This window comes from Pinus tabuliformis, chromosome Q, assembly GCF_031772625.1.
Source record: "Pinus tabuliformis cultivar Carrire ecotype Pingquan chromosome Q, CPIR1, whole genome shotgun sequence".
Classification (NCBI taxonomy): Eukaryota; Viridiplantae; Streptophyta; class Pinopsida; order Pinales; family Pinaceae; genus Pinus; species Pinus tabuliformis.
In genome coordinates this window covers 28,261,645-28,405,823 of record NC_142296.1, presented here as the reverse complement: position 1 = coordinate 28,405,823, position 144,179 = coordinate 28,261,645, and positions in this window count along the sequence as shown.

The following is a 144,179-nucleotide window of genomic DNA, read 5'->3' as shown; positions in this document are numbered from 1 at the left end:
GGGCTCTCGAGGAAGTCCAGCTCCAACAGTGAGGTGCTATGGGACCAACATTCGGGACCCTCTCCAGACCAAAGATCATGACTAAAGCACCATATCCAAAGGTCTTCAGTTGTCCATTCTTGGCTCTAGTGAGTTGGCCTTTTACATTAGCCAACACAGCATCGCACCAATTGAAGATGGTGCCACGAAAGTAGTCAACTACCATCCGCATTTGGGATCCAGTGGCTATATGTAGTGTTGCACTCCTGCAAAGCCTGGTAACAGTAAACACGATTACCATGAGTTCAGGAAGGGATATGGTTTTGATGTCTATCCCTTTGTCTCTAGTCTGGTTGTTACAGAACTCTAGCTGGAGGCTATCGACAGACTGGCCACCTGGCCTAGTCCTGAATAGAGTCAAATGTTCACCTCTCTTAGGCAAACCAGTCAAAAAGTATATTTCTGCCGGCTCCATTTCGAGCTGGTGACAACCAATGAAGAAGCACTAGTCCTGTATGCTCCACCTGTCTACCAGCCATTGCAAGAAGTCCACCTGGGCCCTCATGTCAGGTATGGCCCAAAATTTGTACAAGCCGCATGCCTTCAATGCATCGATCGAAGGTTGATGATTTATCACAGCAAGATCTATGTCTTCATGATCCCATTCTCGCCAATCAAGCATGATGTATACTCTACATCCAACAAAAAGGCGAATTAGAATATAAAAAATGGAAATTTTTGGGTGAATTTTGAGAAATTTAGGGTTAAAAACCCTTGTTGCGGGGACCGCACCCTCTCTATTAGAGGCAGTGCGTGGGTCCGCACCTTGCCTTCATGACAGGTGCGGACCCCTGACTTTTCCCCATTGCGAAAAAGTCGAGGTCCGCAGGCTACGTGTGTTGTGCTTGCGGGCCCCCGCGCACAGGTTTCTAGCCTTAAAATCCTCTAAAAAATGAAATTAAAACCTAAAAACAAATTTGAAATGGAGGAATTGGAAGAGTAGGATGATGTGGATTACCTAGAGGAGACGACACTCAATTCCAACGGATGGATTTTCTGCAATCTTCACGGGAAATTTCTGACCAAAAGCTCTATTTTCTCACCCAAAACTCAAACAGTAAAAATGAATTGATGAAAGCCCTTTTTATAAGTTTTTTGAATAAATGAGTTGTTAATTTGTTTATGTTTCACTTTAGAAAGGTAACTTTTGCAGCATTTTTATCCATTTTAAACAGGTATGAGTAATGTTTGAGTTTTTGTTCAGGATAACGGATTTTTCAGGCGAAATCGGTCATTTTCGACGAAAAAAACATTAGAGTCACCTTTAAGCTCTTTTCTGACTCCTAAAACATGAAAAGATCGCCGAGTTTTTCTTTTTAAACTCATTAAAATGGAACTAAAAAGACGGTCCACTTACAGCTCTTTTTCTGACCGTAAAAACATGAAAAGATTGCCGGATTTTTGTCGTTTCAAATTCGATATTGGTTATAAAACGACGTGTCATTGATCGCTTTTTTACTTTTTCGGATCAGAGGCACTAATTACGAAAAGTACTCCTTGGTCGTAATGATCAAGCGGTTCTCTCAGGTATTATTTTATACTTTTTCGGGCTTGGGAGACACAAATTTATGAAAAAGGTCAACCATGGAGTCTTCTTAAGTTTTTTCAGACTCTCTAAAATTGAAAAACGTCGAGTTTCTCCTATACTAGACTTGTTAAAATTTAACAGTAAAGGACCTGTTCAATTACAAACAGGAACGGACCACTCCTTCTTAGGGTTCGAATTTAAAATAAGTTGGACTCATCCGAAGGATGAGATTATAATCAAGCAAATGTTATCCTCCTCAAGCTTGCCAAAAATAAAGAGGTAATTGCCAGAAATGGTGGGGGAAAAGAGAGAAAAATGAGCCTGTTTGTCATACTTTGTAACCACTCTTGAACACGACACTTTTATTCACCTGGGTTGGGAAATCCTTTGCCTAACAGTTGATCAAACCACATTGAAAGTCTTCAGCCGGTTTCTGGGTATTAACTTTGGGTCAATTGTCACCAAACCATCTGTCGTGTCGTTATGTGTTCAAGAGGTCAGTGCAAATAAGCCATTCATCTGCAAAATATCTGTCATCCATCTTGACCATCCCTGATTCAGTCCTTGCAACTAAATTTCTTCAAACTTGATCTATGATTTCGTGTTGTGGGCTTGCCTACGATGGATCACTTTCTATCACTTCAACTCATTATCTAGAAAGATGATCTAGAAATCGTCAGTACCTTGGGATTTGCATGCCTCAATGGCAGGTTTCCCGCCTTCGATGATAGGTTGCATCATTGACCTTCAATCGAAGAATTCCGTGGCATGTTCGACATCAACACATCTATTCACATCTCATGGATTGTACTGATTACTTTGAGAGCCATTGACATTACTGGTGGTTTCTCTCACACTTGTTAACAGTTTACATCATTGACTAGTAATCAAGTGGTTTCTACCATGTTTGACTTCAACACATTCATTCACATGGATAGAATCGTACTGTTTCGGGAAGTAGAAATGAAGACCCTGGATCTAGTTTTCGTCATCCACGCTGCAAGGAATTTTGTATTCATTATACTGTGGACTATTCATAAACAGATGGCTCCGTCCATATTGTGTCTGCATGTGTCTATACTTGTGATGTATTACAAGATCATTCCTATATCAGAGCAGTAGTTAGTTTTTTAGTCAGTTTTGATCTGAGTATGGGAATGCCTACCTCAGCAGTGATATGATCTCATATATATATTTTGCATTGAATGTTTTTACAGGTTCCAACTAGGCTCTCCACAAGATGATCCTCGAAATGATAAAGTACTTCACTCTTCCTAGATGATAAATGAAATCCTCATCTACTACAGACTTCGCACTTTAGGGGGCAATCTGTTACACAAAAATATTGTCACCATGACTATGTGCAGTCAGTATGGGTCTATCATCACTTATAATGTCCTCCTAAGCAAGTCTCAGACCTCAGCTCTTCATGTCAAGCTTTGAAAATGAGAGAAAGACATTAAAAATCAACAAAGCTATGGTTCCGCACTTTCTCTCACTGTTGCCTGCGGTCCCGCACCCCCTGTTCACATTACCTGTGGACCTGCCTACTCTGTCTCTAAAGGAGTGGGTGTGGACCCCTGTGAAAGTCAAAAAAGCGCAAGTTTATTCTAAAAAACTCACGTTGGGTTAATTCTAGATGATTCTAGAAGGAATTTTGACGTGGATTGTTCGCTCTTAGGTGGTTCATGCATCCCAAAAGAGAAGGAGCTAATCCCTTGATGAGAGGAGCTATCCCTTTGAAGGAGAGCTTTATCCCTTTGAAGGAGGACCTAACTTCCCTCCATTGCACTGTAAATTAAGGCATTGGGCTGGTTGCTAGGGAGGTTAAAAGCTGAACATTTTTTAGGGTAAATGCTGGTGGAATTGAGACTTCCTAGTTAAGCTTGAGAGGAGAGATCACATACCTTTTGGCTTCATTGTGAAGAGAGTGAAACTTGTCAAAGTAGAGGAGACTTCATGCTGGACCCTAGGAGGAGCTTGTACAGCATCAAGGCACAAGTTGTAAAGTTCTTCTTTGATTTGAATTAATACAATCCGATTCATTTTTCTCAACAAATTGTCTTATGTAATTTGTTTCATGAATTCCTTGATCACCATGATAAGTATTCTTTATGATATTGGATTTTCAGGTGCTATTTAATTTGTTTGCTTGTTTTTGTTTGTAGATTCGCTACAAGGGAGCTCATTTGGATCAAAGGAGCGAGGCTTCCACAAACTTGCATTGGACCCAAGGTAGGCCTAAAACACTTGTTTGCCTTTGTTTATAAATTGCATATTTAAAGAAAGATAGTTTTTGATTGGCTTGCTTCTCACTAGATATCATTAGATACTAGGGAGGTTGATCTTGTCCACAAGATCGACTCATTCCGTGTGACAATAGTCGATGTGGAACCAATACGACCTACAGGCATGCCCTGCCAAGCAAGGCAGGGGGACTAACTACCTAGAGCTGGCATGGAAGCAACAGCTATCGAAGATGGAGATGATGCACAGAGTCCCCACAAGGTTCTGAGGAACCTCGAAGCCCTGAGCATGGTCATTCCTCCACTTCCCATGAGGGAGATTCTTGCTCATATGTAGCGACACATCATCGGTGTGCCTGAGCAATTTTTGGTTCCTTTTTGGAGAATAGCTAGAGCTTTTCTGAGTTTTCATGAGTAGTAGGCCCTTTAGCAGGTGCATGGTATAGCCAACGAGTGTTATATATATATATATATATATATATATCTATATATATATATATATATATATATATATATATATATATATATATATATATATATATATATATATATATTGGCATTTTTATGATGTAAATGTTTTTTAATGTTTTTGTAAATTTTTAACTATGTAAATATTTACTTTCATACATGTATCTATAATAAATGAGACAAATTCCAATCTAATACATAGTTGGCTAATGAGTTAGCAACTGCATTAAATTCTTGAGGAATGTGTTCATATTTAATAAACTCAAATTGACGTTCCAAGATTTGTACCCTTAAATAATGGTGTAACAAGATTGGATTGCAAATGTGATAATCATTTGTCCATTGCATAACAACAAGCTAAGATTCTAACCTGACCACCAGATTGGAGATGTCTCGAGACGATGCTTCAGTGAGAAGTGAAATTACAAACATATACTCAGTAATATTATTGGTGGCAGTACCAAGAAATATTCCCCTAGAAAAAAGTAGCTCCGACTCAGGTGTGTAAATGACCCAAGCAGTTGATGCAATGTGTCATGTGTGATGACTAGCACCATCCACATATCCTACGTATGTGTTGTGCTATGCAACAACCCCCTCATTTTTATTATGTATAATACAAATAAGGACCCTTCTAAATTAAAATTTTCCCTCTTTGTGAATAAAATTCCAACTTTTAGAAAATTGTCACTTTTCAAAAACCATTTCAAAACATATTAAAGTCTTCATCGCAAATTGCAAATCGCATTATTCCTTAGTGACAAAGTTAAGCACATTCAAAAAATACCGATATGCGATTTGCGATTGAACTTTGTATGCAACATCCTGATCGCATATTGCATATCGGAGGATATTATGTCATCAGCTTAAATGTTACCTATCAAAACCACAATATTACGATATCTCGATATTGTGATCTTGCAATTTTGCGATATCACATATCCCAAATCGCAAGATCCATCAAATAAAGTTTCATTCGTGCCATAGCTTAAAATATCCGATGCAACGAATTTGACAGATGTTTAATAAGTGTTTTGAGTCGGACACAAGTTAAGTCAGAATGACTTAATACGGTTATCATCCCAATGCATGTAATCATGGTGTTCGTTATGGTTGATTAATGTTGAACTCGTTCTCAGATCATTTCTCACAAAGTTTAGTCATTTCATCAAATATTTTATTTTACGCAACAATTAATTGCTATTGGTTTCAATAGGAACTCCACTTAAATGATGTTCATTCGAAAGGTGATGCAGAAGCATACCAAGCATTCTATCACAGAAACTAAAAGCATAAAGATGTCGTCCGTCTTTATAGATACAGTATGCACTGCAGCTGGAAGTGCCACTACATGACAGACTATCTATACTACGCTAGAGAATGAAAGCCCTGAAGTAACAGACATTCGGCCAACTGTTGATAGCACAGAACCATCAAGAGTGTAGTTCAAAGAAATTTCGTGCTCTTTGCTTCACCGAATAGCAGTAAGGGCTAGACCCTTGCCATACACAGATATGATAAGATGGATAGTAGAGAATACAGAAGTCGAAGATAGACTTATCAAGACAGCTAAAAATACAGTCTTGGGTTCTTTCAGAGCCAAAGATTTACAACAAATGTAAAAGATACCCGATGCCCAGGACATCTACGACAAACAGTTTGTTTCAAAGTTCATAAAGGAAAATAAAGACCCATTTCAAATGGTACAGGAATGGAGGAGAAGAGACAATAAATTCAAACAAGATAAAGCAGGTATATACCCCATTGCTTCTTTGGCCAATCCTTATTGTTACATATCCATTTGGACACATCAAATCCCAACATCTAGATCAGTCTTTTAGGGCTCATCAAACCATAAATTCAGTTGTTTCATGCCCTAAACAAGTCACCCCTTTGAATGCATCCTTCCCAGATAGTTTCATGACCTGAAGACTTCCAAAAATAACCTCTAGAGGGACCAGCACAAGCAAGCCTTTATGAGGGTGCACTACAAAGCAGTTGAGTCCATTGCCAGGGTGCTCTGCAGAGCACTTAGGCTTCCTTTCACCTGCGTTGGGTGAGAATGAGTGAAATTCACATAGGTTTTGGCGAATATTTGTTAGATGATCCAAAAATACAATTTTATCATAGGTTATAAAATTAGAATAAAATAATTATTAATTTAAGATATTAAATTAATAATTATTATTCTAGAATGTTTAATTATTTAATGGAGACTTTTAGAATTAGCATATTGTTGTAACTAGATATGACTCTCCAAATGTGTCGTATCTTAGGCTCTATTTTAGGAGATTAGTTAGCTAGTTGGTTTGAATAGCATTTATTGTAAATGGACACTTGTTATTTAATAAGTGATCCATAATTAGAGGTAGTTAGGACATGGAGCTTATAAATAGCTCATTGCAAGAGTGTTTGTGTTGTTCGGGTGTAAACTCTTGCAAAATCAATTATGTAATTGTTTTTTTTTTTTTTTTCTGATTAATAAAATTACGTGTCTGAGGACACTTCTGCCATTATTGTGGTATCAGAGCTCCAGTAATGCTGCAGTGGATGTGAGGAGGAGATTCCAGCTCTACAAGTTTTTGGAAAACTCCATTGAATTGTTCAACGAATGATTGGTATGAAATTTGTCAAGTTTTTGTTCAAAAGAGAAGAAATTTTATTATTTTATTGATTTTAGATTTTTAAATCTGAAAATCAATTTTTTGAATTATTATCAAAATTACTGTGTCCTGAATTTGTATTATTGTGGAGCTAGCTAAATATCTAATATTTGAAATGCCGAGGTCGTGCCTGCCTATTCTGGACACCTGCCATCGAATTCTCATTCATCATTATTGCCATCTCATCTAGAAAATCAGAGATTCCATCTACATCATCCACCGAATCATGTACGCCTGCATCATTCATTTCCCTTTTGGTATCATCTAATAGAACTGAATATGCTTCTTGTATTTCTTGAATCTTAACTTGGCCTGTGCACCCAAAGAATTACGCACAGCAGACTGCAATTTACGCAGCACCATATCGATTCTCTTCCCAAAGAATTACGCACAACAGAAGCCGAGGAAAAACGGTTGATAGACCAGAATCCCTACGATGTTACAGGCCATGTATATATACAAATTTCGGAGGAATAGGTGAGCGTAGATGTTTTAATTTTGAAGCTACAGTCTTTTATGTTCAGCTCTAAGTAATTCTTGCAAGTTAAATCAAAACATACATTAATTCCAGTCCACTCGGGCTAATGAAACCTGGTCGATGTCTCCACTGAGAGCTAAGAGAGGGTTTTCTTCTAAGATGTGAAAAGGATCTAGCCAAATTTCATTCCAGGGGCTCCGAGCGCGCTCTAAAATGCTCGGCAGAAAGCCTTGACAAGCGACTCCCGTCCAGAACAGCAGTAACAAAATACATACTGGAAAGCATTTTGAAACCGCCATATTTCACGCAATTCAGCTCAAAAACGCTCTTGTTCCCAGCGTAAAGGCCTAGAACATCAAAGTTCGTATCCGAAAACCTGCCAAATGAAATACCTGGTAAACATATTCAGTGTTTTACAAGTAAAAGATCCAGCCAGCACTCCAGCATAGCCAGCGCTCCAGTGCCAGCCAGCGAGCGTTTGTCAAGTGAAAAGATCCGGCGTTTGACAGGATTTTTTTTTTTTAAATGTGGAATATGAAAAGTCTTCGCTGGAGAGACAAGGGATATTTTTAATTTTGTAATGTTAATGGAGTGATTAGGATTTTTTGTTAATTTTGTGGAGAAATAAGGAAATTTGTATTTTGGAGAGATCTGGTGATTTTTTATTTATTGTTTGTGGAGTAATAAGGTGAATTGTAATTTTTTGGAGCAATAAGGAGTTTTTTTTTGTAATTTTTTTTGAAGGAGATAAGTGTAACTCAAAGTAATTTTACTTTGAGGGGGGGTAACGTTTTTTTACCAGATTGTGCAAAAGCACCATTGTAAAAGTCAAATTTTGAAAGTTGCCTTGTAAAAATTTGAGCTATTGACTAGAGCCAAGTGCAAATCTCAGTCAATTTTCTCCTGTTTTGACGACTATTCGAGGGTCAAGGCCAAGCCCCGATAGATCGTGTTTTTTGCATCGTGTGTTGCTATTGTGTTGCGTATCTTGAGTTTTTTGGAGCTTGATTCGTGGTGTGAAGTCTTAACGCTACAATGTCTAAGTTGATTAATTTGTTTTCTGATTCCGACAAACTTGAAGGCACCAAATCTTATAAAAAATGGCATCGTCTCATCGAAAGCACACTCATTTACAATGAATTATGGAAGGGTATATGTGATGGAGATGTTAAGCCGAATAAACCCACAGATGCAGCTGCACTAGCAAAATGGGAAATCAAGAATGCTAAAGCCTTAGCTCTTATTAAATCTTCTGTGAATGATGAAATGTATGTCCATATAGAAAATGCTATAGATGCATGGACTGCTTTGAAAACTTTTAAAGACCTCTTTGATACTCAGCCTGAATCAAAGAAATTCGATCTACAATTAAAATTGTTGCAACAAAAATTAACTGAAGGCGGTGATGTTCTTGAATATATCTCAAGACTTAAGAATATCAGGCAAGAAATTATTAATGCTGGTTTTCCCGCAATTGATGATAGCTTTGTGGTCACAATTGTAATTGCTGGGCTTCCTTCTTCCTATACGCATTTTTTGGAGACTCTACAAGTAACTGGGAAATTAGAGAAATTAAATTTTGATGAACTTTGTGAAATGTTAACTCAACATGATAAAACTTTTGGGAAGAAGAAGAAAGTTGGTGAAGATGTTTTTCTCACAAAGGCCAGCACTAGTAAGTCATCAGCAGATAGTTCTCGAGGAAGAGGCAGATGGAATCAGAATCAAGCAGCACATAATTGAGGTCGAAGCCAAAGCAGAGGAAACAATTTTAACAGAGGAGGAAGGAATAATTTTCAAGGTAGAGGAAACAACCAAGGAAGAGGCAATTTTCAAGGACAAGGATATAATAATCAAGGTAGAGGACAATCTCATCAGAGGAAGGAAAATCAAGTTCATACCAATTTGGTGAAGTTGGTTGACTTTGCATTTTTCCATTTCTTTTACTTCCCTTAGTTTCTAACTTGTGAAGAAGATTTTCAATTTCTTCAGCACTCTTACTTTCAGTTTCATCAAAAATGACATCCCTGCTCACAATGAATTTTCCATTTGTCAAAAGTCGATACCCTTTCTTCTCATCAGAATAGCCAATCATTATGGAATTTAAACTTCTTGAGTCAAACCAGTTTATTGTCCTTCTGAAGATCAGATCTCCGACATTTTCACGAAACCGCTTGGCAGAATAAAATTTACTAAGTTCAGGGATGAACTTGGTATCTGTTGTAATGTATCTTTGGATCATAGGGGGGAATGTTAGATGATCCAAAAATACAATTTTATCATAGGTTATAAAATTAGAATAAAATAATTATTAATTTAAGATATGAAATTAATAATTATTATTCTAGAATGTTTAATTATTTAATGGAGACTTTTAGAATTAGCATATTGTTGTAACTAGATATGACTCTCCAAATGTGTCGTATCTTAGGCTCTATTTTAGGAGATTAGTTAGCTAGTTGGTTTGAATAGCATTTATTGTAAATGGACACTTGTTATTTAATAAGTGATCCATAATTAGAGGTATTTAGGACATGGAGCTTATAAATAGCTCATTGCAAGAGTGTTTGTGTTGTTCGGGTGTAAACTGTTGCAAAATCAATTATGTAATTGCTTTTTTTTTTTATTAATAAAATTACGTGTCTGAGGACACTTCTGCCATTAATATTCTTATCTTTTGGAGTCATCTAGAAGGTTACCTCACTTATCAACTCCTATGAGCTTGAAAATGGATGAGGAATGAGTTAAGGTGCATCCTATCCTCTAATCCCTTCCTCCATGGAACTAATTCTAAGTATGGAAGACCATTCAATGCCACCATTAATGACAAAACCTCCTTCATCTTCCTATAAATTGACCACTCATCTAAGTGATCAAGGGCTGGATTATGTTGAATTGTAAGGAGATAATGCTACTATGAGATTTGGCTTTGAAGCAAGTATTGTAATGCTACAATTTTGTCATGCTTTTGATGTGATGTGGATGGGATCCAAGTTGGAGGAATGGCTTTGAATCAGACACCAATGGTTGTAATTCCTTTTTCTATCTAACAAAGTCTTTGAACCTTTTTCCCATATGTTTGTATTGTTTCATAATGCTTATGTGTGTGAATTGTATCTGATTCCTTTCACTTATATTCAATAGATCGTATGCTTTAATCAATTCTTTGTATTATGTGTGTTTATAGGGTACTTCTCAAGTGGATTAAGTACAGGAAGGAGCAACAGATTTGATACAAGGGAGACAAGAGGAAAGCGGAACTACAAGTAGGTCTTCTATCTTCTCATCTTATCTATTTCTTATAGGAAAATTCTAAAACACTTTAAACTATTGTTCTAGTTACAGCTACTTATCTAGGGAATCAGCATTTATCCGTAGATACTAAATTCTCCAAAAACAATTGGTGACCATACTAGGGAAATATCACCTTTCCTTGTAGATTATTCACCTCCTAGGACATTCTTGTAGATGCTACTTGTGTCCATTGACTGTATTTTAGCTCTTTTGCATTGAATTTTGGTCAAAAATTGAGGTTAGATGAATCTTGAGTGGCCTCTTAGGAATCAGCACAGGCTTGGTCAGGGGACAGTGCTCTGTAGATCACCCTTGAGAGAGAGACAGTGCTCTGCAATGCATTTAGGCCTTCTTTGACTTGCGTTGTTCCACCCTAGGTAAAATTTTCACCTTTGGATTGAGTTTTTACCAACTTTCCTATGTTTTATTGCTTGATGATTGATCAATGAATGTCATGCCTTAGAGAATAAGTTTCTATCTCCTTTGCCAGCCCTACTTTGATTTGATTGTTTAATGTTTCTTTAATGTTTTCTTTGTCAATATCGATCTATAGTCAAAGTTAGAATATAGTTGATTAATCTTCGTTCTAAAGAAAGTGTCGTAAAGTCTTCTTTTCCTTCAAAACAGAACTGTCGTAAAAGTCTTCGTTCTTATGAAAGATTGATTGATTGTATGTGCATATTTCCTTTTTGTTCATCATAACATTAAGGGATTCAAAAAGAAAAACTTGCATCATTCATATTGTAGTTTGTGAATGCTTGAAAAGAATAGCGATGGAAATTGCATTAGATGTGCTCTTTGCTCTTTGTCAAAGATCTGATTGCTCTATCCCTACTAGCTAAGGTTTTCATTGTTCAATTGAATGAAAATAATGCTTATCATATTAGTTGAATTTTAGGAATTGCAAACATACATCACGTGGTGAACCTTGAAAGGAAAATTCTAAAGAATATCAACTTAAAATTTATCTGAATTTACCTAATGGAGCATTGTCACCTAACGAAAAACATTTAGTGGTTCTAGGCTAGAGACATGTTCCGGCATCGTAAAACAAAGCAGATGTCATTAAATTGTTTGCAATACATGCCGAGTGGGATACCTCATTCCATGTATGTGAGTATATCATAGCTCCTCAACGTACCTTTGGGTATATAGGGCGGTGTTACAGTACGTAAAGTATATGGGAATGCTCTCACTGTTCGGTTTTGCATTAGACGTCACTTATACAGATTGCTCCTCCACGTACTTTCGGGTATATATGGGAGGAAAACACTAGGTTGCTATCCATCCTTAGGTAACCGAGTCAACCACCTTGTACATTGTGATACACCGAACACAACATTCGGGAAGATTGCCTGCCCGTACTTCCTGATTCGCCAGGAGGTATTCTGTAGTTCACAGTTGCTTGGTAAACCTTTTGCCTAGATTATCCCTCTTTTGTTTTGTTATCTTACTTTGATTAAAATAAAATTAATTGACCACGGATAACATCCTCCATGCTCACTCCTTAGTTGATCTTAGGTTGAAACATATGGTGACAAATTCGGAGTTCACCGATCAAGGAATTCCTTTTGATGGGAATCCTAGTCCTTTTCCTCCTTTTGGAAATATTGGTGCTCCATACATGGCTACATTGTCCCTTCCGAAATTTACCATTGGCTTTCTAGTATGGTTTTTTTCAACCTCCTTGATTCAAAATTTCGTGATTTCTCCGCAATAGAGTACACCTCCAACTAGACAAAATCAACCCCCAGTTGATCCTAAAGTTGACCCTTTGCCTTCTTCCTCGGTTGTTTCTTCCTCCTTTTCTTCCTCTTCGCCTACTGAAAGTATTGATACTAGTAACCAGGTGGCTAAGAAGAAGAAGAAAGGGAAGAATAAGAAGAAAAAGCAAATTCAGCAGAGGGGCAACTAAGCAACCATTTCTTTGAATGCAATATCTGATGAAAAATCATCCGTCAAGCCTCACAAAGTTCGAAGAATGGTCTTCTCGTTCACATCATCTTGTGTCATCAACTTTTGGAGAACATGTGTGTGACACACCATCAACTAGTAGTAGTAAAGTTCATGGAAAGAAGGGTAGAGTTAAGTTTCCCTGTAGGTTATGTGAAGGTAATTTACCCCATTCACCTTTGTCCCTATCTAGATGAAACCAAAAAAGTGTTGGATAACTGTCCTGCTTCATCGCAACGACTTCCATCTGGTTACAGGAGACTTTCCTTTAATCCTTCATTAGTTGATGTATTGACTGACCAAAATCAACCGTCAGTCAAAACCACTCTCTCTAAAAGTGAATCCTATGAGTCTATACCTGACCCAAATCAACAGGTCGAGGTAACAGTTGACACGAATTCACCTTCAGTTAATCATACCTTTCCCAAAGAGAGTGAATATGATACCACTCAGGTTCTTTTCATTTCTTTAGATTCAAATCAACTTGGGAGAAATTCTCATGTTCCATCAAGAAAAGAGGAAAATCCTCTCGTTCTTGTAACTCAAGGGGTTAATTCTTCCATTTCTACAGTACCCCCTCCAAGTAATCTATGTTGAAAATGGCAACAAGAAATTGCTAAAAATAGAAGTGCTCAAAATAGCACTACTAAAAATAGCAGTTTGGGTACTAGTGCTGGATTGGGCAACAAGGAATGAAAAATGGAAGTGCTAAAATAGAAGTTCTATTTTTTGCAGTTCAGGATGGATTCCTATTTTTAGTTAGTCCTAGACTAAAATAGGAAGTAAAATTCGAATTTGATATTAACAGCAGTTTGTAAATTAATTAATTAATTCAGTTTGAGTTAATTAGTTAAGGAATTATGAACTTGAAGTCTATGTGAGGACATGCAACAGTGTCTCCTTTGATTGAGGGATTTAACCATCAATTAAAGGATGAATATGAGTTGTAATTAGTTGGCTCAGTTAACTAATTCAAGTCCAGTTAGATTAATTTAACAAGTTGTTAAATTAATGAGATTCAGTTTGTTAATGCTTTCATGCATGTAACAACTGGTATTTTCATATAACTGAATATTATAGCTTAAATAACTCATGCATGTCAGTTCAAACAGAGACCCAATTGAGATCAGATGGAGGGACAGTGTACTATCAGTTGCTAGGATATTCCTTGTGAATATTCCTTGCATGCAAAAGGAATATTATTCCTTATGGATTGCGTAGTTGGACCTGAGGTTACAGCAGGTATGATGTGGCCAATTCACACATGTTATGACATTGGACCCGAATCAAAACTGTGCAAGGAAATAGGAGCTTGGAGGACTTGTGTAGCCTATATATTTAGGCCTAAGTAGTCCATGAGCTTCATCATCAGAGTACAGAGAGAGTAGAATAGCTTTTGAGCTGATTCTTTTTGTATGTTGTTAAGCATTTCCACTTGATTGATAATACAGATATGGGGTTTTAGGATGGTGCTTTCCCCAGGTTATATCTTCTATGTTATGGTTGATTACTTCTCATTCTCAGTTATATCTATTAATGCTTGATGTTGCTCATGTTCAATTAAGCTTCCGCAAAGTTTATGGTATATGTAGATATAGTATTATGCTTTAGTACATTGCATATATCAGTTTGATCTATAGGTGAAATTTCTACATGATATCAGTGAGCTAGTTTATTTGTAGAGAAAATTCTACATGGTATCAGAGCACAAGTGATCAAGGAAGAACAATATACAAGAACGGAGAAGCTGAAGTTTGTGGTTTCTGAATATTGAATTGAGTTCTTATCACATCTATTTCACCGATGGCATTCTATGGTTTGAGACTCAAATATGCCCTTGATGGAAGTTCAAATTATATAGCCTGGAAGGATTGCATGGAGGTAGTATTAGAAGATAATGGCGTTAAGGACTTCATTGATCAAGAAGTCCCAAAGCTGACTAATGCTACTCAACTGGCGAAATGGAAGAAGTGTGTGGCTAGAGCAAGGAGAATCCTTCTAGAGGGAGTTCGAGATCACATTGTCTCAAGCCTCCATGGGAAGGAGACTCTGTTTTCGATGTGGGAAACATTGAAAGATCTTTATCATAATAGCAGTGATCAAATGAAGTTGGCACTGGAGGACAAGCTCTGAAAGATCAAGTGTGAAAAGGATGACACAATATCTATGTATCTGAACAAGCTCACCTCATGCAAGGATGAGCTTGGAAGTGTAGGGATCGTGATAGCTGATGATGACATGGTGACTCTTGTACTCCTCGGTCTTCCTAAGAGCAAGCATAGCTACTAGGACTCGGTTAATGGAACAGAGAAACTACCAAATTGGGAACAACTTTGGTTGGTTTTGATGCAAGAGGAGATAAGAAGAAGCACCAGAGATGGTTCTTCATCCATGGACAATGAAGAAAAATGTGCATTAGCGAGTAAGACAAAGAAGGGGAAGGAGAAGGTTTCTCTTTCCGAGTCCAGTTCTTCCCATGGTGGGAAGAAGTTTGACAAATCGAAAGTGCAATGCTTTCGTTGTCATGAGGTGGGCCATTTTGTTACAAATTGTCCACTGAGGAAATCCAAGAAGGGATCCGGGGAAGGATCTGAAGGTGAGGCACTTGCGTCACAGTTCAAGTTGGATTTTACACTCTTCGCATGCATGGTTTCATCCATGGTGGGAAGTGGTTGGTTTCTTGACAGTGGAGCTTCTTTCCACATGACCGGCAATAAGAGTTTGTTCAGTACTTTGGAGGAGAAAGATCTCCAGATACTCATAGCGATGGGTAATGATGAAAAGTATAGTGTCACAGGTGTAGGAATAGTTATTTTTTAGAGGGAGCATGGAGCTCACCTTACCTTGACCGATGTTAAGTATGTACCAAGACTGAAGAGAAACTTGGTGTCAATCATGATGCTGGAAGACAAAGGCTATGATGTAGTCTTCAGTAAGGGAAAGGTTTTCCTTAGACACATCATCACTAGACAAGTGAAGCAGATCAGTTCACGGGTCAAGAACCTGTATGCTATTGAGGTTCAAGATGCATGCAAAGCCTTGAGCAGCAAGGCAACTGATGGAGACTTGGTGGTTGCGAGGGAGAGTATATTACCTCTCAACATGCAGTGCTAGAAGAAGTCTCAGACAATTGTGGAGGAGCCACGATTGGTGTAGCAGCTTCAGGATGTTGTGGAGCAGCCACAATAGGGGAAGCTGAGAGGAGATCAAGTAGAGATATCTACTCATGCAGAGACTTCTAGTAGGGGGAAAATTTGAGCCAAGTGGGCAGATTGGATCACATGTAGCCATACCTCGAGGTAGGAGGTGGGGTGATGTGGAGTGATCATCCCAAGAAGGAGGGATAGGATCCTTGAGGTACCCAACCTTTTGATTTGACTTTGCTACAAGAGCCCTGATGAGGACTAGAAAAATTGACTGATTGGGTAGAGATAAATGCAGATGGAGCAGCAAAGAGAGCTACAATGTAGGGAATCCTAGGACAGCGCAGAGCTAGTAGGCTGCAGCAATGCGAGAGGCAAAATTGTGTTGCAACAGTGCAGGGTAGCACAGAGAGGTGTGCAACGATTCGAGATGCATGGAGATGTTGCAATAGTGCAGAGGTCAGAGAGGGAGCACTTGTCAGCACTAGGTAGAGCTTCAGCATCAGAGTATGTTTCTAGCCCAACAAAGAGGTCAGTTGGGAGTTTTTTTTTTTTTTCCCAGAGTTGTTGGAGCAACCCCACTTGGTAAAAGTGTTGCATGCAGAACATTTTGAAGGTATAGGATTGGGTTCGAGAGGAAACCTTTCTTGTTGAGAGGGAGTGTTGAAAATGGAAACAAGAAATTTCTAAAAATAGAAGTGCTAAAAATAGCAGTTTGGGTACCAGTGCTGGATTGGGCAACAGGGAATGAAAAATGGAAGTGCTAAAAATAGAAGTTCTATTTTTAGCAGTTCAGGATGGATTCCTATTTTTAGTCAGTCCCTGGACTAAAATAGGAAGTAAAATTCGAATTTGATATTAACAGCAGTTTGTAAATTAATTAATTAATTTAGTTTGAGTTAATTAGTTAAGGAATTATGAACTTGAAGTCTATGTGAGGACATGCAACAATTTCTCCTTTGATTGAGGGATTTAAGCATCAGTTAAAGGATGAGGATGAGTTGTAATTAGTTGGCTCAGTTAATTGATTCAAGTCCATTTAGGTTAATTTAACAAGTTGTTAAATTAATGAGATTCAGTTTGTTAATGCTTGCATGCATGTAACAACTGGTATTTTCAGATAATTGAATATTATAGCTTAAATAACTCATGCATGTCAATTCAGATAGAGACCAAATTGAGATCAGATGGAGGGACAATGTACTATCAGTTGCTAGGATATTCCTTGTGAATATTCCTTGCATACAGAAGGAATATTATTCCTTATGGATTGCATAGTTGGACCTGAGGTTACAACAGGTATGATGTGGCCAATTCACACATGTTATGACATTGGACCCCAATCAAAACCGCACAAGGAAATAGGAGCTTGGAGGACTTGTGTAGCCTGTTAGTGTCGGTATCTTCATCCCTCCATAAATGATCAAATTCTCGTGTTTCATTGCATGTTGGGTGTCTCATCCGATCAACTACATTCCATTAGGGTCATGGATCATCTGATGGTAGGAGAATATTATAAATTTTCCCTCATGTTCTTTACCTGCTGGCCCATTTTCATACATTTAGGTTATTTGCAGTCATTTTTGCCTTTACATCTGCAAAAGTCATTTTTAGGGTTTTAGGTCTCATTAGGTCTAGGGTTTTGTCAATAAGGTCTTGAAAAAGATCAAAATGGTCAGCAGGCACATGAGGAGGTCAAATAAAGTCTCAGAAGCAAAAATTTCAACAATCACATGCTCAGTGATTGATTTTTCCTCAAATCCCTGTTTTGAGGAAAAACAGAGTTTTTTATGTTTTATGTATAAAATCTCATGTAATTTCATTTTTTTCTATTTGTAATAATTCTGAGATGCAACCCTGGTCACCTTGCCAAGCTCCTGCACTCTAGTTCCTACAAAAGAAACAAAATTTCAAAGCATTTAGTCCATCAAAGGCAAAAAGTAAAACAAACTACCCAAAACAGAGTTTAAAAAAGCAAGTGAAAGGCAAACATTAGGAAAGTGGGGTTTCATAAGTGAAAAATCAAAATCATTGGTATATAAAGTCTTTTCATGTCAAAGGAAGCTCATTTGTATGCCAAAGGAGAAGAGAGCAAGTGCAAATCATGTTTTCGAGCCTAAGGAGCGATTTTGCATTCAAACTATCAAAATTTCAAGGCGCAATGCACCTGGCTTGCATGGCGCACATAGAGCAAAGTTTACATTGAAACTTCTAACTGGTGCAACACACCAGAGAGGCACGGCGCACCTGTGAGTGGGCGCGGTGCACCAGTCTTCAAGGCTCGAAATTCATCCAGATCTTCTTCTAAAGCTTCAAAATCGCAAATTCCTCATTCCACAAGTAAGTCAACACCTCCATATTACCCATATATGAGTTTCCTTTAGTGTTTATGGTGTTTCAATAGGGAAAAAATTAAAACCTAGTTCCTTGCATAGTTGTATTGAGAAACCTGCCTAGGGTTTACAAATTACAATTTTTGTTGTCCTATTCACCCCTGCCATTTCCCTTCCCCTCACTACCATTTCATTCACCTCTTTCCACCTTCCCTTTTTCACTCATACTTACCTGTTCCCCCTATCTCTAAAATAATAACCCTAATCCCTACCTTCACTTATCCCAAACCCTAATTAACAACCCTAAACCCTAAATATTACTCCCCAAACCCTTCCATTCCCCAAAAAACCCAACAAGAAGCATCCCAAACCCCTCATTCACAGTCCCTTCACAGTCCTTATCATCAATCCTTGTTGTTTAACAGCAAATACTTACTGACACTATAAAATCTCTTCATACTCATGGAAAAGTCAAGCATTGGCAAACATGGAGTCAGATTCTTATTATGACAAAAATGAGGAAAGAGTCAGTTACTCCTCCAAAGAAATTCATGCACCAAGGAGACCTCACAAGAGTGGAAAACATAACTGGGAGGAGCCTACTTCACTTACTGAGTTGTTGGCTTGTCTTCTTGCTGTGACATGCTTCCAACATCAATCTTGTTATCAATTTTGTGAGATGGTGGAAAGAGTCAAATATTACCATGAACTTGCCAGACTTTTTGTGCTCCATCTTCACAATGGCCAGGTCAATTTGGTAGGTGTGACATTCACCTTGACACCTGAGACTATAGCTCAAGCAACCAGTATTCCAAATGTAGGTGAGCAGTGGAATAAGGGGCAGCTAGTGGAGAAAGATCATTATGAGCCTTATATCAAGGCTAGTTTTCAGAGACGTGTCAGTAGGGTCTTCCCTTTCTGGTACCTACAGGACACATATGCTCCCCTTATGAAACTCATAATCAAATATTTCAGTGGTGAAGGCAGATTTTCTCGCCTATACACCTATCATATCAGATTGTTGATGTATTTTACTAGGGTGAGGATGATGAACCTCCCCTATTTCATTTTCCAGAATATTGAGAAAATGACCACATTAGTTCAAAGGAAACCTCCTCATCAGCAGTATAACAACATCTATCACTTTACATTAATCAAGATTTTGGTTTTGAATCAGCTTAGTTTATTGAATGTTTCATGGGAGGATTTCATTTCACATGAGGTCTTCATAGGTCCTCAAGTGCCCCCATCAGTTTTTCATGAGGCAGGAGAGCCTTCACATCATCAAGAGGTGCATGAGACTCAAACCACAAGTGTGCCAGTGTTTGTCACTTACCAGAAGGGCACTAGAAGATTGTTTGCAGCAGCAAAACAAGTATTATCTCCACCCAGGGTAGAAGGGGTCTCGTTTCCTTCAAAAGAAAAGCAGGTACAGGACAAGGGTAAGCAGCCATTGCATGACGAGGGGCCTTCAAAAGGTCAAGAGAGAGATTTCATTCTTATTCAGGATGATGACACTGATTTGAGCTCAAAGCTCAGGGAGATCATTCAGGAGTAGCAAGATGACATTCATGACTTGTCTCTCAACCTGGAAAGAGCCAAGTGGATAATCAACTATCTGGAGCAGAGGAACAAATAATTAGAGGATCAACAAACCATCATGGAGCTCCAAAACATAAGAGAAAATCGGCAAGTTGCGAAGAGGAAGAAAACCAAGTTAACACCACTTAAACAAGAAATTGAAGCTGATCGTGAATCTTGGCTTGAGAGGAAAAACATGCACTTGGAAAATATGGTGGAGAAGGCCAAGAAAGAGAAAAATATGTTGAGGCACATGGCCTACCACTACTTGGCAAGAAACAAGGTTTGCAAAGCAAGAATTAGGACTTTGAAGGCTAAGTTGAGGAAAGAATTGAGGAAGAGAAAAGAGCAAGACAAACTCTAGATCTTGGCTAAGGCTTCCTTTGCCCAACACAACACTTGATGCAGGACACTCAGCCCAAATTTCAAGAAATTATTTTGAATTTTTGGAATAAAAAACAGGTTTTTCTGCCTGGTGCGCAGTGCCACCTGGCACGTGCTTTTGCTAGGGACCTCCTTTGGAGGAAAACTAAGCATTTTTGGATTCCTCAAGAAAAAATATGAATGCTCACACATGCCCAAGAAATTTTGTCAAGTTTTTAGCTTCCAAAAGGGTCAAAAACACTTCAAAAATGCCCTTTTTGCCCCTTTTTGGCCACATAGGAAGCAATATTGGGAGAACTAATTTTTGGAGGGGCAAATGGACACAAAATTCAGAAATTCCACTTGTTATGGAAAGCAGACAGGTAGACCTTTCCAACAAGCCCATTTAGAGAAACTTTGGTGCATGGGAAGGCCTCAAAAATCAGCTACAAAGCAGCACGACACACAGGGACAGGAGCATGGTGCATAGGATGAAAATTTGTCATTTTTGCCAAAAAACTCTGTTTTTTGCCTAGTTTTTTCTCAGTTTGACTTTTCTCTCTCTAATAGTCAAACTCATGATGTAATTTGATTTAAATTGATGGATTTTGATGTAAATATGCTAAAATTTCACTCATGGAGGTAGATACATCATGAAAAGGTAGTTTGCAACTGAATGAATCAGTTTCCTAGGTTTTAGAGGCAAGCTGTTCCACTGCCTAATTTTTAGTTCTTAGTTTAGATCTTGTTGAAACAGCTCCTAAACTCATGAATTCGACCCCTAAAGCCTAGCATGAGTTGTTTTTTGCCTATATCTAGTAGTTTTTTAGTCATTGGTAAAGTTTGGACTCTTGTGAATGCTTTGAGCATTATTGCACATTCATATCTGCAGTTTGGCAAAGGAATAGACCAAGGTTTGCAACACTTTGTGAGATTCTTGTGGAAACTTGATTTGGTATTGTTTTTCCTTCTTTAATTGCAAGTTTACATGTGTTTATGTATGCCATCATCTTTCTCTGTTCATATTAACTAAATGAAACAAGGATAAAGGTAGAATTCATTAATGTTGTAGTGCTCTACCTAGGGTTTGTTTAGTTATTTATGTTTTCAGCTATTTGAAGAGGATCCCTGAGACTTTCATGCCCTCTCCAACTTCTCACCAGTCTTAAAGCTCTCCATATCACTTAATTTGAAGTACTAAGACATTTTCCTACCTCACCCCATAGAGATCTCTGCAAGACTGTGTCCATTCCCCGGACCCAAATCTGTCTTTCACATTTGAGCCAGCAAAACAAAATTAAATTCAATCAAACTCCTCTGAGCATATACCTAGCCTAAAATCAGTCTTTACATCATTGATCTCAAGCCTTATTGATCATATTTTTTAGATATTGACAAGGAGAGAGCCCTCTCTCGACCTGGTAGGGCTAGCTACCAGGTTAAGCGTGGTTTGATGTTACCCTAGATTCTGCGTTTCTCAACCTAAGGTAGATTTAGGCCATAACATAGCCTATATATTTAGGCCTAGGTATTCCATGAGCTTCATCATCAGAGTATAGAGAGAGCAGGATAGCTTTTGAGTTGATTCTTTTTGTATGTTGTTAAGGATTTCCACTTGATTGATAATACATAGATGGGGTTTTAGGCTGGTGCTTTCCCCAGGTTATATATTTTGTGTTATGGTTGATTACTTCTCATTCTCAGTTATATATGTTCATGCTTGATGTTGCTCATGTTCAATTAAGCTTCTGCAAAGTTTATGGTAGATGTAGATCTAGTATTATGCTTTAGTACACTGCATATATTAGTTTGATTTGCAGGTGAAATTTCTACATGATATTAGTGAGCTAGTTGATTTGTAGAGAGAATTCTATAGTCTGGTCACTTCGTTTGATTGGAATTGACAGGCAAGATTTTGTCTTCCTTCTTATTTGCATTTCCAAATCATAGTACAGGCTTGTAATATGATTGTATCTGGCACTATTATAGATGAAGGTGCATCTGTGAGTATCCTTTCGCAACTACTTGGCAAGTGCTCGGTTCACCGCCGCTTGTGCCTGTTACCCAAAATATGTTGGATTTTAACAGAAGAACCAACCAACCATTAGGGATCCTCCCTTAGTTACCTATTACTTTGGGAGGAAAAATCATTTATCTGAATGTGATGGTAGTCCCAGGCCCTTTAGATTACAAGTGTGACTATGTTTATTACATGGGAGCTATTGTTTCAACACTCTTTCGAGTGATTTGTTTCCCACATGAAGGCAGAATTGTCACCATTGACCAACTTTCATTTTCCGGTCCAAATATGGCTCCCAGTCAACCATCTTCCCTAAATGGTCCTTTTGTACCAATGGTATCATCCCCTCCATGGGTTAATTATGTGGCAACCAATTCCATTCCTACATCAACAGACGATCAATTCCATGATGTTGTAAATTATGTACTAGGGGCATTGGAACCAGATCTCTCCTTCATGACCTCTTATGAGTTGTGATCGAAGAATAAGGATGCTTTTTTTAATGTGTCAACCTTGGTAAAAAATGAAACAGGTCCATGAGGACAGTTCCTTGTCTTGTGTCAACCTCGTTAAAAAATGAAATAAGGAATATGAGGAAAGTTCCTTGTCTTGTGTCAACCTCATTAAAAATTGAAACAGCTCCCATGAGGACAATTCTTGGTCTTGTGTCAACCTCATTAAAAAATGAAACAAGGGTCTATGAGGATAGTTCCTTGTCTTGTGTCAACCTCGTTAAAAAATGAAACCAAGGATACGAGGAGAGTTCCTAGTCTTGTGTCAACCTCGTTAAACAATGAAACAAGGTCCCCTGGAGCAAAGTTCCAAGTTGAGTCTTTGATTAGATCTCGTAAAATCCCAGTCGATTCTTTCACTTGATGTCGTAAATGAACCTTCATTCCATTCACTTGATAGCCACAAGTAGTCTACTTAGGTGAATGTAATGAATCTTGGGGGGCATGCACCTAGTGGTAAAGTTAAGTTTCCCTATAGTTCATGTAAATGGAATCACCCCATTCACCTTGTCCCTATCTAAACGAAGCCAAATAGGTGTTGGATAACCGTCCTGCTTCACCGCAGCGACTTCAATCTAGTTACAGGAGACTCTCCCTTTCATCATGACGGGGGCATGAAAACCAATCTCAAGCATAGTTTTTTGTTTCGAGCTTGTGTAAAAATGAAACTGAATCCAAGCATAATTTTTCATTTCGAGCTTGTATAAAAATGAAACTGAATCCAAGCATAGTTTTTCGTTCAATCTTGCATAAACATGAAACTGAATCCAAGCATAGTTCCCTATGGTTCAAGCTTGTCTAAAAATGAACCCATTTCCATTTTAACTCTCGTGATTGCCATTCTATCAGACTCTTTCGTCATATGATCCTTGGTTGTGTTTATCCCATCGCCACTGTTGGAGAGGTAAATCCCCTCTACGGATAGAGGCGATCCCTACTAGCCCAGCAAGGGTCTAGCAACAATCACACAATGTTGCCATGCATGTTCCTAATTACAATTAAACAAGAGGTAAAAAGCACCTACTTGGATTCCAGCGCTGTCGTTTGACGAAGAGATGTTGCCTTCGCTCCTTCGCTTTGGCTGGTCACAATCCTCCGCGATCCCCGCGAATAGACACCTGCACACACGAAGAGGAAACAAACGCAAGCGTGAAATCTAATAAAAGCAACCATACATCGGTCAGAAAAGATGTAATTCACATTTAATCATTGCGTGTACAAATGAGAATGGAACAATAATAGCAGTCATCTATTATTAATCAAGACAGAGAAGAGTACAACCAAATGTTCTGACGTCGGTATCCTTCTCAGGAGGGGCCAGTCAGCAAGCGTCTCAAGCATTCACCTTTGGAAATGATTCTCCCAAGACAAGAAACTCTCTCTCACAAAAGCAACACAAAAGAACCTTCCCTAAGCTACCAATCACTTCCACACCTAGCACACCAAATACCTATAGTAGCAACAATCTGAGCACTATAAGCTCTATACAATCCAAGCTATTCCAAACTAGCTGCTCATGGTAATGGTGGAAGTTTATATAGGAGAAGGAGCCTCCTAAAAAAGTGGAAGGATGAGCTTATCTTCAAGGGAAGTAGTTGCAAAGGGTCGAACAGACACGCCATAGAAGGGAGTCGATACTCACAAGGCCAACAACCAAGTCTGGAGTTATCCGGAAGGCTGGCTGTTGGAACAAATTCGCCAAAACCGGATCAGCGCGGATTATAACAGGACTGGCGCGCTGACGTCGCAACTCAATAACTGAGAAGGCCATGTCAACGCGACTCAATACAAAGGCAAGACGCGCTGGCTCATGAAATTCGATCAGCGCGGAAAACAGGTGTACTTCCGCGCTGGCAGCGCATTTGGTCTGTTATGGAGCGCCCATCAGCACGGTTATTTGGAGAAAAGTCGCGCTGATAGCAAAAACTTTAGGAAAGTGGGTTTTTGACCAGTTCAGAAGGCATGAACTTGATTATTGTGAACTCCTGACACAGTAGGGTGACTGACAGGGAGACGGTGACAAATTACTGTGTAACAGATGCCCCCTAAAGCATGAAGGCCGAGAGAGTGGGAGGGGTGAAATGATTTACAACGCTTTGCCGAACTGGAGCACCACCAGGAAGGACCGAATATCTCTGATAATCAAGTACATGTAGTCTAGGCATGGGCGCAGCCATCCAAAAGACATGCGAAAAGGTCTGTGGAATGGACGCAGCCACCCAGCTAAAAAGACCAGAATAATGATAAGGTATGGTCGCAGCCATCTATGAAGACTCAGGTATGGGCACAGCCATCCATCAATGAGTCATGTAATGATCATCCACAAAATCGCAACCTGGACCATAACAGACAGAGATCCAGGGTCTTACGCTCTGTCCCGACCCGAACAAAGTACAAGTCCAAGCATGTGAATACACGAGTTGAAGTTGAACATGCATGAACATCGTCTGATTACCAGCCAATGATGAGAACTGTTAACAGACGCAAGAGGTACCACCAATAATGACAATGGTCCTCAAGGTACTATAGGTACAATCCGCGGCGTGTGAATCAATGAGCTGGTGTCGAACACCCGCAGAATCATTCGATCGGAGGCCAATGATGAAAACCTCACGTCGAACACGAAGAACCTACCATTAGGGCATGCAGGCTCTAAGGCACCTGAAGGGGGTCTCTAAGTCACATTCCTGGATAATGAGCTAAAGTCGACAGGAAGTGACCTTGATCGAAGGTGGGCCATAATGATTCCCACATCATCGACATGAGACAAAGGTCAAAATAATTTGTGTGAGACAGCAGATGAGGTTGTACTATTGCAGAGGTCAACTTCTCTTGAACATATCGGCGGCACTATAACGGATTTGGCAGTATTTGACATCGAATGAGCGGAGGGTATGGTGATGATGGCAACGAGCAGATGAGAGGTCAAATAGTATAACCCAAACCCACGGGGGCTAGTGAAAAACAAGATGAGATGGGCCCACCCAGACACGAAGCAGAAGAGTGCCATGTTCGAGAGCGACATACTGCCGACGCAACTATGATTACAGTTCCATTTTCCCCACCATTTCTGGCAGGTACCCCGGTTATTTTTGGATGACAAGCTTGACGGGAATAACATATGCTTGAAGAATGTCATTTCGACAATGCCCGATGTCATCAAGTGTTTAACGAGCCTGACAAAGGAAAAACTCGGCGTCTTTTCTTGTTTAGAGAGTCTGAAAAGACAGCGGAAAAGGAGACTCCAAGGGGGTCCTTTTTCGTACAGTTGTGTCTCTCGAGCCCGAAAAAGTATAAAACAATGCCCGAAAGAACCGCCCGACCATTACGATCGAGGAGTACTTTTCGTAAATAGTGTTTTTGACCTGAAAAAGTAAAAAAGCGGTCGAAGACACGTCGTTTTAGAGCCAATAACGAGTTCGAAACGACAAAAACCCGGCAATCTTTTTTAGTTTAAACGGTCGAAAAAAGAGTTTTAAAGGCGACCGCCTCTCATTTTTTTAACGAGTCGAGAGGGGGACTCGGCAATCTTTTCATCTTTAAATGGTCAGAAAAGAGCTGAAAGTAGACCTCCATTTTTATTCTCTTTAACGAGTCAAAAAGGGAAAAATACTCGGCAATCTTTTCATATTTTACGAGTCAGAAAAGAGCTTAAAGGCGACTCGTCCTAGAGGAACGAGTGGTATAAAGGGTAGCAACTGGTTCCGGTAATGGTGGAACTGCTCAAAACATGTAATGGTCAAGAGGCTGGCTAATAAAACCACTCATCGCTGCGGTTCCTCAGGAAAGGATAAACAACCAAGTGAAAGCATATGATCGGCCAAAGAGATGGTGGCGATGGAATGAAAACAACCAAGGCTCATCTAGCAGAATTCAGTGGATAAAAATGGCAATCACGAGATGTAAATCGGGTATGGGTTCATTTTTACACAAGCTTGAACCATGGAGAACTCTGCTTGGATTATGTTTCATGTTTACACAAGCTTGAAACGAAAAACTATGCTTGTTATAAGTTTGCATGCCCCCAGCATAATAATGAAAATCGAGGTACATGCCCCCCAAGCTTCATTGCATTCAACAAAGTGGATGGAATGAAGGTTCACTCTCGAGATCTATGAAAGACTCGACTTGTATTTTACGAGATCTTAATCAAAAGACTCGATCTGGAAAGGGAGGTGTTTCATTTTTTAATGAGGTTGACACAGTAAAAGAACTATCCTCATAACCCGTGTTTCATTTTTTAATGAGCTTGACACAAGATCAGGAACTATGCTCGTGACTGATCCAGTTTCATTTTTTAAGGAGCTTGACACAGGAAAGGAACTATGCTCCGACCAAGCCTAGTTTCATTTTTTAAGGAGCTTGACACCGGAAAGGAACTATGCTCCAACCAGACCTAATTTCATTTTTTAGGGAGCTTGACATAGGAAAGTGAACTATGCTCCGACCAGACCCAGTTTCATTTTTTAAGGAGCTTGACACCGGAAAAGAACTATGCTCCATCCAGACTTCATCATAATGAACGGGAAGTGGAGGCCCCCAAGAAAGTGGCTCCAGAGGAAAGGTCGACATCTTGGAAATCAGGACCTAATGCCCCCAGGACACTATGCACGATGGTGTCATCACTGGGTACGGGCACGGGGTAGGTGGCCACATAGTTGATTTGTGGCGAGGCAGATGCAACTTGTGGATGAAAGCCAGGAGGGAAGGACGAGTGCGCCGGAGGGGCTTGTCGACGAACGAACGATAATTGATCGAACGTCACGATTCTTCCTTCGTGTGGAAAACAAACCACACAGAAAAGTGAAGAAACAAGGGCTCCCATGGCATACACATAATCACGACCAAGGAGAAGACTGAAGTCTAAAGAACCTTGGGTAACTGAGATTTCTATATAGACAGTCTTGTCCCCCAAAGTAATAGGAAACTTTGGAAGGATCCCTAATGGCTGACTCGTTCCTCCGTCAAACGCGGTGAGATGCAGTGCGACAGGTACAAGCGATGGGGAACCCAAAGCTCGCCAAGTAGTAACGGGCATAAGACTAACCGATGCTCCTTCGTCTAACACAGTGCCAGGCAGCGCCTTATTGCAAGCATAGGTGGTGACCCAGAAAGGCACGTGGGATGGAAGGGGAGGGGTAGTCAAACGACTCCAATCAAAGGAAATGACCGAACTACTTGGTGGGGGAACCATATGGTTGCCCCCCTGCTCGGAAAGAACTGAATCTAAATTCTCCGGAGAGGTTTCAGGAGAACCTTTATCAAGCTCAGGAGAATCTGAGGAGATGAGAAGAACATGAGAATTTTTCTCTTCCGAAACAGAGTGCTTGAGAGGAGGTGAACTCGAATCAACACCCTTTCCGACCAACGGTGGGTCTGGAACAGGCTGGGGACAGCCAGGTTCGGGAAGAGGGGCCTGGACAAGAGAGGAATCTGAAGCAATCTCTTCGTCAACAAGGGCGCGATCTACAGTTGTAGAAAGACGTTGATAACCGGCGGGAAATGGATTCGGAGGAGCAGCAAGACTTTCCAACACAGCAGAGGCTTTATCCATGAGGGGACAAAGGTGAAGGGGATGTTTGCCTTCACAAAGTCGACAGGGGATTCGAAACTTCCCTTTCTCCTTACCATTCCCAACTGATGAGGTAGCATCACCATGATCATTAGTGGACGATGAAGGGCGGGCCGGATCATGGGACCAAACTTCTAATACCCTGGGAATGCCAGGACAATCACGAAGCAGATGGTCCTCCCTGCATAATCGACAAGGAAACTTAACCTTCCGCGGAGGAGCAGAAGGTGACCCGACTTCAGGTGTACTGGAGTGGATAGCTGGACTGGAGAGGGGGACTGTGTGTGTAGGCTCTCCCTGAGGGGACTTCTTCTTCTTGGTCTTCCTCTTCTTCTTCTTAGCCACCTGGTTACTCACATCGAGAATTTCACCAGGCAAAGTACAAGAGGACGACGTAGAAGTAGGCGTCGAGGGGGAGAGATCCACCTTAGGATTAACATGACGTTGTTCAGGTGGAGGGACTGATGGACTAACAGCCGATACGGTAGGGACCAAAGAGGTTGAAAACAACCACACAGGCAACCCGACAGTTAACCCTGGTAGGGACAACGTCGCCATATACGGAGCACCAACATTCCCAAGAGGAGGGAATTGTCCTAGATTCCCATCAGATGGGGAACCTGGGTTAGTGAATCCCGGAAAAGTTGCCATATCAAACGAAAATGAAACCTACTCAAGCTAACGCACACAAGATCTAACTAGGTAATGTTATCGTGGCCGAATAAATTTTTAAGACACAGGAACTGAACTTGACCTTTTCATGTTTCAAGAGTCGAGAAAAGGACGAAGAGATGACTCTAGTCTCCTTCGAATGTTTAATGAGCATGAAGTGACAAGAAGCTCACTGGCACCTTTTCATTTAGGGAGTCCGAAAAGGATCAAAAGTGACTGCTCTGGAGACTCTAGGTATAGGGTTTACCAGGCGACCCGTAAAACTGCTTATACACCTTAGCAATCGTATGAGAGCCAAGGACTTTCCGTATTGCAGTCAATCTTCCCGAATGCTGTGTTCGGTGTGTTACGGTTCACAAGGCGGCAGACTCGGCTTCCTATGGATAAAGGATAAAAGCCTAGTGGGGTCTCCCTATATACGCGACGGTATGTGGGAGCGCAGTCCGTGTTAGACCACTATCGAGTCACAGAAGGAGGAATCACCCAACCGTAATGTGAAACAACAGTGACTATGTTTAAAGACGCCGGAACACGTCTCTAACCTAGACCTCTAGATGTTTGCATTTAGTTCCAATGCGTTTTTAGATTCATTCGGTTCATTTTATAGTTGATCTTGAAATTAAGTTTCGATTTCAGGCTCTATCGTGTGTTCTCTCACAATTACTTAGATACAAACTACATGCCAAAGAATACCATTTCGTTCGATGAATTCTAGCTATGAGAAGGTAAAGAATTTTTTATCAAACAAAACGAATACGAGCAATCAAACAACCTAATGCAGCTAAAAGCGAGGAAAGGAAACTTTTTCTTTTGAAAAATGCAAATCAACGAAATGTTCTTTCCCTTTTCAATTCTCAAAAGCAAAGCTACTAGTTTGATTTTCTTTCAATGGCACAAAGCATCTAAATGAATTTGGAGGAACAGGAACACCAAGCAAATAAAGATAAAATCACTTAATGAAAGCACACAAAGTTCCCAAGACACCAAAACAGTTTCTCCAAATCAAAGGAAAAACAAAGGCTTGTACGAGCTATGTGATCTAAGCCCAACAAGGCAAAAAGGAATTCAAGCAAGAAGGAAGCAAGTGTGAACTGATCGATCCAAACAATCGTAATCTATGCTTGGTAGTGAAGAAATCGAATCAATGTAAAACAGTGGTTCAATAATCGACACTAAAAATCAACCAGCAACACGCAGTGAAAAAGCCTCAAGCAAATCAATAAGAGGGTTGTGGATGAATGTTGAATAGACAAGTAACCCAAGCAAACGGTTTCTCGATGAAACTTCTAAAGGGCTAGGTCACATGGTCTAAAAACACAAGATTCACTCGAATGAAAGCAAAGAGAGAGCATCCCTTAACCAAAAGCAATCAAAACAAGCTAATGAGGGACAAGAAACCACAGGGGATAAGAAAGATTGATGAATTCAGGAGATAAAGTTATAAAAACAACTTTTCAGGAGTCAGCGCAAGTTTTACACTAAAAACCCATGTCAGCGCAACTTTTACACAGACCACCCATGCTGTCAGCGCGACTTTTGCCCAAAAAATCGAGCTGATCTTAGAAAAACACAGTCGTCGCGGAATTAAGCTAGAAACCCAAGGTCAGCGCGGGTAGAAAGCTAGCAAGTGTCGCTTACGTCGCGACTATACACGTCTTTTCCGCGCTGATCCGATTTTCCAGGATCGTCGCGACTGTTAGGCATATTTACGCGATGAACAGGATGTTGCAAAAGGGTGAGCGCGATGTCAGCGCGACTGTTAAAATTAAATCCGCGATGGAGCTCAAAAATAGTGACAGGCAAATCAAAACTCCCAAATCAAAACAGCCAATCTTTCAATCAAACAAGGGCATTTCCCAGATCAACCCAGGAAACGCAAAATACCGATAATTAATCCCCAAAATTTCAAAAAGAGAGCAATCAAATTCAAACACAAAAATGGACACAAGAGACAAAAGGCTGAACTCCCCAGCGGAGTCGCCAAATTGTTGGAGAGGTAAATCCCCTCTACGGATAGAGGCGATCCCTACTAGCCCAGCAAGGGTCTAGCAACAATCACACAATGCTGCCATGCATGTTCCTAATTACAATTAAACAAGAGGTAAAGAGCACCTACTTGGATTCCAGCGCTGTCGTTTGACGAAGAGATGCTGCCTTCGCTCCTTCGCTTTGGCTGGTCACAATCCTCCGCGATCCCCACGAATAGACACCTGCACACACGAAGAGGAAACAAACGCAAGCGTGAAATCTAATAAAAGCAACCATACATCGATCAGAAAAGATGTAATTCACATTTAATCATTGCGTGTACAAATGAGAATGGAACAATAATAGCAGTCATCTATTATTAATCAAGACAGAGAAGAGTACAACCAAATGTTTTGACGTCGGTATCCTTCTCAGGAGGGGCCAGTCAGCAAGCGTCTCAAGCATTCACCTTTGGAAATGATTCTCCCAAGACAAGAAACTCTCTCTCACACAAGCAACACAAAAGAACCTTCCCTAAGCTACCAATCACTTCCACACCTAGCACACCAAATACCTATAGTAGCAGCAATCTGAGCACTATAAGCTCTATACAATCCAAGCTATTCCAAACTAGCTGCTCATGGTAATGGTGGAAGTTTATATAGGAGAAGGAGCCTCCTAAAAAGGTGGAAGGATGAGCTTATCTTCAAGGGAAGTAGTTGCAAAGGGTCGAACAGACACGCCATAGAAGGGAGTCGATACTCACAAGGCCAACAACCAAGTCTGGAGTTATCCGGAAGGCTGGCTGTTGGAACAAATTCGCCAAAAACGGATCAGCGCGGATTATAACAGGACTGGGGCACTGACGTCGCAACTCAATAACTGAGAAGGCCATGTCAGCGCGACTCAATACAAAGGCAAGACGCGCTGGCTCATGAAATTCGATCAGCGCGGAAAATAGGTGTACTTCCGCGCTGGCAGCGCATTTGGTCTGTTATGGAGCGCCCATCAGCGCGGTTATTTGGACAAAAGTCGCGCTGATAGCAAAAACTTTAGGAAAGTGGGTTTTTGACCAGTTCAAAAGGCATGAACTTGATTATTGTGAACTCCTGACACAGTAGGGTGACTGACAGGGAGACGGTGACAAATTACTGTGTAACAGATGCCCCCTAAAGCATGAAGGCCGAGAGAGTGGGAGGGGTGAAATGATTTACAACGCTTTGCCGAACTAGAGCACCACCAGGAAGGACCGAATATCTCTGATAATCAAGTACATGCAGTCTAGGCATGGGCGCAGCCATCCAAAAGACATGCGAAAAGGTTTGTGGAATGGACGCAGCCACCCAGCTAAAAAGACCAGAATAATGATAAGGTATGGTCGCAGCCATCCATGAAGACTCAGGTATGGGCACAGCCATCCATCAATGAGTCATGTAATTATCATCCACAAAATCGCAACCTGGACCATAACAGACAGAGATCCAGGGTCTTGCGCTCCGTCCCGACCCGAACAAAGTACAAGTCCAAGCATGTGAATACACGAGTTGAAGTTGAACATGCATGAACATCGTCTGATTACCAGCCAATGATGAGAACTGTTAACAGACGCGAGAGGTACCACCAATAATGACAATGGTCCTCAAGGTATTATAGGTACAAACTGCGGCGTGTGAATCAATGAGCTGGTGTCGAACACCCGCAGAATCATTCGATCGGAGGCCAATGATGAAAACCTCGTGTCGAACACGAAGAACCTACCATTAGGGCATGCAGGCTCTAAGGCACCTGAAGGGGGTCTCTAAGTCACATTCCTGGATAATGAGCTAAAGTCAACAGGAAGTGACCTTGATCAAAGGTGGGCCATAATGATTCCCACATCATCGACACGAGACAAAGGTCAAAATAATTTGTGTGAGACAGCAGATGAGGTTGTACTATTGCAGAGGTCAACTTCTCTTGAACATATCGGCGGCACTATAACGGATTTGGCAGTATTTGACATCAAATGAGCGGAGGGTATGGTGATGATGGCAACGAGCAGATGAGAGGTCAAATAGTATAACCCAAACCCACGGGGGCTAGTGAAAAACAAGATGAGATGGGCCCACCCAGACACGAAGCAGAAGAGTGCCATGTTCGAGAGCGACATACTGCCGACGCAACTATGATTACAGTTCCATTTTCCCCACCATTTCTGGCAGGTACCCCGGTTATTTTTGGATGACAAGCTTGACGGGGATAGCATATGCTTGAAGAATGTCATTTCGACAATGCCCGATGTCATCAAGTGTTTAACGAGCCTGACAAAGGAAAAACTCGGCGTCTTTTCTTGTTTAGAGAGTCTGAAAAGACAGCGGAAAAGGAGACTCCAAGGGGGTCCTTTTTCGTACAGTTGTGTCTCTCGAGCCCGAAAAAGTATAAAACAATGCCCGAAAGAACCGCCCGACCATTACGATCGAGGAGTACTTTTCGTAAATAGTGTTTTTGACCTGAAAAAGTAAAAAAGCGGTCGAAGACACGTCGTTTTAGAGCCAATAACGAGTTCGAAACGACAAAAACCCGGCAATCTTTTTTAGTTTAAACGGTCGAAAAAAGAGTTTTAAAGGCGACCGCCTCTCATTTTTTTAACGAGTCGAGAGGGGGACTCGGCAATCTTTTCATCTTTAAACGGTCAGAAAAGAGCTGAAAGCAGACCTCCATTTTTATTCTCTTTAACGAGTCAAAAAGGGAAAAATACTCGGCAATCTTTTCATATTTTACGAGTCAGAAAAGAGCTTAAAGGTGACTCGTCCTAGAGGAACGAGTGGTATAAAGGGTAGCAACTGGTTCCGGTAATGGTGGAACTGCTCAAAACATGTAATGGTCAAGAGGCTAGCTAATAAAACCACTCATCGCTGCGGTTCCTCAGGAAAGGATAAACAACCAAGTGAAAGCATATGATCGGCCAAAGAGATGGTGGTGATGGAATGAAAACAACCAAGGCTCATCTAGCAGAATTCAGTGGATAAAAATGGCAATCACGAGATGTAAATCGGGTATGGGTTCATTTTTACACAAGCTTGAACCATGGAGAACTCTGCTTGGATTATGTTTCATGTTTACACAAGCTTGAAATGAAAAACTATGCTTGTTATAAGTTTGCATGCCCCCAGCATAATAATGAAAATCGAGGTACATGCCCCCCAAGCTTCATTGCATTCAACAAAGTGGATGGAATGAAGGTTCACTCTCGAGATCTATGAAAGACTCGACTTGTATTTTACGAGATCTTAATCAAAAGACTCGATCTGGAAAGGGAGGTGTTTCATTTTGTAATGAGGTTGACACAGTAAAAGAACTATCCTCATAACCCGTGTTTCATTTTTTAATGAGCTTGACACAAGATCAGGAACTATGCTCGTGACTGATCCAGTTTCATTTTTTAAGGAGCTTGACACAGGAAGGGAACTATGCTCCGACCAAGCCTAGTTTCATTTTTTAAGGAGCTTGACACCGGAAAGGAACTATGCTCCAACTAGACCTAATTTCATTTTTTAGGGAGCTTGACATAGGAAAGTGAACTATGCTCCGACCAGACCCAGTTTCATTTTTTAAGGAGCTTGACACCGGAAAAGAACTATGCTCCATCCAGACTTCATCATAATGAACGGGAAGTGGAGGCCCCCAAGAAAGTGGCTCCAGAGGAAAGGTCGACATCTTGGAAATCAGGACCTAATGCCCCCAGGACACTATGCACGATGGTGTCATCACTGGGTACGGGCACGGGGTAGGTGGCCACATAGTTGATTTGCGGCGAGGCAGATGCAACTTGTGGATGAAAGCCAGGAGGGAAGGACGAGTGCGCCAGAGGGGCTTGTGGACGAACGAACGATAATTGATCGAACGTCACGATTCTTCCTTCGTGTGGAAAACAAACCACACAGAAAAGTGAAGAAACAAGGGCTCCCATGGCATACACATAATCACGACCAAGGAGAAGACTGAAGTCTAAAGAACCTTGGGTAACTGAGATTTATATATAGACAGTCTTGCCCCCCAAAGTAATAGGAAACTTTGGAAGGATCCCTAATGGCTGACTCCTTCCTCCGTCAAACGCGGTGAGATGCAGTGCGACAGGTACAAGCGATGGGGAACCCAAAGCTCGCCAAGTAGTAACGGGCATAAGACTAACCGATGCTCCTTCATCTAACACAGTGCCAGGCAGCGCCTTATTGCAAGCATAGGTGGTGACCCAGAAAGGCACGTGGGATGGAAGGGGAGGGGTAGTCAAACGACTCCAATCAAAGGAAATGACCGAACTACTTGGTGGGGGAACCATATGGTTGCCCCCCTGCTCGGAAAGAACCGAATCTAAATTCTCTGGAGAGGTTTCAGGAGAACCTTTATCAAGCTCAGGAGAATCTGAGGAGATGAGAAGAACATGAGAATTTTGCTCTTCCGAAACAGAGTGCTTGAGAGGAGGTGAACTCGAATCAACACCCTTTCCGACCAACGGTGGGTCTGGAACAGGCTGGGGACAGCCAGGTTCGGGAAGAGGGGCCTGGACAAGAGAGGAATCTGAAGCAATCTCTTCGTCAACAAGGGCGCGATCTACAGTTGTAGAAAGACGTTGATAACCGGCGGGAAATGGATTCGGAGGAGCAGCAAGACTTTCCAACACAGCAGAGGCTTTATCCATGAGGGGACAAAGGTGAAGGGGATGTTTGCCTTCACAAAGTCGACAGGGGATTCGAAACTTCCCTTTCTCCTTACCATTCCCAACTGATGAGGTAGCATCGCCATGATCATTAGTGGACGATGAAGGGCGGGCCGGATCATGGGACCAAACTTCTAATACCCTGGGAATGCCAGGACAATCACGAAGCAGATGGTCCTCCCTGCATAATCGACAAGGAAACTTAACCTTCCGCGGAGGAGCAGAAGGTGACCCGACTTCAGGTGTACTGGAGTGGATAGCTGGACTGGAGAGGGGGACTGTGTGTGTAGGCTCTCCCTGAGGGGACTTCTTCTTCTTGGTCTTCCTCTTCTTCTTCTTAGCCACCTGGTTACTCACATCGAGAATTTCACCAGGCGAAGTACAAGAGGACGACGTAGAAGTAGGCGTCGAGGGGGAGAGATCCACCTTAGGATTAACATGACGTTGTTCAGGTGGAGGGACTGATGGACTAACAACCGATACGGTAGGGACCAAAGAGGTTGAAAACAACCACACAGGCAACCCGACAGTTAACCCTGGTAGGGACAACATCGCCATATACGGAGCACCAACATTCCCAAGAGGAGGGAATTGTCCTAGATTCCCATCAGATGGGGAACCTGGGTTAGTGAATCCCGGAAAAGTTGCCATATCAAACGAAAACGAAACCTACTCAAGCTAACGCACACAAGATCTAACCAGGTAATGTTATCGTGGCCGAATAAATTTTTAAGACACAGGAACTGAACTTGACCTTTTCATGTTTCAAGAGTCGAGAAAAGGACGAAGAGATGACTCTAGTCTCCTTCGAATGTTTAATGAGCATGAAGTGACAAGAAGCTCACTGGCACCATTTCATTTAGGGAGTCCGAAAAGGATCAAAAGTGACTGCTCTGGAGACTCTAGGTATAGGGTTTACCAAGCGACCCGTAAAACTGCTTATACACCTTAGCAATCGTATGAGAGCCAAGGACTTTCCGTATTGCAGTCAATCTTCCCGAATGCTGTGTTCGGTGCGTTACGGTTCACAAGGTGGCAGACTCGGCTTCCTATGGATAAAGGATAAAAGCCTAGTGGGGTCTCCCTATATACGCGACGGTACGTGGGAGCGCAGTCCGTGTTAGACCACTATCGAGTCACAGAAGGAGGAATCACCCAACCGTAATGTGAAACAACAGTGACTATGTTTAAAGACGCCGGAACACGTCTCTAACCTAGACCTCTAGATGTTTGCATTTAGTTTCATTGCGTTTTTAGATTCATTCGGTTCATTTTATAGTTGATCTTGAAATTAAGTTTCGATTTCAGGCTCTATCGTATGTTCTCTCACAATTACTTAGATACAAACTACATGCCAAAGAATACCATTTCGTTCGATGAATTCTAGCTATGAGAAGGTAAAGAATTTTTTATCAAACAAAACGAATACGAGCAATCAAACAACCTAATGCAGCTAAAAGCGAGGAAAGGAAACTTTTTCTTTTGAAAAATGCAAATCAACGAAATGTTCTTTCCCTTTTCAATTCTCAAAAGCAAAGCTACTAGTTTGATTTTCTTTCAATGGCACAAAGCATCTAAATGAATTTGGAGGAACAGGAACACCAAGCAAATAAAGATAAAATCACTTAATGAAAGCACACAAAGTTCCCAAGACACCAAAACAGTTTCTCCAAATCAAAGGAAAAACAAAGGCTTGTACGAGCTATGTGATCTAAGCCCAACAAGGCAAAAAGGAATTCAAGCAAGAAGGAAGCAAGTGTGAACTGATCGATCCAAACAATCGTAATCTATGCTTGGTAGTGAAGAAATCGAATCAATGTAAAACAGTGGTTCAATAATCGACACTAAAAATCAACCAGCAACACGCAGTGAAAAAGCCTCAAGCAAATCAATAAGAGGGTTGTGGATGAATGTTGAATAGACAAGTAACCCAAGCAAACGGTTTCTCGATGAAACTTCTAAAGGGCTAGGTCACATGGTCTAAAAACACAAGAGTCACTCGAATGAAAGCAAAGAGAGAGCATCCCTTAACCAAAAGCAATCAAAACAAGCTAATGAGGGACAAGAAACCACAGGGGATAAGAAAGATTGATGAATTCAGGAGATAAAGTTATAAAAACAACATTTCAGGAGTCAGCGCAAGTTTTACACTAAAAACCCATGTCAGCGCAACTTTTACACAGACCACCCACGTTGTCAGCGCGACTTTTTCCCAAAAAATCGAGCTGATCTCAGAAAAACACAGTCGTCGCGGAATTAAGCTAGAAACCCAAGGTCAGCGCGGGTAGAAAGCTAGCAAGTGGCGCTGACGTCGCGACTATACACGTCTTTTCCGCGCTGATCCGATTTTCCAGGATCGTCGCGACTGTTAGGCATATTTACGCAATGAACAGGATGTTGCAAAAGGGTGAGCGCGGTGTCAGCGTGACTGTTAAAATTAAATCCGCGATGGAGCTCAAAAATAGTGACAGGCAAATCAAAACTCCCAAATCAAAACAGCCAATCTTTCAATCAAATAGGGGCATCTCCCAGATCAACCCAGGAAACGCAAAAGACCGATAATTAATCCCCAAAATTTCAAAAAGAGAGCAATCAAATTCAAACACAAAAATGGACACAAGAGACAAAAGGCTGAACTCCCCAGCGGAGTCGCCAAATTGTTGGAGAGGTAAATCCCCTCTACGGATAGAGGCGATCCCTACTAGCCCAGCAAGGGTCTAGCAACAATCACACAATGCTGCCATGCATGTTCCTAATTACAATTAAACAAGAGGTAAAGAGCACCTACTTGGATTCCAGCGCTGTCGTTTGACGAAGAGATGCTGCCTTCGCTCCTTCGCTTTGGCTGGTCACAATCCTCCGCGATCCCCACGAATAGACACCTGCACACACGAAGAGGAAACAAACGCAAGCGTGAAATCTAATAAAAGCAACCATACATCGATCAGAAAAGATGTAATTCACATTTAATCATTGCGTGTACAAATGAGAATGGAACAATAATAGCAGTCATCTATTATTAATCAAGACAGAGAAGAGTACAACCAAATGTTCTGACGTCGGTATCCTTCTCAGGAGGGGCCAGTCAGCAAGCGTCTCAAGCATTCACCTTTGGAAATGATTCTCCCAAGACAAGAAACTCTCTCTCACACAAGCAACACAAAAGAACCTTCCCTAAGCTACCAATCACTTCCACACCTAGCACACCAAATACCTATAGTAGCAGCAATCTGAGCACTATAAGCTCTATACAATCCAAGCTATTCCAAACTAGCTGCTCATGGTAATGGTGGAAGTTTATATAGGAGAAGGAGCCTCCTAAAAAGGTGGAAGGATGAGCTTATCTTCAAGGGAAGTAGTTGCAAAGGGTCGAACAGACATGCCATAGAAGGGAGTCGATACTCACAAGGCCAACAACCAAGTCTGGAGTTATCTGGAAGGCTGGCTGTTGGAACAAATTCGCCAAAACTGGATCAGCGCGGATTATAACAGGACTGGCGCGCTGACGTCGCACCTCAATAACTGAGAAGGCCATGTCAGCGCGACTCAATACAAAGGCAAGACGCGCTGGCTCATGAAATTCGATCAGCGCGGAAAACAGGTGTACTTCCGCGCTGGCAGCGCATTTGGTCTGTTATGGAGCGCCCATCAGCGCGGTTATTTGGACAAAAGTCGCGCTGATAGCAAAAACTTTAGGAAAGTGGGTTTTTGACCAGTTCAGAAGGCATGAACTTGATTATTGTGAACTCCTGACACAGTAGGGTGACTGACAGGGAGACGGTGACAAATTACTGTGTAACAGCCACCATCCCTTTGGCCGATCATATGCTTTCACTTGGTTGTTTTACCCTTTTTGAGGAATAGTTGCAATGAGTGGTCTTATTAGCCAGCCTCTTCACATCAATCAACATGTTTTGAGAAGTTTCAACATCACCGGAACCAGTTGCTATCCTAGACACCACTCGTTCCTCAAAATGGAGTCCACTTTAAGCTCTTTTCAGACTCTCTAAACATGAAAAGATTGTTGAGCACTTCTCCTTTCTAGCTCATTAACAGATTGGAAACAATATATCTCTTGTATTATTTTATGCTTTTTTGGGCTTGAGAGATTAATTTACGAAAAATAACTTGTGAAGTTTTCTTTTTGTCCCTTTTCAAAATCTCTAAACATGAAAAGGATCAAGTTATCTTTGTCATTAAACTCGTTGAAACATCAAATAGCGACGGATTCGCCCGAAGGGTGAAATTATACAACAAGCATATGTTATCCTCCTCAAGCTTGATAAAAATAAAGAGGTACTGGTTAGCAATGACTGGGGAAAATGGGAATAAGGGAAAAATCACTTTATGGTAGCAGGTCACTATTGAACATGAAACTTTCACTCCATCACCGTGACTATCTGGGTTGGGTTATTAGCTTGATGGTTATCACACTGTTGGTCTATCATACCATCCATAACTTTGTTTTGGGTCAATGCTACCAATTCACTTTAGTGTTGCCGATGTTATCACTCAGATTTTCCTTGAAGTTGTTGGGAAGAGGAAAGGGGTCCGAGGTAACCACAAACCAACTTTTTGGTACAGAATCTAGCCAATTTGTACCCAGAGAGGGATCTCTCTTTAAGTTTTAGCTTTGTTTTGAAAGATATTAGGCCAGTTATGAAAGTTCAGGGGTTTTGATTGTATTTGGTGGTGTAATTCAATAGCAGAGGGGTAGGACTGAGTAGTTTAGGCCATTGGGCTAATGGAGTCAAAGAGGATGGCTTAACTAGATTTGGTTTCTTAACAAGGGATGGTTTCACAGGGCAAGATAGTAAAACAGGGAACAAATAGAGACCTTAAAAAGATGGAATGGACTCAAAATGGATGAAGGGAAATTAAGAATCCTTCATCATATTTAAGATAGGGAACTTGGATGATTACTAATAAAGAGTAGTTAAGAATTCTTTACTAAACAATCAAAGTGAATAAACTAGGAAACAAAAGCAATTAAGAATTCATTATTTATGCCAGTTTAGAAGAAAACATTAAGAACAAAAATGATTGAAAACAGATTTCACTCAAGCACTTTCTGAATTATTATTTTTCATTTATCATTTGGATATGAAACACAGATGATATAATAAACAAGAAAACTTTAAAACATGAGATATAGAAGACTTATTGATCCGGTGTCTGACTCAAGAATCCTCTGAAAAATCCTTTGCATCAATTCTTCATCCAGCGAGCCATACAAAATTTTGCCCAACAACACTTTATTCCAAAATAATCAGTATTACAACAATGTCTAAGAATCCACCCCCAATACTCCAATGTCTAAGAATCCACCCTCACTGAGCTGCAGGCATGCCCACTTTCCATGTCTTTTTTTCAGCACCTGGCATGCTATGAATTTTGTCAAAGGGTGGCAAATGTCAGAGTCCATCATGAGTTGGCCCGCCTTTTTGCACTTCATCTACAGGGAGGCCAATCTGTCCTAGATGGGGTCACTTTCACATTGACACCGGAGGCTATATCAGTAGCAACAGGGATACCAAACATTGGGGAGTAGTGGCATAAGAAGAAGAAGGTGGAGAGGCATCACTATGAGCCTTACATCAAGGACAGCTGCTTGAGCCAGCTCACCAGAGTTTTTCCATTCAGATTCTTGAGGGACGAGTATGCCCCACTCATGATATTGATCATGAAGTATTTCAGTTGTAAGGGGAGGTTTTCTCGCCTTTATGCCTATCACATCCGCTTGCTCATGCACTTCACCAGGGTGAGGATGATGAGCCTCCCATTTTTCATCTGCAACAACATTGAGAAGATGAAAAACTTCATGTAGTGCAAGACCCCACGACAGCAGCTAAACAATGTATATCATTTTTCTCTCATCCGGATCTTGGTAGACCATCAGATGGGATTGCAGGGTATTGCTTGGGAGGACTTCATCTCCCGTGATTTCTTCAGCACCCCACCAATGATATCAGAGGTAGAACACGAGGTGGGAGGTCCTTCACATCAGTTTGAGCCTGAGATGGGAAGTCCTTCACATCAGTTCGAGTACCATGAGACTGCCACCATGCCAGTATATATCACATACCAGAAGGGCAGTAGACCGTTGTTTGCAGCAGCAAAGCGAGTGTTATCTCCACCCGGGTGGAAGGGGCCTCGCTTCTGCCATCAGGATCACATGAGCAGGGTAAGGGCAAGGAGCCAGTGCAGGAGGAAGGACCATCAAGTGAGCAGGAGACCAAGTTTGTTCTCCTCCAGGATGATGAGACAGATGCAGAACCAACCAATGAGGAGCTTATAGAGATCATCAAGGAGTAGCAATCAGAGATTGAAGACTTGACCATTGATCTAGAAAGGGCCAAGTGGAACATGAGCTACCTGGAGTGGAGAAACAAATATCTTGAGGACCAATAGATGATCATGGAGATGCAGAACATCCGTGAGCAGCGCCAAGCTGCTCAAAGAAGAAGGGTTCCGCTCACATCTTTGGAGGAAGAAATAAATGAAGACCGGGAGTCCAACCTTGAGAGGGTCAACATGCATTTGGAGAGGTTGTTGGACAAAGAAAACAGGGAGAAAGACATGCTGAGGTGCATGACTCATCACTACCAGGACCGAAACATGAGTTCCAAAGCAAGAATCAGGAGCCTAAAGGCAAAGTTGAGCAAAGCGACAAAAGAGGCAAAGGAGGCAAAGGAGGCAAAGGAGAAATATCAGCTTTGAATCTTGTCTGAGGCTTCCTTGGCATAGAAAAGCACTTCATAGGGAACCTTCAGCCCAAATTTCAAAAAATTTGGGCAAATTTTGGTCACAGGCAAATTTTTTGGGCACAAAACAGGAAATTCCTCCCAGTGCGCCGCGCCACTGGCGTGACGCTAAAAATCTAGGGCTCCAATCAAAGAATGGTTTGCATTTTTGGATTCAACATCAAAAAATACTACTAATGGTGTCCGTGCTAGAAATTTTGACAAGTTTTGGGTCTCCTAAAGGTCAAAAAACATCCAAAAATGGCCTCTCTGCCACGTTTTTGACACACAGAAAGCAGTCTTGGGAGAATGAAGTTTTAGAGGGGCAAATGAGCTTCAAATTCAGAAATTCTAGTTGGGTTGGACATTAGATAGGACAGGCTTTCCAACAAGCCCACTTAGGCACATTTTGGACACCTGCAAGTGCCCCAAAACAGGCTCCAAAGTGGCGCGACGCATAGAGAATTTGGCGCGGCGCACAGGGGAAAAAATGGCCAATTTGCTCCTGTTTCAGGAAATTTTGGGTCATGACTTCTCCAAGTGGGCCCGGTCATCTACACTTTGGTTTTTTGGCACCAAAGGTGGAATTTAAAGAATTTTATCTCCAGATGGGCATATATCCAAGTCGCAAAAGAATGCAAAGGGTCACCACAGCCAAATGTCCTGCTTGAGAGCGTTGCACTTGTAGCTGATGGTTGGCTCTCCATCTCCTTTTCGAAATGATTTGAGTAACTTCCCAACCCCTGGGCATTCCATATCTTCTCTACACTTTCTATATATTGTATGCAAGTTATTTTCAAAGGGGTGGCTGGCTTGTAACTTCTGGGAGACTGTGGGAAAGAAACTCTGTTTCTGCACTGTGTATTTTTGACAGAGAATTAATGAAAGGCAACGGCTCTATTTCATGATATTCTTGTGGTCGTGAGTGTAGCAAATGTGTTCTTATGTTTCATATTTAATTTCATGCTTCATTTCAGTGAAATTTTCTAAGTGAGATTAGGTAGAATTCAATTTATATTGCTCTGCCTGTGGGAAAATTTCATGTGCAGTGTTATTCTTCTGTTGAAAAGGATTCATGCGACCATGCCCTTTTCACTCTCTTCAGCAATCTTTCCATTCCGCGTTACCTTAAGTTGAAATTGTTGCACTTGCCGCCTACCTTGCCTCATGGAATAATCTGTGCCTTCATTTTCAATTCTCTGTTCTTTGCTGAGCGCCAGTCCCATATAAATCCCAGAAGCTCGGTCACTTCATAAAATTTTTTCCAAAACCCCTTTTCACTTACTAGCCTAAGGTAAATATTGCATAGTGAGTCATCTCAGACCATTTTTCCTATCCATTAGCTGAGCATGACTTGGAGAGAGCCCTCTCCTGCTCTAGTAGGGCTAGCTACTAGACTGAGCATGGTTTGCGGTTACCCTAATTTTTGCCTTCTTTCAACCTAAGGGGGATTTAGGTGCTAACATAGTGGCGACCATACTGGGGAAAGTTGAAAATCAAATTCCCTTGTTTCATAAGAATTCTAGGCTTCCGGATGATGAGCTTAGGATTGGAAAGGCTGAGTAAGTTGGTTGTGTCCCATAATTTATCCCAATAGCACACTGGCTTCGAGACAATATACCAGAGCGAATCCAGACCTGGACCCTCCTCACATTTATGAAAATCCCCATTTAATTCCAAGACTCCTTCGTCAAGAAAGCACCATAACTCCCGTGTTCAAATCCCATTCATGCCCCGACATGTTTGAGTATCTTGAAGAGCTTGAGTTTGACGAACGATTTGAGATATCACTGTTTGAGTCTAAATCCGAAAGGGCTGTTGATTACACCGTCCCCAATCTGCAATTTCTTGTAGACCTTGAGACAAAAAGAGCTAATAGATTAATCGATAACTACATTGCCACACAGCCCCAAACTCCAAGTGCAAGCCCCTTGCAAACTATGCACACTCCTCCAACACCTACAAGGCCAAATCCACCGAGAATGATGGTTGCCCGTTTCCCACCCCTTGTTCTGCCCTAAGTCCTAGATGACATGCCAAATGATTATCAAAGTAAAATTCCATTTTTTGATGGCACTCCTAACATTATTGCAGCTCAACAACATGTGGATAAAATGGCAGACTTCTATGAACTTCATGAGATCGATTCAGAGAACGTGGCAATGAGGCTCTTTGTACAAACATTTGCAAGTGATGTGAGAAAATGGTTCAGAGATTTGATGGTTGCAAGTATCACCACCTTGGCTGAGCTACAAAGACAATTTTTGAACAGGTGGGAAGTGAAAAAGAATCCCCTCCAAATTCTGGCCGAGTATCAATAGATCAAACGGAATGCCGGTGAGTCGGTCCAAGATTATTGTGTTAGATTTAATACAGTCTACAATGAAATCCCAGACCATCTAAAGCCACCTGTGGGACTAGCAATGATGAAGTTTCCGGATGGTTTTGATGCTGACATGGCGTACCAATTGAGAGAGAGAGAACCGGCTACAATGGAAGACATGCAGAAAATTGCGGTCAGCATTGAGGCTAATCTGCTGTCCAAAAGAGCAAGAGCAAAAGCAGAGAAGAAAACCACGGTGAAAGAAGAATCTTCTTCGATGGATCAGCTGCTCAAAAAGGTAGAATAAATGCTTGAAAGGGTAAAACTTGACAAGCCAGAGCCACAAGTTAGGAATCCTAACTTTCATGGCCAACAACAACCACAATATAGGATAAGACAAAGAGATCAGAGGACTCAAGAGCAGACAGAACAATAACCGGTACAAACACCTTTGCAGCAGAATTTTGTGCATGGACTGGAGTCAGATGAGGACGGGAATGTAATAGGTGAGGAAAACCATCTCTTTACTCCAGATGAGCTACCTACTTACATCACCGAAGAAGAAGAATGTGCAGTAAATTCAGCTACACACCAAGACACCGATTTTATTCTAGCTAACGAAACCGTGTTGGAAGAAGAGTCAGAAGAATATCAAAGGGGGTATATGAATGCTTTGTCCGCACAACAGCAGTGATATTCCCTTAGAAACAGAGATGTACCGGCCAAACCAATTCAGAAAAAGAAGGAAGATGAAACAACAAAGAAGGATCCATCAGCTACACAAAGAAAGGGAAAGGAGGCGGTTGTTCCGGAGAGCAGCAAATCGAAATCAGCAGAACAATCACAACAACCAGCCACCTCAAAAGAGAAGGAAAGGAAAGAGATCCCAGTCAAAGAGGTAGAAAGAACTCTCGCTTTCAGCCTAGAGAATGAGATTTCTAAGCTAAAGGTATCCATCCCTTTGACTGAAATCATGAAGAACAACGGTTATAGAGGACAGATTTCTAAGATGTTGAATTTGGACCCAATGTCCGACATGGTAAACGTGGAAGATGATCAGCGTGAAATGATTTTTGGGCCAGCGACGAATGGAGAGTCTCCTGAGAGCGAGGTGCCACCCTTCTATATCAGTTTAAGATTGCATGACTTTGTGCTACACAATGCCATGTTCGATTCCGGAGCTTCTCACAATCTCATGCCTAAGGCTATCATGGATAAGCTTGGTCTAGACATCACCCGCCAATATCATGATCTTTATTCATTCGATTCTAGCAGAGTAAGGTGCATAGGGCTCATCAAAGACTTAGTTGTGAGTTTAGATCAGCTTCCTATGAAAAACGTTTTGATGGATGTAGTGGTAGCAGACATTCCTCCAAGGTTTGGCATGCTTCTTTCCAGGTCTTGGGTAGCAAAATTCAAGGGGACACTACAACTGGATTTCTCCTATGCAACAATCCCTGTGTTTGTACAAATGAGGAAGTTATATCGGGAACAAAAGATGAAATATATGATCACAAGCAAGGAGAAACCTATAAATCATCCTATAAACTATGTACATACAGATTTGGAGTCTTTTGTTTTGTTTTCAGATAGTTTAAATGAGATAGATAGTCAGATAGTAGAAGCAGACGATATTCCAGAGATAACATAAAATTTTAGAGAGATTTTGAAGAAAGAAGGACAAGAAAAGCAGCAAAAGATTGGGCAATCAGCTGAAAACAATGGACAATAAGCAAACAATGGATAGCAAAAAGATTTTCAGCACTTGCAAGAAGACGAAGAAGGCTTGTGGACCATGGATTTTGATGGAGTAGTAAGGAATGATGGCGCTGGTATTGGTATTTTGGTACGCAGTCCTTTCTCCTCCCCAAACAAAGTGCCTAGCAGCGTGAGAGTTTGCTCCTACAAGCTAGCCTTCGAATGTTCCAATAATGAAGCCGAATATGAAGCTCTAATTGCTGGCCTGAAGATTCTTAGGAAGCTAAATGCAAAGAGGATTTCAGTATATGGCGACTCCGAGTTGGTGATAAAATAGGTCAGAGGTGAGTATCAAGCAAAACATCCTAGGATGCGGGCCTATCGTAATGCAGTCTTGGACATCTTAAAGCTATTTTCCGAATACACCTTGACATGTGTGCCGTGAATACAAAATAGTATTGCTGATGCTCTTGCCAAGGCAGCGAGTAGCTTGAAGATCCCCATGAACTCCAGCAATAATTTTTAAATCCATGTCAAGCACCATCCAACCATTCCAGACAATCAGCGACATTGGCAAGTGTTCCAAGATGATGAGGAGATTAAGGATTTTCTGCTCAACAAAGGCAAGTTCAAAGAAACCTTAATTGATTTGGAAAACGATGAGGACAAAGGGAATGGTACAGAAGAAGTGCAGATCAATCAAATGGATGTATTACAGTTGAAGAATAACATCATTCCTAAAGGCTTGATACCCCTAGAGGAACTTTTCGATCAGGATGATGTAGCTCGAAAGACAACATTGCAACCAACAGAGAAAGGTGTGGAAGAAGTCAACATTGGTACAACTGCAAATCCAAAATTGGTAAAATTGTCCAAAGCATTACCGCCAAAAATCAAGGACAAATATATCAGTTTGATGGCTTCATTTGCAGATGTATTTGCTTGGGATTATTCTGATTTAAAGACCTATAATACAAATATCATTCAGAACACCATACCTATCAAGCCAAATCAGAAACCATTTAGAAAAAAGCTGAGGAGGATCAATCCAAAGTTGATGGCATCCATCGAAAAAGAGGTAAATAGGTTGTACAAGTCAGGTATCATTGTGCCTATCAGATTTTCAGATTGGACAACTAACTTAGTGCCTGTACGAAAGAAGACCGGTGAGATCCGCCTATGCATCGATTTCAGAAATCTAAACAAGGTCTCATTGAAGGACAACTATTCGCTGCCCATGTCGCTGCTTGATGGTTATTCCGGATATAACCAAATTTCAGTCCATGAAGATGATAGGGATAAGACAACATTCACAACTCCATGGGGAACATTTCACTATGCCAAAATGCCATTCGGTTTAAAGAATGCAGGTGCCACATTTCAGCATGCAATGGACTTGGCGTTTGCAAATGAGAAGGATGTGTTTTTGGTGGTGTACTTGGATGACTTGATGGTGTTTTCAAAATCTGATGAAGAGCATATGCATCACCTAAAAATTGTCTTTCAAAAATGCAGGAAATATGGCCTATCGCTGAATCCTAAGAAGAGCTTGTTTGCCATGGAGGAAGGAAAATTACTTGGGCATATCATTTCAAAGGATGACAACTGCATAGACCCAGCATGTGTGCAAGCAATCCAGCAAATCGATCTGCCTAGGAACAAAAAGGAGATTCAGTCATTCAATGGTAAGATGAATTTTATGCGTTGCTTTGTGCCTAATCTTGCGGAACACTTGAAAGAAATGACCAACATGCTTAAGAAGGACAGCCAGGTGAAATGGATAGATGAGGCTGTAAAATATTTCAACTTGGTCAAATTGGCCCTTTCTTCAGCTCCAATTCTAGTCAGTCCGGATTACACTCAAGATTTCATATTGTTTTCATTTGCTTCTGAGCACACTATGGCAGCGGTACTATTGCAGAAGAGGGATGATCATGAAAGACCTATTGCATTCTTCAGCAGGGATATAAGGGATGCAGCTTTGAATTACAACATCATTGAGAAGCAAGCCCTGGCATTGGTGAAGGCACTGAAGGATTTCCGGGTGTATATCCTACATTCTCACATTCTGGCCTATGTTCCTAATACTGCTGTGAAAGATGTTTTAGTGTAGGTCGATATGGAAGGGAGAAGAGGCAAATGGATCACAGCCTTGCGAGAATACGATGTGGAGATAAAGCCTACAAAGCTGGTCAAAGGACAGGGGTTGGCGAAGCTAATGGCTGAATCAAATTTGCATGCATTAGACATAAATCTGATCGCTGCCATGTCTGAGGAGAATGATGAAGGAATTTCAGTTCAGGTATCTGAAATGTTTGCTTTGTCCCCATGGTATTCTGATATAATATATGTGCTGAAAAATATATCATCCCCGCCTGGCATGGCTAGAAACAAAGCGAGAACACTCAAATTGAAGGCTGCCAAGTTTTTTATCTTGAATTCTGCACTGTATTGGAAAGATCCCGATGGCATTTTGTTAAACTGTCTAGTGGAAGAGGAGGCAAAGAAAGTCATGGAGGATTTCCATGGAGGAGAGTGCGGTGGACATCTTTTCTGGAAATCAACAGCAAACAAAATTTTGAGAGCGGGGTACTACTAGCCTACTTTGTTTGCTGATGTGCATAAGATGGTAAAGCACTATCATAAGTGTCAAATTTTCGAAGGGAAATAGAAATTACAGCCTTTGCCACTTAAGCCTATCAAAGTGAGCGCTCCATTCCAACAATGGGGGTTGGATTTCATTGGGGAAATTCATCCCGCCTCTTCCGGAAAGCATAGGTGGATCCTTACAGTGACGGATTATTTCACAAAATGGATTGAGGTAGCACCTACCAGACAAGCGACAGATACGGTAATTATTTCATTCCTCGAAAATAACATCTTGTCTCGCTTTGGTTGTCCAAACAAAATAATCATTGATAATGCAACAGCTTTCAAATCGAAAAGGATGGTAGAATTTTGTCATAAATATAATATAATTTTGGGTCATTCAACGGCCTATCATCCGGAAGGCAATGGATTGGCGGAATCTTTGAATAAATCTTTGGTCAACATCATCAAGAAGCTGCTAGAAATAAATAACAAGAGCTGGAGCTGGAACAAGAGGCTGGTCCATGCACTTTGGGCAGATCGAATCAGTCAGAAAAAGTCTATTGGTATGTCACCATTTGAGCTGGTTTATGGAGTGGACACAGTATTTCCCGCTTCTCTTGCTGCCCCAGTGGTCAAACTTCTTCAGGAGTCCGACAGTGAGGAAGATCCCATGCAGAGAAGGCTGAATCAAATGATCCACTTGCAGCAAACAAGAGAAGAAGTTTTCAAAAACACATCCAAGTTGCAGGAGAGGATAAAGAAAATTTATGACAGAAAAGCTAAAGTGGACAAATTTCAATTGGATGATGTGCTGCTGAAGTGGGATGCAAGGAATGAAGAAAAAGGCAAGCACGGAAAGTTCGAAAAACTGTGGAAAGGTCCTTTCAAAATCGTAGCATACAAGGGTCAAAATGCCTTTCTTCTGAAGGAAATGAATGGGGAACACTGTCCTGGAGGGCCGATCAATGGTTGGCAGCTCAAGCGGTATCATTGTTGATCTATTAATGTTGCTTCCACTGCCATTGTAAATACCATTTTTATTTCAGTTTGTTTCTGTATGTAAAGTCAGTTTTTGAGTTATTCCAATTGTCAAGTTTGAGTCAATTTCTTGGTTATTCCAGTTGTATAAATAAGTCGGAGTCTTGTGCTGTTTATCAAAATGATGACTCCATAGCCCAATGGACAAAATGCATTGCCTAGCTCCTCCAAATATCTCTTGTTCTTGGCACCTCCAAGGAGCTACCATCCCCCATTGGAGCCAATGTTAGAGTCGGTCTGGTCAGCCCTCCGTCAGAGATCAAAGCTCTTTGTGCATTTCAATTTTAGGTGTCCCGCTCCATCCACTCAGCTGCATTTCGCTAGGGACATGTCATGATCTGACAAAGAAAGTCATGCTACTCATTTTCCCTCATGTCTGGCCCCTGCTGGCTCAGGTCTTTGTCCATAATCACTGAAAGTTCATGATAGTCAAGGTCTGGTCATATTACAGGACACAGTCCTTTTTATTGCTGGGTCTAGGAAATCATCAGTGTGGTCTTTGAAAAAACATGTCCAAAACAAGTCATGCAGGCCAGAGGGAGATCTTATACAGCTATGGTTCAGAAAGCATCATCATCACCTGAAGAGACATCGACTCTTCTTCAAAACTCTGTTTTGAAGAAGAGTCAAACAAGGTCAACTATGACAAAATTTTCCAAAAAATTGCCAGTTGACTTTTTCAAATGCAGTCAGGGTTTTCATGGCCAGGTGCCCAGTCACACAGTCCCCACAAAGAAATGCCGAAAATTTCATCATGAGAGCCAAAATTTCAAAGAAAAAATGAAAAGCAGAGTGTTTAAAAGTCAATGAAAAGTACAAAACTCAAACATTAGAAAGTGGGTCTTCAAAGAAGAAAAAATTAAACTCAACTCTCCCAAAGCCTATATATACTTGTTTTTGCCCTAAACAAAAACCATTTGTGCTTTGGCAAGCTTGGAGAGAAATTACAAAGGTGAGAGAGCAAATTCATGAGGGTTTGAGTGAAGGAGAGCCGGTTTCCAAAGGGCACGGCGCACACACCAGGGAGCGCGGTGCACACAGAGGGCGCGACGCATTGGCAACCAGCCCGCAGTACAAAATCAACAAGGGCGTGACGCACTCAGGGAGCGGCGCACTGGGCTTGGCATGCAACGCACATAGCCAGGGAGCTCAAAACACTTGCAAATTGGTTTTATATCCCGGTTGAAGGCTAGCAAGCAAGAGGTAGGCTCAAAAGAAACCTCTTCTCTGTCAATTTGGTCAATGACTGGTGTTTCTAAGATGTTGAATGATATCTAAAGCGCATTGGCCATCCATGAAAACAATCATCAAAGAAAAATGATAAACGAGGTTTGCAAATTTGTGAAGATGCCACCAAGGTTGCTCCCATCCCCTTGTCCCCTCACTCCTCATCATTTGTCACCTCCATGCCACCTTGTCTCCCAAGGAAACCCCCTAGAAATCTCCACTAAGACCCATCCCCAGAGTTCCAAGCAAATTTCTGCCGTTTGACAGTGCACGGCGCACACACAAGGTGGCGCGGCGCACTCAGGGCGCGCGGTGCACTGGGAATCCAGCCACAGTGTCAATATTGCACTGGCAAGGCACATACCTTGTGTGCGGCACACTGGGCAAAGCGTGCGGCGCACATGCCTGTGAACCCAAAAAGGCACCAAATCGCCCAAATTTTTGAAATTGGCTCTCAAAATTGCAAAGGTGGCCCTAGATACCTTCACCATTGATCCTTAACTCAAAGAAAAATATGATGTTGGTGACCATGAAATCAAAAGCAAATTTTTATTAAGAAAACACAAAAATGACACAAAGAAGGGAAAAAAGCTAGGGTTTTTCTACAGTAACATGATTGCTAAATATGCTCCTACCCTACCTCTATCAGCTAATTCCCCGGAGCAGTTTCCCCTAATAGTTACCCTAACTACATTGCAATCATATCCATTCATCCAATCAAATCCCTGATAAATTTCTCTTTAAATCCCTATTCCCCTTTTCATCATTCCCCTCCTAACACTCCCCTGTTTTATTGTCCCCTTGGTGACAGATTTTCAGAGCATCTATCAGTTTCATTGGATTCAGAGGGCAGCATAAAACTCAGGGTACAAGCAACAGTAATGGCATCAGAAAATTCATCAGAGTATGAGGAGGGGACACATAGTGACACATCTTTAGGAGAGAGGGCCCATAGGAGACATCATCGGAGTGGCAGACATCTTAGAGATGAGCCAAGCACCCTCGCTAAGCTGCAGGCATGCCCACTTACCATGTCTTGTTTTCAACACTTGGCATGCTATGAATTTTGTCAAAGGGTGGCAAATGTCAGAGTCCATCATGAGTTGGCCCGCCTTTTTGCACTTCATCTACAGGGAGGCCAATATTTCCTTGCTGGAGTCACTTTCACATTGACACTGGAGGCTATATCAGTAGCAACATCGATACCAAACATTGGGGAGTAGTGGCATAAGAAGAAGAAGGTGGAGAGGCATCGCTATGAGCCTTACATCAAGGACAGCTGCTTGAGCCAGCTCACCAGAGTTTTTCCATTCAGATTCTTGAGAAATGAGTATTCCCCACTCATGACATTGATCATGAATTATTTCAGTTGCGAGGGGAGGTTTTCTTGCCTTTATGCCTATCACATCCGCTTGCTCATGCACTTCACCAGGGTGAGGATGATGAGCCTCCCATTTTTCATCTGCAACAACATTGAGAAGATGAAAAAATTCATGCAGCGCAAGACCCCACGACAACAGCTAAACAATGTATATCATTTTGCTCTCATCCAGATCTTGGTAGACCATCAGTTGGGATTGCAGGGTATTGCTTGGGAGGACTTCATCTCCCGTGATTTCTTCAGCACCCCACCAGTGATATCAGAGGTAGAACACGATGTGGGAGGTCCTTCACATCAATTTGAACTTGAGATGGGAAGTCCTTCACATCAGTTCGAGTACCATGAGACTGCCACCATGCCAGTATACATCACATACTAGAAGGGCAGTAGACCGTTGTTTGCAGCAGCAAAGCGAGTGTTATCTCCACCCGGGGTGGAAGGGGCCTCGTTTCCACCATCAGCATCACAGGAGTAGGGTAAGGGCAAGGAGCCAGTGTAGGAGGAAGGACCATTAAGTGAGTAGGAGACCGAGTTTGTTCTCCTCCAGGATGACGAGACAGATGCAGAACCAACCAATGAGGAGCTTATAGAGATCATCAGGGAGCAGCAATCAGAGATTGAAGACTTGACCATTGATCTAGAAAGGGCCAAGTGGAACATGAACTACCTGGAGCGGAGAAACAAATAGCTTGGGGACCAACAGACGATCATGGAGATGCAGAACATCCAGGAGCAGTGCCAAGCTGCTCAAAGAAGAAGGGTTCCGCTCACATCTTTGGAGGAAGAAATCAATGAAGACCGGGAGTCCAACCTTGAGAGGGTCAACATGCATTTGGAGAGGCTGTTGGACAAATCAAACAAGGAGAAAGACATGTTGAGGTGCATGACTCATCACTACCAGGCCCGAAACATGAGTTCCAAAGCAAGAATCAAGAGCCTAAAGGAAAAATTGAGCAAAGCGACAAAAGAGGCAAAGGAGGCAAAGGAGCAAGATCAGCTTCGAATCTTGGCTAAGGCTTCCTTGGCACAAAAAAGCACTTCATGGGGAACCTCCAGCCCAAATTTCAAAAAATTTGGGCAAATTTTGGTCACAAGCAAATTTTTTGGGCACAAAACAAGAAATTCCTCCCTATGCGTTGCGCCACTGGCGCGACGCTAAAAATATAGGGCTCCAATCGAAGAATGGTTTGCATTTTGGATTCAGCATCGAAAAATACTACTAATGGTGTCCGGGCTAGAAATTTTGACAAGTTTTGGGTCTCCTAAAGGTCAAAAAACACCCAAAAATGGCCTCTCTGCCACTTTTTTGACACACAGAAAGCAGTCTTGGGAGAATGAAGTTTTGGAGGGGCAAATGAGCTTCAAATTCAGAAATTCTAGTTGGGTTGGACAGTAGACAAGACAGGATTTCCAAAAATCCCACTTGGGCACATTTTTGACACCTACAAGTGCCCCAAAATAGGCTCCAAAGAGGTGTGATGCACAGAGAATTCAACGCGGCGCACAGCGGAAAAAACGACCAATTTGCTCCCGTTTCGCGAAATTTCGGGTCGCGACTTCTCCAAGTGGGCTCGGTCATCTACACTTCAGTTTTTTGACACAAAAGGTGGAATTTAAAGAGTTTTCTGTCCAGATGGGCATCTATCCAAGTCGCAAAAGAATGCAAAGGGTCACCACAGCCAAATGTCATGCTTGAGAGCGCTGCACCTGTAGCTGATGGTTGGCTCTCCATCTCCTTTTCAAAATGATTTGAGTAACTTCCCAACCCCTGGGCATTCCATATCTTCTCTACACTTTCTATATATTGTATGCAAGTTATTTTTAAAGGGTTGGCTGGCTTGTAACTTCTGGGAGACTGTGGGAAATAAACTCTATTTCTGCACTGTGTATTTTTGACAGAGAATTAATGAAAGGCAGCGGCTCTGTTTCATGAGATTCTTGTGGTCCTGAGTGTAGAAAATGTGTGCTTATGTTACATATGTATCTTGTTATGTTTCATATTTCATTTCATGCTTCATTTCAGTGAAATTTTCTAAGTGAGATTAGGTAGAATTCAATTTATATTGCTCTGCCTGTGGGAAAATTTCATGTGCAGTGTTGTTCTTCTATTGAAAAGGATTCATGCGACCATGCCCTTTTCACTCTCTTCAGCAATATTTCCATTCCGCGTTACCTTAAGCCGAAATTGTTGCGCTTGCCGCCTACCTTGCCTCACGGAATAATCTGTGCCTTCATTTTCAATTATCTGTTCTTTGCTGAGCGCCAGTCCCATATACATCCCAGAAGCTCGGTCACTTCATAAACTCTTTTCCAAAACCCCTTTTCACTTACTAGCCTAAGGTAAATATTGCATAGTAAGTCATCTCAGACCATTTTTCCTATCCATTAGCTGAGCGTGACTCGGAGAGAGCCCTCTCCTACACTGGTAGGGCTAGCTACCAGACTGAGCGTGGTTTGTGGTTACCCTAATTTTTGCCTTATTTCAGCCTAAGGCGGATTTAGGTGCTAACACCCATCATTTTGTTTCTGGTATTCTGGTTCTTTGAAGCTTTCTCAAGGTCTCATCAGTTTCTGTGTAGCTGAAAAAGGTATGCTGAATTGGAAACAAGTGCTTTATCTCATGCTCGACATAGAATAACTTCTCTAGATTCTCATAGAGAACTCTGCCTGTAGGCAATGCTTTTGATGTTGATGCACTTGTTGATGGACCTGCCTGGTTGCTTGCATATTGATTCAATTTCTCCACATAGTCTATATGCCTCATTAGTTTATCATTAATAACTAAAGGACTAGGCAACCCTTTACTCTGCAAAATATCAAATCTCTTCATGAAAGCATTAATTTCTTCCTGCATGTCATGGCACCTTCTTTCTAAGTTTTGCATCATAGTTCTTTTAGTAAAAACCCTTTTGACTTCCAAAATTGTTCCTATTCTATCTTGAATGCCCAACTCTTCAAGCTGGTACTTGTTCTTGGTATTCAAAAACTGTATGAGCCTGCTTGCTTCCTAAGACATATTCCCTAACTCTTCTCTTGCCTTTTTAACTTCTTCTTGAGCTGCCTTTACTAAATCAATTTGCTCAAAGATTGTTTGGATTGATGGCCAAACATCATTTATTGACTGAGTGATGTTGGCCCAAAGAATTTTCTTAATTTCTATCAAAGGTTTCTCAAATGTGAGATCCTTTTCTAATGATTTCACTTTGTTTTCTAGCCCTTTAATCTCTCTTGTATTTTCTGCAACATTTATCTATGAGAGATCGTACCTCTGTTCTAAGTTGGCATACTATTCTTGTACCTTTTTTAGCTCTGAAACTTGTAGTTTCATGTCCTCCGTTGATTTTATTAGTTCCTCTCTGCTCAAATTGGCAGTACTATCCTGTGTTGTTCTTGTTGTTTCTGTTGTTGTTGTACCTGTGACCACCTCTATTGTGGCTGCTGGAATCTTTGGTGCCAGAGCTGCTCCAAGGGTTGAAGGGACTGCAATTGAGAGTACTGGTATCACATTGGGAGGCTGAGAGGTCGACTCTCCCTACTTGTCCTTCAATGCTTTTTCAAGTTCTTGCTCAGTCTCATTCAATCATTCATTAAGTTTTAAGAGCAAATCCATCAGCTCTTCTTCAGATTTTTTCTTTTTGATCTCAGCAGTCTGTGGATGCCATGAAGGAGGAAGCTTTAGCTTCTTCCTCAAGGCAACAATATCTTCATCTTTCTTTTTGATTAAGGCTTCTGTAGCCTTTACATCTTTGGGATCATGACCCAATCCAATAATTATTTCTTGTAAAGACTTTATTCTGTTATCTTTGGCCTGGGAGGAAGCTTTCTCCAAATGTAGTTGGGCAGTTGTGTTATCCAAATAATTTTCCAGCCTTTGGGCCATCCTAGCCTTTCTAGTCAATGTGGAATAAATCATTTCTCCAATTTTCTTGTGCAATTCAATCTGATCAAAAGGATGAATATCCTTTGCCCTAACTTCAAAGTTAGTTCTAAGATAGTCTGCTGTTATTTGAGGCTGTTGCACTTTAGGCTTGAAATAACTCTTTATCATTTTACCTTCTTTAAGGTCATAGGTTAACATCAATCTGTTTTGATTTGTGAGAGCCATTTTCAAATATTGATTATAGACCTGAAGCCTTAATGGATCATTTCTGGCTTTTATGTCTATAAATGTCTTTTTAATATCTAAAGTGTCCTTTACTGGTGGTCTGAAAGATGATACCTCTATGCTTTGTTGTCTCTCTAGCTCCTTTCTCTATGAGCTAGTAGATGTCCCACCTACTGGGAAAGTTTGTTGGCTATCTACTCCTCTCCTCTGACTATCAGTAGTCTCTTCAACATATTCTTCTTCTGAAAGGGGATTTAGCCTTTTCCTTTTGGTACCAAACTGTCCTAAAGGTATACTGGTAGGGGTAGCTATTTCCCTGTCTCTCTTTTTCTTTCTTTCCTCATTTAGAGGAGTTTGCAAGATTGGAGGTTCTCCCACATTGCCCTGAGTGGGAGGAGTGTGAATTTGGGCCTTTTCTTTGGAAGTTTTGGGCTACTTTGACATTGTAGATTTCTCTATGGCCTGTGTACTGGTCTCTTTTTCCTTGCCTTTGGATGTTCCTGTGGCTGGTGTGCTAGTTTCCTGTGAATGTTGCTGAGAGGTTCCAGCTGTAGAGGGACCAATCCCTAACCTTTGTACCTGCCCAAAAGAATCCAGGTCAAGTGTTTTCTCAAGATCTCTCATAACATTTTCAATATTGACCTGTTCACTATCTTTTTCTACTAGGGTCCCTTCCCTCCATTCATCCATATTTGAAAATTGTTCAATCTCTGGAATCCTATGGTGAATGTATGGTGACAATCTGTTCTTCATTCTTCTCTCATAGATAAAGTTAGTAGGGTCATATGGTATCCACCCAAAACTCTTTTGTAACTTATGATCTTCTAAAATGATTTCTACTTCTTTCCATGCCTCCATAGTGTTACAGACAAAAGGGCCTAATTGATTCTTGATTCTAAGCTAAGCTTTATTCTTGGAATTATAAAAATGGACCAGGTCTGAATTTATCATTTGCCTGAAATATTCCAATGTAAAGAGCCTCATTGGAACATACTTTGGTAGCTTGAATTGGCAAAGCTCACACCCATATATCCTGATTTCTGTATGGTTCTTATATAGGTACCAATCACCTATTCTGTATTTCTAGGAGAGCTGAAGGATATTCTTCATATCACCATTGATCCTAGGAGGGGAAACTCCTGTCAACAAGGTGGTTGCTGGGTGAAAGAATAGGTCAATGAATTCATTGTAGGAGTAAGGGGTTTCAAAGGAACTATGGAAGACTGCAGACCAAAAGATTACAGACCTTGGATCTCCTCTGGTTTCAAGTTACATGACAGGGAAGGGGAAGTTCTCTGACTGATAATACAAGATAAGATGATATATGAAAGTGGTGTATTTGAAAACTCCTTCATTGTCCAGTCTTAAGAACTGGTCATGAATCTTATTAGCAATGTAGGAAGCATAGTCATATTTGATGGCAGGGGGCTGTCTAGGAGTAAAAATTGACAACAACACTAGGGTTATCTCATCAACAAACTCACTAGTTTTGAATCCCATAATCAAAGATATCATATCAATTATGAGCAATCCCATATCTGTGAAGAAAGTCTGCATGTAAGGAGGTGAGCCATCAGGATGATGCTTTGTTGACATGAAAGTCTGGTAGATGCATTTCCGTTCTGACTGGGACAATTGAGTGGACTTCTCAAGTAAATATCCCTTGGAAATGGGAGTGAGAGCTTGACTGGAGTGAAATTACAACATTTCATTGATGGCTTGAGCAGTTATTGGAAAGAGGACTGTTTGGCTTGGAGACATAACTGCTATGCAATTAGGGTCATAATTGGCCTGGCATTGGTGGATTATATCAGGGAAAACATGGTCTGAAGGGAGAAAATACATGGGAAGGTTGGATTCCCACAGTCCTAGGATCTTAGAGCCGTTCAGATAGTTATCCCTACTTTGGCAAAAGACTTTCAGGTGGTTTTTATTAGTGGATAAGTCTTTTATCTGAAAGTATTTATCCACAAGAGGCTGATAGTCTAAATCTCTATGAGGGGCATTCATGGGTGCAATAGTCAAAGCCACAGGGGTTTCCATTTCTAGTTCTTGTGGATTCAGAAACGAATTTGGGTTTTCAGTGAAAAATGGGCAAATTCATAGGTCTGGGAAATTATATGGTAAAACAAAGACTGAAATTGCAGTAAATTTTGGCCGTTTATGTTGAATTGCAATGTAAAACGTGAACTTGTAGGGTTTCGGTGGAAATTGGATGAATACTTGTGTTCAGGGAGTGAATAGGGCCAAAACAGGTATAGGCAGTAGCTGACAGGTTCTGGGCTGGTTTAGCTGCAAGTTTCTTAGCAAGGTAGCGGTTGGAAATCTTTGACAGTTGACCTCGACGTTCTTTGCATGGGAACACTAGTATATGGTAAAAAACAATGAAAATGACATTCATTTGTTTTATTAACAAAGTCATGGTTGGCGGGGATTTTTTTTTGGTTTTCGGGCGGATGACGTGCACGGGGAATGAATTGACGTTTTGTCGTATATGTGTTATAGAAATTTTTGGGCACTGCAACCCCAATCAATTATGTCCATAAACCAAGGGCTCCTAAGTCCCTAAATGTGTTGTTCCAACTCCTAAAAGAACAAGGTCAACTGATTACATCATCTCCCAGAAGTTCTCCATGAAAAACTACTCAGAACTGGTCAAAACTGGACCATCTCACCTGCTCCATGGTCAAAGTGCGTTGCATCCCACCTAAATGCACACGGGAGGTGCGATGAATACTAAAAATCCCTTCTATGGGGTGCGATGGGTGAGAGTGGACAAATGACAGAGTCAATTTGCGAGGTGGAAGATCATGGAATCTTCCAGAAACTTCTCCTGTGACACTTGCCTCTCTGCATTCGCCCAGGGATGAGTAAGAGATCATCAATCTCCAAGTGGAATCAAGAACTATCAAAGAGAGGACACTAATCAAATCTTAGAATCTGACTCACCCCCCTTTCAAACATCTATATATGGATCCCTCATCCCAAAGATCCAGAGGCTGGAATTTTGTATCTTGTAAGGAAGTGCTACTGGTTTCTTGGTGTAACATCATAGTGTTGGGTGATCTAAGCTTTTCATGAGGTGAAGAAGGGCTTTCTTGCTGAGAGGATGACGCTAGGCTAGAACAATTGGTTGTAATCCTCTTTGCTATTCTTGATATTAATAAAGCTATTTAAGTTTTCCTCCACATTCTTGTATGATTGATGATATATACATTTGTGTGGTCAATATATATCTGGTCCTATATTGTTTATGATAGTAGATCTCTGTTCTTCGATAGTGTTATGCTGCTTTGATTCTATAGGTGCTCTTTGAAGCTAGGTAGACGAGGAAGAGAGTGGCAAAGATCTATCAGAAGGGAGAGGAATCAAACAAGGAACCAAGTGCAAGACAGAGGTTGGTCTCCTTTGTTCCCCTTTTATCTACTTCTCATAAAGGAAAACGAAAGTAGTTTTAGTTTGTTTGTTTCTAAGATAGCTACCAGTCTTAGTGGGACTAGTAGCTCTACATAGACACTAGTTTTCCCGATAAAAAAATGGCGACTCCGCTAGGGAACGAATAGATTGTTTGTTTGTCTATATTTGTTTGCTTTATAAACTTACAGACAGAGCCTGAAGTCAAGCCAGCTAGCCTTCGAACTGCATTTGCTATACAAGCACAAAGTAGATCAATGTTGCTTCAGTCTATCTCCAGGTTTTGTTTATGAACTGAACAATCGATTTACAAACTCTCTAATTTCCCTTGTGGTGGCTCTAGTAACCTCCTTAGATCTACCCCTGTGATTTATTCACTGATTACCACTTGCTCGGCCTAAATCCCTGAACTGTGCTGCAAACTGTGATCAAGAACTAGATCAAAAGTCTCGCACTGTACCATCGCACCCTTTCTTCAAGGATATCAGTATGCATCGCACTTCCCGTGTACTGTAGGTGGGATGTATACTGGAATCCCTGTGTAACAGGTGCACTGATCAGAAAAGGCTAATTTTGCCTCCAGACTTTGATTTTTCTTCACTCTTTTCAGCTCTATTCAGGAGTTTTGCTGTCTATAGTCAGTATACCTCTGTTGGAAACCCCCTTCCTTTCCATTATTATGCCTCCATTGTGCAAAGAACTGTAAATGTTTTTATGTATTGTGAGCCATTTTCAGTTCTCTTTTACAAAGAAGTAGCGTAATTGAACTGTCGTTTCTTGATTTGGAAGTGTCGCAAGTGTCATTTTCAGTCATAGAAGAGAATACGATTGTTCTTGATATTCGATTACACTGTTACTCTTGTATTTGATTTGAATTAGTAAGTTTTCAAGTGTCAAAAGCAAGTTTTCAATTCCAAATCACAAAGTGTCGTCATTGTCTTCATTTTGTCTTGAAAAGAAGCTTGTTAGTAATGTCGCTTTGAAAAATAATTCAGATTTGCACTTAGCTTTCTTTTTATCATTCACACATTAGGAAGGCTGAAAACAAATACATGCATGTGCATTTGAATTTAGACTATTTGTTGGTTTGATTTATGACAGTGCATATAGTGTGTGCTCTCTGCTCTATGTTGAAAGAATATCATCTCTCTTTCTTTAGTAGCTAGGATTTTCATTGCAAAAAGAAGAGTAAACAATTGTTTATCATCTTAGATTGCATTTTAGGAATTGTATATCTACATCACGCGGTGAACCTGAAAGGAAACTTTCCTAAGCAAGATCAACTGTAAAATAAATTTAATGAATCTAAAAACGCTTTGGAACCTAACGCACAACATTTAGAAGTCTAGGCTAGAGACGTATTTCGGCGTCGTAAAGCCTGGTAACTGTTGTTTTCATTGCTGGTTGGGTGATTCCTCCACTTTGAGACGATAAGTGCCAGTACGGACTTGTGCTCCCATGTACCGTCGAGTATTTATTGGGATACCATAATAGGCTATATCCTTTATCCATAGGAAGTCGTGTCTGCCACCCTATAGATCGCAATGCACTGAACACAGCATTCGAGAAGATTGACTGCCGTACAGTAAAAAGTATTCTGTAGTTTTGCGATTGGTTTGGTAATCCCTCTATCTAGATTTCCAAAGTAGTCTCTTTCGTTCCTTTTCAGACTCCTTAAAGGAAAAGGTCCATCTGAGCACTTGTCACTTCAAGCTCATTAAAAATCGAAGGCGACTAGAGTCATCTTTTGTTTTTTCTCGACTCTTAAAAATTGAAAAAACAAGTTGTGTCAAAGCGTCTAAAATTTATTTTAATCGGAATAACACCACCTTTCCTACGTTGGTCTTAGGTTGAGGAAAATGGAGTCCACCAACCAAGGAGTTCCCCTTGGGGGAAATCCTAGTCCTTTCTCCTCTTGGGGAGATGTTGGTGCACCCCATATGGCCACATTGTCACTTCCAGGATTGACAATCGGCCTGCCCGTATGGCTCTTCTCGACCTCTGTCATTCAGAACACTGTGGTTCCTGAGCAATCAAGCAAGCAACTAGACGATACCAAAGCTACCCCCCAACCTTCTACTTTGTCCGATTCTCCCTCTCCTCCTTCCTCTTCGCTTGATGGAGCTAGTAAAGCCCAAAGTCAAGTAACTAAGAAGAAGAAGGAGAAGAAGAAGAAAGAGAAGAAGAAGAAGGAGCCAAAGATGACAGGGGGCAACCAGGCATCATCTAGTGAAAATCCACACACTGCATTGTCAAAGCCTAAATCTCCATGTGTCATTTACAAAGGAGATCACTATCATCGAGATTGTCCCTGCATCCCTCAGATCTTAAGGGACTGGTCTCCTCATTTGCACAATCCGATGTTGACAACCTCTGATGATCATGTTGAAAGTACACTGCCAACTAGTGAAAGTGAAATGTCAGGACAGAAAAGGAAAAGTAAATTCCCTTGTAAACTGTGTGAAGGCGATCATGCCATCCACCGTTGTCCCTTCCTAGATGAAGCTAAAAGAGTTTTGGACGACCGTCCGGTTTCACCGCTACGACTCCCTCCTAGATATAAGAAACTCTTGCCAAGTCCATCACTAGTTGAAAATCCGACTGACACGCCCTTGTGGTCGGTCGAAGCATCTATCATTGAAGATAAACCATTTGAATTCACACTAGAAGAAAGTCAAAAGGTCGAGGCGGCAATTGACCTAGTCTTGCCTTCAAAAGGTCCATATTCAGATGATACAGTCACCGAAGAGAACAAGAGCGACACCGTTCAGATTCTCTTCGTAAACACAGACTCCGATGAACATGGGGGAAGTCTACCTGTTCCTTTACCGCAGGAAGGAAGTTTGTCAGAGTCATATCCGGCCGTCTATTCGGTCCCACCTCCAAGCAACCTAGTTGTTTCCTTCGATTAGAATCTACTAGGCAGACCCCGTTTACCGGCTAGTGTACCATTTTGAATCATTACTCAAATATAAATAATGGTCATGGCTGGTACCATCATAGATGAAGGGGCTTTTGTGAGTATCCTTTCCTCAACTGCTTGGAAAGCGCTTGGTTCGCCATCACTTTTGCCTGAAATAAGGAATCTAACGCGCTTTGATAAAGGAACCAATCGACCGTTAGGAATCCTTCCCAATGTGCCGATAACATTGAGAAGGAAAACCATTCACATGAATGTAATGGTAGTCCAAGGACCCCTGGACTATAATCTACTCCTTGGACGCGACTATATTTATTGCATGGGAGCCATTGTCTCCTCACTCTTTAGAGTAATGTGTTTTCCACATGAAGGAAGAGTGGTCAAGCTCATAGACCAGCTTTCATTCCCCGGTTCACACATAGCAAATAGTCAAATACCATCCCTGAATGGTCTTTTCACGCAAGGAATGTATCATCAATCCCCAGTCCGTCCACCTGTTGAGCGTGAGTGATTCGGGAGGACACGACTGAAACCCAGGGGGCATGCACCCTGGTCTATTTCGGCAGAAAAACCTTGGGTATAGGGTAGGTTTCCGCGAAGGATATATGACTAGTTTATGATATTGGACTGGAATAAGATTCCTTCGTCAAAGTTATGTGAGTGGAGGCAAGTTGCGCCACTCACCTTTGTCTATTTCAGTAGACATCGTCGAGGAAGTGTTTTGTCTGCAGTGCGGATAGAACAATCTTTGGTAACCTGGAAATTTTTCGCTATACCTAGGGGCATGCAAGCGAAGAGCGACCATTTATTTTTTAAATTTGTAGGTCCTCTAACCCTTTAAACTCGTAGGATTGGTCGTTTCCTAACTTGCATAAAGAAAGGATGCGAGGCAAAGCTTTGAAAAAATGCCATCTTAGATGAGACATCCTTATTATACGACTGGATCGAGCAGTTTTTATGTGGAGTTCAAGCTCGTTAAAAATTAAACATAAGCAGTGAGCAAATTTTTCCCCCAGAGTTTAAGCTCATTCATTAAAAATGAACCAATTTCTGGTAAATAACCATCGTGAATGCATTATCATTAGCCTTTGAAGCCTTGGTCGTGTTCTCATCATCACCTCCACTCTGTATTGGCCGATCATTCACCTCCATTTTATTGTTTACCCTTTTTGAGGAACAACTGCGAAGAGTGATCCTGTTAGCCATCCTTGTGACACTGCCGTGATTGGAAAATTCCAACCCTTACCTGGAATTAGTTGCTACCCGAATTTATCACTCGTTCCTCGAAAAATGAGTCTCCTTTAAGATCTTTTCATTTGACTCATATAATATGAAAATATTGCAGAGAAATTGGCCTCTCCAGCTCGTTAGTGTGACCGGAAGTGTTATCCATCCTTTAGATTTTAATCTTTTTGGACCTGAGGGATTATTACACAAAAAGATCGAGCGCTTGTTTTGTTCGGCTCGTTAAAATTACCAAAAATTCATCCCTTTTGTATTATTTTGTACTTTTTCGGACTTAAGGGATTATATGATGAAAAAGGATTGTTGGATTTTTCTTTACATCCCTTTCAGACTCACTAAAATTGAAAAGGACCGAGTTATCTATGTCGTTAAACTCGTTAAAACCGAATAGCGACAAAATTGTCCATACCGACAAGAACGAGTTTCACTATCGCTAGGCTCGTTAAAACATAGCGATGGGTTTGCCCAAAGGGAAAATTATAGAACAAGCATATGTTATCCTCCTAAAGCTTGAAAAAAATAAAGAGGTACTGGTCAGCAATGACTGGGGAAAAATTGGGATGAAACTTGAAGAAACTTTATTCGTAGCAAGTCACTCTTGAACATGACACTTTCACTCCGCATCCGAGTCGGGTTGGGTTGTTCCGTTCATTGGTCATATCACCATTAGTCCATCACACCATCCACATTTGGGGTTAATGCTACCAATCCATCATGTCAGTGTCGCCGATATGTTCAAGAGAAGTCGCTCAGAGAATTCACCTGTGTCTCATCCACTGCAATACATTTACGCTCCATTCTTTCATGACTGCCACCCTGAACCTTATATCATCAGATCGTTTTCACCTCCATTAAAACCATTTTCTCCATTCCATGTCATAGATGTGGGATTCATTAAGGCCCTCCTATGACATATCGCTTCTTGTCGACATCAGCTCATTATCCAGGAAGTCGATCTAGGAACAAACCTTTCAGTACTTTGAAGCTTGCATGCCTCAATGGCAAGTTTCTCACTTCCGGCGACAGGTTTACATCAATGGCCTTCGACTGTGTTGTGGTCACCAACAACCCCCCTTCTTCACTTGACATTAGCAATAACGTCAAGCAAAGAGGGGACCCTGAACGAAAATCCCAAAAAATATTTTTTCTAAAGTTTTTGTATTTCTCTCCCTAAGGCTCAAATCGCATCGCGAAGAAAGGCCGAAGCATAACTCGAGCGCGAAAAACAAATACTGCGAAATTGCGATGCGAAGTTCATCGCATCGCATGCCTCACACGTGCCCCTTAAAAGAAAAACCTTCGAGCAATGCGATCGCCGATATGCGATATCGCAAATCGCAAGCGTCACGCTATACGACGTAACCATTAAACGAGAACTTGCGATATTTGTGATTTGCGATTTGTGATGGCAGCGATCTGCGATCTGCGACCTGCGATCTAAAAAGACTTATCACACGATAGACCCATGCATTAAGCGCGCGCCTTGAAAGAATTTAATGACCGCATGCTTAAGTATCTAGGAATGATTGCGTTACATTTATCGAAGAGTCAAGTTATGATGAATGTCAGAATTATGCATTCATTAGAGATTAATGCTTCCACGTCAAGTCTTTTCATTTCACTTCCCCTTTGCGTAGACTGCAAGACACGCAACTGATATAAGTTTATATGCAGGAAACATCTAAGGGAAAGAGGAAAGCGCCAATCAGCAAAGAGAAAATGCCTCCGCAAACGGATGCCGCATGCAGCAGAACCGCGGATTCCAGACTATCAGCCAACCGGCACTGACGAAATTAGACTATCCGGGACTCAGAGTCAAAGGCGCACAAAAGCAGCGTATTCAGAAAAGATCCTGAAGCCCAGACTTAGTGAAGCAGAGAAAGAAGCGCATGACAAGGAGGACGCGTCAGGAAAACCTGGAACAAAGAACGGAAGAAATTATCGACATGGGGAGTTGCCCATACACGACGACTCCTAACCCACTCAGTCATTCACACAACCAGAAACCGAAAACGGCAACAGCAAAATCAGTTCGAGAAGAAACTGGGACACGCTAAGTATACACGCGGCGAATACACCCAGCTAGAGAAAGGTTTTCGAAAATATCTTCTGGTCTGCCGGAAGGAAGTGCCAGCTCCTGCTATTTCCACTTTCATCTCCCGAGCGAAACAAGAAGGCGGCCAGCCGACTCTTCCCAGGAAAGCATTACACTGTTGACAACACTAAAGAGAATATACAGAAACGGTCAGAAATTAGATTTTAAGTTTAGAAATAAAGTTGCTTTTAGTAAAAGGGCGGTCATTTGAGGCCGATTCCCTAATTTCATGTAATTAAGATTGATTAGTTAGTAGTATTTAACCCTTCTCATGGTTTTTGGAGAAGGGTCCGGAAATCTGTCAAAAAACGTATCCTCAGAACATGCACTTCTGCACCCTCAGAGGAGGTTTTTGATGAATGGATGGATCGAGATTTATTTATGTTTGCATTTTAATATCTGTTACTGATGTTGCACTTCTGTACTCTTAGCAGATGTTAGAGCAAGTAGAAATAAATCATTGTTACTTGAAGTTTATTAGTGAAGTTAGTCATAAATGGTACTTTTATCTCTTGGCTAGATTCTGCTAGTATTCCTAAAGTGATATGTGGCTGAGTTCTTTGTATGTTATTGCATGAATGTCTGCATTACCATTTGGCACTTCTGTACGGTGGGGTCATTTATTTATGTTTAACATATAGAAAACTGATTATGCGATATGCTGTTCACAACTACTCTGCCTAACTTCTTATGCAGAATGGTTTATCTTTATTGATTTATATTCTGATATCAGTTGAATGATATTTATTACCAGCTGTTGTTAGAAATCTTTCTAGATCGCATAACAAAAGAAAAACACCCCGGGTTAGCATAGATTAGATGTATTTTTCTTCATTAGATTACATTAGCATAGAGTTAATTTAGCAGTTAGAATTAAGACTAGTTTAGAAGAACCCCCCTAGATTAATACCATCAGACTCTACGCACACACACACACCCATCACATTGGGAAACTGGTCCCATTATCCCCAGTCGGACCCGCTCCTCCAAACGGGCAAGGAGCTGCCAACCAGGTTCCGGACCGGGTGGGTATCCCCCTTGTTGTTGACCCGACCTCGGGGCCCTCAACATTTCTGGCGCTAGAAGGAGGGCCACGGCTATGAATGGCACATAATTCAAAATCCAAATACCATTCTAAGAGAAAATCACCCTCACAAACTTCCCCGACTTCCCCAATACGACTAAACTCGGAACTGGAAGTTGCTCGGACATCCACTGCTGCTATACATCCCGATACATCAGAACAACTTATTGTCGATCCCCCTGAAGTTCAAACCTTGATCCGTAAACTCCAGGGATTCTCTATTTTTAACCAGAAATCTGATAAATCTAAAGGCAGCTTGACTTCGCAATACAACCCTGCTCATCCCCTGACCCGATTGAAGAGTGAAAAGTTTGGCATTCAGCCAACTGAAATCCCTCTCCCCACTAGGAAAGAGCAAGGAAAGCATTTCAAGAGTTGACAGAGAGACTCTTTCATCCACCTCATCAATTTCAACTCCCTCTCCGCGAAGTCAACCACCCACATCTCCACCTCAAATCACTCATCCATCTTCCGCAACCCTTCCTCCACAATCGTCAAAGATCATAACATCTCTATCTTCTCAACCTCAAAGATCATCTTCTACACTTTTATTAACCAGAAACTTAGCGATGGCACAATCTCCATGGAACAACCCTGGGGCGGTTTTAATGCCTCCACCCCTAAGTCCAATACCTGCCCATCCCGAGAAGTGGTTACCAAAGTTCAATCCAGAAACTGGAATGCTAGCTGAAGAACATATCAATAATTTCATGCTTTCTGTTAATCTCAACGGAGTTACCAACGAAGACGCTGTGGTCCGACTCTTCCCCTATACGATGCAAGGGACGGCCGGGTCATGGTACTTTTCGCTACCCTCCGGATCTATCACCAGCTGGGATATTTTTCAAAATCAATTTCTCACCAAATTCGGCGATGATAGATCGACAGCGACATTGATCAACGATCTGTCCAATCTTAAAGCTGAGGCTCGGGAACCCATTAAAGATTTTAACTTACGGTTCAACAAGATCCTCAATAAAATCCCCACTTCTTCCCAACCCAGTGAGGAAGTAAGATGTGAATGGTACATCACGGCCTTACCTTCAAACTTGGCCATCTTTGTAGATAGGGCAAGCAAGACAACCTTAGTCGAAAACTTGGCTGAGGCATTGGTAGTCGAAAGACGCGTAGTAGCCCTAGAAAAGAGATCTACAATCGAAGAGCGTAAATCTAAGAAAATCTCTTTCAAAGAAGAAACCAAGAAGAAGCAAACGAAGGATCCTTTCGACATGGAAGGATTACAAAAGGTATTAAAGGCCATGTCAAATGAGATGATTGATATCAGGAAACAAGTAGCAGAATCGTCCCCAAGAAAGCCTTTTAGGAGTTTTAAGAGAAATCCTCCTATGGATACGAAGCCACCCAGCGTGGTCTCTAACGTGGAATCTGAAGAAGAAGAAGAAGAGAACACCATTGAAACGCATACCGATGATGAAGAAGTGGTGGAACTGCAAGGAATGTGGGATTTCATCCTCCCACAAGAGGAAGATCAAGAAGCACTTCCGGTTAGCAAAAGAAGCAGAAATCAACTTGATCCTCCCCAGACTACCCCAAAACAGAAGGGCGCAAGCCCTCCAGCAAAAGAAAAGGTCGCAACAAAGAAGACAACCCTTAAAGCGACCTCATTTAGCCCAGTCCAATCAGAGCAATCGCCTCCATCAAAGACACTAATAGTGTCGGATGAAATGGAGTATAACATCATCGACGACATGAAGAAGACTAGGGCTAATATCACCCTGTACGAGTTGAGCAAATTGAAACACCAACAGAAGATCATGATGAAAGAGTTACATGCCATACCTACTACGCCTCTACCTACAGCTATAGCTTCCCATAATATAGGAAGACCCCCAATCAACGCGATCAATAAAATCGATCCAAATGACATCGCTTTGATTGGAGGGAGGTCTAGATCTCACACTCCCCCTTTCCTCCTCACTTACGAGATCTTTAACAGAAACGTGCATAACTGCTTGGTTGATTCTGGTGCTTCAACCAATATTCTACCCAAGTCAATATGTGCCAAACTTAATGTTCAACCGCAAAAATCCGCAGTGCGCATAGTTCAACTTGATCGATCACAAGTCGAAGTGATAGGCGAACTTAATCAAGTGAACATAAGACTATCGTCCAACCCCAAGGTATGCTAGGTCATCGATATTCTAGTTGCTGACATCCCTGAATTTTATGGTCTAATTCTTAGCAGGGATTGGTCCGAGAAGCTCCACGGATATTTTTCAACTGACTGGTCGCACATGTGGTTACCCTTCAACGGGAAGTCAAATCAAATAAAGGTTGAACGAGAACTGCACCAAAAGTACATAGTGACGGATCTGGAGGGAGAGAACGAAGCCATAGCATACAACAGCAGCATCATAGGCAACTATTCAGTAGACTCTTTCCTTGGAAATTTCAATGCTCACGTATCACCATATTTAGAAAATTCAGTCGTGTCCCAAGTAGAAAACTTTTCCCAGACTGATGATTCAAAATGTGTTAGTTTCTTAGATAACCCTGTAAATACTTCTTTATTTTGGAAATTATATTTTGATGGCTCTAAGTCCAACGAGGGAGCGGGAGCAGGATGCGTCTTGATTAGCCCAGACGGAAATAAGACCATGCTCACATGCAGACTAGAGTTCGATTGCACGAACAACACAGCGGAATACGAAGCCTTGGTGCAAGGCCTATATAAAGCAATCGGCTCCAACGTCAAATATCTTCAAGTCTTTGGAGATTCCGAGATCGTCGTCAAACAAGTACGTAACACCATACACTGCCTGTCTAGTCATTTAAAGCACTACCAATCTTTAGTGCAAGATCTCACTGCGCATTTTACAGCATTCAATATTTCATCAATCCCAAGACTTCACAATGCAAGCGCAGACCTGCTAGCAAACGTAGCCTCCAGACTCATTCCCTCCGAAGACTTTAGTCCAGATAGGTTTTCGATAGAATTAATTTTTAAACCGTCTATCCCTGACAACATCACCAACTGGAGAGTATTCAACGACGACCCAAACATCATAAGTTTCCTTACCTCTGAAGGATCCTACTCAAACCAGATAATCGACGAGGACTGTCATGACCACCAAACACAACAAAATGGCACTGATAACGCTATACCCAAATCAGTGGTCAAATTAGAAGATTTGTATGACTTAAAAAGTCGGTTCAAAAGGTCAGCTAATGCCAAACTTTACAGTTCAACTCTGAACTACGAATCAGTGAACTTAGGAACCGATGAGAAACCCCAAAACGTCAATCTAGGCCAAGGCCTAGCTCCTGAAGAAAAATCAGCATACATCCGTCTTCTACGATAGTACAAGAACGTCTTTGCCTGGAACTACGATGAGCTGAAAACTTATAACACTTCTATCATTCAACATATTATCCCTATGATCGACAACGAGAAACCCGTCCAACAGAAGCTCAGAAAAATCCACCCCAACCTGGAAAATCAGATAAAAACTGAGCTGAATAAGTTGCTGAGAGCCAGAATAATTTTCCCGGTCAGACATTCCAAATGGGTATCCAATATGGTACCTGTTAGGAAGAAAAATGGAGATATTAGAATCTGCATCGACTTCCGGAATCTCAACAAAGCCTGTCAGAAGGACAATTTTCCCCTCCCACCTATGGAGCAAATATTACAGGCTGTAGCAGGCTCAGAATTGATGTCTTTCCTGGATGGATTTTCAGGATATAATCAAGTACTGGTACACCCAGACGATCAGCTAAAAACCACCTTCCGAACTAAATGGGGTACCTACGCGTATCGAAAGATGCCGTTCGGTCTGATCAACGCCGGCGCTACTTTTCAAAGAGCTATGGATATTGCGTTCAAAGGGTTAGTCAATAAATCAGTAGTGATTTACCTGGATGATATAACTGTGTACTCCAAAAAACGAAGCGACCATCTCAAAGATTTGAAGCAAATCTTTCAAATATGTTTAAGGTATGGAATCTCGCTTAACCCGAAGAAATCTTTTTTCGCGTTGAGTGAAGGAAAATTGCTAGGGTTCATAGTGTCCAAATCGGGCATTCACATCGAACCTGCCAGAATCAAAGAAATTTCCGAGATATCCATGCCCCATAACAAAAAGACCATGCAATCTTTCCTAGGACAGATCAATTTTGTGAAAAGATTTGTCCCAGATTTTTCACGTATTATTTCTCCTTTACAAAAAATGATAAAAAAGAATTCAAACTTTAAATGGGGTCTAGACGAGCACGAAGCGTTTAACTTAATCAAACAAGCCATCATCGACACTCCATCCCTAGCAACCCCAAATTTTTCAGAACCATTTGTCTTATACACGTTCGCCTCAGAACATTCTTATGCTGCGATCTTGACCCATGCAAACAAAGAAAAGGCAGAAGCCCCAATCGCATTCTTTAGCTCAAACTTACAAGGTGCTGAGCTGAAATATTCGGACGTAGAGAAACATGCATATGCCGTCTTTAAAGCAGTCAAATATTTCAGACCCTTCTTGCTAAAAGCCCATACCAAGGTCATAGTACCATTCCCGGCGGTAAGAAAACTCCTGATTCAGAAAGACGTGGGCGAAAAGAGAGCGAATTGGATCACCACCTTGCAAGAATACGACCTGGAAATCAAGCCGGCACACATCGTAAGAGGCCAAGGCTTCTGCAAGATGTTAGCTGGAGCATCGCAAATCCCCGAAGAATCGCCTGAAGAGGTACACGCGTATGAGGTAAGCCTAAACGACGCAGAATCATTTTATGCCAACATCATTTATTTCCTAAAGAACGGATATGCTCCATTTCACCTGGATCACATCAAAAAGAGAGCCCTGAGGTTAAAAGCTAAACAATACCAGCTCGTAAATGATGTCTTATTTAAAAGAAACTATGATTCTGTGCTTCTTAGATGTCTTGAGAAAACTGAAGCCGAAAAGGTTTTGCAGGAACTCCACGATGGGCCAGCAGGTGGACACTATGCTGGAGAAGCCACCGCACACAAAATCTTACGTGCAGGATACTACTGGCCCACGCTGTTCAAAGACTCGTACAATCACGTGAGAAAATGCCAAGTCTGCCAAACTGCTGCAGGAAAACAAAAGAAGTCATCCATGCCACTGCAGCCGGTTAACATCGAATAGCCGTTCAGCCAATGGGGCCTGGACATAATAGGTGAGATCGTTCCTCACTCCTCTAAACAGCATAGGTATATCCTCACTGCAACCGACTATTTTACTAAATGGGTAGAGGCGGTTCCTCTCAAGACAGCTAATTCTGAAAACATTGTTGAATTCATAGATCAGTTTATCATTACTAGGTTTGGATTGCCAACGGCCTTAATATTTGATAACGCTTCATATTTTTCTGGAAATACCATGACTGAGTTCGCACTCAAAAGAGGGTTCAAACTGAAGTATTCTGCCAACTACTATCCGCAAGGTAATGGGTTGGATGAATCAACGAACAAGAACCTGATCAGGATTATCAAAAAGACAGTTGACCAAAACCAAAAGAATTGGCACAAAGTGCTAGTAAACGCCTTATGGGCAGACAGAATTACCAAGAAAGCCTCTATCGGGACTTCTCCCTTTAATTTGGTTTACGGGAGAGAAGCAGTTCTTCCTACTCACTTACTCATTCCCTCTTTGTCCTTAGTACAATACATTGATGAAGTACCTACTTCTCCCTTACAACTAAGGCAAATGGAGGTAATCAAGTTAGAAGAACGACGAGAACAGGCCAAGAAAACCCATGCTCACCACCAAGCGCTGATAAAATCCTCTTTTGACTCGAACATAAAGACCAGAAAAAACTTCCAGATGGGTGATTTAGTTTTGAAGTGGGATAAGGCTCACGAAGAAAAGGGAAAACATACGAAATTTCAGAAGCTATGGCTTGGTCCTTTTCAAATCGTAGAAGTCATAAGCCCGTCGACTTTTATGTTGCAGGACTTGACAGTCAGGAGAGATTCTCTGCCTGTAAACGGACAAAACCTCAAAATGTATTTCCCATAGAAGGTCATCCTTCTGTTTTTGTAAGATAGTTTTAAATTTTCATGTTAGTTTTCATTTTTCACAGATAGGGCTGGTTGTGAACGATCATAAATAGTATTCCTGAAGAAACATACCATTTCTGTATCAGATTTTGATTTCACTTGTATAAATAGCAAAACTTTTCGAAAAATCTGACTTTTATTATTGACAAATAGAGTTAACTTTAACCTGAAAATGATGTTAGTTTCAAACTTCACAAAGAAGCCTGGGATGAGAGTAACTTTTGGCAAAAAATTGTTTTATGCCAATGCTATGAAAGGTATCATCGATAGCAAAATAGGTATTCTCTGCAAAACTGTTGTTCTTAAAACTCTATTATTGTCGTCCAGAGCTTTCTTAAGGAAAAACAATGACTTCCTCCCTGCTAAGGAGAATCGCAGCATCCAGAGAGACAATCCAAGAAAACATTATATCTCAAAGAATAAGAGGTCTCATCACGAGCCGGCTTATCATGATCACAGATATTATAACTTGCTGACTTTGCCACTACTGTCTACCAAAACAGGGCAACGACTCAAGATTGTGCAATCAAAAGACAAGGGGTCTCATCACGAGCCAGCTTGTTCAGCAAAAGTGTAAATCAAGTGAATGACTGTGTCATAATTTGGCCACCAAACCAAGACATTGTTCTTTAGAGAATAAAAAATCAAAAAAGAAAGAAAAAGTGTCAAAAGGATTTTTCTCTGGAATGTTGTAAATAACCTCAAGTAGGAAAAAGGATCATTGTTGGATAACATGGTAACCCTGTCGAGGCTATGGACGCTTGTGGGCAGCAGAGGCTCTACCTACGACAAATGAGCATACTTTACAAAGCCAGTACGCAGAGAAGACCTTATTTTGTCTTTAAGGAGACTGAGTAATGACTAGGTATGAATACAAAAAATAACCCAGGGGAAACAAACAATCAGAATGAAATAAGAAGTTCTGACGAAGCATCATTGACAGGATAAAAGGTAATACTCTATCTATCCATAACAAAATTTAGGCATAAGAAAAATTTTCTGTTTTGGAAGTGAAAATGCAATAGAACAAGCAGAGATAACTGGTTCTTCACAGTGAATCGCCATTGTTGTGGTCACCAACAACCCCCCTTCTTCACTTGACATTAGAAATAACGTCAAGCAAAGAGGGGACCCTGAACGAAAATCCCAAAAAATATTTTTTTCTAAAGTTTTTGTATTTCTCTCCCTAAGGCTCAAATCGCATCGCGAAGAAAGGCCGAAGCATAACTCGAGCGCGAAAAACAAATACTGTGAAATTGCGATGCGAAGTTCATCGCATCGCATGCCTCACACGCGCCCCTTAAAAGAAAAACCTTCGAGCAATGCGATCGCCGATATGCGATATCGCAAATCGCAAGCATCACGCTATACGACGTAACCATTAAACGAGAACTTGCGATATTTGTGATTTGCGATTTGCGATGGCAGCGATCTGCGATCTGCGACCTGCGATCTAAAAAGACTTATCACACGATAGACCCATGCATTAAGCGCGCGCCTTGAAAGAATTTAATGACCGCATGCTTAAGTATCTAGGAATGATTGCGTTACATTTATCGAAGAGTCAAGTTATGATGAATGTCAGAATTATGCATTCATTAGAGATTAATGCTTCCACGTCAAGTCTTTTCATTTCACTTCCCCTTTGCGTAGACTGCAAGACACGCAATTGATATAAGTTTATATGCAGGAAACATCTGAGGGAAAGAGGAAAGCGCCAATCAGCAAAGAGAAAATTCCTCCGCAAACAGATGCCGCATGCAGCAGAACTGTGGATTCCAGACTATCAGCCAACCGGCACTGACGAAATTAGACTATCCGGGACTCAGAGTCAAAGGCGCACAAAAGCAGCGTATTCAGAAAAGATCCTGAAGCCCAGACTTAGTGAAGCAGAGAAAGAAGCGCATGAGAAGGAGGACGCGTCAGGAAAACCTGGAACAAAGAACGGAAGAAATTCTCGACACGGGGAGTTGCCCATACAGCACGACTCCTAACCCACTCAGTCATTCGCACGACCGGAAACCGAAAACGGCAACAACAAAATCAGTTCGAGAAGAAACTGGGACACGCTAAGTATACACGCGGCGAATACACCCAGCTAGAGAAAGGTTTTTGAAAATATCTTCTGGTCTGCCGGAAGGAAGTGCCAGCTCCTGCTATTTCCACTTTTATCTCCCGAGCGAAACAAGAAGGTGGCCAGCCGACTCTTCCCAGGAAAGCATTACACTGTTGACAGCACTAAAGAGAATATACAGAAACGGTCAAAAATTAGATTTTAAGTTTAGAAATAAAGTTGCTTTTAGTAAAAGGGCGGTCATTTGAGGCCGATTCCCTAATTTCATGTAATTAAGATTGATTAGTTAGTAGTATTTAACCCTTCTCATGGTTTTTGGAGAAGGGTCCGGAAATCTGTCAAAAAACTTATCCTCAGAACATGCACTTCTGCACCCTCAGAGGAGGTTTTTGATGAATGGATGGATCGAGATTTATTTATGTTTGCATTTTAATATCTGTTACTGATGTTGCACTTCTGTACTCTTAGCAGATGTTAGAGCAAATAGAAATAAATCATTGTTACTTGAAGTTTATTAGTGAAGTTAGTCATAAATGGTACTTTTATCTCTTGGCTAGATTCTGCTAGTATTCCTAAAGTGATATGTGGCTGAGTTCTTTGTATGTTATTGCATGAATGTCTGCATTACCATTCGGCACTTCTATATGGTGGGGTCATTTATTTATGTTTAACATATAGAAAACTGATTATGCGATATGTTGTTCACAACTACTCTGCCTAACTTCTTATACAGAATGGTTTATCTTTATTGATTTATATTCTGATATCAGTTGAATGATCTTTATTACCGGCTGCTGTTAGAAATCTTTCTAGATCGCATAACAAAAGAAAAACACCCCGGGTTAGCATAGATTAGATGTATTTTTCTTCATTAGATTACATTAGCATAGAGTTAATTTAGCAGTTAGAATTAAGACTAGTTTAGAAGAACCCCCCTAGATTAATACCATCAGACTCTACGCACACACACACACCCATCACATTGGGAAACTGGTCCCATTATCCCCAGTCGGACCCGCTACTCCAAACGGGCAAGGAGCCGCCAACCAGGTTCCGGACCGGGTGGGTATCCCCCTTGTTGTTGACCCGACCTCAGGGCCCTCAACAGACTGAAAGATTTTGCGTGGTGTTCAACGCCAAGTCCCTTATTCACACCACGTGAATTGTGTTGTAGTACCTTGAGGGTCATCATCATTATCGGTGATTCCTCTCGCGCCTGTTAACAACTTACATCATTGGCTGGTAATAAGGTGATGTCTGTCCATGTTCGACTCCAGAACATCTCTCACATGGATCGACTTGTACTTCGAGTGAAGATCGAACGAGATTGAAGACCCCAGATCTAGTTTCATTCATCCAGGCTACGATATATATTCAGGAAAATAAAGACATCAAATGTACATCATTGCTGCACAGATAATCATCCAACCTAAGGGATGATGGCTCTACCAGAATCATCAGTCTGCACACAGACGATTGTCTGTCTTATGTACATGAAAATGAATTTATAAAGTTGAGCATGGGAATACTCGCCTCAGCTAGATCATGAAAATATTATGAAGATAATGTATTGTATTCTATCTTATTACAGGTCGCCTTCCAGCTCGAAAAAACTTCGGATCCTCATGATAAAGCATTTCACCCGACATCAAAAGATTAATGACCTCATGCTTTAGGGGGAAACTATTATAGACATTTTTGGGCACTGAAACCCCAATAAATTATGTCCATAAACCAAGGGCTCCTAAGTCCCTAAAAGTGTTGTTCCAACCCCTAAAAGAACAAGGTCAAGTGATTACATCATCTCCCAGAAGTTCTCCATGAAAAACTACTCAGAACTGGTCAAAATTGGACCATCTCACCTGCTCCATGGTCAAAGTGCGCTGCATCCCACCTAAATGCACACGGGAGGTGCGATGCATACTGAAAATCCCTTCTATGGGGTGCGATGGGCGAGAGTGGACAAATGGCAGAGTCAATTTGCGAGGTGGAAGATCATGGAATCTTCCAGAAACTTCTCCTGTGACACTTGCCTCTCTGCATTCGCCCAGGGATGAGTAAGAGATAATCAATCTCCATGTGGAATCAAGAACTATCAGAGAGAGGACACTAATAAAATCTCAAAAGCTGACTCACCCCCCTTTCAAACATCTATATATGGATCCCTCATCCCAGAGATCCAGAGGCTGGAATTTTGTATCTTGTAAGGAAGTGCTGATGGTTTCTTGGTGTAACATCATAGTGTTGGGTGATCTAAGCTTTTCATGAGGTGAAGAAGGGCTTTCTTGCTGAGAGGATGACGCTGGGTCAGAACAATTGGTTGTAATCCTCTTTGCTATTCTTGATATTAATAAAGCTATTCAAGTTTTCCTCCACATTCTTGTATGATTGATGATATATGCATTTGTGTGGTCAATATATATCTGGTCCTATATTGTTTATGATAGTAGATCTCTGTTCTTGGATAGTGTTATGCTTCTTTGATTCTACAGGTGCTCTTTGAAGCTGGGTAGATGAGGAAGCAAGTGGCAAAGATCTATCAGAAGGGAGAGGAATCAAAAAAGGAACCAAGTGCAAGACAGAGGTTGGTCTCCTTTGTTCCCCTCTTATCTACTTCTCATAAAGGAAAACGAAAGTAGTTTTAGTTTGTTTGTTTCTAAGATAGCTACCAGTCTTAGTGGGACTAGTAGCTTTGCATAGACACTAGTTTTCCCGATAACAATATGGAACAGCGGTAAGTGGTTTCATCGCACCGCTTTTGGGGACGAGTGGTATTCAGCCAAGAGCCAGCGATTGCATAGATCACTAACGCATGGCGAAGGTATGGGGAGAAAACCACTTAGTGATTGCGCGCTAACGCGCGGTCACTAAGGGGTGCATGATACTCATTAAGGCCGCCAAATCTGGAGAGTGTGATCGGACAGCTGACGGGAGGCATGAAACGTCAGGGTTTAACAGTGGTGGGCCCAACATAATTAAGTATTAGTTAATTATATCAGGGGTGATATGATAGGTCGGGGAGAGTTATTAATTAGTCCTGATGACTAAATTAATCCTCATTAAATGGTGGTGGGGTCGTGTTCTTAATTAACTACACGTTAGTTAATCAATCCCACTTATTATTTGTTTATGGTTATACTTAACCATCGGGGCAGGATATGTAAAAATTTGGGGTTTTTTCATATTTATAATAATACGGGAGTGGGTAGCTTTATATAGGGGAATTATATAATATAAGTTAAAAGTTAATATGATCAAATGAATGGAAAAAGCACTAAGTTTAAAAATTTCATGTATATATTTGAAACTTAGGCTAAGTGAGAAATGAGGGTTTTATGGAAAATGTTTTAATTTCCCTAAGTAAAATAGGATTTTACTTAGGGAAAACTTTATAAAGGGAATGAATGATTTATGGATGGTTTTAAGTACTTAGGCTTTTAAATTATTGGGCTGAGGGTCCGGTCCCTCCAGAAGTCAGAGAAATTCTCTGAGCCCCTCTAATTTTCAAATGCCTTAGTACTTAGGGGAAATTAGTGAAAATTTAGGGAAAGATGAGAAGGGGAGTTAATTATTTGACCTTGTCTTGCTTGAAATGCTTACAGTGTAATGTCTGCTTTGCACTTGTGATGAAAGTAAAGATTTAACACATTTAGAATCATTATCCATCACATGTAATTATGCAACATCATCTACCTACCCTACCTACTTTAATCTAGCATTTTTCTTCTTTATTTGGGTGCACTTAAACTGGCAAACCCTTATCACACTTTATTTTCTTTTACATGTAGAAATCTATCTAAATCTAACCTTATTACATCCAAGGGCTCAGATTAAACTGTTGAGCTCCTTTTATTCACTCTACCTATCTACTTATCAGCCAAGATTAAATAGTTTGGTCAGGTTTTATTCTCTATCTCTAAAACATAAAGTTCAAATATGAACTAGCCAAGCTTAAGCTGTTTGATTGTTCATCAATTGTGGCATAATTTACAAGCTACACACAATTTGTTTATTACATAAGAGTAAAAAGTAGTGGCATTTAGACTTGCACACTTTCCTTGGTCCTTCTTTTGGTGGGGTTCATTTTCTTTCACTTTTTTGACCATCTTATTTTTTTCACCCTTTGATTTTTCTTTTAGGGTATACCCTCTTTACATTTTTTTTATTTTTTGATTTTTTGACAATATGGAAAACCTTTGCAACAAGGAAAGGTATGAACATATTCATATCCCATCAAGTCAATCATGAAATATGACACCTATTGGTATAGGAGCATAACACTGGCTCCACTTGGGGATGGCTTTTCTTGGTGGAAAGTCAAGAATAGTAGGTCAGATGGCCTCCAAATGGTTTTGGCTAAACTATGGAATCTTCTTCTTCTTGTTGCTTTATTGTATGTATGACAATGATACTTTTGAAGCTTAGGGCCTTCTCTTCGAGCTTCAACTTCAACAAGTTACTATCCAATCAAAAATGTGACATTACAAAGGATATAGTAAGTACATGTTACAAATCAGAATACATTAATAAGTAGGATCAAAGTAATGTTTCAACATCCGACCATTAACTAGCCCTTCTTTTGTTTCTGAGCCATCCGAGTTTTTCAGATAATATTTATTGTTTCCTTGTAAGGCATAGATATTATAAGGTCCTTTCCATAGGAAGTCAAACTTCCCATGTTTTCCCTTATCCTCTCTCCTGGAATCCCATCTTGACACTTTGTCTCCAAGGTAGAAATCATCTCCCTTGGTTCTTTTGTCAAATATCTTCTTAAGCTTCTCCGCAACACTTGGGCATTTTGATACACTTCCTCTCTGGTCTACTGCAGATTGATGGTCTGGTTTATCCTCCTTTGAATATCATTAGGTTCCACCTGAGCTTATTGAAGTCATGTCATTACAAGAACTCCTAATGATGAAGGGAATACAGCCTCCATGCCATAGACTAACTCATAAGGACTAGTTCCAATAGATGTTTTGGTGGTGAGTCTGTTTTCCCACAGTGCATTTGTCAGTTTCTTGTGCCAATTTTTCTTGTTCTCCTCCAATAATTTTTTAATAATATTAATGAGGCTCTTGTTGGAAGACTCAGCCAGTTCATTACCTTGAGGGTAATAGACCGTGGAATGGCCTAAGGTGATATGGTACTTGTTACAGAAACTTATCATCTTCTTGTATTTGAAGGCAGCAACATTGTCAGTTATGATTTTATCAAGACAACCAAATCTAGACAATATGTTGGTTTCTAAGAATCCTATGATCACTGTGTCATTGGCTTGTCTGGAAGTAATGGCTTCTATCCATTTGGTGAAATAATCTGTGGCAGTGAGAATCCATTTGTGTTGGCCAGAAGAGGGAGGATGGATTTCTCCAATGAAGTCAAGGCCCCATTGTTGGAAGGGTTTTTCAGTGGAAATTGGTCTCAGGGGTAAAGGTAACAATTTTCTCTTGCCTTCAAAAATTTGACATTTATGGAAAGCAGTGACAAATTTCTTTACATCAGCGAACAAGGTTGGCCAATAAAATCCAGCCCTTAGGATCTTTTCTGCAGTTGATTTTCTATAAGGTGTCCGCCATAGTCTCCTGCATGGAATTCTTAGAGGGCCTTGTTAGCTTCTTCTTTTAATAGACAATTCAATAGAATTCCTTCATGATTTTTCCAAAAAAGAGCATTATCTAAAATACAAAACTTTGAAGCTTTCATCTTTAAAAACATTTTCTTTGTTCTGGATAACCCTGGAGGAGCTTGTAGGTTTAATAGTACATAAATTACATCAGCATACCAAGGTGAATCTAAGAAGGCATAGCTGATTTGTGGAGTCGCCATCTCCTGTTCGTTATCCAATTCATTAATGTCCAGAGCTTGACAATTTGTTTCAGTCATGAGCTTGGCCAATCCCTGTCCTTTATTAGCTTTGTAGATTTTATTTCAATATCATACTCTAATATGGTAGCAATCCATTTACCTCTTTTGCCCCCAATTCCATCCTGAGTTAAGATGTCTTTGACAACAGCATTTGGTACATAGGCTATCACATGGGTGTACAATATGTAGACTCTAAAGACTTTAATAGCTTTTACAAGTGAAAAATCTTGTTTCTCCATGATTTTCTATTTTAAAGATGCATCCCTAAGTGCTTTACTAAAAAAGGCTATGGGTTTCTCACATCCTTGATCACCCTTTTGCAATAAAACAATTGCTATAGTGTGTTCTGAGGCAAATGAAAATATTATGAAGTCTCTATCAAATTGTGGACTTGTAAGGACCGGTGTTCTAGTTAAAGCCATTTTAATTTCTTCAAATGTTTGTTTGGCTTCTACTATCCATTTAATACTTAAATCCTTTTTTAACATATCATTACGCAATCTAATCAATTCAACTAAGTTAGATATGAATCTTCGCAAAAAAATTATCTTTCCTAAGAAAGCTTGAAGTTATTTGATATTTCTTGCTTGAGGTATCTGCAAAATGGCTTCTATTCTGGCAGGATCAATTCTAATGCCATATTTGGAAATGATATGGCCCAAGAGTTTACCTTCCTCTAGACCAAACAAGGACTTCTTTGGATTCAAATAAATACCATATTTTCTGCATTTTAGGAATACTTGTCTGAGATGATCCAAATTTTGTTGATCTGATTTAGAGAAAACAGTTAAGTCATCCAGATATATAACAAGAAAATCATGAATTTCTTTTGCAAATGCTAGTTCCATTGCTCTTTGGAAGGTTTCTCCTGCATTTTTAAGTCCAAATGGCATTGTGATATACATGAATGTGCCCCATGGTGTTGTAAAAAAAGTTTTTTCTTGGTCATTGGGATGAACCGGAATCTGGTTATACCCTAAGAACCCATCTAAAAGTGAAATCATAGAAGCACCTACTACCCTTTGTAAAATATGATCCATCTTGGGTAAAGGGTAATTATCCTTCAAAGAAACCTTATTTACATTTCTTAAATCAACACATAACCTAATCTCTCCAGTTTTCTTCCTAGTAGGTACTAGATTAGACACCCACTCTGAAAACCTAATAGGAGCAATTATCCCTGCTTCATACATACGTTTGATTTTTTTTTCAATTAATGGTAGCAGTACAGGGTTAATTCTTCTGAGTTTTTGTTTGAATGGTTTCTGATTTTATTTCAAAGGTATTGTATGCTGAATTATAGAGGTGTCATATGATTTCAACTCCTCATAGCTCTAGGCAAAGACATCCTGGAATTCTCTCATTAGTTCAACATATTTTAGTTTTTGATGAGGGGGCAAAGATTTAGATAAATTTATCATTTTTGGATTCCCCAAGTTATATTCCTCAATATCTTCTTTTAGTGGTTCCATCTTAGGTTTATTTGGAATGTGATTAGAATCAAAGAGGTCTTCTAGAGGAGTTAATCCTTTAGGCAAATGATTGTCTTTTAAATTAATGACTTCAGATTCTCCTTCAATAATCTCATCAATATCCATTTGTTTAAGGTCCTACGTTTCTTTGTTGGTGAATTTTGTGGGATGAAGCATTTGAATTATACTCTCTTATGAAATCTTTGTTTCTACCTCATTTGTTTGATCAAATTCAATAACTATATCTACATCTATGTGACTGTTAGAAAATTCTTCATCTAAAGTCAAGAAATTATTAATCTACTCATCACTATCAAACACTTTCCAGTTCTTTAAATTGTCAAGTATGGTTGTTCTGTGTCTAATCTCAGCTTTGAACTAATGATTAGGTTCGAATGGTAATTTGCAGGTGCTAGAAAACATTGCTAGACTATGGGCTTGCAAGTTGTGTTTTCTCGGGATTTTAGCAAGCTGAGTTTCCAGAAAATTATTGAGAATCTCTATAACTGTTCCTCTGTAGTATCTCAATCTGAGATTATTTGTTAGATACTTCCCTTTGACCTGTTGAATGATTAAATCAGAATCTCCTATAACAGATACTATAATTGCCCCTAATCTTTTAGCAAGTTTAAGACCTAGCAAAAGAGCTTCATACTCTGCCATATTATTGGTGCACTCAAAGTTTAATCTGTAGGCATGGCCTTCAGCATGGTCATTTTCAAGGTTGTACACCCAAAATCTTGCTCCTGCTCCTAATTTGCTGACTGAACCATCAAATTCTAAGTGCCAAAGAATTTCATGTTCGTAATTGGTATCGGGAGTATCAAGAATTTGTTTAACAGTGAGATCCGGTTTTTTACTTTCTTCTGGTTTCTCTTGGGTATCTGATGTTTCATTATTCTTAGAGATTTCCTGGATTTGAACACTAGACTTTTCTTTTATAATTTCTTTTGGTTTTGCTGCTAAAACTTCTAATTCATTAGAGGGATCACTTTCAGAATTGTAGAGAATGAAAGAATCCATATCAGAGTGTACTGAGTAGATGGGGGGAATTTTGGGGTTTCTCCTGACTACTTACTATATATTTCATTAAAGTTTCTCTGTATAGTTTCTTCGGCTGGCCGAAAACTGAAATAGTAGCATATGACATGTCCAATTGAAGATATCCCTAAAGCTTTGCACCCCAAGATCTGGACAATAACATGCCATACTTTGGTGGAATATCTACTACTACTATGTCCATTAAGATTGTTTTTCCAGGATATTGAACCAGTGAAACACACAAATCTTTTATTAAAATCCTAAACATCTCACCTGACTCGAATCGAAAGAAAAGAGGTCTTTGTATGGCCTGGTGATGTCTAGCTCTAATTTTTCCATTATAGACTTGGGCATCAGGTTATGAGATGCCCCAGAATCAAACATGGCATTATGAAGTATTTTATCATGTATGTTTAAACTTTAGAAAGGAGGAATTCCTCCATCTAAGGGTTTTCCATTTACTTTGAGGCCAAATATTAATTCAGGTTGGTCATCAAAAACATTTACTGAGTCTTCATTTCCAAATATTTTGAGAGATCTATTAATTTGGCTTCGGTAGACATCATGTTTAGCTAATTCAGACAATGGAACAATTACTTTTAATTTGCGTACTTCAGTCTCCAGATTAAAAGGTCTTTCAGTCTAAGTTCTCGTATTTCAGAGAGTTGGATTCTCTTTATCTTCTGTATTTTCTATGTTTTTCTCCTTCTCAGGAGTGGGGTTAGGAGCTTAAGTTGTTTCCAAATCAACTTCTGGAGGTTCTTCCAAATTTCCTTTGGGAGGAAGAGAAGTGGAGAGTTGTCTGTTACTAGGTTGATTATCGGATACATCTTCAATAATTGGATTAGCAGGATTAGGGTCTGATCTAGAAAGAATATGTATAGGTGTAGTATTGATCTTACCTTTGTTGGGCTGTTTTGTAGCTTTCTATTTGTCAGTTTAAGGGATATCAATTCTTCTTCTCCTCAGTTTATATTGCTTGTGGACTTCATAAATGGCTATATCATATCCCTCCCTAAAGTCACATGATTCACTTAAATGAGTTTGGAATTGTTTGAGAATGTGAGCTTCTTGATCCTCTTGGGTCAAGAAAACTTCTTGTTCATTATTGATTCCCATCAAGTTTATTTGAGTATCTTCCGTTGCTTCATCGGAATTTGAGGCTTCAACATAATTTTCCTAGAATGGGGGCCTAATGTTTTGGTCAGGACCAGTCTTTCCAGTGTTCTGGTTTTGATTCTTCCTAAAATTTGGATTTCTTCCAGTATTGCTTGGTTGACCATCCCCAGGGAATTTCCTTTCAATTGTTTCTACTCTATCTCCTAGCCGATCCATCCCTTTAATAATAGCATCTAGTTTTTGTTCAAATGATGAGGGTTCTTCTTTCAATGGTATCCTCCTTTCACTTATGGCCTTAGCTCATTTAGATATTAGGTTGGCTTCAACACTGACAGCTATACTTTGCATATCTTCTAAAGTTCGAGGAGCTCTTTCCCTAAGCTGGTATGCCATATCAGAATCAAATCCATCAGGGAATTTGATTGATGTTAAATCTGGAGGAGGTCTAAGGTTTTGAGGGATAGCATTGTAAACATTATTGAACCTAGTGCAATAATCTTGCACAGTTTCTTATGTTCCTCTTTTCAGGTTTTCATATTCTGATAAGATTTGGAGAGGATATTTCTTCTTTTCCCATCTGTTCAAGGATGTTCTATAAAGAGCTTCTAAGTCATTGATATTGTTTGCAGGAAGGTGATCCGGATTTAAACAGGAACGCAATAAAATACAGAGATAATCATAAAGACAAATATGCAGCGGAAATAATACTTCATTTCATTACTGTAAAATACTAAAATATGCTTACAAATAGAAATAGAAATAACCCAGCTAGGGCGATGGTAGCTTATCTCTGAGAAGAGATGTGTCGACTACATGCCTCTGAATTGTTCTACAATGAGGCTCAAAGGCCTATTTATTGTTGAGAAACAATGGAAAACCCTTCACATTCCAAAACCTAACCCTAGAAGATGAAACGCCAAATTGTGGGCCCTGTTTTTGGGTAAGTTGGTACATCAACTTCCTGGGGTCTCGAATTGGTCATATTATCTCCGTTTGACGTGCATGATAGCCCGTTGGAAAGATCTCTCCAAGGACTACAATGAAAAAGATGATTTTTTTGACAAAAAAATCATAAGTGGTAGATTTCCCAAAAAACGTCGTTTAGGGCCTCAAAACGGCTCCAGAAGTTTAGGACCCGAAAAACTGCTAAAAATAGTAAACTGTGCTACAGTTAAGGAAACTGAAAACGTTGAGAGAAACAATGGTGGGAGTCCAGGTGGACTTGGCAGGTGGCCACCAATATCCACCTGGATCATTCCTCCCCCCTTAGGAAGCAATGGTCCCCATTGCGTTGAGTTCCTCCATGAGATGAGGAAACTTTTGCTGAACTTGGTCCCTGGTGAGCCACTTGCCCTGGTGAAGGAGTTGGCCTGCTTTGACAACTCGATAAAATTGGATATTATGTTGGCGAGTGTTCTTGATCTGTGTGTCCACTATCCGATCAGTTGCAGCTTGTTCCATGCACTCTGTATTTAATTCTGTGGGTGTGAGTTGTTCTGCAATGTCGGATGTGTCTAGCAATGGTGGAAAGTATTGCCGAAGGCGGTCCACATTGAACACTGGGTGCAGGCCAAGGAATGGGGGAATGCTAAGCTCAAATGCATTGTCTGCCACAGCCTTAGTAATGGTGTAAGGACCATATCGTAGTGGTCCCAGTTTCCGATAGGCTCCAGTAAGGCGTTCCTTTTGCAAATGCAACCCGACTTTGTCGCCCACCTGAAACTTGTGTGGCACCCGATGTTGATCATGTCGCTGCTTGTACTTGGCATTTGATTTCTCCAGAATGTTATGGACCTGTTGGCGAATATGTTGGATGTGTTCAATGAAGTTGGTTGCCTTGTCTGTTTCGGACTGGACATGAGCTGAATTTGTGTGAGTAGCTACAAGTGGCATGGCCACATCAATGGGGCATAGTGGCTAGAATCCCAAGCCCACCTGAAAAGGGCTATGGCTAGTTGAGCTATGAAGAACTCAGTTGTAGCTGTGCTGAACATAGGGGAGGCTCTCGTCCCATGTGCGTGGATGCTTTGAGTTGTACGTGCACAAAATGTGTACAATCATCCTATTGACAACCTTTGTCTGGCCATCAGTTTGAGGATGGAAGGCTGTGGACTTAGTGAGTTTGGTGTCTAGCATTGACCAGAGACTGGACCAAAATGTACTGAGGAACCGACTATCCCGATCTGAGATGATAGACTGTGGGATCCCAAAGTGCACCCACACTCGTTCAAAGAAGAGTTTAGTAGTGGCTTCTGCTATGATATTCTTCTTGCAGGCTGCCATAATGGCCATCTTCGAGAACCTGTCGACAACCACAAAAACACAGTCATTTCCATGCTTAGTGGAAGGAAGGCCTGACATGTAATCCATGGAGATGGATTCCCAAGGTCGACTAGGGGTAGGCAGCGGGTTATAGAGGCCTTCCTTCCTGATGGTCGGTTTGGCAATGGCACATGCAATACATGATCTGATATATTTCCCGACATCTTGTCGAAGATTCGGCCAATAGAAATATGTTTGCAGTACTGCCACCGTTTTCTCGGCCCCGAAATGCCCAGCAATTTGACTGTAGTGTGCTTCCCAAATCATCTTGGCACGCTCGCTTGAAGGAACAAAAAGGTGACCCAGGTGGCATAACAGGGCATCCTGGAGGTGAAAATCTGGAACATGTCGACCCTCCAAGAGTGTCTAGTATGTGTGGCCAAATTCTAGGTCGCTTTTGTAGAGAAGTGGCCAATCAGAAGTCTTGTGCCCACAAGAGTTGAGCACAGTGGTTAATGCCATGATCGGTGGTCAACTGAGGCAATTTGAAACATTATTATTGCTACCCTTCTTATACTTGATATTCAAATGGAACTGCTGCAGGTATGTAGACCACTTCTGATGGTGATCATTCTGCAATTTCCCTTGGGTCTGTATGAACTGGAGGGGTCGGTGGTCTGTGTGGATGACCGTTTCCTTCCCCAAAATGTAATGCTTCCATTGTCGGCAAGCCTGCATAATGGAAAACATCTCTTTATCATAAGTGGGATACTTCCGGACTGTGTCTAAAAGTGTTTCACTGTGATATGCCACTGGATGCCCATGTTGAGTAAGGACTGCCCCAATTGCATAGTCAGAGGCATCTGTCTTGACCTCAAATGGTTGTTGTAAATCTGGTAACGCGAGCACTGGTGCCGTGCAGAGGCGATCTTTCAACTCTATGAATTCCTTCTGTTGAGATTCAGACCAAAAGAACTTTGCTTTCGCTCCTCCCTTGGTGACTTGACACATGGGCCAAGTGATATGAGATATCCCCAACACAAATCTGCGGTAGAAGTTGGCAAGACCTAGAAAGCTGCAGAGCTCTGTCAGAGTGGTTGGAGATGGCCAATCCTGAATGACTTGGATATTGGCTGGATCCACATGCGCCCCCTGTTCATCAATAATCTATCCCAGATACTGAACCTGGGTCATGCCAAAAGTGCATTTCTCCAAATTGGCACATAGCTTGTGTTGCCGCAGTGTTTCGAGAACCTATCGGATGTGGTGGAGGTGCTCTTCCCAACTCTGACTGAAGATCAGAATGTCATCCAAGTATACCACTACAAATGAGTCGGTGAACGGCTGCAAGATGTCATCCATTAGCCTCATGAAGGTTGCAGGAGCATTCGTCAATCCAAAAGGCATAACCAACCATTCGAAAAGGCCCTCCTTGGCTTTGAAGGTAGTCTTCCACACATCAGAGGGTTCGATTGGTACCTGGTGATATCCTGACTTTAGATCGATCTTGCTAAAATATTTTTCCCCCTTTAGTTGGTCCAGGAGGTCATCAATCCATGGGATCGGGTACCTATTACAGACAATGATCTTGTTCAGCTCCCGGTAGTCAATACAGAGTCTCCAAGTCCCATCCTTCTTCTGTACCAACACGATCGGGCTCCCACAAGGCGATGAACTCGGACGGATGTGGCCTTTCTGCAGCAGCTCCTGAATCTGCCTCTTGATTTCATCGTTCTCCAGAACGGAGCGCCGATAAATTGGTCCATTGGGTAGCGGCGCACTTGGGGTCAGATCGATGCAGTGCTTGACCTGACAGTGCAGAGGGACCCCTATGAGGGAGGTGAAGATGTCCTCGTATTCCTCCATGACCTTGTCCATCTGTAGTTGTCGTGCAGAAGGGCCCTGTCTGGAGGCTGTGGCCACCGTCTTCTTATTTCCTTGAGGGCGTATCATCAGGAAAACAAATTTCCTGGTTTTGGAAATGAGCTTACTACATTGTTTTGCAGTAATCAAAGAGATGGCGTGGATGGTGCTACCTCTGGTATCCTGTACAACTTGTTTCCCAATGTAATAATAACAGCACGGGGCCTTGATTCATACACAGCATGTCGCTTCCACAAGTATGGTTGCCCTAATAATACATCACAAACTTCAAGGGGAGCAATGTCACACAATACCTCATCCGTGAAGGGCTTGATGTTGTATGGAAGGCAACACTGCTGGCTCACACGAAGATCTCGTCCTTGGTGAAGCCACCTGATGGTGTACGGTTGTGGATGTGCTGTTGTTGGTAAGCCCAACCGCTTCACGACCTCTGTCGAAATGAGGTTCTTTTGGCTCCCGCTATCGACAATGAACTGTAGCAGGGAGCCCTTTACCCACATCTGGGAGTGGAAGAGACGCTCCTCCTCCTCTATATCTTCGGGTTCATTTTTCTGGACCTTGGCGGTAGCAACAGTGGCATTGGGATCTGAATCAATGATCTTCTTCCCTTTGTCATTCCCCTTGTCGGGTTCTGACTTAGAGTTGGAACATGCATCTGATTCTGAAACCTTTAGCTCAGCTACCAGTGATTGCTTGGCCCGACACTCACTTGTGTTGTGAGTGGAGCTCTTATGGAACTCACACCATTTTCCCGTGTCCTTTTTCGACTTCACGGCATTGTTCTTTGCTTGCAGCTTTGGTGGGTTGTCTTGGGCTGCCCCGCCTTGGATTTGTCCTTTGTTCTGTGGTTTAGGGGCACCTTTCCCTTGCTTCTAATTCGCAGATCCAAAGTCTCGCTTCCTTTGTTTAAACTTCTACTCGACTTTAACGGCATATCGATATGCTTTTCCAAGCGAGGAGATGTTCAGGAATTCTATTTCTTCCTGGATGTACTTATGCAGGCAGCCGCGGTATTTGAGTATCAAATGTTGCTCTGTATCCTTGATTCCGAACTTTGTGTGAAGGGTATGGAAAAGATTGGTGAACTCCGGCACGTCTTGGTCCCTTCCCTCCCGCAGCGTGGTCCACTTTATGTATTCATCCTCATAGCTTCCGACAGGGTAGTACTGCTCCTTGATGGCATCCCGGAATGAATTCCAGGTGGGTGCGGCTGAAAATAGTGAGCCGGTATTTTCATCCTTCTGCTCGCAGTAGGTTTCCCACCAGTCTTTGACGTGGGGGGCTGCTTTGAGAAGAGCAAAAACAATCTTTTCCCGACTCGAAAATTCATGAACAGAGAAATAACCCTCTAGTAGATTTAACCATTTATCTACGGCATCCGCATCTATCTGACCCTCGAATATGGGGATTTCAAAATTAACTTGTACCTTAAAGGGCGTGGCATTTCCAGAGTAGCTGCTCGAAGCCGATGTGTCACCTCTAGGTAGCCGTTGAAGGATCTGGGCAAAACTATCCATCATTGCATTTCGTTGTCGCTCGAGGGCTTCTTCGAGCAAGATTTTGTTAGGATCTCCTGCCCCCTCGTCTTTCTTCTCATCCGCCATGGGAGGCCGTCGGGATTTGCGAGGCTGGTCTCGCAAAGGTTCGACCAGTTCAAGCCCTAACTCCTTATATCCCGACCTCGTTGGGGAAATGCAAAGAAAAATAGAGAAAAAAACAGACCACTCTGATACCACTGATCCGGATTTAAACAGGAACGCAATAAAATACAGAGATAACCATAAAGACAGATATGCAGCAGAAATAATACTTCATTTCATTACTGTAAAATACTGAAATATGCTTACAAATAGAAATAGAAATAACCCAGCTAGGGCAATGGTAGCTTATCTCTGAGAAGAGATGTGTCGACTACATGCCTCTGAAATGTTCTACAATGAGGCTCGAAGGCCTATTTATTGTTGAGAAACAATGGAAAACCCTTCACATTCCAAAACCTAACCCTAGAAGATGAAACGCCAAATTGTGGGCCCCGTTTTTGGGTAAGTTGGTACATCAACTTCCCAGGGTCGTGAATTGGTCATATTATCTCCGTTTGACGTGCATGATAGCCCGTTGGAAATATCTCTCCGAGGACTATGACGAAAAAGAAAAAAAATTTGACAGAAAAATTGCTCGCGGTAGATTTCCCAAAAAACGTCGTTTAGGGCCTCAAAACGGCTCCGGAAGTTTAGGACCCAAAAAACTGCTAAAAATAGTAAATTGTGCTACAATTAAGGAAATTGAAAACGCTGAGAGAAACAATGGTGGGGGTCCAAGTGGACTTGGCAGGTGGCCACCAATATCCACCTGGATCAGAAGGGCTCTAAACCAGGTTCTAACTTCTCTAGTCAAACTTTGAACAAATATTCTCATTCTTACATCATCTGCATCTATTTCATATATTTCAAAATAATCAGTGATTTTTTTGGTATGTTGTTGTGCAGTGTAGGTACCAGAACCATCGAATGGAGTGATTTTACTTTGATAGTCTTCGAGCATAGCCCCTGGATTGGCTGGTAATACCAAGGGAGTATATCTATTTGCCATTGCAGTAGGTAGTGATGAAACAACAACTGGGGTTGGTGTTGGAGTGGTGGGTGGAGGGGTAGAAGGGGTGGTTTGAGGTTGAGATGTCTGAGAAAATGATGATGAACTTGGAGAGGTAGTAGTGATCACAGAAAGGTTGGGTGTTCCTTCAGAGGTAAGATCAGATTGTATGGAGTTCTGCAAATGTCTATCAAGATGTGAAGTGACAACTTCAAGTTGTAAATATTCAATAAATACTGGGTCTTGAACCAAGCGGACCAACTCAGAGTCAGAAAAGGTTACAAATAAAGAGGTCTCAAATTGCTCATCAAAGGGTTCGTCTTCAAGGTAGATCCACTTTACAGGGCAGGATCTTGATCTGTAGAGAGGCCGAGAACTAGTAGAACTTTCTAGGCTTTCCTGTCTCCTAAGAATTCTGGGGATCTGATTAGGATTTTCAAATATAGGTGGTGGATTTGGATCAGGATTAGCTCTAGTGTAATGAGTCTTTTCTGAAGCCAGGTTTCTAGGTGTATTTTTGGTTTTTCTCTAAATGGGATTAACAACACAACTTCAACAGTTTCTTTAAGAGGTTTTTAGATATAGGATTTGAAATTTCGTAAAGACTTATTTAACAAGAGGAACTGGTTGAGTGTTTGAAATCAGATGTTCAATCCATAAACTAGACCAGAGATATATTGAAGAAGCATTCATTTACTGTGCAATTGCAAAGCAAGAGCAGTTCAAAGTCTACCCGGCTAACTTCAGGCTCCATCTGTAGTTTATAAAGTAAACAATAGTAACAAACAAATTATTCGTTCCCCAGTGGAGTCGCCACTATGTTATCACTCAGATTTTCCTTGAAGTTGTTGGGAAGAGGAAAGGGGTCCGAGGTAACCACAAACCAACTTTTAGGTATAGAATCTAGCCAATCTGTACCCAGAGAGGGCTCTCTCTTTAAGTTTTAGCTTTGTTTCAAAAGATATTAGGCTAGTTATGAAAGTTTAGGTGTTTTGATTGTATTTGGTGGTGGAATTCAATAGCAGAGGGGTAGGACTGAGTAGTTTAGGCCATTGGGCTAATGGAGTCAAAGAGGATGGCTTAACTGGGTTTGGTTTCTTAACAAGGGATGGTTTCACAGGGCAAGATAGTAAAACAGGGAACAAATAGAGACCTTAAAAAGACGGAATGGACTCAAAATGGATGAAGGGAAATTAAGAATCCTTCATCATATTTAAGAGAGGGAACTTGGATGATTACTAATAAAGAGCAGCTAAGAATTATTTACTAAACAATCAAAGTGAATAAACTAGGAAACATGAGCAATTAAGAATTCACTGTTTATGCCTCATTGCCAGTTTAGAAGAAAACATTAAGAACAAAAACGATTGAAAACAGATTGCACTCAAGCACTTTCTGAACATTAAGAACAAAAACGATTGAAAACAGATTGCACTCAAGCACTTTCTGAATTATTCTTTTTCGTTTATCATTCGGATATGAAACACAAATGATATAATAAACAAGAAAACTTTAAAACATGAGATATAGAAGACTTATTGATCCAGTGTCTAACTCAAGAATCCTGTGAAAAGTCCTTTGCATCAATTCTTCATCCAGCTAGCCATACAAAATTTTGTCCAACAACACTTTATTCCAAAATAATCAGTATTAAAGGAATGTCTAAGAATCCACCCCCAATACTCCAATAAAGGGAGTATTTATACAAAAAAAATTACAAAAAACATCTCATAACAGAGTAAGATATATTCTAGGATGACTATGACTAAGTTACAAGAAAAATAGAGATAGATGGTCTCATAGATAGGAGAAAAGGTAAACTGATGTTGTGCTGTTCCTATTCTTATGAGTGTGCTGGAAGGAGGCCCTATGATTTGGCTTGTTGTTGTCTTCTTTGGTAACTCTGTGTTGGCTGCCCTGTTTTCACTGATACTCTTTACCTATTCTGATACTCTTCGACCTGTTTGATCTCTGTTTATCCTCTTTACCATTACTTACTGCAGTAAATAACCAAAATTTACCCAAGGATAATTTTACAAAATTTCTAACATTTCTTCCCACCATTGTGTTTCTGGTATTCTGGTTCTTTGAAGCTTTCTCAGGGTCTCATCAGTTTCTGTGTACCTGAAAAAAGGTAGGCTGAATTGGAAACAAGTGCTTTATCTCATGCTCGACATAGAATAAGTTCTCTAGACTGTCATAGAGAACTCTGCCTGTAGGCAATGCTTTTGATGCTGATGCACTTGTTTATGTACCTGCCTAGTTGCTTTCATATTGATTCAATTTCTCCACATAGTCTATATGCCTCATTAGTTTATCATTAATAACTAAAGGACTAGGCAACCCTTTACTCTGCAAAATATCAAATCTCTTCATGAAAGCATTAATTTCTTCCTACATGTCATGGCACCTTCTTTCTAAGTTTTGCATCAGAGTTCTTTTAGTAAAAACCCTTTTGACTTCCAAAATTGTTCCTATTCTATCTTGAATGCCCAGCTCTTCAAGTTGGTACTTATTCTTAGTATTCAAAAACTGTATGAGCCTGTTGGCTTCCTCAGGCATATTCCCTAACTCTGCCCTTGCCTTTTGAACTTCTTCTTGAGCTTCTTTACTAAATCAATTTGCTCAAAAATTATTTGGATTGATGGCCAAACATCATTTATTGATTGAGTGATGTTGGCCCAAATAATTTTCTTAATTTCTATCAAAGGATTCTCAAATGTGAGATCCTTTTCTAATGATTTCACTCTATTTTCTAGCCCTTTAATCTCTCTTGTCTTTTCTGCAACATTTATCTTTGAGAGATCATACCTCTGTTCTAAGTTGGCATACTGTTCTTGTACCTTTTTTAGCTCTGAAACTTGCAGTTTCATGTCCTCCATTGATTTTATTAGTTCCTCTGTGCTCAAATTGGCAGTACTATCCTGTGTTGTTCCTGTTGTTTCTGTTGTTGTTGTACCTGTGACCACCACTACTATGGCTGTTGAAATGTTTGGTGCCAGAGCTGCTCCAAGGGTTGAAGAGACTGCAGTTGAGACTACTGGTATCACATTGGGAGGTTGAGAGGTCAACTCTCCCTGCTTGTCCTTCAATGCTTTTTCAAGTTCTTGCTCAGTCTCATTCAATTGTTCATTAAGTTTTAAGAGCAAATCCATCAGCTCTTCTTCAGATTTTTTCTTTATGATCTCAACAGTCTGTGGATGCCTTGAAGGAGGCAGCTTTAGCTGCTTCCTCAAGGCAGCAATATCTTCATCTTTCTTTTTGATTAAGGCTTCTGTAGCCTTTACATCTTTGGGATCATGACCCAATCCAATAATTATTTCTTCTAAAGACTTTATTCTATTATCTTTGGCCTGGGAGGAAGCTTTCTCCAAATGTAGTTGGGTAGTTGTGTTATCCAAAGAATTTTCCAGCCTTTGGGCCATCATAGCCTTACTAGTCAATGTGGAATAAATCATTTCTCCAGTTTGCTTGTGCAATTCAATCTGATCCAAAGGATGAATGTCCTTTGCCGTGACTTCAAAATTGGTTCTAAGATAGTCTGATGTTGTTTGAGGCTATTGCACTTTAGGCTTGAAATAACTCATTATCATTTTACCTTCTTTGAGGTCATAGGCTGACATCAATCTATTTTGATTTGTGGGAGCCATTTTCAAATATTGATTATAGACCTAAAGCCATAACGGATTATTTCTGGCTTTTATGTCTATAAATGTCTTTTTAATATCTAAAGTGTCCTTTACTGGTGGTCTGAAAGATGATACCTCTATGCTTTGTTGTCTCTTTAGTTTCTTTCTCTGTGAGCTAGTAGATGTCCCACCTACTGGGAAAGTTTTCTAGCTATCTACTCTTTCTCTGCTTTGACTATCAGTAGTCTCTTCAACATATTCTTCTTCTGAAAGGGGATTTAGCCTTTGCCTTTTGGTACCAAGCTGTCCTGATGGTATACTGGCAGGGGTAGTTGTTTGCCCGTCTCTCTTTTTATTTCTTTCCTCATTTAGAGGAGTTTGCAAGATTGAGTTTCTCCCACACTGCCCTGAGTGGGAGGAGTGTGCATTTGGGCCTTTTCTTTGGAAGTTTCAGGCTGCTTTGACATTGTAGATTGCTCTGTGGCCTATGTACTAGTCTCTTTTTTCTTGCCTTTGGATGTTCCTGTGGCTGGTGTGCTGGTTTCCTGTGAATGTTGCTGAGAGGTTCCAGTTGTAGAGGGACCAATCCCTGACCTTTGTACCTGCCCAAAAGAATCCAGGTCAAGTGTTTTCTCAAGATCTCTCATAACTTTTTCAATATTGACTTGTTCACTATATTTTTCTACTAGGGTCCCTTTCCTCCATTCATCCATATTTGCAAATTGTTCAATCTCTAGAATCCTATGGTGAATGTATGGTGACAATATTTTCTTCATTCTTCTATCATAGATAAAGTTGTTAGGGTCATATGGTATCCACCCAAAACTCTTTTGTAACTTAAGATGATCTTCTAAAATTATTTCTACTTCTTTCCATGCCTCGCTAGTGTTACAGACAAAAGGGCCTAATTGATTCTTGATTCTAAGCTGAGCTTTCTTCTTGGCATTATAAAAATGCACCAGGTCTGAATTTATCATTTTCCTGAAATATTCCAATGCAAAGAGCCTCATTGGAACACACTTTGGTAGCTTAAAAGGGTAGAGCTCACATCCATATATCCTGATTTCTGTATGGTTCTTGTATAGGTACCAATCACCTATTCTGTACTGCTTGGAGAGTTGAAGGATCTTCTTCATATCACCATTGATCCTAGGAGGGGAAACTCCTATCAACAAGGTGGTTGCTAGGTGAACAAATAGGTCAATGAATTCATTGTAGGAGTAAGGGGTTTCAAAGGAACTATGGAAGACTGCAGACCAAAAGATTACAAACCTTGGATTTCCTCTAGTGTCAAGTTTTATGACAGGGAAGGGGAAGTTCTCTGACTGATAATACAACATAAGATGATATATGAAATTGGTTTATTTGAAAACTCCTTCATTGTCCAATCTTAAGAACTGGTCATGAATCTTATTAGCAATGTAGGAAGCATAATCATATTTGATGGCGGGGGGCTGTCCAGGAGTAAAAATTGACAACAACACTAGGGTTATCTCATCAGCAAACTCACTAGTGTTGAATCCCATAATCAAAGATATCATATCAGCTATGAGTTGTCCCATATTTGTGAAGAAAGTCTTCATGTAAGGAGGTGGGCCATCAGGTTGATGCTTTGGTGACATGAAAGTCTGACAGATGCATTTCAGTTCTGACTGAGACAATTGAGTGGATTTCTCAAGTAAATATCCCATGGAAATGGGAGTGAGAGCTTGAGTAGAGTGAAATTGCAACATTTCATTGATGGCTTGAGCAGTTATTGGAAAGAGGATTGCTTGTCTTGGAGACATAACTACTCTGTGGTTAGTGTCATAATTGGCTTGGCATTGGTGGATTATATCAGGGAAAACATGGACTGAGGGGAGAAAATACATGGGAAGGTTGGATTCCCATAGTCCTAGGATGTCAGAGCCATTCAAATAGTTATCCCTACTTTGGAAAAAGACTTTAAGGTGGTTTTTATCAGTGGATAAGTCTTTTATCTGAAAGTCTTTATCCGCAAGAGGTAGATAGTCTAAATCTTTATGAGGGGCATTCATGGGTGCAATAGTCAAAGCCACAGGGGTTTCCATTTCTGGTTCTTGTGGATTCAGAAAGGAATTTGGGTTTTCAGTGAAAAATGGAAAATTCACAGGTTTGGGAAATTATATGGTAAAACAAAGACTGAAATTGCAGTAAATTTTGGCCTTTTATGTTGAATTGCAGTGTAAAACGTGAACTTGCAGGGTTTCGGTGGAAATTGGATAAATACCTGTGTTCGGGGAGTGAATAGTGCCAAAACAGGTACAAGCAGTAGCTGACAGGTTCTGGGCTGGTTCGGCTGCAAGTTTCTTAGCAAGGTGGCGGTTGGAAATCTTCGACAGTTGACCTCGACGTTCTTTGCATGGGAACACTGGTATACGGTAAAAAACAATGAAAATGACATTCATTTGTTTTATTAACAAAGTCAAGGTTGGCGAGGATTTTTTTTGGTTTTCGGGCGGATGACGTGTGTGGGGAATGAATTGACATTTTGTCGTATATGGAATAGCGGTAAGTGGTTTCATCACACCACTTTTGGGGACGGGCGGTATTTAGTCGGGAGCCAGTGATTCCATAGATCGCTTGACGCGTGGCGGAGGTATGGGGAGAAAACCACTTAGTGATCATGCGCTAATACGTGGTCACTAAGGGGTGCGCGATATTCATTAAGGCCGTCAGATCTGGAGAGTGCGATCGAACGGCTGACGAGAGGCGCGATACGATATGGTTTAACATCGATGGCCCAACATAATTAAGTATTAGTTAATTATATCAGGGGTGATATGATAGGTCGGGGAGAGTTATTAATTAGTCCTGATGACTAAATTAATCCTCATTAAATAGTGGTGGGGTCAGGTTCTTAATTAACTACAGGTTAGTTAATTAATCCCATTTATTATTTGTTTATGGTTATACTTAACCATCGGGGTGGGATATGTAAATATTTGGGGTTTTTTCATATTTATAATAATACGGGAGTGGGTAGCTTTATATAGGGGAATTATATAATATAAGTTAAAAGTTAATATGATCAAATGAATGGAAAAAGCGCTAAGTTTAAACATTTCATGTATATATTTGAAACTTAGGCTAAGTGAGAAATGAGGGTTTTATGGAAAATGTTTTAATTTCCCTAAGTAAAATAGGATTTTACTTAGGGAAAACTTTTATAAAGGGAATGAATGATTTATGGATGGTTTTAAGTACTTAGGCTTTTAAATTATTGGGCCGAGGGTCCAATCCCTCTAGAAGTTAGAGAAATGCTCTGAGCCCCTCTAATTTTCAGATGCCTTAGTACTTAGGGGGAATTAATGAAAATCTAGGGAAAGATGAGAAGGGGAGTTAATTATTTGACCTTGTCTTACTTGAAATGCTTAGAGTGTAATGTCTACTTTGCACTTGTGATGAAAGTAAATATTTAACACATTTAGAATCATTATCCATCACATGTAATTATGCAACATCATCTACCTACCCTACCTACTTTAACCTAACATTTTTTCTTCTTTATTTGGGTGCACTTAAACTGGCAAACCCTTATCACACTTTATTTTCTTTTACATGTAGAAATCTATCTAAATCTAACCTTATTACATCCAAGGGCTCAGATTAAACTGTTGAGCTCCTTTTATTCACTCTATCTATCTACTTATCTGCAAAGATTAAACAGTTTGGTCAGATTTTATTCTCTATTTCTAAAACATAAAGTTCAAATATGAACTAGTCAAGCTTAAGTTGTTTGACTGTTCATCAATTATGGCATAAGTTACAATCTACACACAATTTGTTTATTACATAAGAGTAAAAAGTAGTGGCATTTAGACTTGCACACTTTCCTTGGTCTTTCTTTTGGTGGGGTTCATTTTATTTCACTTTTTTGACCATCTTATTCTTTTCACCCTTTGATTTTTCTTTTAGGGTATACCCTCTTTACATTTTTTAATTTTTTTGATTTTTTGACAATATGGAAAACCTTTGCAACAAGGAAAGGTATGAAAATATTCATAGCCCATCAAGTCAATCATGAAATATGACACCTATTGGTATAGGAGCATAACAGCCGACATGTTCAAGAGAATTCATTCAGTCAAAATTCATCCTTTGCAATACATGAAAACCTTCATTTTCATGACCGCAATTCCTGAACCTTGTGTCGTCAGTCAAATTCCATCTCTAAAATCACTACACTAGTTTCATGTCGTTGATGTGGGATGCATGAAGGCCCACCTGCAACGAGTCGCTCCTTGTCGACATCAGCTCATTATCCAAGAAGTCGACTTAGAAAAACCCATCCAGTACCTTGAAGCTTTCATGCATCAATGACAGGTTTCTCATTTCTGGCGATAGGCATACATCAATGGCCTTCGATCAAATGACTTTGTAAGGTGTTCAACATCAAATCATCCATTCACACCATGCAGAATGTATTGTAGTACCTTGAGGATCATTATCATTATTGGTGATTTCTCTCGCATCTGTTAACAACAAAAATCATCGGCTGGTAATCAAAAGGTGTCTTCTTGTGTTCGACTTCAGATCACATATTCACATGGTTAGACTCGTACTTGAGAAAATGGTTGAACGATATAGAAGATCCTGGATCTAGTTTCATCCATCCGGGTTGCGATTTCAGGAGTACTAAATCATATGTACAATGGCTTTACATTGATGGTCATTCCGATCATGGGTCTATATCTGTAGACAACTATTTATGTACATGTAATGAAATTTTATAAGCTAAGCATGGGTATGCCTTCCCTCAGCAATTCATGTAAAATCAAATATCATGATATATTTATTTTAATTGATGCAGGTCACCTTCCACTTCGATACCTCCTCATCACATTGTAAAGCATTTCATTCAACATTGGCATTTTTCCAACTTCATGCTTTAGGGGCAGATGTTACAGATCCATTTGGGGACATCAAATCCCAACTTCTAGATCAGTGTTTTAGGGCTCATCAAACCCTAAATTTAGTTGTTTCATGCCCTAAACAAGTCACCCCTTTGAATGCCTCCTTCCTAAACAGTTTCATGACTTGAAGACTTCCAGAAATAGCCTCTAGAGGGACCTGCGCAGGTAAGCCCTTATGAGGGTGCACTACAGAGTAGTTGAGTCCACTACCAGGGTGCTCTGTAGAGCACTTATGCTTCCTTTTACTTGCACTGGGCGAGAATGAGCAAAATTCACATAGGTTTTGGGGAATATTCTTATCTTTTGGAGTCATCTAGAAGGTTCCCTCACTTATCAACTCCTATGAGCTCGAAAATGGATGAGGAATGAGTTAAGGCGCATCCTATCCTCTCATCCCTTCCTCCATGGAACTAATTCTAAGTATGGAAGGCCATTCAATGCCACCATTAATGACAAAACCTCCTTCATCTTCATATAAATTTACCACTCATCTAAGTGATCAGGGGCTGGATTATGTTGAATTGTAAGGAGATAATGTTGTTATGAGATTTGGCTTTGAAGCAAGTATTGTAATGCTACAAGTTTTTCATGCTTTTGATGTGATGTGGATGGGATCCAAGCTAGAGGAATGGCTTTGAATCAGACACCAATGGTTGTAATTCCTTCTTCTACCTAGTAAAGTGTTTGAACTTTTTTCCCATATGTTTGTATTGTTTCACAATGCTTATGTGCGTGAATTGTATCTGATTCATTTCACTTATATTCAATATATCATATGCTTTGATTGGTTCTTTGTCTTCTATGTGTTTACAAGGTACTTCTCAAGCGAATGAAGTACGGAAGGAGTGATGGAATCGATACAAGGGTGACGAGAGGAAAGCGAAACTACAAGTAGGTCTTCTATCTTCTCATCTTATCTATTGCTTATATGAAAAGTCTAAAACACTTTAAATTGTTGTTCTAGATACAACTACTAATCTAGGGAATTATTATTTATCTGTAGATACCAAATTCTCCAAAACACTTATAATTTTGCAGCCTCTATGCTATGTAGATTGTATGGCCTCCCTGATAATTCTAAATTCTCGATCAATTGGGTTCTATTAATTGAGGATTGTGTTAATTCTCACATTATGAATTGGGCAACCATTCTGTCTAAGAATTTGGCCAAAGCGATTACTAAATATCGCTAAACCAGGGCTGCCTCCTCTAGAGCAATTCCCCAATTCTTCATGTCTGCATATCTCTTCGACGCTGTTTGTTTCTGTACTCATTTTCCAACCATAGGTTGGAAATGGAGTACCAATGATCCTACTCATGTCTTCCTAAGTTATAAGAAAATGTGGGAACAAGACTATATTCCACATTTTCACCAATTATGCCAGGGAGTTGTTCTTCCCTTACGTCAATTAGTTTTTAACAAAAGATGTCCAGGATTCACAAAAGAAGTTTCACATACCTTCAAGCAATAGGAAGGTATTTTCTTGAAGAATCCTTCTCTTATATCAAGATATTTTGTGGCCAAGCTTTCCCACATGTACTCCCTATGTATGTATCGGATAAATTACTAGCAAGGGAAGTAGCATACCAAACAGTAGGAAATGGCCTTACAAAAACATTGAGGGAAATGAAGAAATCTTTATGGCCAAATTTTCCCCTTCAGTGTGGGTCATTTACCCTTCTTAAATATGGTCATGCATGTAAAGAGTACCAAAAGATGCAGTCATTAAAGCTCCTCATTCTACCAACTAGGCCTTTTGATCCACAACGTATTCCAAACAAATTCACCCTTTTAGTTAAGATCAGACCTGTAACTCATGCAGTTGATGAGTTTGAAGATTTACTGGAATCTGTCAAGGACTTTGAGCAGATTCTGAATGCAGCTAAGACAAAGTTAGACCCAGAGAAGTTCAAAAGTTTCCAGGAGTTTAGACGACAAAGGTTAGAATACCTCCCACAAGAGTTTTGGATCATTAATCATATAATTGAAACCAAGTCTCAAAAGCAGAATAAGCCAAGCACGTCACGAGAGCAGGAAGTAGAAACAAATGAATTGGAAAAGATGTGGGATGAATTCAATGACAAACTACAGGATACCCCTAAGGTGTCATCAACACAAGAAACCATAGGATTTCAGACCCCGCCTGGGAAAATAGCAGTAGTGACCAGTGAAGGTCCAAAAAAATTTCCGAAGATATAGAGGTAATCCCTGTAGCTCCAACTACTGAAACTGTTTTGAATGTAACAGATATCCACCCTCTAGACGTCTAATGCAGGAGCATCCAACACCCTTAATTAATGAAGGAATCCAAAGCGGAGCGAAGAGGAGCACGTGGACCAGGGAGCAAAACAGGGACTTTTTTGTTTTAAAACAAAGAAAAAGAATGGATAAAAGTCTCGAGGATACTTATCTACCACATATGCATGCATTATGGAGTGGTTTGTTAGAGAGATTCATGGAGAGGATTGATCGGATCCTTTCAGTGATCTGATCCAAATGTTCCTTTATATATATTTATATGAGCCTGCGTGTTGAATAGAGGAGAGGTTAATAGAGATAGATTAGTAAACCAAAAGTAGTCAAGATGTAGTCAAGAGGAAGTTTGTTCCTAAGGCTGAAAAGCCTTAGAATTGTAACCATGTTATGTATGATAAATATGTGATTTTGGTTTTCCTACGTGTCTGTGTATTAAGTCTTTTCGGTTCTAATGTATTTATGCTGAATAAAACCAGTGTTGCATGTATGATTATATAACCAGCCCGTGGAGGCCCTGAAGGCTTATTTTTATTTGTATGTAGAGGATTTAGGCATTGGCTCTGTGTTTCCATAATTAACAGTAGAGATCCCGTGACTAAGGCAAATCTGGTGTAGTTTGGGTCTGCAAGCGGAAAACCCATTTACACAGAGAAACTACATGAAAACACAGTTGGATCTGAGGATCAGGACTTGAAAATTTATTAAGAGTGGCTTATACCTTTATCGAGTCTAGAAGGCATATCCAATTGGCGTTTAAATTGGAAGGGGTCCAACCATCAAGCAGTGCAACTGTGATAATCCGATGGATCCTGGACCATCGGATCAAGAGTCCCGATCGACGATCCAGATGTGATCTGTGATCGCATATCGGAAAGGCCAAAGGACTTGGACAGCGGAACAGCGAAGGGCGATACGCAGATAGCAACAATGCACTGATCGGAAATCAGAGGTGTTGGCAATAGGAAGTCAGCTTCGGAACAGAGTTGCAGGGAAGCAATAAGAAGCGGACCCGATGACAAATATAGGTTTGGGTATATAGTTTTGAAATCCGAACAAAGGTTTCGGAGCGGGGTTTCTTTGTTATCCCATGTATTCCCGATATATGTGTTGGTCGGGGTTTTAAGGCTCAAACTCATGTTTGAAAGCTCCCAATAGTGTGTGGACCCAACAGCTTAAGTGTTTCTGGTTATTAAGGAAATATCCGAAAATCTGTAGTAGTCCCGATTTAAAGGCTGAGAGCCTGAAAAGCACTTCTGATAGGCTTTGTGGACCATAACCCACAGGCCTCGAGATCGATTTTTTAAAGGAAAATGGATTTTGGTTAACACCAATTTTTGTGTGCAAGAGAAGGGAAAGGAATTCCCAAGAATAAAAGGAGCAGGAGGTACAATGGTTTAAAGTATGGAGAGTTATGGTCTTACTGTCACACAGAGAACGATAGCCGAAGGTGAGAAGATTGCAACAAACCTAGAGCATGGAGTGCTCATATGGTTCCAGAGGAGAGAACCTGAAGGATGCCAAAAGACTGAGTGAGGAGAGCTTGGTGAGGTATCATGTAGCAGAAGGAGACTGTTACTGCAGAGGTTGGTTGCAGCTCACAAAGATCATAAAAGTAGTTCCACTGAAGAAGTGAAGTGGGTAGAATTGCTAAGGACAAGGAGAAGCATATGACCAGGAGGTCATAAATTTTTGTGCCTCGGGAGTCTGATGCAAGAGCATCCAACACCCTTAATTAATGGAGGAATCCAAAGCGAGGCAAAGAGGAGCACGTGGACCAAGAAGAAAAATAGGGACTTTTAAGTTTTAAAACAAAGAAAAATAATGGATAAAAGTCTCGAGGAGACTTATTTGCCACATATGCATGCATTATGGAGCGGTTTGTTAGAGATATTCATGGAGAGTATTGATCAGATCCTTTCAGTGATCTGATCCAAATGTTCCTTTATATATATTTATATGAGCCTACGTGTTGAATAGAGGAGAGGGTAATAGAGATAGATTAGTAAACCAAAAGTAGTCAAGATGTAGTCGAGAGGAAGTCTGTTCCTAAGGCTGAAAAGACTTAGAATTGTAACCGTGTTGTGTATAATAAATATGTGGTTGTGGTTTTCCTGCGTGTCTGTGTATCAAGTCTTTTCGATTCTGATGTATTTATGTTGAATAAAACTAGTGTTGCATGTATGATTATATAACTGGCCCGTGGAGGCCCTGAAGGCTTATTTTTCTCTGTATGTGGAGGATTTAGGCATTGGCTCTATGTTTCCATAATTAACAGTAGAGATCCCACGACTAAGGAAAATCTGGTGTAGTTTGGGTCCGCAAGCGGAAAACCCAATTACACAGAGAAACTACATGAAAACACAGTCGGATCTGAGGATCCGGACTTAAAAGTTTATTAAGAGTGGCTTATACCCTTATCGAGTCCAGAAGCCATATTGGATCGGCGTTTAAAGTGGAAGGGGTCAAACCGTTGAGCAGTGCGACTGCGATAATCTGATGGATCCTGGACCGTCAGATCAAAATTCCCAATCAACGGTCCAGATGAGATCGGCGATCGCATTTCGGAAAGGCCAAAGGACTTGGACAACAAAACAGCGAAGGGCGATATGCCGATAGCAACAATGCACTGATCGGTGATCGGAGGTGTCAGAAATAGGAAGTTGGCGTCGGAACAGAGCTGTGGGGAAGCGATAAGAAATAGACCCGACGATAAATATAGGTCCGGGTATATAGTTTTGAAATCCAAAAAAAGGTTTCAGAGTGGGGTTTCTTTGTTATCCCATGTATTCTTGATATATGTATTGGCTAGGGTTTTAAGGCTCAAACTCATGTTTGAAAGCTCCCAATAGTGTGTGGACCCGACAACTTAACTGTTTTCTATTATTAAGGAAATATCCAAAAATGTGTAGTAGTCATGATTTAAAGGCTAAGAACCTCAGAAGCGCTTCTGATAGGCTTTATGGGCCATAACCCATAGGCCTCAAGATTGTTTTTTTAAAGGAAAAGGGATTTTGTTTAACCCCAATTTCTCATTTTCATCAACGTCTTTTACAACCCTCTTCGTAAAGTTGTTGTGAAAACACAAAGGAAGAGGAGGAGAATAGAAACTCCCTCAGAACATGAATTTATGGATGTCCTATGGAAGGACACACAAAGAAATCTGACTGAACATTTGACTTGGCTATCTCAATTTTCCGGAGCCTATGCTACAGCGACAATCAACAAAGCAACCGAAGTATCTGTTTTGATTAAAGAAAAGGATGACCAGAACGCATTATTACTGCAACAGTTAGATGAAGAAAGGGCCAGCGTAAACCATCAAGCAGAGGAACAGCTGCATAAGCTACAACAGGATATGGAACTACTGAAGGTAAGTCATGAAAATGACTTATCTGCTAAAAACAAATAGATCCAGGAGTTAAACAGTGACCTAGAAAAGTATAAGGACATTCCTACTACGGAGGAATTCATTAATGAGGTTTTGACACTGAATACTTTATTGAAAAAGAAAAAGTAGCTCTTCCTCCAACACATATCAAATATCATTCCACCTCTGAATACTAGTGAACAATTAACAAACATCATTATTAATCAAAGAATTGAGTTCAATGAACTCAATTCTAAGATCCCTGATTATATTGAATGGTAGGATTCAGATGAAGGGAAAAGTTCAAGTCTCCTGAAGATCAACAAAAGGCATAAGGATATTTTATTCACTGATTAGGACTCACAGGTGAAATAGGCTGAACTAGTAATAGCGAGAGCATCAGGTATTTCAAAAAGCATTGTCAAAACAATAAATCACATGTTTCACACCTCCAACCTCATAAAGGATGGTGATCCAAAAACACTTCCTGATCTTAAAGCATTAGACAAGAATTGGAAGAATAAGAGTCAGCTACAGAAGGAAACAATTGAGGGGCTGTCAAAAATCAACTAGGAAGCAGTATGGAAACTTTTGGTCAAACCACATAGTCAGATCTTGACCTTGAATTGCTCCTTGGATTCAGTACAAAGAATGTTGCCACCTTTACATGATGTTATATTTGCAGGGTAGTTGAGAACACAATTCGAGATGCCACCACAAGTTAGGCCAATTTCCGATATTTGTGAGCTGAGAAGCAAAGCTGGAAGCAGTGATTAATCAATGAAGACCTGAGTCATTTTTGAGCAGTTTTATTTTTGGAAAGTTGGATACTAGGAACGAGGAAGGTTGTTTGGAACCTCCTCATACATATTTTGTATATGTTATTTTTAGTAAATTAAGAATAGTATTTAAACCCTTCTCATGCATTTAGAGAAAGGTCCAGAATTTTATTAAGAACATTTACAAAGAATGCGCTATCGTAAGTTTGTAGATGTCTTGATGGAATCATGGAACATGGTCTTTTCAATCAAATATCTTTTTGTTGATCACTATTGATGCACTATTGTATTCTTTGGGATGCTTATTGGTAGAAGATTGATTATGGCCTATTGTCACTAGTCAAATGAGCAGAACGGTACACATTTGGTACTATTATCATGTTTGCTAAATCCTTGTTCTAGTATTAGTGATAAGTTTGTCTTTCATGAATTATGTATGAAATCTGTCATCTATGTTTGAAGTATCAGTTGCACTATTGTACGATAACAAAATAGAGAATGCTATGTTTTATATATGATCATTAGAATATGCGATGTGTTTTTCACAATTCTTTTGATTAACTATTTTCCCAAAGGAATCATCTTATAATATATTAACTCTATATAGTCTGTGATTGATCTATATCATCATAGATTACATAGAAATCTTTTTATATCGCATAAAACCAACAATACCTCGAATTAGATTAAAATAGATTTACTTCAAATTTTTGCATCTTAGAATAAGGTTCTGTTAATTTCTAGTCATTCTTTTGCAAATCATTAGGAAAATCCCACAAATCATATAAACCCAAAACACTGGGAAACTAGTCCCATCATATCCAGTCGGAGCCACTATCCCAAACGGAAAAGGAGCTGCTCTAAGGTCCAAGTCGGGTGGTTCCCCCTTTGTTGTTGCCACAAATTTATGAGGCCTCAACATTTTTGGCGCTAGAAGGAGCACCCCAACTATGAATGGCATATAAATCCAAATCTCAAACTCCAAGCCTTCATAAGAGTCAATCCCCCTCAAAAAGTTCTACAACTTCTCGATCATGTTCTAAATCACCCACTCAGAAGTCAGAAGTTGTCAGAAGTTGTAGAAACTTCCCCCTCATCTCCTGAAGTATGTAATATTCCTAACCCAGAATATTCCTCAAACCCTAGCAAAACTCCAACCAAATATGTGCAAATGATATAATAACCCAAAAGTGATAAAATAACAGTGGAACAACATATAATAATGTAACTGGAAATATAAGCAGATACACAAGAAATGCAGCGAGAAATGCTAAGCCATTTTATTATACCGAGCAACAAATGAGTACAAGAGGTGATTAGACAGATGGCACCTCGACTTGTGCAAGGCAAGTGAAGAAATACTCTCAAAATGACAAGAATGGCCTCTCTGCGTGGATGCTGCTACTGCTAGAAAACAAATGATAATTTGGGGCTGCTCCCCTCCTCGGAAAAAGATGAAACTCTAGATTCAGGCTCTACTCAAGAAACCCAGAAAAACCTAGAAATCTTTCCTGGAATGGCCTCACACTGATCTGCATCTCAGCTGTTGGAAAATTACTGTGTTGCTGCTGCTGGAAATTGAATGAGGATTTGGGGCTACTCCCCTCCTCAGAAAGGGCTGAAACTCTGGAATCGGACTCTACTCAAGAAACCCATAAAAACTCAGAAAGATTTTCTAAAATGGCTGACCCCCGAAAGTCACCCCCCTTAGGGTTCTGCGCAGTTCCTCAAAGATGTTGATGAAACTGCTGCTAAAATGCTGATGAAACTACTGCTAGAATTCCAATGGAAATACCTTTCCCGAGCAAGCACTCAAATTCCCCTGGGTCTAAGGGTGAGATCTCCGAACGAAGACACTCAATTCACTAAAGAGTGCTGCAGACTAGCTAAACAGCGAGCGTGCTCTAAGTCGAAATGACTATCACAAATGCTCATAATCGGAATGATCCAAATGAGGGAGCTCCTCTCTCCTTTATAGCATTGGCCCTTCTCAAAAGCCCTAAAGCCCAAGCCACCTATCCAACTGCGCAGTTCCAAGTGTTTGCATGGGCCCACATCTCTGTGTGGTCCTTTGGCCTTCCCCCCTTGGCTCCTCTTAAGTCACAACGTTGTGCTACCTAGGAAGTGACTTTATTCTAAAGGTGAGTTATGTCCCCCTTCACCTTTTTATTTAAATTTAACTATAATAGGAAAAATAGAGAAAAATCGAATATTCCAATTAGCCATAGCTAATTAGGAATATTACAGTCTCCCCCGGCAAAATGTTGCTTGTCCTCAAGTAACTGAAGTGATGGATCTTGTAAAATGTTCTCACTCTCCAAGTGGCATCCTCATCCAATAAATTCTTCCACCTCACCAAGAATTCCCGAATCATTCGGCTCCACAGTTGCCTCTCCCTGGTATCAATAATAGCCTCTGGCTGTAACACCAAATGCCCCTCATCATCCGTGGGTGGTATCTCATCTGTCACTGTCACATGCTGCTCCAATGCCTTCTTCAGGCATGATACATGGAAAATGTTATGAATCTTGTTGCCTTGGGGCAGCTCCAACTCATATTCTACTTGTCCAATCCTGCGTATCACCCTGTATGGCCCGTAAAAGTGGGGCTTGAGCTTTTCAGCCCCCTTCTGCTTCAGTGACGACTGTCGGTATGGCTGTAATCGTAGATAGACCAAGTCTCCTACCTCAAACTATCTCTCCACCCGACCCCTGTCAGCATACAGCTTTTGCTGGTTCTGTGTTGTAGCCATGTTATCCTTGAGAGCTCGGAGAATATCCTGACTCTCTTGGATCCAAATCTTGGCTCTCGGAGCCTTGCTAGCACCAAACATCACGTCAGCAAAAGATAAAGGATGATATCCATACAAAGCATAGAATGGTGACATGCCGATGGACATGTGATGTGTAGTGTTGTAGCAGTACTCCCCCAGATGCAGCCACTTCAGCCATGCCCTCTGCTACCCACTGACATAGTTACGCAAGTAGCCCTCCAGCCACTTGTTAACTATCTCTGTCTGTCCGTCTGTCTGTGGGTGGTAACTGGTACTCGGTGTCAACTCTGTCCCCACTAGCTGAAAAAGCTCCTGCCAAAACCCACCCATGAAATAGTTGTCCCTGTCACTGATGATGGTCTTAGGAATACCATGTAGCCTAAAGATCTCCCTAAAGAAAAACTCGGCCACCTATGTTGTTGTATAGTGTGCGGATATGGCAAAGAAATGTGCGTAATTTGTCAGTCGATCAATGACGACAAAGATACAATCCTTTCCCTGTACCATGGGCAAACCTGTGATGAGGTCCATCGAAATACTCTCCCATGTCCCCTCCGGAATGGGAAGAGGCTGCAATAAATGCATGGGATGGCTCATCTCTCCCTTTTTCCTCTGGCAAACATCACACTCCTGAATCTGCTGGAGTACGTCCTCCTTGAGGCTCTTCCATGAGAACCTCTCTCTAATGGCCCTGTAGATTTTGGTAAACCCCTGATGTCTTGCCAAAGGTGAATCATGTGATGCCTAGGGTATCTTCTTCTTAAGTTGAGACCCCTCAGTCAAGAAGATCCAGTCCCTGTAATAGATGATCTCATCGACCACCCTGTACCTGTCATCTGCCACCTGCCCATCCAGAACCTCACATGCAAACCTGTCCTTGGAGTACTCTACTAAGAGTCAAGCCCTCCAATCTATATTGAAGCTCATAAGAGACAAATGTGGCTGGTCTATGTGAAAGAGCATCTGCCACCACATTTTTCTTTCCCTTGACATACTCAATGTCAAATTCATATGCTTGGATCTTATTGATCCACTTTTGTTGCCTCTCCTGTAACTGCTTCTGCTCCAAAAAGAACTTGAGGCTGTTGTGATCAGTCCTCACCCTGAACCTGTTACCCACCAGATACTGCTGGTACTTAGCCAATGCATGCATGATGGCCAGCATCTCCTGGATAGCCCGCTCAATCTCGTCCCGATAGGCCTTGGGGTGCCTATAGGGGGTGGTGATCACTGCCTGGATGCCCTGCTCAAGCTCGATAGTGTGCTCAAACCCCCGATCCGGTGGCTTTCCTAGTGGAATCTCTCCAAACACTATGGCATACCGATCAAGGATGGACTGGATCTCTGGATGTATCGTCTGCCCTGTAGTCCCTGCCTCTAATGCATGCAGCTCCACTACCCACTCTATGTCTCCCTTCCAGAAGATTGCCTCCATCCGATGAGCTGACACAGTCTGAGGTGGATATTTGTGTTGTCCCAATATCTTCTCATGCCTCCCTATCTTCTCATCATCCCACTCCATCTCTAGGGTCTTCCAATCCGTTGTGACCTTCCCTAGAGTAATAAGCCACTAAACACCCAGTATCATGTTGGTGTCCGAAATATCGACCACAAAAAAGTGGTTAGTCAATGTGTAGGTGCCCATCATCACTGAAAGCTCTGGAACATAACGAGCACATGTCATGGTCTGATCTCTTGGGACCAAGACTTAAAACCCATCGAAGCTCTCTATATGTATACCTCTCTGCTCAACCATCTGGGCATCAATGAAGTTGTGGGTTTCCCCACTGTCAACCAAAACTGGTATGTGCTTGCCACGTACTGTCCCTCGTACACATAGCGTCAGATACTTGGGAACTCCCCGCAATGGTGCAAGGGCCCCCCCAGTGGGTGCAAAAGATGCACCACTTGCTGCTGGGGGTGGAGGTGGCAAAGGTCCCTATATGGCATGGCTATCTCCTGCCTCCACATCCTCCTCATCATCCTCTTCTCCACTACTCTCGGAGAAGACCTCAATAAAATGTGCTTTACCAGCAGCACATCTATGCCCTGATGCCCATGGCTCCTGAAAAGTGAAGCACAACTGCTTCTTCTTTAGCTCCCTCCTGGCATCATCATCAAGATGTACTCGTCCTGGATTCCCCTTTGGAGGTGGAATCCTCACATCCTTCCCCTTAGACTGGAAAGTCTGTCTCTAGGGGTAAGGTGTCCGAGTCCTGGGTAAGACATCCTGTAAGTCCTGGGTCCTGCTGATAGCATCCTGGAGCGTAGCTAGTTTAGTGGATCAGACTAAACCCCGAAGTGGCTCTGCTAACCCCTCAACATACATATAGATCCTCCGTGTTGTGGATAGGTCTGGTACCATCACAGAGACCCTCAAGAAATTTGCAATGTAGGTCTCTCGGCTTCCTGTCTATTTGAGCCTTGTTAGCTCAACAAAATGCTGCTCTGGATCCCTCCAATCAAATCACTCCATCAGTCTCCTGGTAAACTCAGTATATGTCGTCACTGTGGAGTGCCCCAGTGTAACCATCCCATGAAACCACCAATCCTGGGCCTCACCATCCAAATGCAATGCTGCCACCTTGATGGCCTCTGTCTCCGACATCTGGTTAAGCTGGAAATAAATGTCCGGCTTCTCCACCCAAGACTTTGTCAAATTGTTTGATGAGCCATCAAACGTAGGCAAGTGGAATCTGCTCGTTGCATGGTGGGTGTCGCCCTCATGGTGATGTCGATACCCTCTGTGATGATCGTGGGGTCTACTATCCCGCTGGAGCTGAACAAAATCTCTGAATGAGAGGGCTTCCCTGAACTCCTTCCCATAGGCCTGGTATTCTACAAAATAGTCACCCATATGTCTAGGCTCTGCCTCCTGCTAGGCTATGGCCCGCATGTCTACTCCTAAGAAAGTAGGCATGGTAGAGCGTGTAGGGGCATGTGAGGCCACTTGTTGCGCAGTATCACACTGCTCTGGAAAATGATGGGATGCACCCGATCCCTCACCAACCTGAAAACCCGTGGGCTCTCACGCTGTCTGGCAACTACTACCGTGAATCTCTACCCCATCACCTCAATTTGCCTCGACAGATCCTGCACGGATTTGAGGAGCATATCCGCAAATCTCTTCCCGTCATCATCTGCCATCTGCTCTGCATCCACTACTTTCTCTCTCTATTCTGCGTCTACCACAGGTTCCTCCTGTTCTGCATCCGCCACAGGAACACAGTCTCCCTCTCCGTAGGTATTCTCCAACCTACGTTCAGTGTCTCTGTATCTCTGACCTCTGCAACAGATATAGGGATTTTTCCCCAGTGTCATAGATTGCTAGCTCCACAGGCTGAGCCAGATCTATGCTCTGATACCACTGTAATATTCCTAACCCAAAATATTCCTCAAACCCCAGCAAAACTCCAACCAAATATGTGCAAATGATATAATAACCCAGAAGTGATAAAATAACAGTGGAACAACATATAATAATGTAAACCGAAAATATAAGCAGATACACAAGAAATGCTAAGCCATTTTATTATACTGAGCAACAAATGAGTAGAAGAGGTTATTAGACAGATGGCACCTCGACTTGCACAAGGCAAGTGAAGAAATACTCTCAGAATGACAAGAATGGCCTCTCTGCGTGGATGTTGTTGCTGCTAGAAAAAAAAATGATGATTTTGGGTTGCTTCCCTCCTCAGAAAAAGCTGAAACTCTAGATTCAGGCTCTACTCAAGAAACCCAGAAAAACCCAGAAAGATTTCATGGAATGACCTCACACTGATCTGCGTCTCAACTGCTGGAAAACTGTCATGCTACTATTGCTGCTAAAAATCGAATGAGGATTTCGGGCTATTCCCCTCCTCAAAAAGGGCTGAAACTCTGGAATCAGACTCTACTCAAGAAACCCATAAAAACCCAGAAATCTTTTCTGAAATGGTTGACCCCCGAAAATCACCCCCCTTGGGATTCTGCGCAGTTCCTCAAAGACGCTGATGAAACCGCTGATGAAACTACTGCTGGAATGCTAATGAAAATACCTTGCCCAAGCAGGTACTTGAAGTCCCTTGGGGCTAAGGGTGAGATCTCCAAACAGAGACACTCAATGCACTAAACAGTGCTGCAGACTAGCTAAATAACGAGTGTGCTCTAAGTCGAAATGACTATCACAAATGCTCATATCTAGAATGATCCAAATGAGGGAGCTCCTCTCTCCTTTATAGCATTGGCCCTTCTCCAAAACCCTAAAGCCCAAGCCACCTATCCAACTGCGTAGTTCCAAGTGTCTGCGTGGGCCCCCATCTCTATGTGGTCCTTTGGCCTCCCCCCCTTGGCTCCTCTTAAGTCACAACGTTGTGCTACCTAGGAAGTGAATTTATTCTAAAGGTGAGTTATGTCCCCCTTCACCTTTTTATTTAAAAATAGCTATAATAGGCAAAATAGAGCAAAATCGAATATTCCAATTAGCCATAGCTAATTAGGAATATTACAAAGTTTCTCGACACTTAACTTCTTCAGAATATAATCCAGAATCTCCTAAAGTTCAGTCCTTGGTTCATAAATTAGAACAAATATCTATTTCTACTTAGAAGCCTGATAAACTCGAAGTTTCTAAACAAAGTATTACTTCTCTGTTCAGAGAAACTAGTATCCTAACGCAATCAAAAAGTGATAAACTTGGAATACCTCCCTTTGAGTTTCCAATACATTCGCAGCGTAAGAAAGTTCCTGTGTCTATATCTAAGTTAGATATAAGTGAGGTCATATCAAATTCCCCTCCATTTACTCCTTCATTCACTACACCTCCATTCACATCCTCTCATCTTTCCATTTCTTCTACTCAAACAATTAGTGCTACCACAATTAGTGTTAGTCTAGTCGTAAGTTCTACATCCATACCCACTACTTATGGATCTATTTCTATATCTTTTCAAATCCTAACTCAAGTTATGGCTAATTAGCCTTGGAATAATCCTGGTGCTGTGTTGTTTTCAAACCCACATCCTCTCCCAGATCATCCAGAGAAATGGTTACCCAAATACAATCCAAATGATGGTCTTCTAGCTAAAGAACACATCAAAAATTTTATGTTGGCCATGAATTTGAATGGGGTTGAACATGAAGATATTATAGTGAGATTTTTTCCCCATACTCTTAAAGGATATATAGGATCCTAGTACTTTTCTCTTCCAACGGGAATGATCAGGTGTTCATGTCCTAAGTGTCGTAAAAATGCTCAAAATTCAAAGTGCTCAAAACTGTTTCAAAGCTGAACGACTAGAAAGTGCTCGTCCTCCCGATTCCGGTGCCGCAAACGGTTCAGAAAACGGTCGTCGTATGAGGAAGATATGGCCAAAAGAATATTTTGCCCAAAACATTAGAAATTTGAATTTTTTAAAAAAAATTAAAAAAAGAATATTCTGCAAAATATTCCTTGGAATATTCTAAGGAATATTCCCTTTCGGGAGCCAATCGCAGGCCACCACGTGGCAGGCCCGGAGGGCGCCACATGGCCCGAGATGACATCAGCAAAACTTTTGGGCGCGTTTTCAAAAATTTGTTTGGGCATCAGCGGGTTTTGAACACAAGACCTCCTGCGCGCCAGCCAAACGCCTTAACCGTTACACCATGGGAGCCTGACTTGAAATGTTTGGCAGCGAAATCATATTTAAATTTGAAAATTAGCTAAGGGCGGGAAAGAAGGGGGCCAGCCCCTAAGGGCCAGCCCTGCCCTCCATCTGACCGTGAGCCCGGGACCGTGGGCTAAACCCAACCGCCAGCCTAACCGTCGGCACAAAATCCGAGGGAAACCGCCAACCGGATTTTGTGGTCACATACGCGCCTTTTTAATGTAACTACAGTTAGGAGTTGGCGGAAAATTTGGCGGACATGGAAAATTTGGCGGTCCCGCTATATTTGGCGGGCTTAAGTGGTCGTCACTAAATGTAACTGGGGTTTTGTTAGGCCAAACTGGTAGTCAGGAGTAAATGGCCATAACTTTGGCCCAGAAAGTCGGTTTTGGACGATTTTTTTTTTTTTTTGGATATTTTCGACCTTCTGAAGCCATTGGTGCAGGTCTTACAGCCATCAGAGGTCATTTGCATACGTTTTGGAGCCGTGAAAGTTTTAGGAGCCACTAGGGGCCAGTATTGGGAAGACTATACAGGGTTGCAGGTATCCATTGGAGGTGATCCAATAGTCAATCCTGAAGGATTCAAGTGTTCTGAATCCATTTCTACCATCTATTTCTCCTGTAGATGCTTCTATTCAGCTGTATTTTTAATTTGAGCATTTAATAAAAACAAGGACAAGCCCGGTTGGGAGCTTTGGACCCAGAAGACGTAGCCCTGGAGGGGGTGAACTGCTTTATCAACTTATTTTGCATTTGTGGTTGGTTAATTTTGTAGAACAAATTCGTTTTAATGTGTTAAACAGTAAAAGGAAATAATTCTGCTATGCTTAGATGGGTCATAAACAGCTGAAAATTTCATGTGTTTCCTTTCTGAAAGACATGGAAGTCTTTTAAACATGTTTATTTCTGAATTGAATACCTTGCAAACCAATTTCAAGTAGTTTCAAATTCAGATCAGGGAACTATAACAAACTGGGTAACTTTTGAACAACTGTTTCTTGCAAAATTTGGAGATGATAGAATTGTGGCATGTTTAATCAATGCTCTCTCTAACCTAAAAACAAATTCAGGTGAAAGGATCAAAGATTTCAACTCCAAATTTAACAAGTTATTAAACAAAATCCTAGTTGCTTCTAAACCTGTTGTTGATGTACCAATAGAGTGGTACATTTACGCTTTGCCTTCTAATATAGACATTTTGTAGATAGAACCAATAAGGCTACTCTCTCAAAAAACATGAAAGAAGCCATGTCTGTAGAATACAGGATTTTAGCCTTAGAAAAATGATCTAAGATGGAAGATAAGAAATCTAAAAATGTGACTTTTAGCCAAGAATCAAAAAAGAAAACTTTAAAGGATCCATTCGATCTTGAAGGTCTTCAAAAATTCTTGAAAACTATGTCAAATGATATGATTGAAATAAAGAAAAAAGTAGCTGAATCTTCAGCTCCTAAGAAACCATATCTCCCATACAATAGAAGTCTTGCTTTGCCATCTCAGCCTCTGAATGTGATTTCAAGTGCTGAATCAGATCAATATGTTGAAGACGCCTCAGCAACTGAAGAAGAAACAGAACCTGAAGAAGAAGTCGAATTGAATGGGTTATGGGACTTTATTCTTCCCACCGAAGAAGAAAGAGAAGCTATGCCCATATCTACAAGGAGAAAAACATTTGCTGACTCAACTGTACCAGTTCAAAAACAGAAATCTCCTCCCACAAAGGAGAAAACAGTGAATAAAAAATCTAAAACTATTCAAACTAACCCTATTCCCCTAGATACTTCTAAAACTCTGATAGTTTCAGATACAGTGGAATACAATATAGTTGAAGACATGAAAAATACTAAAGCAAACATTTCATTATATGAAATGACCAAATTGAAATAGTAGCAGAAAATCTTACTGAGAGAGCTTAAGGCAGTTCTTGTAGATCCCATGCCACCACCGGTTATAGCCCAAGCTGACAAAGGTATGGGAAAAACTCCCTCACCTTCAAACAAGGTAAGCCTAGATGATCTTGTGTTAATTGGTGATATACCTAAGTCACACTCCTTTCCTTTTGACTTATGAAAATTTTAATAAAAATGTTCATAATTGTCTCATCGATTCAGGAGCTTCTTCTAATATCATGCCAAGATCTGTGTGTGCAAAACTTAACGTTACCCCTCAAAAGTCTGCTATGCATATAGTCTAATTAGACAGAACAAAAGTCGAGGTTGTTGGAGAAATGTTATCAGTATCAAGTAGATTATCATCCAACCCAAAGATACTGCAAGTGATTGATGTCTTAGTAGCAGCCATCCCTAAATTTTATGGTCTAATTTTAAGCAGGGATTGGTTAGAGAAACTACATGGATATTTCGCAACTGATTGGTCACACATGTGGTTACCATATAATGGTAAACCAAATCAAATTAGAGTCAATCGTGAAAAATTCATGACACATGTTATCGCTCAGTATTTTCTCAAGGCTAAGAAAGAAATCACTGAGGTAACCAAAAACCAACTTTGGAGCGTAGGCTCTCACCAACCTATAACTCAGAGAGGGCTCTCTCTCTATATGATTTAGCTTTGTTTGCTGGGATTTCAGGCTTGTTATGAATGTTCAGGGGGTTTTTTGATTTGTATTGAAGATTTGATGGTGAATCCTTGAAACAAATGGATAGAATGATGTCTTCAGACCATTGGGCTATGGAGTCAACAGAAGGGCAGCAGAACTAGATCAACTCACTAAAGGAAATGTTCAAAGGGCAAACTAACAGAGTAAAGTGCAATTCTTTGGGGCAGAGGGGTGAAATGGTTTGAACCAGAGTGAGAGATAAATTAAGAATTCTCAGATCGAGATTTAAACAAGGAATAGAGGGTAATCGGAAACAAAGGGCAATTAAGAATCCTTTGCTATATATTATAAAGAGACAACCTAAACTAAGGAGCAACTAAAAATTCCTTAACTTAGATATCAGTTGAAAACATTTAAATACCTATTTAAATACCTAGCTGTTAAAATAGAGTGTAATTAAACAAATTCTGAGATATTGTTCCAGTTATAGCATTCAGATTCAAAAATACATTAAATATTGTGGGAAAACGTTAAGAAAGATAACAACAACATGAGAAATTACTTGTCTGCACTTCGCTCAACACATGAATCCTGTGAAATATCTGGTCTTTATTCATTAATGCAGCTTGCTGGTCCAGTTAGCGATACAATAGTTTTACAGTCCTTTGATCAAGAAGTCTATAGAAAGGTCTAAGAATCCACTACCCAAAATACTTCAAATGAAGAAGTACTTATACAAATTCTAAACTGAAATATCTTGAAAAAATATCAAACTTGGTTTTACAAATATCTCAAATTGTTTTACATTAATAGAAATTAAATAAAGGACATTCAAAACTAATGAATCTATTTGGCACTATATTTATGGATTAGTGGTGACAAAGAAGAGAAATTTTAATTTTATAGCAACTCTTAATTGATGACAAGGCTTCCAAGTCACTAACTAAGTTCTTCCTTTGTGCATTCTGCCCCAGAAATGCTGCAAAATTAGGGTCCAGTGATACCTTTGTATATCTCAATCCGAGATAGATATGTAAAAAGTGAAAGAGGTTATTGTAGAGAAGTATGTTATTGAGATAAACCTTTTTCATTTTCCCAAAATTCATCTCCATCTGTTCACAATATTCTTTGCAAACAGATGTCAAAAACAAGACTTTGCACAATTCGAAAAATAGGTTGTGAAGATATGCATTTATCTCCATGTTTTAATAACTATGTAAAAATTGAGATAGATTTTTGTAGACTAGATTTTTAGGAACACAAACCTCCTCCAGTTTCATGAAATGCATCTTGGATTGGCCACAGTAGTTTCTGCAAAATTATGACTTAAACAGGAAATTTCTCGAAAATGTACCATTTCTGCTCTGATTTCATCTTTTAACCTTAACATTCTTTTAATTGTTTTTACCTTTAATTTGGATAAACTTCATTGTTGCTAGTGATAGTGTATGCATCTTTGTTTAACCCTTATTGCCTCCATGTTTACTTTTAATGTTTACCTTGACTGCTCTATTTTTTCATCTATCTTCACTTTGATTTTTCAACCTAATACACTTTTACTGATACTCTTTCATCTGATACACTTTTACTTTGATGGCCTGTCAATATCCTTTATTGTGTTTTTACTTTTACTGTAGATTTTAACTTTTTTACTTTGTATTTCAACAGTAAATCATTTAGTTTTTTATATGTATCAGCATATGGTAATGGATTTTGATCAACTTTTTGTATGTTTGATTTGTTTGTCTTTTGACTATATGCTCTGTCTGGTTCCCTTGTTTTAACAATCAATGTCTCTGTGTGAATGATTTCTTTCTTTGTTCTGTGTGTAACTGATTTCTTCTTTTGGTGAAAGTTTTTTAAATAGATTTCCTTGCGAGTCATGGAGTAGAAAAGTTTTGTGACTAGTATAAAAAATGTTTATCCAAGCTCTAGTCTTCTGCAAAATACAACAATTTGTTAACAAAACATAGGTCTGCGAGGAGGTGACCAGAGGCCGTACTGAAACTGGGAGGAACTATGGACAGATTCCGGAAGGTTTTCAGGATGGAATCCATGGTGAAATCATGTCTCAGAGGCTAAGGGTGGTGCCAGAAGGGTTTCATAGGTTTCACTGTGTAACTAACTAAAATGCATGAAAATGAGGGTTTTCGGGGTTTTAACGGGTAATGGGTAAATTGGCATGGAATCTTATATTATGAATAGTAAGTGGTTTATCGAGTTGAGCGGGGAGGTGGTTTCACAGGCCATCACACCACTTTTGTGGTGAAGGTGGTATTAAGGAGGGGTCACCCGATCAACTCCAGAGCGTGACACATAGCGGTCAGGGGGGCAGAGAAAACCGCTTTATTGAGTGGGTAACGGTCGGCCATCGGACGCAGCTGATATGGTTGTGGACCGTTGGATGAAGGGGAAGATGATCAGACAACAGTCGAGCAAGGGAGGTGCCCGGTGATAAGAGCATGGGTTTCGAGGGGCCCAAGGCTTTAATCCCAAACGGTTTATGATTAATTTAAGACTTAATCATGGGCTTAGTTGATCGGGCGAGGTTTAATGACGGGTTTTATTTATTTTGTCGGGATAAGGGGTAAACTGTATAGTTTTTATCAAAAATAAGGGTTGGGATATTTATTTAAGGGATTTATTTAATATACCGGGATAGGTATATCGGGAATTTATATAATTAAATTAAAAATTAATATGAAATGTGATGAGCGAAATGGGTATATCTTTAAGTATAAATGTAAATGTAATATTTACGCACTTTATTTACATATACTCAATACTTAGGATAAGATGTTTTTGTCGGTTTTTGGAATAAAAATGGGACTTAATATGGGATTTTACTTTTCATAGGCCAAATGGTGTTTGACCTTAGGAAAAGGGGTTTTATTAGGGAAATGAAGGGGGATGAATTTTATGAAGGGGATTCCAGCACTTGATGTCCATAAGTCATTAAGCTGAGGGTCCAATCCCACCAAAAGTCAGAGAAATGCTCTGAGCCTCTTTGACTTGAAGGATTTAAAAGTACTAGAACATGCTTGTGGATAGGAAATTAGTAAGTATAGGGGAAAAGATGACTAAGGGGGAGTTAATTAAATTAACTTGTAAACCTTTTCTTTTGCCTTCATAATTGATCATACATATTAGCACATATGTCTAAGCATGATGAATGTGTTTTGATCCAATCAACTTTATACTTCAGCAACCTTTCTTCTACTTACCCATTGCCCACCCTAACATTTTATTCTTCTTTTATTTGGGTGCATTTAGGCTAGAAAAACCTTATCCCATCTTTTCTTTTATAAAAAAAATTATCTACTTCTAACCTTATATCTTCCAAGGGCTCAGATTAAACTGATGAGCTCCTTTTATTTCTCTACCTATCTACTGATCTGCCAGGATTAAGCTAATTGGTAAAATTTTATTCTCTAGCTAAAAACATAAAATTCAAAGCATGAAATAACCAAGTGTTGGCTTAGTGGGGCCTGACCCAGGTTCAAAGGTGATTTATCCAAACAAATCCTAGTACTACTGGCCCTTTTGACAACAGTCCGCAGAGCACGAATTGAGGTCTCACCCGAAGTAGTATGGGAGGGTGCTAGAACTAGGTTTCCACACCCTAGTGATGTCTGGGGAACTTCTGGAGGTCTTTAGTCTACCCTGTCGCTACATGCACTTGTGATCCCTTTGTGACCTGCGGTACGGCTTCCACGCAGACCTACGCGGGGCCTGACCCATATAATATTCAAGATCCTTTCTAATTAACCGATTACTTACTTGTGTGGGTAATAATTATGGTTATTACAGCATATTTAGTAATGAAAATAGTGCGCGCAATATATAAACGAATGAAAACATAAAGAAGATAATACACAGCAAAGACACAAGAATAGGAATCAAATTTTCTTTTATTAATCTTTAATCTTGCTTACAAACTTGACACTGCCCTGCACACTCAGCTACGGACTCTACTAGGCCTCTGCGCACTTAGCTGCTGAACCTCTTCCACTACTACAACCCAAGACACTCAGAATTCTACACTAAGCTTCAACCATTCCTTCACTATTATCTCTATCTACTACTCTCTTTACAACTTAGAGCCTCACTCTATTTATACAATCCCATGGTCCGCGGACCATGGGTAGGCCAAAATGAATTTACATTACATTACGTTACTTTAGAGTAGACAACCCTATGACTTGACCTCTACTTTGTGCTCCACACCCACAATTTGTGGAGTCTTACAAAACCTTTGACCAAAACTTGGGCTTTGAGCCCCAAAAACCTGCTTTGGGGGATCCAATGCCCAACAATCCCCCAACACAATCATCTTGACTCGTCCCAAGTCACTCTCGCTTTCAGGGGCACATCCCTGTCTTAAGGCATGCATCACCTTCATCTGTGAGAGCTTTCCTTCGATGTCTACAGTGATGAGGAAGGCCTCATCAATCTAAGGTTGGACACACGCTTTAAGTACTGCCTCTTTCTACCTTGTATAATCCACCTATTCCTTCAACGCCTTTGCCTACTGTAGCTTCACAAGCCATTGGCTCAGGACAACTGTCGGCGCCATTCTGCGCACACTGTCATATTGCACTTGAAGCTCCCGCACCTCCATTTCCAAGCACTGTATGTTGGGGTCCTCTTGTAAGGAAGTGAGGACCGCAAAGGATTCTTCTAACATAGTGGTGCACTTCTGTACTACATGTCCTATTTCCTCCAGCCCTTTTTGGATACCACGAGTGTGTTGTTCCCTAACTTCCAGGGGCGTAGAGGGTTGTGCCTTTAACCGCTGCTCATAAATCTGAAGGTTGAGGTCCAGTTGTATCCTCATTGCTTCCTCCTTTTCCTCGCAGAATCCACTAGCCAATTTGTGGATTCGCATTCCAACTGGTAGTTCCGTCGCAATATCTAGTTTTGGAACACGATGACATGCTTCCTCTACCATTTGCTCTAACTGTTGATTTTACACAAGCACTTCTTCGCGCTGTAGACTAAGCTGCTCAATGTTGATTCTTTGTTTACTGAGCATCTGTACTGTGCGTCCTTCCATAGCGAGGAGTTCCGCTATCACTCCATCCTGTAGCTGATATAATGTATCCCGCAGAAGGGCAACCAAGTTTAGGCCAAGTCCCTTGATCATGCCCACCACAACTTTGTCCTCCTTGCTTTCCGATGTTAGCGCTCCTTCCGGCAGCACTATGGTGTTGGCCATTTTTGCACATAGTAGCTACTCCGCTACTGATGTACCTACGACACTGTAGGAGGCTACTATTCCTTCTTGTGGGGCCGCACCTGAATTTCCTGTAGCTGTGCCTTGAGGGCCCCCAAAACATTTTGTTACTCCATCATAGCTTCCTGGAGTGCTTCTCTGGTGACCTCGCGAACTGTATCACCAATGTCATAGAGGTCACCCTCTATCAATGTAATTGGTTCACTATCTAGTTTGGAAGCCTTGGTCTTCTTTCGTGGGCCTACTCTTTCCATACCACATGGTCGTTTCAGCTATGTAGATGTTGTGCTTGGGTCCACGCCTTCTGCTGTGTCCTTTGCTACTTGTCCTGTGGTCAAGTCTGAGCCCCCCTCCTCCTGCGTCATGGTGGCCCCTAGTGCCTGTGCTGTTGTTGCTTTTTTGGCGGCCTTTTCTTGTTCTGCGGCTACCTTCGCTGCCTCGCTGGCAGCCCTTACTTCTGCGGCCAATTGTTCGTTGCATTTTTGCTAGGCCAGTTGGGTGATGCGCAATTTGGTTACATCCTTCTTCTTGTGTGCCACTATTCTGTCCTGCTTAGCCAGATCTGAGGTGCACCACTTGGAAGGCCATGAGTCAAGCACAAAGAAGATGGCATCATCAATTGCGATGAAAGGAAGCTTGGTCCATTTCTGCATCGGATCCTTACGCGCCTTGAGATACACATTGTGCATATCTACCTTGAAGTCTACAAAGCTCCGCAGACTATTGTACACTGTGGGGGATAGGCATGGCCTCCTATTAATCCACATCCTGATGCTCACCTCCATGAGAACCCAAAAGATCTTAGCCTCATGGATCTGCGTGGCATCCTTCGTAGCCTAGAGTGACACATATTTTGCAGCCTCTGGCAATTCCTATTCAATATGAGGGAACTGACTATCCTCAAACAGTTCCCCTATGACCAATAAGATAGACAAGAGAAACCATGCGTAGTGGAAGGTCTTGCCCTGATCCTGAGCTTCCTTGCAATTTGTCAAAAACTCCTCACAGAGGAACTCAGCCCAGTTGAACTGGACCCCCTCCGTGCACTGCTCTTCTAGTGCAACGACTAGCACAGTTACCTCGTCTCCGCGACATTTTCTCATCACCTTCTTAGCCAGCAGTTGGGTGGCTACGTGCACCCCTTTGTCTTTAATGCTACTGATTACGTAACCTCTCTTCTTCTTTTCCAATTTGTACTTCTTCTTCATGGCCTCTGCGAGCACCAAATCTTCGCTTTTGCCAACTATCTTCACGGGGTCCTTTCCCTTACAGGGAAGCCGAGAAATCCTATGGATAAGCTCTGTCGTGATGGGAATAGGCTCCTCCAGCCATAAGTACCCATCATGCACCAGGAAAATCAACTTCTTGATGACAAATATCATGATAGGTGCACGGTGAAAATGCAGAATCCATAGTAGGTGGAGTAGCCAGGCCTTCTCCACACCGCGTAGCCATTTTTGCGGCTCTAGCACTGTAACTGACCCCTCCTTACTCTGTTTCATGAGGTTCTCAGTCTGTAAATGTGGGAACTTTTCGCTGTCCGTGAGGTCCCAGTCTTCAAATTTCATGGCGGGCACGCAGCCCAAGGCTGAGCCCTCAAACAAAATTCCATCTCGGAGGAGCGGGGTTTGGAGTGCGCTCTTAGTGGCATTAAAATCCTTGGGTACCTTAACTTTCCCTTTCCATGGAGGAATGTACTCAGGCAATATTACTGCAGCATGCACCGGCTAGATGTCTTCTTCCATTTCTTCCTCCGTCTCTATCTCATCTATGAGAGCTTGAAGGTCCTCCTCCTCATCATTTGTCTCAAGGTTGACAACCTTAACCTTTTCTTGCATGAAAAGTTTACCAAATCACAGATTCTGCGGGGACATGCGGACTAGTCCCGCTGCTTGTTTATCCTTTTTGGGCCTCAGCGTCTGAGGTGATTTCGAGATTTCCGGCGCATCCCCCACCTGCACCGTAGGGCTCTGTGTGGCTTCCTCAGTGGTACTTTCTACCCACACCTCTCCTAGTAGTTGTCATCTTGTTTGACTTTTCTGTGATTATTCGCGAACTTGGGGGCTAAAATACCACTTGGCACTCAACATTCTGTGCTCTTCGTAATAGCTCAAGTCTCAAATGAATAAGTGTTGTCTCGTGGCTAGTCATGGGAGTTTTATAGCGTCTTTTGAATTTACATTTGACCGTTCCCCCCATTTCTGAGTCATTAATGCATTCTTGGCAGTAGATCATCCCAAATATAACTCTTAATTCGTGTCTTAATTACCCACTGCCTGCTCCCTTTTGCCTTAAATTGGACATCTCGTCATGAACAGTGACCCCAACGGTCACTTCCCAACCTACCCACGCGACAGGCAGTCACCTATGCGCGGGCACGACCCTTGTGACATGCAGATCCTGCATGAAACCTCCTTACTGTGCAGCTCCCATACAGACTCTTTTATAGTTCCACGCTCTCTTTCAACTGCTAGGAGCGCTGAGACTATGCTCTCTACAGCTAGTCAGGTGGTTGCACCACTTGTGAGAGACTTCAATTCACCTTCCAGCCTAGTCCGTGGGCATTCCTCAATTACCCTCGCGACAATCAGTGTTGCACGTTATCCCTTATGCGGTGTGCTCCCCTAGTTACTACGATTGATAAGGTCCGGTCGCAGCCATGGTAGCAGAGTCATAAATTCTCGGCGAAAATATTCTAGTGTAGTAGTATGGCTGTCCATATCTTGCCTTATCATTCTTAGTTTATTGAAGAGACATGCTTGCGCGATCTCGTTTTCTAGTTTTTTGATCTCATCGTCCATCAACATGCTTTTATTTCTCAATCATACCCGATCTTCTTCGAGTCCACAAAGTCTAAGGTTCCCTCACCGACTGGCTTAATGAATCCTTAGATGTTCATCCTCACGTAGTTGTATGATTCCTTCGTCCTAGTCTTCGTGTACTGTCCCATCTATGGGAGCTATAACATGAGGATTCCTTTCTTCCGAAATTATGGTTTCGACTTTATGCCACATCTTTGGAATCATCTCTGCACTCAATTTTTTGCACATGGTCCAATAGGACCATTGAATGACTGGCATGCACAGGTCCCAATCAGTTGGTCTTGCCCAATGAACCTTGTTCAAGACTCCGCACACCCTATTGAATGCTTCCACGTGGAAAATTTGTAGTGCGTGTCACCTTTCCTGCTGCTGTGATTTGCTCCAACTTCCCATTCTGGGGTTGGGGTGTGCTTATGCAAGTTGTACAGCATATGTCTGTACCCATCGAGAAAGGTGGGCGCACAAGTTGTTCCACCCTTGCTAACCGACTTTCATTCAAAGCTGGGGTTTCCCAAAATGTAGGCGCATCATCCTTCTACATCCGCGCCAGTCCTCAAAATTACCTTGATGTGTACCCCACCATCGTGCAAGCGTTGAGTGTAGTGCCCACCTCAACACATCGAATTGCCGCTATTCTAGTACTGTGCTTTCAAATTTGCTCAGAAATTCATCCACCGCTGACAATCCGTCATATGTTGGCAGTTCCCTTGCCTCTGTTGTCACACATCGTAATGATCTAACCATCATATTGCAATTAAGCGTTGTTACTTCATGCATCCAATTCTACCATCGCTATACTTCTTCGTCTGAATCCAAAGTGCATGGGATTTCGCACTCCCACGAAATTCTCCCATCTGCAGTCAAATTCACCCAATCCTGGTCTCGCGCAGTTATCTTGTAAATACAATCAAGATCATCATCACTATCATCGCCATGCACTGGTTCAATGTAGCATGCTCCTTCAGCTGGATCCAGTGGTACTACTACGCGTAGTGATTTGTTCTCAAATATCATTTTGGGCTTCTTCATATTTATGACTCCATTCATATCGGTATCCCAGTCTATTCCTAGTAGTGTGGGATCGGGATTGTTGTCATCGACAATCTCTGTCACTTCAAAATCCGCCTGAACGCTCGCGCCTTCAATATCTTCTGTCACCCCTTGCAATATTCCCATGGGAAGAATTTTCTGTTGGTTCACCATTCATAACTGAATAGGGGACTATTGTAATGCGGGTCTACCCATGCATTCCCAAGTTTTCTTTGGTAACACATTCATGTCCAAGCCCAGATCTAGGATTACCAGATCCATTTCATACTCACCAATCTGCATAGTCAACCTCATTTCCCTTCCAGTGCACAATGCATGCTTCCCCAATTTTCAGACCATGCACGATTCTCCTAACCCCGCGCACCTGGTGATCAGTTCCTGTAGTCCCTTAACTGCTTTGTTGTCACGCAGTAGTTTCATGCATGTCTCCAGAAACGTAGTGAGCATTGAAGGATCCACTCCTAGTTCTAGTTGATCCTTACTACCTGAAGTGGAGGCCTCCGTGAAGCTCTTCTTAGCTTCCATGAATGTCTCCTTTGCACATTCTAAGTCAAACTCGGGTTCCTTTGTAGGAGCCTTGGGAACCCACGTACTTTCTTTTGTCTGCTTCCCCTTATCATCCCCCGTGGTCATACCGTGTCTGAGCATCATGTTTACGTTCAGTTCTTGTTCACACGACTTAGACCTCATCATTTGTATATTCTGAGTCGGAGGGGGCTGGAATACCCCTTTTTCATGCATCCTTGTGATCAATGAAGGGTAGTCTTCTGTCTCATGATCAAACTTAACATAATAAAAACATGATATTCTTGTCGAGTTGGTACAATCGCGAGGATAGTGCCCTGTTCCTCCACAATTGTAACAAATTAGTTGTCCGCACCCCCTTCCTGGTCCCATTTCGCCTGATCCTCGACCGCGTCCCTAAAATGCAGTGCATGCTATCCCTGCATTTGGGTCGAAGGCTCGCGTTTTGGTCTGCACCCTGTAGGCAGGAGTTCGATCCATCATTAGTTCATAGCTTCAGCAAGTGCGCTCATCGTGGCCTACTGACCTATAGAAACTACAAAACAATTGTTGGGACGTTTGTGTATACTTCTGCAGCAGATGACAATTATTCGTAGTGTGTTTCCCTCCTATCTGACAGATCGCACACCATAAAGTAGCTGCCGCGCTCGGCCCTGCCTGCACCTCCAGTATAAACGGCATCGGCCCTCCTCTGGCCAAGTAGTTCATGAACACTGGACAGTGATCTTTGTCATGGCCCTAGCCTTTGCATTTTATGCACCATACTTCCTCATGCATCTTTGGCCAAGGTGTCCTGTCCTGTCTCAAACTTTGCATCTCAAGACACAGATTTTGTAGTTGTGCGTGGATTTTTTGGACTCCCAACCCAAGGTCCTATATAGGGGTCTCATGCAATCTCATCGCCATCTCCAATGCTTCGACCTGGGTGGTAAGTTTTTGTTGCGACAGCGCCATCCTCAAGTGCAGTGTCAATGATGCTACAAACCATGTGCGATGTTGTCCATCTATCAACGTCAAGTTGGCTTCACAAATCATACCCTTCAGCCTCTGATCAAAATCCCAGCAGGTCTCACCCGAAAGAATTACGATCTCCTTAAACCCAATGATCAATTGTGTTTCTGACTTTGGCCTGCTAAATTCCCTATTCAGCGCAGTCTAGATGTCTATGATTCCTACATTTGGGTGGTCGTTAGAGTGCTTGATATACCACGTTAATACGTGATCCTGCAGCGCACTCACCAATGTAGCTTTTCTAATATTATCATCCATGACGCCATGTGCTTCCCATACTACTCTTACCATGAACCAGAATTGGTCTGGATCTTCATTTCCTACTCCTCTGAACACCGACAGTTTGATCGCACTGGCCATACTGAACTGCAGTGGTTGAGGTGGAGTGGGTGGAAATAGAGGTGGGGGGGTGAAATGGGTGGTGGTGTGGGTGGAGGTGGTAAACACGGGATTCTCTATCTTATCAACTAACCATGTTTCTCGGGGAAACTTTCGCAAGCTCCTCCTCGCTTTCCCACGAGGGTGAAATTAAGGGATTGCTTTCCAAATCCTCACTACTTATGCTCCTGTAGATCTTTCTACTCGCGGTCCCTTGAGAAAATTTCGCTCTGCCTTGCTATAGCTGACTATCGTGTCTACCACGAACTCAGTGATAAATCCTCCTACTATTCAATTGACCCAGTGGTCCATAGCTCACGCTATCTTATCCTCTAAGGCTTCTAGTCTACGCACTAACTCCGGAGTCCATACTATAGGTTTTTCGAGCCTATACCTTCCCTGGCTATCTGCTAACTTCCCAATCCACTCATACAACTCAGAAGGAAAGGATGCAAAGAAAATATCATGTATTTCTGTATACAAGTAGCGCTCCAACCACTGTTCCTTAGATACTTGTGGAGTTCTGTTCTCCTGTGCCGTGAACTCATGAATCTTCTTGTCCAACCACTCTTCAATTTCTTTCTTTGTTGGATTCTAGTGGCATGACATTAGACATCCTTTATGCAGATCACAGTCCCAGAAACGGAACCATTTGTTGGCTTAGTGGGGCCTAACCTAGGTTCAGAGGTGATTTAGCCAAAAAAATCCTAGTACTACTGGCCCTTTAGGCAACAGTCCGTGGAGCGCAGACTAAGGTCTCACCCGAAGTAGTATGGGAGGGTGCTAGAACCAGGTTTCTGCACCCTGGGGATGTCTGAGGGGCTTCTGGAGGTTTGCGGTCTGCCCTGTCGCTACGCGCACTTGTGATCCCTTTGTGACCTGCGGTGCGGCTTCCGTGCAGCCCTACACAAGGTCCGACCAATATAATATTCAAGATCCTTGCTAATTAACCGATTACTTACTTGTGTGGGTAAGAATTATGGTTATTACAGCATATTTAATAATCATAACAGTGCGTGCAATACATAAACGAATGAAAACATAAAGAATATAAGGCACAGCAACACACAGGAATAGGAATCAACTTCTCTTTTATTGATCTTTAATCTTGCTTACAAACTCGACATCGCCCTGTGCACTCAGCTGCAGGGGTCCACGCACTCAGCTGTGGACTCTACTAGGCCTCTGCGCACTCAGCTGCAGAGCCTATTCCTGCTACTACAACCCAAGACACTTAGAATTCTACTCTAACTTGAACCATTCCTTCGCTACTATCTCTATCTACTACTCTCTTTACAACTTATAGCCTCGCTCTATTTATACAATCCCATGGTCTACAGACCATGGGTAGGCTGACATGACTTTACATTACATTATATTACTTTAGGGCAGACAGCGCTATGACCTAACCTCTACGTCACGCTCCGTGCCTGTAATTCGTGGAGTCTTACAAAACCTTTGACCAAAACTTGGGCTTTGAGCCCCAAAAACCTCCTGTGGGGGATCTGATGCCCAACACCAAATTAAAAAGTTTGATTACCATGGATTGTGGCATGAATAACAAGCTACACACAATCATTATTATGCATAAAAGTAAATAGTAGTGGCATTTAGACTTGCACATTTTCATGGTCTCTTTTTGTTTTTTGGGGTTCATATATTTTCATTTTTTGACCTTCTCTTTTTCTTGTTGTCCTTTGATTTTATTTTAGGACATACCCTCTTTACATTTGTTTTTTAATTTTTTAATAAGGAAAAAATTTACAGAAAGCAAAGGTATGTACAATATTACAAGGCTTAACCTTAGTCATTCAAAATTATGACTCCTTATATTATAGGACCCTAATAGTGGCTTCACATGGGGATGGCATCTCCTTGTGAGATGTCAAGAACATCGTTGACTAGTAGCCTGATCCATTGGGCCAATCCCAAACATGTGTATGATTTGTTGTATAATCTCTGTCACCGAAACTCTTGAATTGAAAATACACCCTTTTCTACAAACTGAAATTTGATACATGTTGTACTGAAATCTGATCTGAAATAAACTTGCTGCTGAAAAACTGTATTTAATCAAACTGAAATCCTACCTACTTACTCCAATTAGTTGTCCAACTGCCGGTTAGGTAAAATGAAACAGCCAATGCAACCATTCAAGCATCATATACATTGGTGGATTTTGCTGCTTATGCTTGTTTGTGATTAAAACTGAAGTTATATAGCCGAATATAACCTTGGAAACCAATGAGAAGAAAAGGAAATACTTGATTTCCTTTGTGGACTCTAAAAACTGTACAAAATGATCTTCCAAAATATATACACTATTGTTAAACTGATTTAAGCAACTATACAATTGCTCTGGATAGCCTCCATGCCATGAAACTAAAATGACATTTTTATCTTTAACGCCCTGCAGATTTTCAGATAAGCTTTGTGATGATATTTATACCGATTGAAATGTTTGTCTAGTGAAACCTTTATCATATTGATTTTGACTCTGATACTTAGTTAATGAAGGACAATTCTAATTGAATTCACTATCCAACACATCAGTTATGGGATAATGAAAAACTTGGAAGGATTGATGCAACTTATTACTAATAGGTTTGAATGGAACTTCGTAGATTTCTACAAGCTTCTCATCCTTTTCTTTAGAGATTTTATACCACATTTCATTTAAAAACTGAAATGATTCAAAACAAAGAGGCAAAGAAGCTTCACTCATTTCCAAATTTTCTACACCTTCTTCCTCACTTTCATAGCTAATATGGATAAGATGATCACTATTTTCAAGCTGCTAAAACTGAATTCCTTTATTTCCCAAACTAGTCTCTGATTGCGTTGTAAAGTTAGTTTGGATTTGAAGAACATAGTTATCATCATACTAATCATATTTAGGAAAATCATTAAAATAAGTAATGTCATCAAACATACACATTAGATCAGCAAATTGCTTCTCCACATATTGCTCTATAAATCTACCTTCTGATCTATGGTAGTTGGAATTAGCAGGAATTTGTTCATGGCTATCAACCTCTTCTTTTTGTGAAATAAATGTGTCATGGTGATTTTGAGCAAAAAAATTATCTTTCATGGTGATCTTTTGTATCCTTTCCTCTATTTTTCTTACCAAAATGTCGAGTTTTACCTCTGCAATGTTGTTCTTCTCTGCTCCTGCTTTCAACTTTTCTCTTCTAATTTGCAGATTAACTTCTACATCTACTACAATGTTCTGCATCTGTTCCAGTGTTGAGGGGTTTCTTTCTCTTAGCTGAAATTCTATCTCTAGATCAAATTCTTTATGATAATGCAAGAGAGTTGAATCAGGAGGTGCTATTATATTTGATGGCATTGAATAATAGACTTGATTAAATCTGTCTGAAAATTGTTGTATTGTTTCATTTGGCTATCTTTTAAATTGATTATATTCTTCTATGATCACAAAAAGATTAACCTTGATTGTCCATCTATCAAGGAAAATTTTGACAAACTGTTGGAAATTTGAGATGCTTTCAATAGGTAAATTCTTGAACCAACTCTTTACTCTAATTTGCAAAGAGAGAGCAAAAAGTTTGATTCTAACATCATCTTCATCAATCTCAAATAAGTCTTAACATCAAACCATGCTTAACCTGGTAGCTAGCCCTACCAGGTCGAGAGAGGGCTCTCTCCTTGTCAATCTCAGGAAAATATGATCAATGGGGTTTTATATGATTGATGTAAAGACTAATTTTAGGCTAGGTATATGCTCAGAGGAGTTTGATTGAATTTAATTTTGGTTTGCTGGCTCAAATGTGAAAGGTAGATTTGGGTCCGGGGAATGGACACAGTGTTGCAGAGGTTTCTGTGGGGGGAGATAGGAAAATGGTTTAGTACTTTGAAATAAGTGAGATGGAGAGTCTTAAGACTAGTGAGGAGTTGGAGGGGGCATGAAAGTCTTAGGGATCCTCTTCAAACTACTGAAAACATAAATAACTAAACAAACCCTAGGTAGAGCACTACAACATCAATGAATTCTACCTTTATCCTTGATTCATTTAGTTCTGTTGAACAGAGAGAGATGATGGCATACATAAACACATGTAAACTTGCATTACAGAATAAAAAACAATACCAAATCAAGTTTCCACAAGAATCCCACAAAATGCTACAAACGTTGGCCTATTCCTTTGCCAAACTGCAAAGATGAATGTACAATAATGCTCAAAGTATTCACAAGACTCCAACCTTTACAAATGACTGAAAAACTACTAGATATAGGCAAAAAACCACTCATGCTAGGCTTTAGGGGTCGAATTCATGAGTTTAGGAGTTGTTTCAACAAAGATCTAAACTAAGAACTGAAAAGTAGGTAGTGGAACAACTTGCCTCTAAAACCTAGGAAACTGATTCATTTAGTTTCAAACTACCTTTTCATGATGTATCTACCTCCATGAGTGAAATTTTAACATATTTACATCAAAGTCCATCAAATTACATCATGATTTTGACCATGTGAGAGATAAAAATCAAACTGAGAAAAAAATAGTTGAAAAAATAGAGTTTTTTGGCAAAAAAGTCAATTTTCCATCCTGTGCGTCGCGCCTCTGTCCCTATGTGTTGTGCCTTTTTGCAGCTGATTTTAGAGGCATTTATGTGCACCAAATTTTCTCAAAGTGGGCTTGTTGGAAAGATCTATCTATCTACTTTCCATAACATGTGGAATTTCTGAATTTGGTGTCCATTTTCCCCTCCAAAAGTGAGTTCTCCCAACACTGCTTCCTGTGTGGCCAAAAAGGGGCAGAAAGGGCATTTTTGAGGTGTTTTTGACCCTTTTGGAAGCTCAAAACTTGAAAAAAATTCTTGGAAATTTGTGGGCATTCATATTTTTGCATGAGGAATCCAAAAATGCTAAGTTTTCCTCCAAAGGAGGTCCCTAGCAAAAGCGCGCGCTAGGTGGTGTGGCGCACCAGGCAGAAAAACCTGTGTTTTGCTCCAAAAATTCAAAATTGACAAAAAGTGTGCCAAATTTCTTGAAATTTAGGCTGAGTGACCTACATCAAGTGCTATGTTTGGCCAAGGAAGATTCAACCAAGATCTTGAGCTTATTTTTCTCTTTCTTTCTCCTCAAAGTCTTCATCAACTTGGCTTTTAGGCTCTTTATTCTCGCTTTGCAAATCTGGTTTCTTGCCAAATAATGAAAATCCATGTGCCACAACATGTCCTTCTCCTTATTAGCCTTGTCCAGCAACCTCTCCAAGTGCATGTTCATCTTCTCCAACCAAGATTCCTTGTCATTCTCTATCTCTTGTTCAATGGAAGTCAAAGTGACATGGTCCTCTTCATCATTTTGCTTCTTCAGTTTCAACATTTCTAGCTCCATTAGGCTTTGCTTATCCTCCAACTATTTGTTTTCTTTCTTGTTTTTCATCTATATCATCCTCGTGCATCTTCTCTTTGCCTTTGATTTGAAGCTTATGTTTCTCCATAGAACTATCACTGAGTGTCTCTTCCTCATAGTGCTTGTCTTAGGAAAATGATGAGATGAAGGTATGGTGGAAAAATGATGATGAAAGAGAGATGAAAGAGGATAATGGTGATGAGTATGAAGAGATTTTACTCTTGGGAAATGAAATTTGGGAAAGAAGGGAATAGTTTTGGGAGATTAGGGTTTAGTGAGGGATTTAGGGTTTTATGAGGGAATTAGTTACTTTAGGGGAGTGGGATATGGGAAAATAGGATAAATGGACTGTATTAGGGTAATAAAAGAGTGGAAAGGGGTTTTGATGATGAATATAGTGGTTTTTAGGGAGTGATAGGGTTTGGGGATGCCAATTAGGGTTTGGGAGTAATGGGATTAGGTATTAAGGTTTAGGGGATAAGGGGGTAGGATGATTATAGGTGAGAGAGGGGTAAGGAAAATGAAATGAGGGGAGTGTAGTGAAGAGGAAAATGAAAAATGGTGCAGGGGACAACAGCAAAATGCAAACCCTAGGCAGTTTTTCAATGAAACTATGAAACAAACTAGGGTTTTCCTTTTCAACTATTTTCACACCATCAAAGATGACTAAAACCCTTGAAATGGAACTATGGAATGATTCACTTACTTTTGGAATAAAGTTTGCAAGATTTGGGAGCTTTGCAAGATGATTTGAGTGAAATTTGGGCTAAGCAGGCAGGTGCGTCGCGCCACTACCCAGGTGCACCATGCCTTTTTGCAGACCAGTTTTGGAGGCCTTTCCACTGTCCAAATTGGGTATGGGATAGATTTGTGGAAATATTATTGAGTCTACTTTCCAACACAACTTGAATTTTTCAATTTGGAGTTCATTTTCCCTATCAAAAGTCAAATCTCCCAAGACTGGTCAAAATGTGCAAAATGAGGCTGCCTAAAGGCAGAGTGCTATTGCAGTCAACTTTTGAAGGTCTTCCTTAACCCCACATTGAGCTTAGGATAGCTCATTGGAAATATATTTATGTCTAGTTATCATTTGACTCATCAAGCAAGTCATTTGGCCAACCAAGCTAGGATAAATATTATTTTTGCCAAGGTCACTTGAGAGGTGCATCAATTCTCCTGAGGCAACTGTATTTTTGACATCTCTCTAAAACCATGACACCTGTGTGAAAGGTGGAGGTTTTTCTTCCTTGGCCTATTTTGGACAAAAACAACTCTCATTTTTCCCAAATTCATCTTTTCTTTCTCAGAAACATCATTGGAGTAAAACCTATCCCGATGTGTGGAACAGGGGATTTGTCGAAATGAAGTGAAATGAAGGGGATAAGGGGCTTCTAAATTCTTGAGAAAATTTTGAGAAGTAGGGAGGGATGTTAAGAAATAGGGGAAAGTGAAATTTCAAAGATTGAGTGAGGGGAAGGGGTCCAAAAGGGCAAAACACAGGCCTAGCCTAGAAAATTGTCAAATTGTAGCAAGAAACTAGGGTTTGTGCGAAAATGAGGAATTTGAGGGATATCAGTGATGGGAAGTGTTTAATAAGGTACATTAAGGATATGGGAAGGTGTATGAAAATCAGGATACAAGTTTTGCTGATGATTTGACCATCCAAGAGAAATTACCGTCAAAACCCTAGGAGAGGGAAATGAACCTTACTTAGGCACAACTGAAGCATGAACAACGTGTAAAATGACCCATTGGAACCTGACATGATGATGACAAACCTATGAATGATGGTACACCCAGTTGAATGGTGACATGGACTGACATTTGGACAACTTTGAAAGGATTGAAAACAAACCCTAGACCTAATACCTAGTGATCAAATTTTGCTTGAAGACTCACTGAAATGACAAAATTTGACCTTGACACCTTAAAATCACTTTGTAAGAGCATGTTTGATCACTGGAGGAAGGTTTCAAAGACTGACACTAATAGGTCCAATCAGTGATACAATAGCTTTATAGTCCTTTAATCAACAAGTCTATAGAAATGTCTAAGAATCCACCACCCAAAATACTTCAAATGAAGAAGTACTTATACAAATTCTAAACTGAAATATCTTGAAAAAATATCAAGGTTGGTTTTACAAATATCTCAAACTGTTTTACATTAATAGAACTTAAATAAAGGACACTCAAAACTAATGAATCTATTTGGCACTATATTTATGGATTGGTGGTGACAAAGAAGAAAAGTTCGAATTTGATAGCAACTCTTAATTGATGATGAGGCTTCCAAGTAGTCCTTCCTTTGTGCATTCTGCCCCAAATATTCTGCAAAATTAGGGTCGAGTGATACCTTTGTATATCTCAATCCGACATAGATATGTAAAAAGTGAAATACGCTATTGTAGAGAAGTATTTTATTGAGATAAACATTTTTCAGTTTCCCAAAATTCATCTCCAGTTGTTCACAATATTCTCTACAAAAAGATGTCAAAAACAAGACTTTCCACAGTCCGAAAAATAGGTTGTGAAGATATGCATTTATCTCCATTTTTGTAATACCTGTGTAAAACGTGAGATAGGTTTTTGTATACTGGCTTTTTAGGAACACAAACCTCCTACCATTTCTCGAAATGAATCTTGTATTGGCCACAATAGTTTCTGCAAAATTATGACGTAAACAGGAAATTTATGGAAAATCTACCATTTCTGCTCTGATTTCATCTTTTAACCTTAATTTTCTTTTAACTGTTTTTACCTTTACTTTGGATAAACTTCATTGTTTCTAGTGAAAGTGTCTTCATCTCTATTTAACCCTTACTGCCTCCATGTTTACTTTTATTGTTTACCTTGACTGCTCTATTTTTTCATCTATCTTCACTTTGATTTTTCAACCTGATACACTTTTACTGATACTCTTTCATCTGATACACTTCTACTTTAATGACTTGTCAATATCCTTTACTGTGTTTTTAATTTTACTGTACATTTTAACTTTTTATTGTGTATTTCAACAGTGAATCATTTTTTTTTTATGTATCAACATATGGTAATGGATTTTGATCAACTTTTTGTATGTTTGATATGTTTGTCTTTTGACTGTATGCTCTGTCTGGTTCCTTTGTTTTAACAGTCAATGTCTCTGTGTGAATGATTTCTTTCTCTATTCTGTGTACAACTGCTTTCTTCTTCTCAATGAAGGTTTTTTAAATAGATTTCCTTTCGAGTATTGGAGTAAACAAGTTTTGTGACTAGAATCAAAATTGTTTATCCAAGCTCTGGTCTTTTGCTAATTACCTGCAAAATACAACAATTTGTTAACAAAACACAGGTCTGCGAGGAGGTGACTGAAGGCCGTACTAAAACTGGGAAGAACTATGGATAGAGTTTGGAATGTGTTCGGGAGGGAATCCATGGTGAAATCATGTCTCAGAGGCTTAGGTTGGCATCAGAAGGGTTTGATAGGTTTCACTGTGTAAATGAGTAAAATGCATGAAAATGAGGGTTTTTGGGGTTTTAATGGGTAATGGGTAAATTGGCATAGAATTTTATATTATGAATAGTACATGGTTTATCGGGTTGAGCAGGGAGGCGACTTCCCAAGCCATCACACCACTTTTGTGGCGAAGGTATTTCTGGAAAAACTAGTGTCTTATCGAATGACTAGCCCTCTAGGTTTGGCAACTACCCGAGAAACAATAGTTTAAAGCAATTTAACGATTTCTTCTATGTGTAACAAATAAGAGAAAGATAATGGAACCATCCTAGAACTTCCGCTTAATCCCTTGCTTGATCTCTCTCCCCCTTGACAAAGCTCGCAACTCCTCCCCATTCTTAACCCACTTGGAGAGTGCCTATACAAGTATAGCAACAAAGAACCATCAAAGCATCGTGATTCATTACAAAATAAACATTACAAAATCAGATATATAATGAACAAATGATGGCATTCATAAATGATAACGTTCATAGTTTCACAATCATATGGAAGAAAACTTGAAGAACTTTATTAATAGAAGGGAGAATTACAACCCAGTTGTCTAATCCAGCATCATCCTCCCAACTTCAATCCCTCTTCACCTCATGAATTAGCAAGATCACACCAACAATACAATACTCTTTCCTCAATTACAAAATATCAACATTTCTTTGCAATTCACAATATTCCAGCCTCCAGATCTCTTAGATGAGGGATCCATTTATAGATGTGTGCAAGGGTCTTAGTCATCCATGGGGTTTGATTAGTGTCATTCCACTTGTTACAATTGGTTCCACTTAGAGATTTCTTAGATCTCTTACTCATCCTTGGGCGAATTCAGAGAGGCAAGTGGCACAAGAGAAGCTTCTAGAAGATTCCATGAGCAACCACCTAGAAAACTTTCTTGGAGATTTGTCCATCCTCGCCCATCGCACCCTATATAATTCCTAATTAGTATGCATCGCACCTTGGTAGTGTACCACTTAGTATGCATCGCACTTTGCTAGTGGAGAAATCAGTGTGGTCCAATTTAGGCCATTTTTTGATGGTTTCTCAAATGGAACTTTTGGGGAATGATGTAATCAGATGAAAATGTTCTTTTAGGGTATGAAACAACTCTTTTAGGGGTTGATGAGCCCTATTTTATCGACATATAAGTTTGGGGTTGATGTGCCAAAATATGTCTATAACAGTTTCTTCCTAAAGCATGAAGTTGTAAATATTGATGTCGGGTGAAATGCTTTATCGTGAGGATCCGAAGTTTCGAACTGGAAGGTGACCTGCATAAGTTACAACACAATACGTCATCATAATATAGTTTTCATTATCTAGCTGAGGGAGGCATTCCCATGCTCAGCTTTATAAATTCATTTCATGTACATAGATTAGATAGTCGTCTGTAGATGTAGACTGGTGAATCTTCAGATATAGAGTCATCATCCATGGTTAGGATGACCATCTATGTAGAGCCTTTGTACATTTGATGTCTTTATATCCCTGAATATATCGCAGCCCCGATGGATGAAACTAGATCCGGGGTCTTCAAACTCGTTCAATCTTCACCTGATGTACAAGTCAATCCATGTGAAGAGATGTTTTGAAGTCGAACATGGAAATACATCGTTTGATTACCAGCCAATGATGTAAGTCATTAACAGGTGCAAGAGGAATCACCGATATTGATAATGACCTTCAAGGTACTACAGTACAATTCACGTGGTGTGAATATATGATCCGATGTTGAACACCACGCAAAATCTTTCGGTCGAAGGCCATTGATGTCATCTTGTCGCTGGAAGTGAGAAACTTGCCATTAATGTATGCAAGCTTCAAAGCACTAAAAGGGTTGTTTCTAAGTCAAATTCTTGGATAATGAGCTGATGTAGACAATAAGTGACTCGTCGTAGGAGGGCCTTAATGTATCCCACACCTATGACGTGAAACGAAGCAAATGATTTCTGGAGGTGAAAATGGACTAACGACACAAGGTTCAAGAATGGTGGTCATGAAAAATGAAGGTTGGAGGTATTGCAGTGGATGAGACATTAACTGGATTGTGGTTTCTCAACTGAATGACTTCTCTTGAAAATGTCAGTGACAGTGAGATGAATTGGTAGCGTTAACCCCAAAGGATGGATGGTATGCAAGACCAATGGTGAGATGGCTAGTGAATGGAATAACCCAACCCAACTCAATAATGGTGATGAAGTGAAAGTGTCATGTTCAAGAGCAACCTGATACCACAAATTCTTCAAGTTTTTTCCCTTTTTCCCCAGTCATTGCTGACCAGTACCTCTTTATTTTTGTCAAGCTTGAGGAGGATAACATATGCCTATTCTATAATTTTCCCTTCGGGCAAACCTGTCGCTATTTGATGTTTCAATGAGTCTAGCAATAGTGAAACTCGGTCTCGTCTAGAATGGACAAGTTTGTCGCTATTGTTTTAATGAGTTTAACAACAAGGATAACTCGGTCCTTTTCATGTTTAGAGAGTTTGAAAAGGGACGAAAAGAAAACTCCATAAATTCTTTTTCGTAAAATAATCCCCTAGGTCCAAAAAAGGATAAGACTTTTCCAATCACTTTAACGAGATGAAAAAGACAAGCGCTCGACTTTTTCGTAATATAATCCCTCGGGTCCAAAAAAGCATAAAATAATACAGGAGGGATGACATTTCCAATCACTTTAACAAGATAGAAAGGCCTGCGCTCGACAATCTTTTCATATTTAATGAGTCTGAAAAGGGTTTAAAGGAGACTCAATTTTGAGGAACGAGTGGTGTCAAAGGTAGCAACTGGTTCCGGTGATTTTGGAACTTCTCAAAACATGTTGAATTCTATGAAGAGGTTGGCTAATAAGACCACTCATTGCAACTGTTCCTCAAAAAGGGTGAAACAACCAAGTGAGGGCATATGATCGGCCAAAGGGATGGTGGTGATGGGATGTACACAACCAAGGTTCAAAAGGCAGATAGAATGGCAATCACAAAGGTTCGAAAATGGGTTCATTTTTTGACAAGCTCGAACCATGGGGGAACTATGCTTGGATTCGATTTCATTTTTACACAAGCTCGAAACGAAAAACTATGCTTGGATTCAGTTTCATTTTTACACAAGCTTGAAACAAAAAACTTATGCTTGGATTCAGTTTCATTTTTACACAAGCCCGAAATGAAAAACTATGCTTGAAATTTCAAAGATGTTTGATTCACTATTTAGCACATCAGATTCATTCGACCTGTTCAAAACTCCATCAAATTGATTAGAAATACATATATATGGGCGAAAAATGAAATAAAACTAACATTTTACTTGAAGTACATGAATAGCAAATATAAAAAGTAGTTTTACCTTTCACTTTCATCATTTCATTTCAAATTTGGAATTTTGGAGCTCTGGAGCGGTTTTCCCCCTCAAATTTCACCAGTCGATTTCGGGAGATCCTGTGGACCATTTTCCGCACTGTCAGGACCAGGTAGGAGCTATCCTCAAGCTCTTCATTTTCATTCCATCTTTTCTTGATTTTGAGCAAGTTTTTCCACTTTTCTGGGCCCCTGGGGTTTGAAGATTCCGTTCCCCAATCATCGCACCTAGCTTATATCAAAAGGTGCAATGCATACTGAGTTTTTCACTGGCCAGTCAGTATGCATCTAAACTTGCTCAAAGGAAGGTGCGATGGGTACTGAAAGGAAACTTTACATAGTGTTTTTTCATCAAATTTTTGCCTGTTTTTGCTCAAATTTGGATCCTAACTCATCTTTTGTCTGCATTTCAGATATTTGTTGGATCAAGATGGTTGTCACATGGCGTGAATGAGAACATGAAGAGGAGGATATGATTGCTTTACATGACCAGGGTACAGTGGATGCATTAAGAAACTGTGGTTTGTTGAAGTTCTTTCGCATATCCAACATGAGACAATAGATCAGTTTGTTGCAGTATTTCCTCAATGCTTGGGATCCTATTGACCAGGTATTCCAGATCAGAGGTAAATCTATTCCTTTGACAGTCGAGGATATTTATTTTCTGATAGGATTGTCGAGGCGTGGTGCCCCTCTTTCACTATCAAGATTCGCTTGTGGGGGTGAATCTGTGAAAGATTACATTCGTCAGTTTTGCAGGGATGGATCTCAGCCCAATAGAGATGGTAAGATTAATATCCGAGATGTCACTGATCGACCTTTGAGGACCATTTTATTTACCTTTGCTAGATTGGCTGGCAGCGCGGCCTTACATTTGGCAAACAGATCTTACATGCAGTATGCCCTGGAATGTCTGGAACCGAAGGTGTTCAATTGGTGTGAGGCGATACTTCCTGTCATAAAAGAACAACTGTCCAAAGTAAAGAATGGAAGAACCAAGAACTTTGGTTATGGATCCATATTGACTGCTTTTTCTTTGGAAATAATTCCATTGATGCAACCTCAAAACATTTCACTGGGATTTCCTGCACCGAGGGAACCACGGATGCAGAGATGGGTGGATCTTATGGCCAGACATGCCAGCCAGTCACAGATCTCCTTCTCTGATGCCTTTTTCGAGTGGTTCAACTGCCAAGAGATGGTATTTGTGGAGTATCCATATGTCGGGATGGATTTCTGAGGCGATCCGGATTTGGCTTTACCAGCTGGTGAGCAGTGGAGTGCTATAGGTAAAATGATTCGACCATATCTTTGTTTTTCAGTTTTATAATGTTTTTGTGTTTTTGATGTTACCAAGACTAATCGAAATTATTTGTGTGTGCAAATATTGGACCAGTGTGACCAGTGGCATGCCCACGGGCAGCAGATGACGCTCCAGTAGGAGAGGTTGTAGGGAGGGCCGTCCTTCGAGATCTGAACATATCAGAGACCCTGACAGTGTTGTAGGATTAGATCGAGGGCATAACTCTCGGCATTGAGGATTTCGGGACCAATGATTTACCTTTGAGGTTACAGCGCCATACTACTGGCATGCCGAGTCATTGGACTAGGCTCCTGTGCATGATAGCACAAGCGGTGACATGTTATCACCAGCATCACTAGTCTAGGATGTTTTTCTGCATTCATTTTGAGTTTCTTGGTCAAATGACTGATTTTGCCTTGGACACAAAACATTTTGTAAAAACTATAAACAACTATCTACTTTTTATTTTTGGAGTTTTATTTTGGCTAAGTGATGAAATCCTAATGCAAATGTTGATGTGAAATGCTTTCTTTACAAATGTTGCAAATGTCTATTTAACACATAGTTTTCTAATGAATCAGTCAATGTGTTTAAGTTTCTGGAAATGTGTTGATATTGAATGGAATCAAAATGCCTTTCCAAAATCCTAACTCTTAAGAACATGCAATAAATAGCTAGGTTCTGAACCGAATAAATGCTAGTAAGTTGTAAAATGATGAGCTGTGAATCTAGCCTGATAATGAGTCGGCGTATACCATGTGAAATGGCACCAGAGAGAAGTTCAATAAACATGCTATACTTAGTGATTTTGTTCATCGATTGACCAATAAATATCCCCCTGAAACTCACTAACTCGCCGCTTGGAGCAAAAATGGCCCAGGCCGCAGAAGATAGGTTCTGTGTACTACAACTAGATCCATCGGCATACCCAACAAATGGTTTGAAAAAGTATGACATATGCAACAAATGTGAAGTGGATTACCTAACCAAAATGACAACTCTAAAAGAAAACACTAAAAAATGCAATAAAAGCTTATGTACAATGATTTTACTACACTTAATCAAGCTTAGTAACGTTTAAGATACAACCCATTTCAAGGCTGTGACAGTGGAATCCAATCATAATCGACTAGCTCGCAGGCTCCTTTTGTCAATATTTGTTTAATAATGTAAGGGCCCATCCATAATGGTCCGAATTTACCTGCTCCTAATTTGTCAGAATCCTGATCGTAAAGCAAGACCAAGTCACCTTCTGAGAAGACACGAGGCTTGACATTTTTGTCATATTGAGCCTTGATGCATTTCTTATGTGCTTCGTTATCCAACATGGCATCACGACGGGTTTCATCAAGATGGATTAATTCCAAGAAATGAGCCTCTTCCTCAGAAGTTTCGGGAAGCAGATCGATCGCAAGCTTGAGGGATGAGATTTCACACTGAATTGGTAAGACTACTTCAGGCCATACACCAACTGAAAGGGAGTAAATCCGGTCGCATTTCTCACCGAAGACCTATATGCCCACAGAGCTGAGTACGAGATTAAATGCCAATTCCGTTTGTGGACTCCAATCATTCTCTACAGCATGCGCTTAAGGACTTTGTTGATTGCCTCAACTTGTCCGTTAGCCTGTGGATAATATGGAGTAGAACTATCATGGGATAGTCCTAATTTGGCAGTTAATTCGATCATCATGTGATTGCAAAAATGCGACCCATGATCTGTGACTATAGCCTGTGGTACACCAAATCTAGAAACTACATGATTGAAAAAGAAAAGAGCAACCGTTTCACCGTTGTTGTTTAATGTAGGCATCGCCTCGGCCCATTTTGTAAAATAGTCGACAGTGACTATAATATACCCATGCCCCCCAGCCGAGGTGGGGTTACATGTCATGAAATCAATGCCCCATTTAGCGAATGGCCCAACAGCAACGACTGGATGCAGTGGTGCAGGTGGTAATCTGG